This window comes from Pinus tabuliformis, chromosome J (genome assembly GCF_031772625.1).
Source record: "Pinus tabuliformis cultivar Carrire ecotype Pingquan chromosome J, CPIR1, whole genome shotgun sequence".
NCBI classification, from domain to species: domain Eukaryota; kingdom Viridiplantae; phylum Streptophyta; class Pinopsida; order Pinales; family Pinaceae; genus Pinus; species Pinus tabuliformis.
In genome coordinates, this window is record NC_142295.1 from 1282352780 (window position 1) to 1282496958 (window position 144179).

At 36.9% G+C, this 144179-nt stretch overlaps 3 protein-coding genes across 3 annotated transcripts; 2 read left to right on the forward strand and 1 right to left on the reverse strand.

Annotated features, from left to right (window-relative positions):
• The first annotated feature begins 6285 nt into the window (after positions 1 to 6285).
• LOC149231931 (cytochrome P450 76T24-like) lies at positions 6286 to 76768 on the forward strand. Its single transcript, XM_089381791.1, has 4 exons — positions 6286 to 6614; positions 76003 to 76184; positions 76330 to 76571; positions 76721 to 76768. The coding sequence occupies exons 1-4, from the start codon at positions 6286 to 6288 to the stop codon at positions 76766 to 76768; spliced, it is 801 nt and encodes a 266-aa protein (XP_089237917.1).
• Positions 76769 to 76801: 33 nt separating this feature from the next.
• LOC149231932 (cytochrome P450 76T24-like) lies at positions 76802 to 77359 on the forward strand. Its single transcript, XM_089381792.1, has one exon. The coding sequence runs from the start codon at positions 76802 to 76804 to the stop codon at positions 77357 to 77359; it is 558 nt and encodes a 185-aa protein (XP_089237918.1).
• A 3619-nt stretch (positions 77360 to 80978) lies between these two features.
• LOC149231933 (cytochrome P450 76T24-like) lies at positions 80979 to 82419 on the reverse strand. The gene is made up of 2 exons (XM_089376391.1): positions 81898 to 82419; positions 80979 to 81749 (listed from the first exon to the last, which is right to left on the reverse strand). The coding sequence occupies exons 1-2, from the start codon at positions 82096 to 82098 to the stop codon at positions 81357 to 81359; spliced, it is 594 nt and encodes a 197-aa protein (XP_089232517.1). The 5' UTR covers positions 82099 to 82419; the 3' UTR covers positions 80979 to 81356.
• Positions 82420 to 144179: the final 61760 nt, after the last annotated feature.

Below are 144179 nucleotides of genomic sequence, written 5' to 3' on the forward strand. Positions count from 1 at the left end.
TCTGTGTCTGCTCTGTGTTCTGGTGACTGTTGTTAACAGGGTTTCAGTGATTCAGAGTTTGATGATTGTTTTGAGCTTCAATGATAGTTATGGGTCCAGTATGAAAATTGGATGGAAAGTGGCCTTGCAGATTATGTGTTGTGCTTCAGTGTATCCAGTCTGAAAATTGATGAAACGTGCTACCTGGAGGTGAGAAGATTGTAGGCAAGTACCTACGTACTAGTATCTAAGCTAGTACAAAAGCTAAAGGAGATCTTTGGAGCATTGTAGCAGGTAGTAGCCTGCGTACTAGTAAATGGATCGGCTAGTACAAGAGCAAAGGGGGTTGTAGCTCCCGTACTGGTATAAGACTGCACCAGTACAAATATTGTAAAAGGATTTTCTTATTAAGAAGAAGATTGAGATGACTTGCAGCAGGTGGTTTTCACCCACATTGGGTTTCCACCTTATATCTTTGTGTTCATGTGTGTGGCTCTTATGTGATGTTCTGTTCTATTATTCTGCACCTGTTTACTGTTAATATGCTTAATAATGATCTGATGCATTTACTGAAGATTAAGCTAACTGAATTATAAGATCTCTGGATATACGCGAGTTTCATTAGACACAGTAGCGTGTACACGCGGGTTCACTTAATTGAAGTAGCGTATATGTTTCTGAGTATGAAATTGAAAAGTTTGATTGATCTGATAATACTGATTCACCCCCCCCCTCTCAGTATTATTTCCAACACTGTGAGTAGTTTGATCATGAAATGGTAGATTTTCCAACGTTGATCGCAAAAATGCGCAGAAGGAGGTACTACAGCCTACTCCAACTCAAAATATCCAAATGATGAGGTCTGAACTGTGCAAAGAGGACCCCAACATAAAAATGATGCTCAGAAGTGGCACGACCACTGGGGAAGATAAGGGGAAGCAGCCTGAGGAAGATGCCTAGGTATACAAGGCTCCTACAAAGGAACCTGAGTTTGACTTGGAACGCGCCAAGGAAACATTTATGGAAGCTAAGAAGAGCTTCGCAGAGGCCTCTACTTCAGGTAGTAAGGATCACCCAGAGATAGGACTAGATCCTTCTATGCTAACTACCTTTTTAGAGACATGCATGAAGCTGCTACATGACAATAAGGTAGTCAAAGGACTACAAGAGCTGATCGCTAGGTGCGCAGGGTCAGGGGAACCATGCATAGTTCAAAAGATGGGGAAGCATGCTTTGCGCATTGGGAGGGAAATGTGGTTGATGGTGCAAATTGGCAAATATGAGATGGATCAGGTAGTCCTCGACCTGGGTTTGGACATGAGCATGTTACCAAAATAGACTTGGGAACAAATGGGTAGGCCTACGTTACAATGGTCTCCTATTCAATTACAGATGGTGAACCAACAAAAGATCGTGCCCATGGGAAGCTTGCAAGGGGTAACAGTGGATATCGAAGGTGCGAGTATGCAGATGGACTTCGAGGTAATAGAGATTGTGGATGATAGTAACCCTTACCCAATGTTGCTAGGAATAAACTGGGCCACGGATATGAATGGAGTCATCAACTTCAAGAAGCGGAAAATGATTTTTGAGAAAAAGTCCCTACGTGTAGTAGTTCTACTGGATCCAGCCAAAGGGGCACGATACACTAAACCTATGCATGAGGATGACAACGATGATGAGTTGCATTGCATTTACCAGATAATGGCACAAGACCAGGATTGGGTGAACCCGATTGAAGATGGGAGAATATCACAGGAGCATGATAGTTCCTGTACTTCAGATTTAGATGAAGAAATAGAACGTTGGCAGAATCGGTTGCATGAAGTCACCACGCTGAATTGTAACCTGATGATTCGATCACTACGGCCCGTGACAACTGAAGCAAGGGAAATACTAACAGATGAGGGGGTAGAAAGATTGGATAAAGCCTTAGACAAACTTGAAAGTACCGTACTAGAATGACAGTGGTGTGGTTCACTCAAATGGGTGTTGCGCACGACTCTTGCACGATGGAGGCATATACGTCAAAAGAATATTGGAAATTCGTGCAAAGGTAGACGATGGATGCAATTGCAATTTGAAAGACCCCATCTAGGTCAGATTGGTGGAGAAAGGCAGAACAGCTGGTGAACACACCTTTGCCGATGGATACGACCGTATATAGAACATATTGTTCTGGCATGCAGTAGTATTACAAGCGCAGGCCCTAACAGTATGCAACGATGGATCGCACTACCAAGTGCGAAGGGGCGAGGGTTCGCCAAGGTACATGAAGTCATGAATAAGGGTCAGCAAATACCATGTAAAAAAGGGGATCTATGCGTCCCATGGGTCAAATGGGCATATATGGCACTGTGCAAAAACATGGCTATGAAGTCAAGGCTGCCAAATGGTACAAGGACTGAGGTCCCTGAAGCACCTCCATAGAAGGCCATGGATGTAGTAATATCAGAGAAGAGAAAAACGTGTGAAGTTTGGACTGAAGGACTCATAAAACCATGGGAAGAGCAGTATGAAGGGATTCAGGAAGCCATTTGGGAAGGGAATGCGCAACTTCGCGAATTGGAAAAAACAGGGTACTACTCAGAATGTAGAATATGATGTTGGATGTGGAGATTAAAAAACTAGAAAAAGAACTAAAGGAGGACTTTTTGAACGAAAAGCTTGGAAAGTTGCAGCTGGATATGCGCAAATTTAAGGATGAATTGGAAGAGTATGACTACAAGGTAATTGGTCGAATACTACAGTTAAGGCCTCGCCTCCCTCTCAAGGGAAATCAGGAGAGTGCGCCACACCCAACAGTGTGCATAGTGGTGACAACAAAAACCATGTCGGAGGATGTTGGCCAAGATGCACTAGCATTGCACCAAGGGGGTATGACCACCTGACTAGCTGAAGAAGAGGTAGTCTCAGTGCTCCAGATAGTTGAAAGAGAGTGCAGGACTGTAAAAAAGTCTATTAGGGAGCTACGCGACAACAATGGTGTGTGTAGGGTTGATACATCCCAAGAGTCGTGATCACGCAGAATGGGCTACGCTACTGCGCGGATAAACAAGTGACCGTTGGTGTCACTGTTCATGACAAGACATCTAAATTAAGGCCACAAGAAGTGGGCAGTGGGTATTTAAGACACGAAGTCAAAACTCAATTCAAAATGATCTGCCATTAGTGTAACATTAATGAGCCAGAAAATGGGGGGATGGTCGAGTTGAAATTACAATGGGCCTATAAATCACGGATGGCCCCTTATCAAAAACCTTTGGCATTTTGCAAATATAGTTATCACATTATCAAGCGGGCATGAACCTGATGAATGAGGAGGTTGTAAGAGAAAGTCGGTGGTTTGAAGCCTTGCCAAAAGATACATAGGAGTCCCTAACCAAAATCATGTCAACAACCAAGGGAGTCCTGCAGAATTCTACGCCACTAGTAGGGGATGCAACAAAAATCCCTAAATCACCATTGACACAGAGGCCCAAGAAGGATCCAAAAGTAGTAGGACTGGTCCATATGTCTCTGTGAAATCCATGATTCGACAAACTATCGATGGAAGAAAAGGGCAAAACAATTAATATTGAGAACGATGATGAGGAAGAGGATCTTATGACCTTTGTTGAAGAGATGGAACCAGAAGAAGAGACAGATAAAGACATCCAGCTAGTACGTGCCACAACAAAAATACCCAAGTATGTCCCTCCTTGGAAAGGGAGGGTAAAGGTACCTAAAGATTTGGATACCACTAAAAGGAGACTTAACACCCCATCCCTCCCCGAAGGGGTTCTATTCGAAGGAACGGTTGTGGGTCACATTCCCAATATGAAGTTTGAAGACGGTGACCTCGTGGACAACGAGAAGTTTCCCCATTTGGAAACTAGTGAGCTGATGGAACAAAGCACGGAGGGGGCCATTACAACACTGCAGCCATGGACATGGCTGCGCAGGGTGGAGGAGGTCAGGCTACTCCACCTCCTATCGATTCCACACTTCCATCGGGCCCCGATCACAATATTTGTCATCAGGCAACTGCTTTTCCTGGTGCACAATGGGTACTTGTGGTTGGAAGAACCCATTCCCATCACGGCAGAACTCATTCATAAGATTTCTCGGCTTCCCTGTGCAAGAAGGGACCCCGCAGAAATAGCTGGCATAAGTGGAGACTTGATGCTTGCAGAGGCCATGCAAAAGAAATATAAGTTGGAGAAAAAGCAGAGGGGGTACATTATTACTAGTATTTATGACAAAGGGGTTCTCATTGCCACCCTGTTGTTGGCAGGAAAAGTGATGAGAAATTCCGAGGCAATGAGGTACTGGAAAAGATCATTACACTGGCCGAGCAATGCGCAAAAGGGGTACAATTCAACTGGTCGCAGTTCCTCTGTGATGAGTTCCTGATAAACTGCAGGGAGGCCAAACAATAGGGTAAGATCTTCCATTACGCATGGTTGCTCTTATCCATACTATTGGTTACAAGTGAATTGCCTGAGGATAGTTAGTTTCCTCCCCTTGACCAGGACTGGCCAGAGGTAGCAAAATATGCATCGCTATGGGAAACGAGGGATGCCACACAAATCCTAGAAACCAAGATCTTCTGGGTACTGATGGAGGTGAGCATACCACTATGGATCAACAAACGGTCGTGCCTATCTGCTTCGGTATATGATAGTGTGAAGAGTTTTGCAGACTTTAAAGCGAATATGCACCATGTGTATATCAAGGCAAGGAAAGATCTGGAACAGAAATGGACCACACTCCCCTTCATCGCAATAAATGACATTATTTTTGTGGTGCTCGACACATGGCCGCCAAAACGGCGCACACTAGACTTGGTGGTGCACGATAAGATGGAGATTCAAAGACAGAAGACTGCCGCCAAATTTCTAGCACAACAAAAGTGGAACGAATAGCTCGCTGAAGAAGTACGAACGTCCTGAGAGGCAGCAAAGGCTACCATGGAAAAGATAGTAGCAGTAAGGGCCACTCCAACAGAGGAAGAAAGAGGCCCAAACATGACCACAGCGAATGGGGCAGATGATACGACAGAAGGCACGGACTCGAGCACCACCTCTACACCCTTAAAACGGCTGCGCGTGACAGAACGAATAGGGCCTTGGAAGAAGACCAAGGAATCCAAGTTGGATGGGGAGCCTATCACACTAACCGAGGGTGACTTATACGACATTAGTGATACAGTTCGGGAAGTCACCTAGGAGGAACTCTAGGAGGCAATGATGAAGCAGCAGACTGTGTTGGGGGCACTCAGGATGCAACTTCAGGAACTTGAGGTTCAACCCCCACAACATGGAATGATAGCCGCCTACGGGGCCACGGGTACATCAGCAACCGAGTAGTTGCTGCGAGCCAAAATGGCTAACACTGTCACACTACCAAACGGAGCACTGACAATAGACAATGTAGAGGACAGAGCTGCAATAGGCCGGCTTAAGGGACTTGGATTAAAATTGTCTTCCATCCCACGAGAAATATTATACCAGCTATAGGATAGAGCAACGACAGAGCTCCATTCTAGGGAAGGAAGTGTAGTACAACTGCTCAGTGAACAATGAATCAACATCGAGCAACTGAGCCTCCAATGCAATGAAGCAATAGCACAGACTCAATAGTTGGAACAAATAGTTGAGGAAGAATGTTGTTGCACCCCTGACCTCGAGATTGCAGAAAACTTACCGGTAGGAATACGGATCCACAAATTGGCCAGTGGATTCCGCGAGGCAAAGGAGGAAGCCACGAGGATCCAGTTGGACCTCAACTTACAGATCGCAGAGCTGAGGCTGAAGGCACAACCCTCTACACTGCCAGAGGTCAAAGAGCAGTGACACCATGCCATTCAAGCAGGGTTGGAAGCAATAGAGTGCACCATACAGGAATGCACTGGCTTGCTATATCAATCACTTGTCACCCTCAGCTCACTGCAGGAAGACCCGACGAGGGAAAATTTTAAGGATGGAAAAAATTCTTAAAGCTTAGAAACCTTGGCGAATCCCACTAGTCCATAATATGAAATCTATAAAATTTTTGGAGATTTTTTGTAGAAATATTCAAATTTATAATATATTTATATAGTCTATATATAATTTTCTGGCGATTTTTAGGGTAAAATAATTTCATTCTATAAAATTTGGGCGAATAATTTTTACAAAAAAATGGAAATTAGCGAATTTGTTTTTTGGAAAAAGTATAGAAAATTAGCCCCTAAAATTTTCCTTCGACCTGATGCTCCAACGGCTAGAGACAAAAGCCCGGGAGTTGTAGTAGGCTTACAACAATGTCAGGGGGACTGCACAGATGGTTGCCCTTACTCAGCGGCTGGCTAAGATGAAGGAGGCCCAGGCTCTAAAGGCCCAGGTGGACGCCACGCGTCAGAAAGAAGTAGTGCTTAAAGAACGCATCCAGCCTTGGCTCGAGGAAGCATTCACGATCACTACCAAGATCGAGGGAAAGTTGGCACACATGCAGGTTGTATATGCACTCAGGCAAGGACTTGCGCCTGATAACGAAACATCGGAGATATGTGTACAATGGATACAACAGATAGTGGAGGAATGTGTTGTGGACGTAAGAGAAGCGCAAAGATTGCTGGATGAACTTCACGCAAAGATTACTGCACCAGCCAGGTGACTTGGGACAAGTCACGATGATTGTGTTGGGGGCCTGTTCGACAACAGATCTCCTGCGTAAAGGTTTTGGGGGTTAAAACCCATAATTCTGGGTATTGGTATTGTAAAAGCTCCGCGAAGTGCGCAAAGTGCGAATTGTAATGGGTCAAGTCTAAGGATAGTCCGCCCTAAAATATTGTAAATTAATCTAGAATGTGTTGGCCTACCCATGGTCCGCAAACCATGGGAATGTATAAATAAGAGCAAGGCTCTAAGTGTAAAAGGTAGCTTTTTGTGATGTGAAGAAGTACTATGGTTTTCTGAATGCAGTGTTCGCTCTGAGGTTGTAAGTTCAACTTTTGGGTTGTTGTAGGAGATAGAGGTTCAACAGCTGTGTTCGCGGAGACCTAGTAGAGTCTGCAGCTGTGTGCGCGGACCCCTCAGCTATGTGCGCAGGGTAGGAAGTGGATTTTAACTAGAAAAAGGCATTAATAAGATAAGTTGGTTTAGGAATATTGTGTATATGTTTCTATATTTCGGTTTATGCATCTGTTACGGTTTATGATTGCATGCATGTCTGTTTATGTTAAAAGGTAACTGAAAGTATTGTGACTTCTTAAGTTAATTCAAGATCTATCATAATAATAATAATCACAGAAAGGGTAAAGAACATTCGTGCTCATCCTATAAGCCACACTAAGGTAGTTTCTCTAAACAAATGGCTGCGCGGAAGTAGCATAGCGCGTGGGATCAATTCACGATCATTCCAGACCTCATCATGACATCCCTAGGGTGCGGAAACCTGGTTCCAACACCCTCCCATACTACCTTGGGTGAGACCTCAGTCTGCGCTCCGTGGATTGTTGTCGAAAAGGCTGGTAGTTTCGGGATTTGTTTGGTTAAAACATCTATGAACCTGGGTCAGGCCCTAATAAGCCAACACCAACGTAACTGTCGGTGGCCCTCCCATGTGAACGAACAAAACTACCAGCTATAACAAAAAATGTCACCACCACCTGACCGCTGGTCCAAGAGCATGTGAGCACTTAACTCCTGACCGCAGCATTTGTTGTGACCACCCGAAGACCGCCACCTCCTAACTGCCACATGTGTCTAGGTTACTTGGCATTTTTTATGACTGCTTGAGGGTTATGTGTGCAATTAACTGTCTTATATTTTCACCCAGCGGTGCGTGAAATTTTCTCCCAATTAGCACTTTTTGGGGCAAAAATATAGGATCAGTCGTGGGTTTTGAGAAATTTGTGGAGAGAATAGTGGCCTAACTAGGAGAGGTCATAACATCTCCAGTTTTCGACCAAAATGGATGTAGAAAGAGGCTAGGTAGCCATTTTTGGACATTTTGGAATCATTGGAGCAATTTTTGAAAGCATTTGAGTATTGTAAACACATATTTTTACACTTTTGAGCATAATAGAAAGGCCGAAGCCATTGGTAGTTGGACCAAGGAGACATAGCCTAGGAGGGGTGAAAACCTTTATCATGTTCCTTGATGATGTTCTATACATGTTTATGCACCTATTCAGTCTCTTATTTATGTTAAAATTTCTCATAAAGTTAACATAAAAACTCATTTTTCACTTGCAAAAAAAATTCATGAATCTTTAAGCACAATGAAAGCATTTTGTTTCTAATATGAGGAGGATCTTAGTATAACAATCTAATATTCTAAATCAGGTCATTTTGGTATTGGGAGCACTAGGTTTTCTTTGTGAAAGAAGGATTTAACAGTTTTCAAGTTTATGTCATGCTTACAAGGTTAAAACTCAAAAGAGGAGAAGGCAAGTTGGTTGGAAGCCCTGAATTTGGGTCAAGGGGAAGGAGAGAAAGGTTTCCACAATATCCAACACTAGTCCAGCCTCAAGTTATAGTTGAGACTCCAAAGATCATTTCTCATGAAGGAGAAATGACCTTCAAAAATACTTTCTTTGATATGACAGAGATGGTGAAGGTCCTCTATGAAGAGAGGAATACCAAGTTGCAAGGGGAAATTTCTAAACCTCCCAAAGGAGAAGGTTCTTCGGGAGGAGGTAATGGAAATGGAGACAAACCTCCACCCTCTCCACCATCTTCTTCATCTTCTTCTTCACAAGCATCTTCACCCTCTTCCACTAACACAACCCTTACTCATACTCCTCATCATACTTCAAAAGGAACTAGTAAATCACCTTTTTTAAAACTTGATGTTAAATTTGAGTTTCCCATGTATAATGGTGAAGTTAATGCAAATAAGCTTGATAATTGGATTCGTCAGTTGGAGGTTTATTTTAGGATTCAAAACCTTCAAGTGGATGACATAAATATTTAGTTAGCTTCCTTGAGAATGGAGGGTGCAAAACTAGTATGGTGGGAATCAAAGACCCAAGAGGAGATAAAATAACATGGTAAGATCTCAATTTCTTGGAATAATTTCATTGCTGCAATCAAAAGACAATTATACCCTCTAGCTCATATGCAAAAAGCCATCATGAATTGGCAAAACATTAGACAACTTAAAGGTCAAAATGTGAAATATTACACCCAAGAATTCATAAAAAGGTCTTTAATGTTAGGTGTAGATTTTCAATCATGGGATACATTACTGAAGTACATAGGGTGTTTACACAGTTACCTTAGGCATACTATCTTTATGTCTAATCCCAATAATCTATATGATGTGTGTGCAAAAGCCAATCATCTTGAGGCAAGACGGAAAAACACTACAGAATAAGGTAGTAAAGTGACATTTAAGGGTAAAGAGAAAGAAAAGGGTTTTAAGGGAAAGAAAAATGCATACATTAAAAGGAAAGGAGGAAAAACAAGATGTAAGCATTGTTCCAAAGAGGGTCATGATGAAGTTCATTGTTGGAAGCTTCATCCCGAAATGAAACCAAATAAATTCAATAACAAAGGAAAACAAAAGACAACTGTTGTCATTCAAGAGGATCTGGGATCCGATTCGGGTGATGAAACTAAAATTACAACCATGGGTATAAAATGAAAATAATCCATTGCTAGAACTAGTATAACAAATTGTTACACTAGTAATCCAAATGAAGAAACAAGGATAGAACTCTTTCACATAAGGGTGATCTCAAAACATACAAAAATTGACACACTTTTTGATAGTGTGTCTCAAGCTAATTTGATATATGATGACTTAGTCCAGAAACTTAATATTGAAACCATTTTACATCCCAAGCCATATCCATTAGGTTGGATTTGTGAGGACACAAATTTACGGATTACAATAAAATGTATTCTTTAGTTTGGAATCACATCAAACTTCATTAACAAAGTTGAATTAGATGTTCTACTGCTTGATATATCAAGAATTGTTTTGGGTAGTCCTTATTTTTATGATAGAAAAGAAATATTCTATCGTCATAAAAACAAGTACCACTTGTTCAAGGATGGTGTGGAGTATATTGTGAGAGCTCATCGCAAGAAACTAAATCTTTCATTAGTTAATGTAAGGAAAATAAAACGGCTAGTGAATTCAAGCAAGAATTTAGTGCTTCTTATGATAAAACCCAATGTTAATATTGATTATGAAGAGTTTGATGGTTTTCATTCAAAATTGGAAACTAATTTGGTTGATGTAGTTAACCATGATGATGAGGTGTTTTATAAAGCAAAAGGATTTCATTCCAAGAGGAGAATCCAACATGAAATACCATTGCAACAAAAGTTTCTTCTTCCTAACATTGACATGCATAGGATGTTAAGAAGGGAAAGTGTAGAAATAACAAAACAAATCCAAGGATTGTTGAACAAAAGGATCATCCGACCTTCTCCTTTACCATGTAGTGCACCTCTTTTTTTGGTTCCCAAGAAGAATGGTAAGCATTTCATTGAATGTGATTCAAGAAGTGGGTTTCATCAAAGTATATTTGTTGAAGAAGACATATGGAAGATGACATTAAAAACCAAGAAAGGTTTGTTTGAGTGGATAGTTATGATTTTTTGTCTTTCCCATGCTCCTACTACTTTCATGCATATAAAGCAAGATGTATTGAAGCCATTTCTAGACATGATAGTCTACTTGGATGACATTTTCATTTTCACAAAATTTCATTATGAACATGTCATGTATGAGAAATAATTACTTGATGTCTTATGTCAAGAACATTTGTAATTGAAGATGTCAAAGTATATGTTCGATATAAATTCTTTGATGTACTTGGGCCATGATATTGGAGAAGGTGAGCTGAAGTTAGACCTCTCTAAGATTGATGCCATTATGGATTGCTAAATTCTCAAGATAGTCATTTGGATAAGAGGTTTTCTTGGAGCAACCCAATGTTGGAGGAAATATTTTGTTAACGTTTCTTCTATTGTAGCTCATTTTCATTCTTTAGCAGTTGTGCAAAAGGTCTTCCATTGGGGAGGCAAACAACAAGAGGAATTTGATGCTTTAAGACAATAGATCATTTCAACCTTTATACTTTATCTTCTAAACTTGAAAAATTCATTTTAGTTTTAGGTTGATGTATGTGACTATTCCATGGGCACAGTCTCTATGCAATGTGGTAAGCCCATTTCTTTTCATTCAGCAATTTTCAATGGTGTAGTGTTTAAGTTGCACTGACAAAGGCACTTTCGTTGGATGGGTTTTCTTCTACCATTCTACTCAGTTAAAATGTATAAGAAAGGTATAAGAGAAAAGTTTTATGATATACTTTCTAGGCCTATAATTTGTATAACTACTTTCCTCAAGCATCATGTTGTTTTACATGAAAGTCATGTTCAGAAAAATACATACTTTCAAGATGTACATTCAAGATTGAGTCAAAGGAATCAAGTGGAGGAATTTTTTTACCATTTGCATCATAATGTGTTGTATCATCTTGGCAAGAAGGATGTTTCTACTGATAGTAACATGGAAAAAGCCAAATAGTTCATTGAACGACTCCAAATGGTACATCAAATAGTGCAAGATCAGCTTGAAAAGAGAAAAGGCAAGTACAAAGCAAGGCACGACAAGCATTTTGTAGATCACAAGTTCCATGTCATTGATAAATGGATTGAGATCAGAATGGTGAGGAAACTATATCCTCACCTTCTAGACAAATGAAAGTGATGTTTTTGGGTCCAAAAGGCTCCTAGTGACGAGGAGTGATCAGGTGCTCAAAATTATGCTCAAAACTCAAAGTTGTCAGAATGGTGTGGAACTTGAACAACCATGTAGTGCTCAACATCCTAAATCGTGTGCAACTCATTTCACATGAAAAAGACACTGTATGCTCCCAAAAACACGATCTATTAATTTTCCCAAACATGCAAATTTGGTGTAGGAGCTGACAGGGATGCTGACTAGGCATTCGTATAGCCTAGCCAGAAAAAAAAAAATATTCCTTGGAATATTTTGTGGAATGTCCCTAGAATATTCGTTGCCGGTGGTGAACTAGAAGGTGAGAAGTGTCACTCCATGATTGGTGTATGAAGGCAGTGCTTCATTGGTGGGTTGATGGCCAACCATAGGTTTCCATGTGTCCCAACCAGAGGCCACCATGTGGCAACCCAGGAGGCCACCAAAAATTGGTCCAACAACCAAACCGGAGGACATAGGATTTGAAATTGGAACCTCTCAACAAACAATGCCAAGGCTTACCACTCCGCATACACAATAGTTCTTAACTATAATAGAGCACAAGTTTGTGTTAACATGTAACACAGCCAAGGTTGGGGGAGACCGCCAGCGTAACCATCGGAGGCTCTCCCATGTGAATGCAAAAAACTATTAACTGCAGCAGCAAATTTCACCACCACCTAACCGTCAGTCCAAGCACATGTGACCACTTACCTCCTGACCACAGCATCTGTTGTGATCGCCCAGAAGACCGTCACCTCCTAATTGCCGCATGTGATAAGGTTAGTTCACATTTTTTATGACCACGTCGGGGTTATGGGAGGAGTTAACCATCCTACAATTTCTCTTGGCAGTGCATGAATTTTTTTCCCAGTTAGCAAATTTTCGGGAGAAAATGTAGGATCAATGCCAAGTTTTGAGCAATTTTTGGAGTGAGTAGTGGCCTAACTAGGAGAGGTCATAACATCTCCAATTTTCAACCAAATTGGATGCAGAAAGAGGCTAGGTAGCCATTTTTGGAAATTTTGGACTCATTGGAGCAGGTTTCAAAAGCATTTGAGTACTGTAAACACACCTTGTTACACTTTTGAGAATAATAGGGAGGCCCAAGCCATTGGAAGTTGGACCAAGTAGACGCCGCCTGGGAGGGGTGAACTCCTTTATCATGTTCCTATTTTGATGTGTTTTTGATGATGTTCTTTACATGTTTATGCTACTGTTTAGTTTCTTATTTATGTTAACATTGCTCCTAAAATTAACATAAAAATTCATTTTTCACTTGCAAAAAAATTCATGAATCCTTAAGCACAATGAAAGCATTTTGTTTCTAATCTAAGGAGCATCTTAGCACAACAATCTAATATTCTAAATAAGATCTCCTTCGTTCCTCTTCTTATTTATTTAATGTTTTTTTTCTTCCCCCTACTTTCTATTCCTTTCCTTTTCCTGTTGATGTTGTTGGCTATCCTCAAGATACTAGTCTCTTGATTTATGTGATTGCTTCATCTCTTCTTCCCTTTTCCTCCTCAATTCTTGCTTTTGCCTGGCCAGGGTCACATTTATTTCTTCCAAGGTTTCATTGTCTTCATCCTCCCCTTGCTCACATGAATGGTCTTCTGGTTCATCACCTTTGTGATTTTTTTTGTTATCCTCATGTCTTTTGTTGCTCCTTCTTCCTTTTAAGAGAGATTAACCTAGCTTGTAGGCTTATGTTTTCTTGCAACAACTCAACCTGCTCATCTTCCTTTTCATGTTGCTCACTTGGCCCTATGTCCCTGGAAACATTGTACAAATTCCTGACCTTGTCTTCATGGAAATTTTTGTTGTGCACGTATGACTAATTGAATCTTGCTTTCTTGCAGTGCACTGCTACCCTCCCCCTCGGGTCATACATATGGTGACTCAAGTTCAAAAAATAGAATCCCTTCATATCCTAAGGTTTTTCTTTCAATTCCTTGAAAATGTCAATGGTATAGTCCTCAATAGTCAAAGGGAAGGCAAACCAATGCTTCTTCTTGCCTTCTTTTAGTGTTTTATAGAACCCTGTAGTCATATGTAACATGATTCTTGCAAAAGAAAATTATCTGTCACAAGCCTCGAAAGCACGTGATGAGGTTTGTATGAGCTTAAGACTCCGATGAAGGTGCCCTCCTAGATAAGGAACCAATCTACCACTTTGATGATTGTCTCTTTGACCCTCTTGGACATAAAAGGGGACTCTTCTCCAAAGAGTAACTGATACAAAGGAGCAATGAATGATTCAAAGGTGGAATCATGCCTACAGTTATAGCCTGGGTCCCAAAATATATTATAATGTAGATGCACGAGGTCTAACACATTTGATGTCTAGTTGTAGCTCCAACCATCAAGATGGCATCTTGTACACACTGCATCTACTAGGTATGATGCCATATAGAATTACAATGACTGGTATTTCTTTGGATTATTTGCTACATGTATGTTGGCCTTAAGTGATGAAGCAAGAATTCTTTCTGAATTAAAGATAGTTCCCCTGCTATCAATATCAGAGAAAGGTATCAATATCTAGCTTGTCATGTAACTAGTTCATCATTACAACCATGAGTTGGTGGACCTTCCTTAGTCTCTCTGCCTTGTAAACTTGATCAGCATTTGTTGAGATGTCAGTGTTGTCATTGATGACCATACATATCTATATGTGTGTGTGTGTATATGTATATATATATCTATATATATATATATATATATATATATATATATATATATATATATATATATATATATATATATATATCTATATATATATATATAGAATCCCAGGAAGCATTGGATCGAACGAGCAGTTCCGAGGAGCAAGAGGAGAATTACCAAAGAGAAGAGTGAGAAGCAGTTCAAAGAGAAGCCATTGGAAGACAAAGGAAATCCATCAGAAGCCAACAGCAGGAGCCAAGACAAGCCAAGGAGGAGCAGATCCAAGAGAAGTCTGCATATACCCAAAAGAAAGAACCAAAAGTGATGAACAATGATATCAAAGAAATATCATATCGATGTTTTTATATCAATGTTTTTTTATTGTGTGTTACTACTCAAAAATCCGATCTCTGATAAGACATAAGATCCAATATGTGATATGGACCTCCAATCTCCAACATGCAATATGGACCTCTGATCTCCAATGTGTGATATGGACTTCTGATCTCCAATGTGCGATATGGACCTTCGATCTCTGACTTCTGATATGTGGATCTGACGTGATTTAAGTTAACAATTTAATTATTAAATCACATCCACCACTTTATCAGAACTTTTGAATGGCACATCCGATAAGATCCTCTGATTATTGATTTCTGATATCATCGTAGACTTGATTGGATTTACCATAACGTGTCTAATATAATATCACATCCACCTCATCGGAACTTTCCTATATCACATGTGGTCCCAATGTATGTGAGTAAAGATGATGTGCAATGTGGGACCTCCCAACATCCATTATAATATGGTCTCGCATTCTTAAAATGTATTTGTTAAAAGCTATACCCCCTCTTATCTTATTATTATAATATGGTTTCCGTAATAATGAAATTATGTTGTATTTGGTTGATTACTAACAAAGACCCCTTCCGAAAACTATTTAATATATTTCCAATGTTCCACCTCATGCACAAGTCAGCCTCACTTCAAATAGACATGTCCCTTCAGTTATAAACAAAATCACTATAAATATGAGTCTTATACTGTTTAGTTTTTATGAGTCTAGTAAAGGAGTAACTCGATGTCATTTTATTTTAAAGAGTTTGAAAAAGACACAAAAAGGAAATTCATTCAGTTCTTTTGCCGTAAAATTTTAACGAGCCCGGAGAAAGTAAAGCTTGATGTTTTTCAGTTTTAGAGAGTCAAAAGAAAGACTCCATCAAGTTATTTTTCATAAGTTTTAGTCCCTCAGGTATGAAAAAGGATAAAATAATGCAAGAGAGAACTCTATTGACCATGTTCTATCAATGTATACCTTTTTCATAAATAGTCCTAACTATATCCATAAAAGGGGTAAACTTATACTGAGTGGACGATAGTTCATTTACTTTTACAAGTTCGACCAAACAAGTACTTGGCAATATTTTCATTTTTAAAGAGTCTTAAAAGGGCTTAAAAGAGGACTCTATGATTTTTGCTTTCCATAATTTTTTAAGAGCATGAAAAGTGATAACAGTCAGCTAAATAGTCAAAATGATTTATTCTCACTTTGTAACCTATCCTGCAAATTTAAACTCAATAAATTGTTATAATTGCTCAGAAATATACAATTTTCCCTCCTAAAAGGTTTTAAATATAAAAATAATATTTATTTTTAGCTCAAAAGCCCTATAAAAGTGGAAAAAGTAAACTATTTCTCGCCATTCGTATTTTTACCATTTGAGAGCAGGGAAAGGAGTTTTTTACCACGAGACTTCCGGAACTGATTCCAAGCTAATTGATGGATGAAATCGTAAACCGCTTCTTCTAGGTAGAATATCTCTCCCTAACGTAGCTTTTCCTCTATTCAAATTTCCATTTCAAGCTTTCAGTTAATTTTTTGGGGCAAGGATTTGTCAAAAAATGTGCCCTTGACCCTGTGTTGATTTCCTTCAATTGGGTCAGCGTAGTCAGGTAAAATTTTCCATATGGAAAATCTTGGCCTGCGCGGATATTTTTCTGGAAAAATTCGTGCAACTACGCGTTGTCTGTAAAAAAATTGACAGCATAGGCAGTGAGGGTTTATTTTTTGAAAGACTTGGTCCCCAAAAAATATTAGACCGATCATAAAAATTATTCTTAACTTTTTAAAATGGTCATTTAAGGTTAATTGGTTGCTCAAAATGGAATGGAGGGAAAGAGAGCATGAAGCCAATGATTTGGAAACTTGACAGATCCAACTATTGTGTAGGCTCTAAGATTGTGGCCTCCTAAAACACTAGCTAATTCTTGGGATGAAAGCTCAGGTAGATTTGATGACATGGCTGGTAAGAACCTGGAATGTCAAGGAACAATGTTTCGTCATCATAGATCACCGCATTACCATTGATGCCAATGACATTTATTTCTTGACTAGGTTTTCTCCTTGGGGAGACGGTATTTAATTGTTTGGATCAAGGACATGAGGAGATACTACAAATGGGTATCTATGACACTTTTGTAGAGGTGCACCACCCAAGGATGGTAGAATTGATATTCAAACCATCGATCTCTTACCCCTAAGGACCATTACTTTCATTGTTAGCAAGATGTGTGGAAATGTTTCCCTTCATTTAACCACACAGGCATAGATGAAGATTGTTTTGGAATGCTAGGAATCCATGGTATTCAATTGGTGCAAGGCAGAGGTTATAAAAATGAAAGAACAAATAACTAGATGTAAGAATGGGAAACTGAAGAAATTTGGTTATGGCACCATTCTTATTGATTTCACCCTGGAGAGGATTCCTCTTCTCTGGCCACAACAGATTATAGCAGATGAGGAGGAACCTAGGGATTCACACATGATGAGGTGGGTTTCACTAATGGCATATCATGAAGGTGATGGACTGGTAGTCAGGTATACTCTTGAGTTTTTTGACTGGTTAGGCCAATAGACCATTTCAATTAAGGACTTCTCATATGCCAGGATGGATTACAGACGTGATCTGGATATTCCACTTCCATTCGGAGCTCAGTGGGGTGACCTAGGTGAGAATTTCTCATTTTTACATGTTTTCAAATTTTCAATTTTTTATGTGTTTTTTGCCAAAGGCTAGTTATCTGAAATGCATGTGTAGATGTGTGCCCAAACCGACCAGTAGGTTTGAGGCGATTTGGCAGACGAGATGAGAAACATATAACGGTTGCAACAGCTAATCCGGAGCCAGTATAGATTTTGACAGAGCTGGAACACAACCTATAGAGGTTGACTTTGGATATCCTAGAGATTGGGATGGATGAAATTCCTCTCTGACATCAGAGACATGTAGTTGGGGTTCCATGGCCACTTAGACATTTACTGTGTTGAGTTCCTCATGCTATTGTTTGTTATCATGAGCATCATCATGCTTAGCTGTTCTAGTTTCTAGGACCACATTTTTTATTTTTGATGTCGGCATATTTTGAAATTAAAGGCCATGAGGCCTTATGTCCTTGGATGACATATTTTGTAGACACACGACTATGCAAACCCTATTTTAATGAAAAAATACTACTTTTTCCTGCAAATTATCTTGATCAATTGAATGAATATTGTTTTAGTTTACAAATGTCGCAAATGTCTATTCAATACATGATTAGCCAATGCATCTATCAATGTGTTTAAATATCTTAGAATGTGTTTATATTTGATATAATCAAATTTCCTTTCCAAAATATGGACTAGTAAAAACATTCTTAACATTGTTGGACTTCTTACTGCATACATATTGTTTTAATGTAATACTACGAGCTATGAATCTAAGCTAATGATTAAACATCGAATACCAAATGTGATGGAATTAGATAAAAGAACAATGGCTGCGCTATATTCTGCTATGTTATTTGTTGTTTGACTGAGGCATATTCCATGAATAGAGACTAGCTCATCACTGGGTGAATAGATAGCCCAAGTTGCAGAAGATAAATTTCGAGTACTATGACTAGTGCCATCAGCAAATCCAATGTAAGTCTGAGGGAATGTCAACGTCTACAAATCAAGTGAAAAATAAGATAAGCAGGAGAAGTAGTAGAAAATGTAAAAAACATTAACTACACATATACCTAAAAAATGGTAAATAATGTACAAATCTCCACTAAAATTTTATGCATAATATTTCTTTAGGTAAATACCATTTCTAGACTTTTCTAAAGGAATACCATCATAATCAACCAGATCATTGGCTTCTTTAGCTAATATGTGTTTTATGATGTAAGGGCCATGCCACATGGGTTCGAACTTTCTCGCGCCTAACTTGTCATGAGCTTGATCATAAACCAAGACTAGGTCACCTTATGAATATGAAAGAGGATTGAAGTTTTGATTGAAATGAGCATTGACTTTTTTTTTATGAGCTTCACAAGCCAGTGTGGCATCACGGTGATTTTCACCTAAACATGCTAAATGTACAAAACATTCTTTGTGTGCAATGGTAGTAGGCAATAATTCAATAGCTAGTTTCAAAGATGGGATTTCACATTCAATGGGTAATATTGTTTCCAAATCATAATAAAAAAGTTACAAAGGAGTAAGACCTAGCAATGTTTTTGTAGTAGTACGGTAAGTCTAGAGTGCTAAAAAGAAAATGGAATGATAGTTTCCTTTATGAATACCAACTATCCGTTTAATCACATTGGTTAAAATTTTATTGACGACTTCAACTTGACCACTAGCTTGTGGATAGTAAGGAATAGAGATATCATGGTGTAGGCTGAGCTACACTGATAGTTCAACCATCATCAAGTTACAAAAATAACTACCATGGTCCGTAACAATTGCTTTGTGGACACCAAATCGAGAAATCACATGATTGAAAATGAAAACTGATGCAGTTTCGTCCTCATATTTATATGTAGGCATCACCTTGGTCCATTTCATAAAGTAATTGAATGCAAGGATAATATACCCATGCGCCCCTGACCGAGTGAGGGTAACAGGTGATGAAATAAATGCCCCATTTGGAAAAAATACCAACCAACTATGATAGGGTGAAGAGGGGCTGGAGGTGCTTGCACTTTGCGATCGTAGATTTGGAAATTATGGCATTTGCAGACTGAAATAATGCAATCATTAAACATTGAAGGAAAAAAATAACCAACATGAAATATTTTTTGGGTAGTAGCATAGGCAGACATATGACCGCCACCTGCTCCAAAATGACAGGCATTTAATGTTTTTTCGACCTCTTGGAGAGTCAAACAATGCCGAAATATAGAATCGGTACTGCGACGTTAAAGAGTGTCACCAATTGCATTGTTGGGATTGGTCTCAGATTCAATGACGATCAGTTTTAGATAACTCAAGCCTAAAAGTTTGGGGTTGGAGATATCTAATGATATCTACATACCATGGATTTGACGTACTAATAACAAAGATAGATTCATTAGTAAAGGAATCTTTTGCTACAGTTTCTATATTAGTATGAGGAAAGTCACGCAATAGTTCAGCGAAAACCAAAGTTTTATTTGGTTTAGGTATTTCAAATTCTAAATCAAACTCTTGTAATATAACTATCCATTTGGAGTATTTCCCCCCTAGAAATTGTTTAGTAAGAATATACATCATAGGGATGCAATCTGAAATGACAGCTGTTTTTGGAGAAGTATATAGTAGTAGAATCGTTGAAAAATTGTGATGGCTAGCTTCTCCACGTGTGTATATTTAATCTCAGTTTTAGTGAGATTTCTACTCAAATAATAAATCACATGTTCACTGCTAGAATCATCCTCTTGGACTAACACCATGCCAATAGAAGCATCAGATGTAGCTAGGTACAAAAAGCAATCTCGATGATAATCAAGTGGATGCAGTAATGGTGCATTAGTCAGTGCATGTTTAATGCATCAAAATCTTTATCAACAAGCTCATCCCAAAAAAATGGAATTCCCCTTTTCAATAGTTGAGTAAAACCCTGGGTTAGTTCGGCATAATTGTGGATGAATCTATGCAAAAAATTTCTTTCCCTTGCAAAATTTGGAGTTTTGGAAGGCTAGAAGGAGCAGGAAAATTTAGAATTGCCTCTACCTTAAGGGGGTCAACACGGATTCCTACTTTCTAAAATATGAAACCTAGAAGCCAACCCGATTGTACACAAAAAGAAACATATGTGCGGATTTAAACGAATATTGTAATGCATGCACCTAATCAAAATTTCTTTTAAGTGCAATGGGTGATCTTTCATTTTCATTTAATGAACGGGTAATTCATCCAAATAAGGCTAAAAAATATGCTTAATATCGTGGAATGCATAAGACATTGCTCACTGAAAAGTTGCACCAACATTTTTCAGGCCAAATGGGAGTTTGCAAAAAGAAAAGGTCCCCCATGGGAATATAAACATGGTTTTGTACTGATCGATAGGGAGTATGTTTATCTGATTGTAGCCAGAAAATCCATCCATGAATGAAAAAATTTCATTCCCATCACAGTCATCAACAACCTGGTCGATATTCAGAGTTGGATAATTGTCCTTGGGACAAGCTTTATTGGTATCTATGTAATCAACACATACTTGAATAGTTCCTTGTTTTTTATTGACAGGTACAATGTTTGATACCCAATCAGTTAAAGGAATGGGGTAAATGAATCCTGCTTTCAATAGTTTTTCCACCTCAGGTTTGATACCGGCAACTTTTCATGGATTTATAGGACGTAATTGTTGTCTAAGGGGCTTAGCATCTGGATAAGTTTTTATCTCATGTACAACTATGCTAAGGTCGATTCCTGGCATTTCTTCGTATGACCAGGCATAGGAAATTCCTGAAATAGGGCTTTATAACTATGAATCTCTTCTAAAGAACAAGAAGCTACTATATGAATATTTTTAATTATCCATGGTTTCATTGAGATGTCTATGGGTATCGTTGCCAATATGTTCCCTAAGTTCTATTCAGAATTGGAAGAAAGGGTAGATATTAGACATTGAGGATCACTGAGAGTCTCAATTGAAAACATAAATGAGAAATAATTCTCAATTTTGTCAAAATATGGCAAGAAGTTTGAACAATGATGAGTATCGTCCCATGCCATTTCATTCAAGGTAATAACTTCCATAATACCTTCATTAGTTAAAAACTCTGTGTTAAAAGAATCTGGCATAGAGATTGGTTCCAAGTGTGACAAATGAGAATGTTCATCAATAATCGTATTATTTCGATTATTTTTAGATGTTGATAAGTTGGAAAAGGACTAAATTGTCTCATAAGCCAACTCAAAAGGGCTACGAGGCAACTCACTACTATGTAAGATTAATTCTGACTCTAAAGGTACTTTCCACAGATCTCCTGATTTGAAAGTAGTTGATGTAATCATGTTAATTTGGGTATCATTATGAGGGAAATTGGGTGGAGGGAAAGAGAAAGTTCCCATAAAAGATAAGTCTCTGAGAAGACCAACACCAACTTCTTCATACAGAGTCATTTATTTTCCAACAAAAGGCACACTACTAGTGGAATTAGGATCTGAGGTATAGTAGGAAAATTGGTTTACCTTCACAATTCTTTCTTTGCGAAGAAACACGATCATCCTAAAATATGATGAGACTATTGTCACCATGGCATAAGTCCAACTCTAACCAAGCGAAAGGTTATAGTCAAGTTGAGCATCAACAACCTCAACTTCTATTGGAATCATTTTACCCTCTAATTCAATTGTTAAATCATTTAAAATATTGTAAGGACGAAAACCTATTCCATCAAAGGCTTTCAAAGTTGTGGGAGATTGATTGGTTGTTGGAGAACCTAAAGCTCTCCAACAGGAAACGGACATAATACATGTCAACTCTCCTTCACCAATCATTGTTCGAAAACTCATCAATTTTTGACATGGAATGGTATCTGAAAATCCAGTTGGTGTGGGGGACATGCGACATGATTATCGAGATTAAAAAAAAAAAAAATCAAACTGGAGTCATGAGGATCTACTACTCCAATTGTTGATAATAACAACTTCCTTTGTGCTGGACAGGTCTACAAAAATTCAAGATCCGACATTGCCAAAGGTGACATAACCAAATCTTCAACGTTGTTATAGTTATGAGCAGCCCTAGCGTGAGGTTTAAAGGCTGGATTTCGAAGCATACCCATAGGAGGCGGATGAATTATCATATGAGGGTTTGGTTTTTCAATATGTAATGGTTTAGAAGAAGGAGGAGTAGATGTGGAAGTTTGACCAGATGGACTAGAGTCATCTTCCTCTTCAACGGGACTCTTTGATGCATAATGTTTGGATCTCGTTGCTACCATAACTTTGGAAGACATCATCATGATATATGCCGATGTGGATGAGGAATATTGGTCATGAGAAACCATTTTTCTACCTTGAGGAGGAAAGGGGTGCTTCAAAACAGTCGGAGTGGGTGAACCTTTGATAAATTTAGAAAATTTGGCACAATGTGGGCACTCCTTGGTGTAATGATCTTCATCACAAATTAGGCAAGGATAACAAGGTTTCCTCTTTTCATCAGATGGATCATTCTTATTCAATTTATCCTTAGAATGAGTGTCTTGTTTAGCTTTCTCTTTTCCCTTTTTCTTATTTCTGGATTGCTTACCTTTGCTAGTAGATGATTCTATGACGTTAATATCTGAAGTAATTTTGGGAGAAGGATCTTCTTTAGGTGATTCAGATAGAGCCAAAATATGAGTTTTCTTAGAATTCTTCTTTTAATTCTTAGAATTTTGGCTCACATAACCAATCATACAATCAGTGGCATCTGATCTTCTAAGGGCTGGATTAGTTTGACCAGGGTGGGGTAAATTTGGGATCTTTTCATACAAAGTACCAGATTAAGTATAAAAAAGATCAAGGTATTGAGCACGAGAAAGTACTTGCTCCTCAATTACAACACATCCTTTGGAAACATCTTTAGTTATTATTGGTAAAAGAGATTTTATGAACCATTCGTCCAAAATCAGGTCTAGAATGTAAACTTTAACCAAACAACGTCTTTGTATCCATTCATGAATGTGATCTGAGATATGGGTTGACGTTGACTATTTTAAAGAGGTTATGAGTTTAGTTCCATTATAATATCAAATGGGAAACTGAAAAATGGGTCAAAAAAGTTGTAGCAAGGGCATTAAATGTACTGAAGGAAGATTGCGGTAATTCTACATACCATTTGTCTTTCGAACCAGTTAAGGTTCATTGAAAAAGTCGTAATCTAATAGAATCAGTGATTAATGAGTTGGACACACACCAAAGATAATAGGTCATAACATGGTTTGATGGGTCTTCACCTGACATACCTTCAAACTTAGCAATGTCACTGGGAAACTTAGTAGGAATGGATGGCCAAAATGATAAATAAAGAAGAGGATTATTAGTTAACCATGAGAGGTCAAGAAAATCCAAAGTTTCAATGAAAGGAAAATGGTGGTTAGGATCTTGAGGTGTATACTGATAACCCTAAGGGATGAGTCTTGTACTGGGTGGAGGATACCCAAGATATCCTAGAATAGCCTGAGCAATTGGAATCTGCATACCTCCTGGATATTCAGGATGAGCCATGCTTGAAATATAGGAACTCGATATGGTTGATTCTAAAATGGAGGACTTCGACCCATTTGATCTTGAATAAAATTTCCTTGAAAGGGTTGATTTTGCAAAGGTTGACCTTGGAGAAATTGAGTTTGTAAAGGTGGACCTTGCACAAATTAACTCTGAGGTTGACCTTGTAAAGGTTTCCCTTGAAATGACACTTTCATATATGAAAAATTAGGTTGTATGACAGGCATTTGGGGTATGGAAATAATTGTAGGAATAGATTGAACACCAGATACTTGAAGGATAGAATGAACAAGTGCTTGCATCATTACTTGTGATGTAAGTGGGATAGTTACTTGTGATAATCCTAGAATGGGACTTTGAGGTGAACGTGGACCCTGATTTTGAACAGTTGTTCATACAACAGACTAAACAAATGTTTGAGAAGTACTTGGGACAGGATGATGGAGTGGTTGCTGGGCAGGCATCGATGGATTAAGCTGGGCAGTTGGTTGGACTTGAAAAGGCATACCTTGAAAAGGTAATTGCTGTGTAGTTTTTCCAATATATTGAATAGGTTGATACATGGGCACTTGAGAAGCAAATGGAATTGACTATTGATTTAACGAAGTGTTCTAGATTGTATTAATTCCAGGGTAACACATTCCAATGATGGGTTGAGGCATAACAAGTTGACCAAAAACAGTTTGAGGCATTTGAGCAAAATTAAGATAATTTCCGACTGGGGGTTGCCCCTGAGCTATAGGATAGGATCCACCTAAAGGTTGTCCTCCAGGTGGAGGATACGATGGTTTCCCCCCAGGCAGGTAATAACCCCCCGTTGGGTTGATTTGAGGATTTCCAACATTACCAGAAATCATATTAATAAATTGTTCAAATGTCAAACCTTCATTAGTAGGATTAATTACACTAGTTGACATGTTTGAAGTTTGATTTGAGGAAGAAGCTCCTGAATAAGCTACAACAAGAGAGTGATATCTAGGCGGTAGAAAACCACCATATAATGTTGACTCTAGAGAAGTAGAAAACATAGATGTGTCTAATGAGGTACTTCCAGAAGCCATCATAGACCAATCAAAACCTAGTGCAGTAGAGTAAGGAGTCGTCTATCGCAGAATTCCTTGTCCTAAAATGTTCAAGGGTGTAAAATACCAAGGGTTTGGGTGAAGAGATCTAAACAAAATATCTGAAATATCTGTTGGTTCACTAGTAGAAACTATTGGTTCTTCCTCTTCGTCTGAAATAATTCCTTCAATGCTAATGAGACTAGGAGGCAGACTATCGGTAATAATGAGCTTCACATGCAGTGAATGTGGAGGATCTGGAATATGAGTTGTAGCAGGTGTATAATATTCAAGTTTAGAAATATCAGACTGAGGTTTGTCGATATCTAGTTCTGAAATGGGATTTGTATCTAAAAAGTCTCTAGTATATGATTTAGTTTGAATGAGTTCAGTAATTTGTAAATCAGTTCCTCTCGAGTGTGATACTAATTTTTGAGTTTGATCAAGTTTAGTTTATGTGGCTTCAAGGCCTAAGATAGTAGATGTTTCTAGTTGATTAACTTCATTTCCTTTTACATCAGAGTCTATAATACTATAAGTTTCAGTTTCTGCTGCAGTTTCGGATCCCGATGATTTAGAATTTTCAGCTTTTATATTTTCTAACTCATTTGGTGTATACTTAGGGGGGTCCTCGAGTATACTACATGATTGTCTTGGTAATTTTTCCACAATGAAAATTTTTCACTTATTAAATCACACAATATATAAATTACACCCAAAGTCTCTAAAAAGTAAAAACAACATAGTAAGTAACACACACTAAAAATTTAAGAGTTCAAACCATACAAACTAACTCTTCATGGAGATCAATAATTACTAGTTGGTGATGAAATCCAATTTCATAGTGATCAAGGTGAAGAGATTTATAGAAATGAGCATTTGGAACCAGTTACCCTAATAGCCTGATTACTGAAATAGTCTGGTGCAGGTTACTTTCCTATAAACCACCCCGAGCAAAGATTACCCTCCAAAAAGTCCATGTGAGTCTAGTCAATGTCTGTTTTGGGTACAGCAGGACATTCCCTCTTTCGTGACCTTAGATAGAGCCCTAAGATTATAGTCACTAAGCTTAACAATTACAACAATTTTACCTGGGGGACAGTCGTAGATCAGAATACACACAAGGGAAGAGTAACAAGCTCAATCCCCTTGAAGGCTCCTCCACATGATCAATTGGAGGTTTAATTTCAACTTACCCCAAATACCTTTTGGTACCATTGTAATACCTGAAAATCACTATATCTTGGATGATGAAGTGGGTACGATCACTTCACCAAATTCAACATGATCTCGTTCTTAACTCATGTACAAGAAGAGCTTCCCAGAGAAAAACTGAAATAATTATATTTTCTCTCCCTAACTCAAGATTCTATAGTTTGTTTGTATCTTTGGAAAGTTTACTTCATTTCCATTTCCAAAGCCCTACAATTAAGCAAATGTAGGTGGAGAGAGCCCTAACAAATGTAAATTTCTAGATGAATTTTAATTAACGTACAATAAAGGTGAAACTCATGATGTTATGACACTACTCAAAATCTTAATGCACTCAAAAATGCAATTTGTAACTTCCAAATTTGATGAAATCCTATTTAGAGGAAAGAAAGAGTTTCTTTAATTTTTTGGAAATGAAGTGCAAAACTCACAACTTTTCTGACTTTCCTAAAACAACCAATTCCATATTAGTGCAATCAAAATGTAGAAAATGAACCAAGTTTCAAATTTCCCTAAATATCAAATAAACCAAAAATACTCTTTATCATTTATCACTCAAAATTTTGAAGCACACAAAAATCAATCAAGGGAGTTGGAGGAAAAATACGTTTTCCCTATGAATGCTTTGATTTAATCATAACAATAGTGTAATTGTGAGAAATTCCCAAAATTGAAAGAAACAATTTCTTCACAAAAGCCGTAGATGTCAAGAAACCCTAATTTGCAATTCAATATGAGTTTGATCACAAATAAATAAAAAATTAAGGTCAATTGGTGTGTTTGATAGAACAAAATAAGGATATCACAACCAAAAGGACAACCTATCTTGTTTTGATCAATTGACAAAACAACCAGGCAAAAACCTAACTAGTTTCTTCAAAGAGACCTAATTCTCAAAAATATTAAGAAAGCACTCAAATAAGTTTAGAAGAGACATAAGACAGTCCAAAAAAAGATAATGACACTTCTAGAAATTCAAACTCAGGTCAGGGTTGAGGTAAAAGCCAAATTTAAAAAAATTTCCTAAGGCCTACGTAGGTCAGCAATACAAAACAGAGCGCATGCACCTAGTTTCTAACGAAAAGCTGGTGTAGAACTGCATTTTTTTGGTGAACAAAAACAACACAGATATCATAAAACCAAGAAAAAAAAATCAAGAAATCAACCACACATATCTGAAAGTTCATTAGTTCATAAAGACTCAGGTCAAGATAAATCAGAAGGATTAGAAAGAAAAATTAAGGAAAAGGAAGAGAATAGAGATGTTCCCTAGTATGGTGGCCAATTTGTTACACCAAAAAAATCCCTGTTGTGGATAAGAGCTATCCCCTAGATCCTTGATGGAAACTAGAAACAAGAAAACAATTGAGCTGACTCTTTCCCTAAGTTGGACTTGTTTGAATTATAAGAATTAAAGCTAATGGATGAGCCTCTTACCTATTTCATGAAATGTTTAATGAAGATCCCTTGCTGTGACTTGATGCAGCTCTTGAATGCTTGACAATACCTACAACCATAAACCATCAAAGAATCGAAAGCATATGAAATATAATAATCCAAACTAAACTTAACTTAATGATCAAGGAGATTAGGAATTGAATTTGCCTTAATCAATATTGTAGACAATTATAAACCATTCATCATTCTAATAAGACAACCCAATGAGAGAAAGTGTTCATTTGTATTAATCAAAGATAAAGAGGAGTCTTACAACCTTCGCCTTGATGCCATGAGGTTCCTCCCAAATGCCTTCAATCTCCTCCTCAGATTATAATATTTCCAATCTCTAACTAGCAGCATAAGTTTATCTTCTCTAAATTTTGACCTCCTCTAACCCTCTACCCTCTAATCATTTTATAGGTCAAGAGGAAGAAGTTTCAGATCCAAAGGAGGAGTGTGAGATCCCCTAATTAAGGGATTAGGTTTTCATGAGGAAAGGGATTAAGATGAATCATATGATGGTTATAGTTCGAATAGTCATCACCTAGAATCTTTTAGTTGGGAAATATTTTATCAACTACGTTTATATAATGTACTTTTTTATTTTTACTTTCTTGAATTCACCTGCACAAGTTTATAGTGACATACAGAGCACATCTCTACATTGTTCTTAGAGGTAATTCTAGCAAATGCATGAGAAAATCTAGGATAATAAGCACAGGTGAAACTTGACAAGGTGTGACACCTATTATTCCCAAATTTCTCATCTTCTTCAAGATATTTTTGGTTGTTTGACTTCTAAGGGAGTTCAATCAAACATGTGTACGAATGGTAAAAACACACATAAACTGATCAAGTGTCATGGTGAAAAAATTGACATGTAACAGATACCCAAGCCACTTTGATGAGATGAAGCTTTTTGTGGCTCTTCTTACCACCCTCCCTTAAAAATTTGCTCATAATTTTAACTAGTTCTCAAAGAGTCCTGGTTGGCAGTAGGAGAGCTATGAACTAGCAAAAGGGAAATATTGATAATACCACTTTAATAAGAACTTAATGCACAACTAATTTCAACCAAATCACTCACCGCTATTGTAACTTGGACTTGAATTTCACAATAATTCCTAACCATGATTGTAAAGAGTGGGATTTTCAATGGATCATAATCCCTAAATATATAAAATCTTTCTAAGAGGTTGTATGATAGAAACCAAGAATAGGAACCAAATTTTTATGAAGAAGGGGGATAATATTCCAAGAATAGATCTATGATTTTCTATGATTAATAAGACCTATAGAAGTGAATAGATATTGATCTGGAACTCGCTTCAAGTGCTTTGTAATAATTAATTAGACTCCTCCCAACAAGAAGGTATCATATGCAAATTGGGAGTGATTTATACTCTTGATTCCTGAGACATATCTTATACATGGAAGGTTGACATTCCTTTGTTCATATCCAAGACACCTTCTTAATGAACATGCCATCAAGATTTAGAGGAAAGGTGAAAAGGGGCACCTCTAATGGGGCCCTATTAAGGCTTTAAAAAGGCTTGAGGAGTGGCCATTCACCAAGGGGGAGATCAAACGAGAGGAGATACAAACCTACACCCATTTTATAAATTTCCCATTAAAGCCAAATTGAGATAGAAATTTTAATAAAAGGTCCCAAGTGACACGATCAAACGAATTATCTATCCTTCCTTACACTACTCAAATGTACTGGTTCTTAGACTAAGATGATATTATCTATTATGTGCCTTTGGCCCACAAATCCCCCCTGATTCTCAAAGATGAGATTGGGAAGGCAAAGTTTTATGCGCTATTCTAAAATTTTAGAAATTATCTTATATGAAACATTGTATAAAGAGATCAGTCTATAACTTGGGAAGGAGGCCATATTGACTTCTTTGGGACTCAAGATAATAAAGGACTAATTAATCCCTCCTCCCATACAATCATGCTTGAAGATGTAATCCACTAGAAAAATAAGATCAAAATTAATGACATCCCAATATGCCTAATAAAAGTGGGATAAAAACCCATATGGAGCTTGAGCTCTTTTCAGGCTTTGAGAAAATTCCATTTTTCATATTTCCTCTTTTGTAATACTTCATAGCATGTCTAAATTGTCATCTTCAGGCACCAATTTCAGATTTTATCTAACATGTACTAAACAACCCCTTAATTGGGTATAGGTTGGGAAAAGTATAGAAAAATGAAGTAATCAACAACCACCCTTTGGATCCCCTTAAATTCCTTGATCTACACTCCATCAATGCTAACAAATTTAAAATTATTCCTTCAAACCAATTCCTTAGCTTGGTTATGGAAGAACTTAGTTTTGTGATCGCTAGTTAGTAGTCATAAGCTGCAAGACTTAAGGTGCCATTCTTCCTATTCTAATATTAACACATGATGGAAGGCCTTGAATTTTGCGTGTTTGTATTTCAGAAGCTCCATTGCGATAGATCCTTTCTCTATTTTCCTTTTATATTCTTCCATATTTGATTTATGAAAGTTTATTTTGGCCTTTTGTCTTCATTATTTGTTTTTATCGTGTGCTTAATGACTATCTTTAGATATTTTTTCCCCAAAAGGGAATTAGAGAACCAATTTCCCACCTACTCCATGTTTCCATTACCAAATCCGATAAGTATTCCCTTTAGATCCAAGGATGAGAGAAGCGGAAGGGAAATGACCCATAGTCTACTGTTTGAAATACTTGAAGAGAAATTAGTCGATGATTTGAACTCGCCCAAGGAAGAATATGAGAGGAGATCTGAAAGTATTGAGATAAAAAGGAACATGAAACTAAAAGTCTTCCTAGGTGGGCTACAATATTCCGTAGGCCAAGTCTACCATTATTCCATGTAAATTTGTTAACAATTGGATTGATGTCTATTAGATCTATCCAAGTAATGAGATCCTCTAAAATTTCTTGAAACTAATCTCGAACATGGGATCCTCATTTTTTTCCATGAGGATGGTAACTTTATTAAAATCCCTTGCCATAATACAATATTGAATTCGGGTGGAGCCTCTGAGGCCTAGGAGAGACACTCAATAATTCATCTTTTCTATCTATTGAATAGGCACACATACAATTTTTTTGTGTAAGGATCGACATTCAATTATTGATAAAAATAAGTACAAACAATTCTCCATGGTGGTAAGGGACACCCTGTAGGGAAACTAATCCAAAACCACCATTTTAAAGTCTTGATATTACATATACCGAGTTTGAATAAAATGTTTATCAACAACATAGGGAAGAGTGAAAATTATTTGCAGAATGATACATAGAAACCAAAACTTTGGCCTGGAGCCACAAAAATAGTAATAAATGTGCTTAAAATGACTAAACTATCCTATGTAAAAGAACTAGATGCCACATAAGGGATGGCCAATTACTTGAATTAGCGTGGAAGACTTGAGACTCTAAATGAGTTGTGGAGAGTCACAAGCTATATGCCATGATCCATGAGCTACAAGCCACAAGCCATGAACACGCATAACAAGGAACCCTCCTCGGCCCATTGAGCATACATAGTGGGAGCTCCTTCCTTGACACCACTGAGCCTATGCTATGCACAACATGTACTCCTTCCTTGTCCAATAATCATAGACAATAGAAACTCCTTCCTTGACACCCCGAAGCCTTGAGCCTCTATGCTGCTCTAAGTGTGACTAATGAGCTACCTTCTTACAAACTCTATGACCTCCCAGAAGTAGTGACATAAATCTTATGCTCTTCACTAATAGGACAGGACCAAGAACCCGAAGGAATTGCTTTGAATTTCCTACATGCCTTCCAATGTAATAACTCCACTGATTAGCCAATTCCCAATAGTCCAAAAGGTGAGCCTGAATGCCGAATTGGAGCCTCTCTGCAACCAAATAAATTCTACAGGTCACGAATTGCCCCATGACTAATGCACATCCAATCCCAACCTCCATGCAGACAAAGAGAGAAAAATCCAAATGTTAGGCATCGAACCTAGCTACTAGAGAATTGCAAGGAGGATCAACTTTGAAATTATCCCACACCATGGCTTGAATGGAAACCTAAAGAATATTTCAATTCTCCATGAAATGAGATGAATTAATACTATCTTTGCACATCGGAGCATTAGGCCAACACAATTCACCCTAAGGTTGAACGACCTTATAATCATCACACACCATCATAAACCAAACACTATGGTACTGGATTGCATTAATGGTGAAGGAACTAGGAATGAGTGAATTTAATGGGGCATACAACTAAGCTATGGTTGATGCATGACCCCCTAGGTGGAGATACAATCTGCCTAGAGTAGTCTTGTCAATTGGAAGACTACATTCACACCCAGAATGGGGGTGAATATGCACATATACATTAACAACAATAAATTCATTGTTTGATGGGAGATGAAGCAAGTGAACCATCAACCAATGAGGAACCAAATGTGAGTCAATCAACTTAAAAATAGAGGTAGACCAAATGTAGAGCCCCCTAGAAGCCCCATCCGATCCAATCACTCTAAGCTCAGAATTCTTCCAAAATTTTGAAAGCTTTTGGAGGGTATCTTATTCCCCCATATTTGTCTCATGGAGTAAGAGGATGGCAAAAATTTCCTTTTTTATTATAGATTTAACTGTAGACATCTATTGATCAGAGCTTGACCCACTACAATCCCAAAGAAGGAATTTCAGTATTTATTGTGCAATTTGTTGCCTCCGGAATGAAGACCAGGGCTATTTTTATTGACATTTATACTAACCATTTTGGATGGATAAATTATTGTTTGGGTACCCATTTCCTTATTTTTTTATAAATATTTTTCATTTCGGAGCTATCGATTCGTCTTCCTCCCTACTTTTCTCTGCGAATGATTTATTTCTTTTTCCTTGTTCACATATGATTTTTCATCTACAAATCTTGTTGGTAACCCTCAAACCCAAGTTTTGAGGGCCTATGGAGAGTGGAATTATTATTGTTATGAATCTAAATCCTCCCCTTGAGTCCCACAAAGGCTTCCTCTAAGGGAGCATCCCTTTTGGTGCTAGAAGAGAAGATGGCTTAGTAGTTAGGATTTTCCATTCTTCTAGAAAATGTTTTAAGATATTGAAGCTATTGTTTGGATCTAGGGATCTATTGTTATTAATAGCATAGGTTCCCTCTCTAGGCATTGTCCCTTACTTTTTTGGAGACATGGGCCCTTTCCCTTTCTGCCTTGCAGTGGCTTGAGGAGGAGCTTGGTTGTTTATCCTTGTGAGGCCTCTTCTCCTATTCTATTACTGCCATTATTATCCATCATTACTCTACATTAGCTTCTCTTCTACCTTCTTATTACAATCACGTGTGAAATGGATATATTCATGGAAAAACTTGTATTTAAATGGAATTTGATTGTAATCAAATTCTTATATATGAGATCAATTGTCTACGTTTAGATTTATTACTGTTGGTAAACACTTGTCTAGCTCCACCTCCACACAAATCTTGGTGCAAGTTTGCAACCCTTCTTGTGGCTCATCTCTGTTGATGTATTTTATAAGATCATTTCCTATACTACTAAAAGTTTCATCGTTCCAACAATGTAGTAGGAAGAAGAGAATTTTAACCCATACTAAGACTTATGTTGGAACATCACATTTAGGATTAAAATCTGGACTCCAGTGATCTAGATATAACCCTTGGCTATCCCCATGAAGTAGGGGTTATTCCTAAAGATGAGATCCCAATTTTCTTTTACTTCGGACAGGAAGGTGTAATTCCATTGTCAACAAAATGACATTGAAACCTTATTTTTAATCTTGGGTATCCGGTTCTCATCAATCCATGCCCACGGGGATCTCAAAGAGGGTCATAAACCTATAAAATGACAAATAATTCTCCTATCTGCAAGGTTCAAGGTCATTGATATAGATTGAGGTGTGAACCTCCACCTTTGAAATGTTGTTGATCTTCTTCAAAAATTTTGAGGATTTAACCTTTTAGAAATGTCGCCCTCTAGCAACAAGGGCATTAAATTCCACTTTGTCTAGAGGGGGTGGCAGGGGTGAGATGGGGGTCCTCTTGAACCTTGATCCATTTTCGACAAATAAAGGAAAGCAACAAAGGGTAACAGGATGAGAAATGCGCACTAGGTTTTGTTTGATTTTTCCATAATTAATTTACATTTCAAAACTAAAACTATATTATAATGTTATAAATGACTAAATATAAATATTAAAATATCATTTTAAAATTTGTTTTTCACTAAGCGGTTAATAAATACAATTATACGAATTTATGTTTTATAAATTTTATATATAATTAAAAAACTATTAATTTTTTTCTTTAATTTTTATAAATTTTTTCAATAGTTTATATAACTTAATAATTCTCTTTCAATATATTGATGTTTAGTTGTAATGGGTTAATGAATTTATGTTTTACAAATTTTATATATAATTAAAAAACTATTAATTTTTTTTTTTTTATAAAATTTATTAAAAACTTGTCAATGATTTATATAACTTAATAATTCTCTTTTAATATATTGATGTTTAGTTTTTAATGGTTTAATTTAAATTTCTAAATAAAATTTTACATTATATTCCAATATATAATTGGAAATTTAATAATATATTGACTTTTAATTATTATAAATTATTATTATTACTATTTTTTATTTTTTATTTAAATATAAATTGGTTTGTTTAAAGAATTATCAAAAGAATTCTATATATTTTTTAAATTTAATAGTAAACCATACAAATTGTTATATAAATTTAGAAAAATAAGCACTTACACTTTATAAAGACTTTTTAAAGAGTAATAATTAATTTTTGATTTAACATTTTAAATAAAATTAATTGAATCTCAAAAACACTTGATCATCTCAATCTTCAATCTAATAATTAAATTCATGATAAACATGTTCAATGAAGATAGACACTTACAATTCTCATATTTGTAACTGTCAAGATAATAAGACTAATACTTTAACTATAGTCATCCAATGAATCAATCTATTATAACTTTAGAATGCTCAACACTTTTAAAGACCAATGCCTTTTATTTTTCTCAAAATAAAAGGAATTTCAAAGAGTTACTAATTCATTTCTACAACTCTCATATTTGAAGTTGTCAAGATAATAAGACTAATAATTTAACTGTAGTGATCCAATGAATCAATATATTATAACTTTAGAACCCTCAACACCTTTAAAGACCAATGTCTTTTATTTTTCTCAAAATAAAAGGAATTTCAAAGAGCTACTAATTCATCTAGGGTATTGGTTCCTCAACTTTATGCTAGCTTTACCAAATAATAATGATGTGTAGGTTTCTCAACTTTCTGCTAGCTTTATCAAATAATAATGATGTGTATTTAAATGAAACATAATATGAACTCCACAAAGACCTGAAACCATTGACATTCTCTATTGGAAAACTCCAAGGTAAATTATGTTTAAAGTTGAGACCATGCTGAGACTTACCTATAAGGATCACATTATCCTTCTTTATTTTAGCTCAAAATGCTCTATAAAAAAATCCAAGATAAGTTGTGTTTAAAATTGGTACCATGTCGAGACTTAGCTATAGGGACCACATTATCCTGCTTTCTTTAGCTCAAAATACTCTATAAAAAAAATTCAAAAGTAAATTATGTTTAAAATTAGGACCATGTAGAGACTTAGCTATAGGGACCACATTATCCTTCTTTCTTTTAGTAAAAGTCAAGGAAATCATATATGTGACCAAACTTGGATTGTATTTTTTACTTTTAAATAGCACCCAATTTTTATAAAGCCATAATTATGAAGAACATAAGAGGTTAGCCCAATAAAAGATATAACCATCCTATCATGTATCCACTGCCTCATATTTTGAGGGTGCCCCATAATTCTGGAAACCATTTCAAAGTTTAAAGAACCTCTTGACACACTTGCAAAATGAAAAAGATTAAAAAAAATAATAATTCATTAATTCTTTGTGAAACATTTGTTTAATCCTCTTTATCCAATTTTTTTTTTCCTTCTTTTCTTTCTTTCATCCTATGTCAAAACATTTTTTCTCATTACTATCCACACAAAAAAAATTATGCTTTTTTTACTTTTCCATTTCCAAAAAAATCAACCACAATCATTTACCCTCACCTTCCTCATCAAAAGAAAAAACAACTCCATACCCCAGTTTTGCAATTAGAATACTTATATCCTTATTCGATTACTAAACTAGTTGATCTTCCTCTTCATTCAAAATGATTGCATAATAGAAAACAATTTGAGTATAAATAATTCGTTCTTACATGAGGCCTTCGTATAGACCAATATTGTCTTCCAAGAATTAGGGTGGAAACCATTCTACTTGATAATCATATTTTCTTACATGTACAAACTTGGTAGGTCCATAATCACTTAAATGACTTGTCATGTAAATTGTGAGAGAAAAAAAAACTTAGATTATCATATTTTCTTAAATGTACAAACTTGATAAGTCCACAGTGCACACCGACTTGAATGATTTCTAAATTTTTAAAACAAAATATTTACCAAATACCTATTTTCCAAGCCATCCACCATTCCAAGACCAGCATGACAAAAATCACACTCTTCTAAATAACAATATTTATTTAGATATTTAATATAACTTTAAAACCATTAGCAATCATGTAAAAAGGCAACAATATTTAAAACATGTTAAACGTTAGGACATAGTCAACAACAACCATTCCACAAGAAGATGAATTTAAAGGCATTGATATTGACAGTTCTATTTGTTTTTTAAAATATTAACATTCACACAATAGGTAGGTGTTCTTTTAGATTTTCCTTTCTCTAATATATCTAGCCTACGCAAAAATAAACTACGAATAGACTTCATATGACCTACGAACATACTTTGGATATTACCCGACACAAATACAATCCATACAAATAGTTCTAATAGACATCCCTGTTGGGAAGGCAGAGGAGACAAAACATGAATTCACACATAAAACACGAGTTGCTGCTCTTCTATTGATCACACAAAACATGATGCTTACAATGAACCCGATGAAGGGTATTTATCCTTTTCCAACTAGCTACTCGCCTTGACATGTAACCACATGCAACCACACACTAAAAGTCATGTATCACTTAACTCAACTTGACTTAACACTCAAACACTCAACCGCTCAATCAATCAGTTAATTGACTCTCTATGTTTAACCAACTCCACAAGCAGGAGTAATTATCTTATTTTAACACTCCCCATTAATTAAGACTGCTAAACTAAAACATGACTCATGACAACTCAAATATGTCTACTGGTCTATGTCTCAGCCAGGCTTACAACACCCAAGTTTCTTCTATGAAACTCAAACCCATATTGTGCTAATGACTTAGTAAATATATCAGCAAATTGATCACTAGATTTACAAGGCTTCAAGTGAACTTCTCCATTTCTCACAAGTTCTCTAATAAAGTGATATCTAGTATCAATATGCTTGCTCTTCTGATGAAACACATTATTCTTTGATAGTGCAATCGTTGAGGTGTTGTCACAATATATTACTATTGATCTTTGTTGTTTCTGCTTGAGTTCATCAAATACTCTTCTTAACCACACTGCTTGACATGTTGTTGATGTTGCTGCTACATATTCTTCTACTAACGAAAGTGTCACAATGGGTTGCTTCTTAGATGCCCATGAAATCACACCTGAACCAATATGGAACACAAAACCAGAAGTGGTTTTCCTATTATCCAAACTGCCTGCAAAATAACTATCTGTGTATCCAATCAAATCCTTTTTTTCTTTGCTTTCATACATTATGTCACAATCTCTAGTTCCTACTATGTATCTCAGAATTCTTTTTCTTGCACTCCAATGTGTGCCTTTTGGAGTCTCCATAAATCTGGAAATCAAACTCACTCTTTGCATGATATCCAGTCTTGTAGCTGTGAGATACATGAGGCTTCCAACCAATCTTTTCAGTAGAGTTGGATTGACATATGATCCTACATCATCCTTGCTTAACTTTGTACCTATTGTAACTAGTGTAGGGACAAGTTTGCAATTTTCCATCATGAATATTTTCAATAATATTTGGCATATTTATTTTGACAAATAAAAATTCCTTTTTCAAATTTCTCAACTTCTACGCCAAGAACATATTTCACGAGACCAAGATCTGTCATCTCAAATTCTTTCATCATTGCTGCTTTAAATTCATTTATCTCAAAATCACCTGTAAAAATCATGTCATCAACATATAAGAAAACAATTAAAATATGTCCATGCTCATTTACCTTTGTGTATAAGGTAGGTTCAATGTTTCTTATGCAAAATCCATTCTTAAACATGTAGCTATCGATTCTACTATACCAAACTCTAGGTGCTTGCTTCAGTCCATAGAGTGATTTCTTCAACCTGTAAACTTTCTCTTCATTACTCTCAACTTCATATTCTGGAGGTTGCTGAACATAAATTTATTCTTCTAGAATTCCATTCAAGAAGGCTGATTTCACATCCATCTGGTATACTTTCCACTTGTTCTGAGCTATTGTGGCTAGAATTTCTCTTACAGTATCAAATCTAGATACCAAAGCAAACGTTTCTCCAAAACCTATTCTCGGTTGCTGCGAGAATCCTTTTGCTACAAGTATAGATTTAAATATGTCAATTTCACCTTTCTCATTCAACTTGTCTTGTACACCCACTTCACACCAATGAGATTTTTTTCCTTTCGCAAATCAACCAAATACCATGTATCATTCTTTTCAATAGTTTCAATTTCTTCATCCATGGCTTGCACCCAATTTTCATCTCTAATTGCTTCTTCAAATGAAAAAGGTTGGAATAACAACAATGCAAAATTTAAACTAACATCCAAATCATCATAAATATCTTTCAAGCTTCTCATCCTTCTCTTACCATTGCTTGATTCATCACCTAATTGACTGTTGGGAGAATCTTGATCTGTTGATATGCTTGAAGATCAATGCTGCTCTGAAAATCTTCGAGTCCTTGTTGGTGTGTCTCTATTTGGTGTCTTCACCTGTGATTCTTGCTGCTCTTTTTCTACTACATCATCTTCTTCCATCAGTGGCACTTGTGCATCAACTATTTTGTCTACAGTTCCATTCCATGACTCTTGTTCTTTGAACACAACATATCTGCTAATTATGGTCTTCTTTGTGACAGGGTTATACAATTTGTAATCTTTTCATTGCTCACTATAACCAGTGAATATGAATTTTTCACTTTTATCATCCAGTTTGCCTCTTCGCTCCTTAGGCACATGTGCATAAGCTACACATCCAAATACTCTGAGATGAGATACATTGCAATACATACATGACCATGCTTGTTCTGATACTCTGTTCAATACAGTCCTTGTAGGAGATCTGTTGATCACATAATTAGCACATTCAACTGCTTCTGCCCAATACTCATTAGTCAAGTTTCGGCCTTTCAACATGCTTCTTATCATGTTCATAATTGTCCTATTCTTTCTCTTTGCTACACCATTTTGCTGCAGTGTGTACCTAGTTGTAAACTATTTTTTGATTCCATGTTGTTTACTGTAATCATGGAATGCCTTTGAGTCATATTATCCACCACAATCTGACCTCAATACCTTGATCTGTCAATCACTTTGGTTCTCTGGTAAGGCTTTGAATTTCTTGAACTTTGCAAAAGTTTCAGAATTATTCTTCAAGAAGTAAACCCAAGTCTTTTTGCTATAGTCATCAATGAAAGTAAGGAAGTAACAACTTCCACCAATTGACCGTGTCCTCATAGGACCACACAAGTCTATATGCACTGGCTCAAGAGGTTGCTTTGATTTGTATGCAATTTGGAAAACTTTCACAGTGTTGCTTTCCCAAGATGCAACACCCACAAATACTAGCAGGTTCTTTAATGGGAGGTAATCCTCTGACCATCTGTTTCTGCTGCAACAATCTTAAACCAGAAAAGTGCAAGTGTCCAAATCAAAAGTGTCATAACCAATAATCATCAGAACATGCAACTGTAAAAGAACTCACCTGACCACTATAATTCATAATTAGAGGAAAGAGATTATTCCTCATCATCTGCACCTTTGCTATACGCTGCTTTCTTAGGGGCTTGTCATATATAACACATTCTTGACCTTTAAAGATAACCTTGTATCCTTTGTGTGTAAATTGACCAACACTTAACAAATTATGTTTGAGACTAGGAACATAATATGCCTCTTAGATTGTCTTTGGCTTCCCCTGCTTGGTCAAAATGTTGATCACTCCTTTGCCATCTATTTTCACAGTTTTGTCAATCCCCAACTTTACCGTTGTTTTCACAGATTGATCGAAATTTGCAACCAAATCCTTGTTGCCTATCATGTGGTTATCACAACCACTTTCTAAAACCACAGACTAGAAGAAGGTTCATGCATGGTATGGCAAGCTAGGAACATGGAGTTAGTACTCTCTGTAGTGACATTAGCTCTTTGGTTCCCTTGATTAGCTATTTTCTTCCTACAATCACGAGCACAGTGACCAAATTTATTGCAATAATAACATCTCACCTTTGATTTGTCAACTCTTTGATTATTGTTGAAGCTTCTGTAGTTTCTTCCACTTTCATGTCCATGCTCTTCTCGGCCATCTCCCTGACCACCATATCTTCCACTCTGTCCTCTGCCTCTCATTCTAATTCTACATCGACCTCTGTCTCTTGAAATAGAAACCTGACTTTTGAAAAGCAATCTCCAAAGTGGAATCCTTATTTCTGCCTATCCTTGCCTCATGCAATAGAAGTGATCCCATCAACTCATCAACTGTCAATGATGCGAAATTTTTGGCTTCTTCTATGGTTGTTACCACAACATCAAATTTGGTAGAAAAATATCTGAGGATCTTCTCAACCACTGTTTGATCTTTAATCTCTTCACCATAAATCTTTAACTGATTTACGATAGTTATGACCCGATTCATGAAAGAATCGATGTCCTCTATCTCCTTCATCTGCAGACTTTCAAAACCTCTCCTAGTATTCTACAACTTAACAATATTGACTTTGGTCATACCTGTATAGTTTGTCGCAAAAGTATCTCATGCTACTTTTGCCGAAGATGTAAAAAAACAATTTATGTTTAAATAAAAATAAAAAACAATTATAATAATAATTTATAATAATTAAAACTCAATATATTATTAAATTCAAAAATTAATTATTACTATATTAATTTGTATTTTAAAAAGTATCATTATAAAATGTAGCCACTTATTTTTCTAAATTCATATAACAATTTGTATGGTTTACTATTAAATTAAAAAAAAAAAAAAACAAAACAAATTTAAATAATATTTAGAATGCAGGCACTTACTTTTCTAAATTCATATAACAATTTGTATGGTTTACTAAAAGAAATTAAATAATATTTAAAATTCTTTTGATGATTTTTTTAATGTAAAAAAACAATTTATGCTTAAATAAATGTAAAAAACAATTATAATAATAATTTATAATAATTAAAAGTCAATATATTATTAAATTTCCAATTATATATTGAAAATACAATTTAAAATTCTATTTAGAAATTTAAACTTAACCATTAAAAACTAAACATCAATATATTAAAAGAGAATTATTAAGTTATATAAACTATTGAAATTTTTTAATAAAATTTATAAAAAAAAAATAATAATTTTTTAATTATATATAAAATTTATGAGACATAAATTCATTAAACCTTTAAAAACTAAACATCGATATAAGAGAATTATTAAGTTATATAAACTCTTGAATATTTTTTTAATAAAAAATAAAAAATATTTTTTTCTTTTAATTATATATAAAATTTATAAAACATAAATTCTTATAATTGTATTTATTAAGTGTTGAATTAAAAATAAACTATAAAATGATATTTTAATATATAAATTTAATCATTTATAACATTACAATATTGTTTTAGTTTTGAAATGTAAATTAATTATGGAAAAATCAAACAAAACCTAGTGCACATTGCTCAACCCGTTATCCTTTGGTGTTTTCTTTTATTTGTCGAAAATGAATCAAGGTTCAAGAGGACCCCATCTCACCCCCGCAACCCCTCCAGACATAGTGGAATTTAATGCCCTTGTTGTTAGAGGGCCACTTTTCTAGAAGGTTGAATCCTAAAAATTTGTGAAGAAGATCAACAACATTCCAAAGGTGGAGGTTTACACCTCAATCTAAATCAATGACCCCGGAGCTTGCAGATAGGAGGATTATTTGTCATTTTATGGGCTTATGACACTCTTTGAGATCCCGACAGTCATGGATTGATGAGAATTAGATACCCAAGATTAAAAATAAGGTTTCAATGTCATTTTATTGACAATCGATTTACACCTTCATGTCCGAAGGAAAAGCAAATTGGGATCTCATCTTTAGGAATAACCCCTACTTCATGGGGGGCCAAGGGTTATATCTAGATCATTGGAGTCTAGATTTTAATCCAGAATGTGATGTTCCAACATAAGTCTTAGTATGGGTTAAACTTCTTTTGTTTCTGCTACATTGATGGAATGAGGAAACTTTTAGAAGTATAGGAAATATTCGTAGAAAATACATTGACCGAGATAAGCCACAAGAAGGGTTGCAAACTTGCACCAAGATCTGTGTGGAGGTGGAGCTAGACAAGTGTTTACCAACAATACTAAATATAAACCTAGATAATTGATCTCATATACAAGAATTTGATTACAATTAAATTCCATTTAAAATGCAAGTTTTTCCATGAATATAACCATTTCACATGTGATTGTAATAAGAAAGCAGAATATGAGCTAAAGTAGAATAATGATGGATAATAATGGCAACAATAGAATAGAAGAAGAGGCCTTGCAAGGATGAACAACCAAGCTCCTCCTCAAGCGGCTACAAGGCCGAAAGGGAAAGGGCCCATGTCTCCAAAAAAGTAAGGGTCAATGCCTAGAGAGGGAACCTCTACTATTAATAACAATATATCCCTAGATCCAAACAATAGCTTCGATATCTTAAAAAATTTTCTAGAAGAATGGGAAATACTAACTACTAAAATGATGATGGGGAAGGCCCCAAGCCCCACTAAGATCTCTTCTCTTGTAGCGCCAGAAGGGATGCTCCCTTAGAGGAAGCCTCTGTGGGGAATCAAGGGGAGGATATAAATTCATAAGAAGAAGAATTCCACTCCCCCAAGGCCCTGAAAACTTGGGGTTTAGGGTTACCAACAAGATTTGTAGATGAAAAATCTAGTGCGAACAAGGAAAAGGAAATAAATCATTCGCAGAGAAAAGTAGGGAGGAAGACAAATTGATAGCTCCAGAATGAAAAAACTTTATAAAAAAAAAGGGAAATGGGTACCCAAAAAATAATCCATCCATCCAAAATGGTCAGTATAAATGTCAATAAAAACATCCCTAGCCTCCATTCTAGAGGGAACAAATTGCACAATAAATAATGAAATTCCTCTTTTGGAATTACAGGGGGTTAGGCTCCAATAAATAGATGTCTAAATTTAACTTTATAATAAAAAAGGAAATGTTGGCCATCCTCTTGATCCGTGAGACAAATATGGGGGAACAAGAGACCCTCCAAAAGTTTTCAAAATTTTGGAAGAATTATGAGCTTAGAGTGATTGGATCGCATGGGGCTTCTAGGGGGCTCTAAATTTGGTCTACCTCTATTTTCAAGTTGATTGACTCACATTTAGTGCCTCATTGGTTGATGGTTCACTTCCTTCATCTCCCATAAAACAAGGAATTTATTGTTGTTAATGTATATGTGCATATTCACCCCCACCGTGGGTGCGAATGTAGTCTTCCAATTGACAGGATTGCTCTGGGCGACTTGTCTCTCCACCTTGGGGGTCATGAATCAACCATAACTTAGTTGTATGCTCCATTAAATTCACTCATGCCTAGAGCCTTTACCGTTAATGTAATCTAGTACCACAGTGTTTGGTTTATGATGGTGTGTGATGATTATAAGGACATTCGACCTCAGGGTGAAATGTGTTGGCCTAATGCTCCATCATGCAAAGATAGTATTCATTCATATGGTTTCATGGAGAATCAAAATATTCTTTAGGTTTCCATTCAAACCATGGTCTAGGATAATTGCAATGTTGATCCTCCTCGCAATTCTTTGGCAGCTAGGATCGATGCATACAATTGGGATTTTTCTCTTTGTGCCTGCATGGATGTTGGGGTTGGAAGTCCATTAGTCGTGTGGAAATTCATGACCTGTAGAATTTACTTGGTTGCACAGAGGCTCCAATTCGACACTAAGGCTTACCTTTCAGACTATTGGAAATTGGCTAATTAGTGGAGTTATTACATTGGAAGGCATGCGGGGAATTTGAAGAAATTCCTTCAGGTTATTAGTTTTGTCGTGTTAGTGAATAGCATAAGCTTTGTGTCACTGCTTCTGGGAGGTCATAGAGTTTTTAAGAAGGTATCTCATTCATCACACTCGAAGTAGCGTAGAATCTCGATGCTTCGGGGTGTCAGGGAAGGAGTTCCTATTGTGTGTGATCATTGGATGGGGAAGGAGTACCTATTGTGAATAGTAGAGGCTTAGGCATGTCGAGGAAGGAGCTCCCACTGTGTGTGCTCAATGAGCCAAGGAGGAGTCCTTGTTATACGTGTTTGTGGCTTGTGGCTTGTAGCTTATGGCTCATGTCTTATAGCTTGTGACTCTTCGCAGCTCATTTATAGTCTCAAGTCTTCCAGGCTCAGTATTGATCCCGAAGTGGCTCTGCTCCTAATGTAGGACGATGGATATCCATTCTCACATCCATCTTTTGTCCTTTGATACCATTCTTTCAAGTGCGTGCTTGGGTAATTGGCCATCCCTTATGTGGCTTTTAGTTCATTTACATAGTATAGTTTCATGTTAAGCACATTTACTACTAGTTTTGTGGCTCCAGGACAAAGTTCTTGTTTCTATGTATCATTCTGCAAATCATTTTCACTCTTGCCTATCTTGTTGACATAAATTTTAGTCAAACTTAGTATATGTAATATCAGGACTTTAAAATGGTGGTTTTGGTTTGGTTTCCATGCAGGGCATCCCGTAAAACCATGTATAATTATTTTTACTTATTTTTATCAGTAATTGAATGTCGACCCTTACACAGAAAAAATGTATACGTGCCTATTCAATAGACAGAAAATTTCAATTATTGAGTGTCTCTCCTAGACCTCAGAGGCTCCATTTGAAATCAAGATTGTATTATGGCATGGGATTTTAACAAAACCTACCATCCTTGGGGAAGAAAGGAGGATCCCATGTTCGATATTAGTTTCAAGAAATTTTAGAGGATCTCATTACTTAGATAGATCTAATAGTTATCAAGGTTAACAAATTTACATGGAATAATGGTAGACTTGGCCTAGGGAATATTGTAGCCCACCTAGGAAGACTTTTAGTTTCATGTTCCTTTTTATCTCAATACTTTCAGATCTCCTCTAATATTCTTCTCTGGGTGAGTTCAAATCATCAACCAATTTCTCTTCAAGTATTGCAAACAATAGACTATGGGTTGTTTCCCTTCCGCTTCTCTCCTCTATGGATCTAAAGGGAATATCTCTCGAATTTGGTAATTGAAACATGGAGTAGGTAGGAAATTGGTTCTTTAATTACCTTTTGGGGAAAAAAATATCTAAAGTTAGTCATTAAGCACATGATAAAAACAAATAATGAAGAAAGGTGGCCAAAATAAACATGCATAAATCAAATCTGGGATAATATAAAAGAAAAATAGAGCAAGGATCCATCGCAAAGGAGCTTCTGAAATAAAATCACGTAAAATTCGAGGCCATCCATCATGTGCTAATATTAGAAGAGAAATAATGGAGCCTTAAGTCTTGCAGCTTATGGCTGCTAACTAGTGATCACACCACTAAGTTCTTCCATAACCAAGCTAAGGAATTGGTTTGGAGGAATAACATTAAATTTGTTAGCATGGATGGAGTGTAGATCAAGGACTCTAAGGGGATCCAAAGGGCAGTTATTGATTAATTCAATTTTCTATACTTTTCCCAACCTATACCTAAATCAGAGATCGTTTAGTACATGCTAGATAAAATCTGAAATTGGTGATTGAAGATGACAATTTAGACCTGCTGTGAAGCATTACAAAAGAGGATATCTAAAAAGTGGCATTTTCTCAAAGCCCGAACAAAGCTCTAGTTCCATATGGGTCTTTATCCCACTTTTATTAGGCATATTGGGATGTCATTAGTTTTTATCTTATTATTCTAGTGGATTACATCTTCAACCATGATTGTATGGGAGGAGGGATTAATTCGTCCTTTATTGTCTTGATTCCCAAAGAAGTCAATATGGCCTCATTCCCAAGATATAGACTGATCTCTTTATGCAATGTTTCATATAATATTATTTCCAAAATTTTATCATAGCGCATAAAACATTTCCTTCCCAATATCATCTGTAAGAATCAAGGGGAATTTGTGGGCCAAAGGTATATAATAGATAATATCATCTTAGTCCAAGAAGAAATACATTTGAGCAGTGTAGGAAGGATAAATTATGTTCATCTAACTTGATATGGAAAGTTCATTTGACCATGTCACTTGGGACCTTTTATTAAAATTTCTATCTCAATTCGGCTTTAGTTGGAAATTTATAAAATGGGTGTAGGTTTGTATCTCCTCTCCTTTGTTCTCCCCCTTGGTGAATGGCCACTCCTCAAGATTTTTTAAAGCCTCAATAGGGCTCCATCAAGGGTTCCCATTGTCACCCTTCCTCTAAATATTGATGGCATATTCATTAAGCAAGTGTCTTGAATATGAACAAAGGAATGTCAAGCTTCCATGTATAAGATATGTCTCAGGAATCAAGAGTATAAATCACTGCCAATTTGCATATGATACCTTCTTGTTGGGAGGAGCCTAATTAATTATTACAAAGTGCTTCAAGCGAGTTCCAAATCAATATCTATTCATTTCTAGAGGTCTTATTAATCATAGAAAATCACAGATCTATTCTTGGAATATTATCCCCCTTCTTCATCAACATTTGGTTCTTATTCTTTGGTTCTGTCCTACAACCTCTTAGAAATATTTTATATGTTTAGGGTTTATGATCCATTTAAAATCCCACCCTTCACACTCATGGTTAGGAATTATTATGAAATTCAAGTCCAAGCTACAACAATGGGGACTGATTTGGTTGAACTTAGTTGTGAATCAAGTTCTTATTAAAGTGGTATTATGAGTATTTCATTTTACAAATTCATAGTTCTCCTACTACCAACTAGGATTCTTTGCAAACTAGTTAAAATTATGAGGAAATTTTTATGGGAGGGTGGTAAGCAGAGCCACAAAAAGTTTCATCTCATCAAAGTGGCTTGGGTACCTATTACATGTCAATTTTTCTCCATGACACTTGATTAGTTTATGGGTATTTTTACCATCTGTGAACATGTTTGATTGAACTCGCTTAGAAGTCAAACAACTAAAAATATCTTGAAGAAGATGAGAAATTTGGGAATAATAGTTGTCCCACCTTATCAAGTTTCACCCATGGGGGCTTCACTGGCAGAGCAATACCAAACCACGTGGGTTCATATTGGGGAATACATATTGAGGAAAAAATGGCATATTATATTGGGGGATATATAGGGAGTAAAGGGTTTTTATATTAGTAGGTATAAAAATTGGAGCTCAAAGTTAATGAAAAGATATAAAGGGGTATAAAAAATGTTAATGAAAAAATGGATAATCACAATATCTGGTGAAAGTAGGGGTTTTTAAATTGGGAAGGTGTATTGGGTTAATAATGGTAGGGGGTTAAATAATGTTGTTTTAGAGGTATTTTCCAATATGTAGTCAAATTAAGGGTATTGTTTAATATGCCATGAAAGCACGTGATATGTAAAATGTTCATTGAGTGAAGGCCTCGTGCTTTCACCTATGCTGATTTTCCTATATTTTCACTTGCATTCGCTAGAATTAACTATGAGAACAACATAGAGATACACTCTGTTTGCCACTATAAACCCATGTAGGTGAATTCAAGAAAGTAAAAATAAAATTACATTATAGAAATGTAGTTGGTTGAATATTTCCCAACTGAAAGCTTCTAGGTGATGACTATTCGAACTATAACCCTAAGATGATGCATCTTGATCCCTTTCCCCATGGAAACCTAATCCCTCAATTAGGGGATCTCACCCTTCTTTTTTGGATCTGAAACTTCTTCCTCTTGGCCTATAAAATTACTAGAGGGTAGAGTGTTAGAGGAGGTCAGAAATCAGAGAATATAAACTTATGCTGCTAGTTTGAGATTGGAAAAATTGTCATCTAAGGAGGAGACTGAATGCCTTTGGGAGGAACCTCATGACATCAAGGCAAAGGTTGTAAGGCTCCTCTTTATCTTTGATTAATACAAATGAACACTTTCTCCCATTAGTTTGTCTTATTAGAATGATGAATGGTTTATAATAGTTTACAATGTTGATTAAGGAAAATTGAATTCTTAATCTCCTTGATCATCAAGTTAAGTTTTGTTTGGATTATTATATCGCATATGCTTTTGATCCTTTTATGGTTTATGGTTGTAGGTCTTGTCAAGCATTGAGGAGCTACATCAAGTCACAACAAGGGATCTTCATCGAGCATTTCATGAAATAGGTAAGAGGCTCATCCATTAGCTTTAATATTTATAATTCAAACGAGTCCAACTTAGGGAAAGAGTTAGTTCAATTGTCTTGCTTGTTTCTAGTTTCTATCAAAGATCTAGGGAGATCTCTCTTGTCCGCAAGAGGGATTTGTCTGGGGTAACAAATTGGTAACCATACTAGGGAATGTCTCTATTCTCTTCCTTTTCCTTAGCTTTGCTTTACGATCCTTCATCTTTATCTTAACTTGAATCTTTATGAACTAATGGCCTTTCAGATCTGTGTGGTTGATTTCTTGATTTTTTATTTTTTCTTGGGTTTATGATATTTGTGTTGTTTTCATTCGCCAACAGAATGCAATTCTGCACTGTTTTTTCCTTAGAAATCGGGTGCATGCACTCTGGTTTGTATTGCTAACCTGTGGAGGCCTTAAGAATTTTTGAAAATTTGGCTTTTGATTCAACCCAGACCTAAGTTTGATTTTACGGTGTTTATGAATCTAGAAATAGATCACTTGACATCATGATGTATGGTCTTTATGACTCTAGCAGTCATCCACCCTTCGATTTTAATATACTTCTAAGCATTAATTGATCACCCTTTGGTGTTTTTAAATTATATATAACCATTAAATGATTGCCCTTTGCAATGTTTAAATAATTTATAACCATTGAATATATATGATTGAGTTTATTCGATCTGCCAGTTTCATTTTGAAATTAGTTTCATTTTGAAATTATTTTATTAGTTAATGCTTTTAAATTGGTTTAATTAACCCAAATTTTGATTGAAATGATATTATTATCTACATTTATTAATCAATGGATTATTAAACAGGTTTACTAATTGACGAGTTTATTAATTAAAATTTTAGCTTTAGTATATCCCTTAAATTTCATTATTGAATTTTATACTTAATATATTTGTTTCCTTCTTGATAGTTAGGTATTTAATTAGTACTTTTAATAATTAATTAAATTATCCTATACTTGGACATTTGTTATAGCCAATTAGTATATATATTAGTTCCATGCATGTGATATATGCATATGTATCTATTATATGCATGTTAATAATCATATTCCTCCTACAATTCAAGGTGGATTGTTACACAAACTGTGATTTGAATGTATCAATTTATGCCTAACTTATATAAAGGTGCGACAACATATACAATGTCAAACATGTTAGCTTGTAGCTGATAACTGAAGTATATTTCTAAGTGAAATATAGTATATGAGCAAGCATATCTTATTATGATTTTATTAGGCTATAGAAGGTGATGGGACTAAGCAGGTGGCTTCTTTGGCATCTTTGTTTGATCTATTGTACTTCATATGACTCTTGACCTGTTGGAGTTTAGTAGAAACTCTCGATGTATCTATGTTTTCTTTTCTCTAGATAATTGTATGTGTTTTATAGATAGACAGTGATGAGGTATTATGTTGATATATTAGAATAGTAACCACTTGTAGTTTCAGTGCATGCATATTGAGTGAGAATTAAGCATTGTATTGCAATTGGATTGCAAAAATGGTTTTTGATATTTTTTCTTTTGAGCCATCAGTAAACCTGCCAATGTTCGAAACCCTTTCCCACCATCATAGCATCATGTATAGAGGGGTAGTGTGGAGGACGCATAATGAAAACTTCCTCTACACTCTACACTTCCTTGAGGACCTGCAGATCCACTGTGATTTTAAGGTAAGGAAATATGACTCAATACCTCTTTGGGTGTCACCTTGTATAAACTCGATCCACTTCGTACATAGGTGTACCACTGACAATGGTATTTGAGACTTATTTCTGTGAAGGTGTGGAGAAAGGTGTTTTCATTATGTGGAGGAAGAGTCCTATGCACTCCACGCAATGTAGTCATTATTCACTTTATATGGACCTTGTCTCCACAATTAACTTGCCTATCAACCAATCACCCTCCTCATTATATTCCTCTTGGAATCAATAACATTTTGTTGCAATACATATAGTATTATTATAATTTGTGCTTTTCCAGAAAATATCAAATGTGCTCCTTCAGAATCCTCATTATAGACCTCTTGGAATCATTAACATTTTTTCATAATACATCTAGTATTATTATAATTTGTGATTTTCCAGAAAATGTGAAATGTTCTCCTTCACTCGTTTGGCCAAGTTTTTTGTATCTCATGGATTCTCATAGAAAGTATAATTTAGTAAAGTTTATGATGTCATTAACTTCACATAGCTATATAGATTTTGAACAAGTAAACCATGACATCAACCTTTAGTTTTAAAAAACACACACATGAGCCCAAGTTGTAATAATGGTAATGCAAATTAATTGAAATAGTGGTGCCAACATAAATCATGTACAGTCAATCTCTCTCAATTACAACATCGAAAAATCATATAAATTATTTGTTTATTATGTGAAGTTGTAACCAAAAAATTTGGCTATCGAAATCAAACATTGGATTCATAGTCCAATCTCATTTCATGCTATCAAAATAATTATGAATGAACTGACATGGATGGGCCAAATTGTTAAGCCATAGTGCAACGTAAAAGTTTCCTACATCATCTTGTTGTCAGCGAGTTCATCACTGATATGCTTGTGGATGCAACCATTCTAAAACCCTCCTTGATAAAAGCTATTTTGGTCTTATTTGTATAATTTAATTGCATAACTGAGAGACCCAACAATAAAGACCAAAAATAAGAATATATTATTTTATCTTTCTCCCCAACAAAATAGTCAAGTGTGGTGTGTGAAAGTAAAGAAAAATGGTCCTCAAAGCTCATTCACACCTAGAATTCTTAGATCATAACTCATCATTATAACTCATTGCACCTTTTAGCACAATTTAAAAAAAAATTATATAAACATCTAATCCAAGTCAATATGTCTGATATTCACTCTCGATTAAAGATCATGGTGCAAAGTGATCACACTTTTTCATACAATTCAAGTTACAGTGACGATGAGTGCGAAAAAGTGCAGAGAAGCACCTCTGCAACTCCACACAAGAAATGGGATCTTCTCCCCATCATGAACAACAATATATTTCCATTCATATTTGAGATGGCTTATCGAATTCAAACAATAAGTAGGAAGAATATCACAATATTTTTTCCTTTAACAATTCAATGAGAGAGCATCGTAAGGGTGCCAAATGCAATGTTCCTTGTTCAAAAAAATTATGATTTACCAAATTTGTCGAAGGTTGATGAATTCATGTGGCAATGTGCAGGTGCAGAGGAAACACAATGAAAGGTTCCTCTGCACCTCCGCATTTCTCACAATGGATCTAGATTTTTTATTGTAATTTTAATTATGCTTTGCCACCATTATTTACCATCACTTGCACTTTCATACTCCACACAATGAAAAATTCCTTTGTATATTTGTTCACCACCCCCAACCCTCCCCGCCCAACACACACACACCCTTAGTTACGTAAGTGACCTACAACACAAACAGTTCTGGCATCATTAGGTAGAGCACTAGCAGTGTGAGGCATAATAATGTTAGTATCAAAGCACTCACTAATGGATTGGTAACTCACAAAAATAGCCTTTTTTTGTTTTAAAAATATTTGTTAGGAACTAACCAATACCAAAAATAAAACACCCTCCACAAGGGGAATTATGTCACATCAAGGCTCTCTCATCCAATGGAAAATTAGAAATAATATTTTTATAAATTAGAAAATTATTTTTGAATTTATGCAAAAATGGGAATATTCAACATTTTCTAGAAAACTTTGGTTAAAGTTACAAAAGCTCAAAAAAATAATTGAAATTCAACGGACACATCAAGGCTCACTCATCCAATGGAAAACTAGAAATAATATTTTTATAAATTAGAAAATTATTTTTGAATTTATGCAAAAATAGGAATATTCAACATTTTCTAGAAAACTTTGGTTAAAGTTACAAAAGCTCAAAAAAATAATTGAAATTCAACGGAATTTGACAACGAGGTGAGTGTTATAGTCCCTGGTGAGGCATGCACTAATAATCAAATACATTTTATTAAGAAATGAGTAATATCCATCCTATTGTGATATTAATTTTAATATAAATTAATTTAATATAATATTTGAAAATATGTATAAAAAATAAGTAATTTCATCATATATTTATGTAAATTATTATTATTATGCAATTTGAACGAGTTAAAATGTTTACATAACATTACATTACAACATTTCTTCCATAGGATGGCACGCCTCTCAACACAATTAAAGTTAAATTATACATTAAATTCAAGCATGATCATATTTTAACTATTTAATTATGTTAAGAAAATGTGCATATTCTATACTTTCTAAAGTTGAATTCATAATTGCTCACAAGGCATAGATGTTGTAAGGAATTTTGTTAAAGTCACTCCATGGTGAAAAGGTCAATGGTTCGAAACTGCGTGGGAAAAAATCCATCCATGCTAAGGGTTTGTGTGGCCAACGCCGATTGCAATCCTTGAGTGATTCTAACTACTTAGATTCCCTTAATCATGGTTACTCAAGCCACAGGATAGGCATGTCAATCATCTCAAGACTCGCATTACGTAATAAAAAAATTACAAAAAAGAAAATGAATTTAGAAGTAATAAAAAACACATATTCTTAACCATTAAACCTAAATATACATATAAATTAGCCTAGACCCATGTTAAATTGAGATGAAGCATTGAGAGGGGTCAAATATCTGGAGGTCTAAAACATTCCTCAATTTTTTCACTCAAAAAAATATTTGCATCTCCAGAGATTTGATCTCTAGAGTTAAGATGGATCTAGGTTGGTTATATATATTTAGGTTTAATCCGTAAAAATATTAAGATGGATCTAGGTTGGTTATATATATTTAGGCTTAATGGGTAACAATATTTACTTTTTATTAATTATAAATTCCAATTTAGGTTTAAAAGGTAAGAATATTTGTTTTTTATCCATTTATATATTCAAATTTAGGTTTAATAGGTAAGAATATTTGTTTTTTTATTAATTATATATTCAAATTTAGAAAGTATAGAATATGCACATTTTTTAAGACTAGCCTACATTCAACTTAACTCTTAATAAATATTCAAGTTTTCTACTCAAAATGAGGTTTGCACCTCTACAGATTTGATCCCTCTAGCTACTTATAAATTTGGAGTTAAGATGGATCTAGACTAATTCCATTGAGAGGTGTTTTACAACCTAGTATGAGGGAGATCTGGTCATGTAATGTTACATTTAAAAAATAATAAAATAATACTTACAATAACAAATTAGAAAAAAAAAAAAGTAAGAACTCAATGTCACTCACAAATACTTCAATTCTCACCGTAATTTACATCCACTTTATATAGATATAAATTAATTGAAAGTAAAAAGAAAAAAATATAATTTACTTTGTAATATTAAAGAGATATGTAATTCTTTCACTATTTAATATGGAGTTTACAAACGCCATGTAAAAACAATATAATTGATATTACATGATATACAATCCATTTTATGTTTAGTTTGCATGTAATAGTTAAAATAAAAATATACTAATAACAAAAAAATATAAATAAAATATTTTAATGTTCATATTAAATAACATAGTCATATGTATAATTTATTCCAAACTAATATATAACATTTATAAAATATATGTGGTTATTAATTGGTTTAATGAAAATTATGTATGTCACATGCAAACACTGAGGCCCATCCTTGAGGAAGTTTTAATGATAAAAAATAATTTTAATCACATCATATCACATGTCAACATAATTATAGGGAGAGAAACACAATATCTGATGAGCTTTCCAAGGCAGACAGGCAACAAGCTTGGGGCAGATGACAGATCATAGAGTAGGTTGAACATTATGAGTATTACCACAGACCATTTATAGATGGTATCCAGAATGATGGAGCTCATTGAACGTTATGAGTATTAACACATACCATTTATAGATGGTATCCAGAATGATGGAGCTCGAGAGTAACTTTGCAGCATATTTCTTTTATGATGTTATATTTGATCCATTTTTATTATTTTTATGTACCAATTATGGCAGCTACAAGAATCAGTTTTGTCTCTATATATTTGGTTGTTTAAAAAGTCCTAAAAATCAGCATTTTTGATGTTTTTGGTATTATGCTATGACCAGATCATATACTTTTAGGCCCGGACTTCTAGTGTGATTATTGATGCGCTAATTCTTTTGATATGTTTTTTTAGCATCTTCAACATGTAATTTTAATCTTCTTAATGGAAATTATGATTTTTGCTCGGGAAAAATAATGGCAGAAGTGTCCTCAGACACGTAATTTTATTAATCAGAAAAAAAAAATTACATAATTGATTTTGCAAGAGTTTACACCCGAACAACACAAACACTCTTGCAATGAGCTATATATAAGCTCCATGTCCTAACTACCTCTAATTATGGATCACTTATTAAATAACAAGTGTCCATTTACAATAAATGCTATTCAAACCAACTAGCTAACTAATCTCCTAAAATAGAGCCTAAGATACGACACATTTGGAGAGTCATATCTAGTTACAACAATATGCTAATTCTAAAAGTATCCATTAAATAATTAAACATTCTAGAATAATAATTATTAATTTAATATCTTAAATTAATAATTATTTTATTCTAATTTTATAACCTATCATAAAATTGTATTTTTGGATCATCTAACATTCCCCCCTATGATCCAAAGATACATTACAACAGATACCAAGTTCATCCCTGAACTTAGTAAATTTTATTCGGCCAAGCGGTTTCGTGAAAATGTCGGAGATCTGATCTTCGGAAGGACAATAAACTGGCTTGAGGACATCTTTGGCAATGAAAGACCTGATATGATGATACTTGGTGTCCACATGCTTTGTCTTTGAATGAAAAACTGGGTTCTTGGCAAGTTTGATGGCTGACTGGCTGTCAATGAATAATGATGTAGCTTCTTCTTGAGAAATGCCCAAGTCTTGCAAAATTTGGTGCAACCAAACAATTTCACATGTTGCTTCCCATGCTGAAATGTACTCTACTTCTGTTGAAGAAGTGGCCACTGTATCTTGTTTCTTACAACTCCAAGATACTGCTGCTGACCCCATGTTCATTAAATAACCTGATGTTGATGCTCGATCATCAATACTCCCAGCAAAGTCAGCATCAGAATATCCACCAAGTACCAAAATTTTTAGTCTTTGTGTAAAGAAGACCAAAATCTTTTGTTCCTTGGATATATCGAAGAACTCTTTTGGCTGCATTCCACTGACTGTCTCGTGGTTCCTACATAAAACGTGAAAGAATACTGACTGCATAAGATAGATCAGGACGAGTATTTGTCAAATAAATCAAGCTGCCAATCAACTGCATGTAAGTTGTATTGTCCACCTTTTCCCCCCATTCAAATTTTGAAAGTTTCAAGTTTTGCTCCATGGGGGTAAGAACGGGCTTGCAATCCTGCATGCCAAAACGCTGAAGAACATCTGTTGCATACTTACTCTGAGAAATGAAAATATGATGTGGACATTGGAAGACTTCAACTCCAAGATAGTAGTGAAGTAATCCCAAATCTGTCATCTTAAAACCTGCATGTAACTCCTTTTTCACCTGTGCAATATGATCATCATGGTTGCCAGTAATGATCAAATCATCTACATACATAACAAGAATTACCAGATATTTTCCCTGTTGTCGCACATACAAAGTATCATCAGATTCACTTCGTTGAAAACCAACTTTCTTAAGGTATTCATCCATCTTTGCATACCAAGCTCGGGGAGCTTGTTTTAATCCATATAAAGCCTTAATCAATTTGCAGACTTTATGTTCTTGTCCTTCAACTTCAAAACCTGGTGGTTGGGTCATATACACTTCCTCCTGTAAATCCCCATTGAGAAAAGCACTTTTCACATCCATTTGATGAACTTTCCATCCTTTTTGAGCGGCCAATGCAAGTGTTAATCGGATGGTGTTCCATTTAGCTGTAGGATCAAAAGTTTCCTCATAATCAATGCCTTCCTGCTGCGTAAAACCTTTTGCGACAAGTCGAGCTTTATACTTTTCAAGTTCTCCCTTTTGATTATACTTAATTCTGTAAACCCATTTGCATCCTATGGGTTTAACATTTGCTGGACAATCAACAAGTTTCCAAGTGTTGTTATCAATTACTGCTTGATATTCTTCAACCATAGCCTGTTGCCATTCTTTATGTTTTACTGCTTCTTTGTATGTGGAAGGTTCAGTAAAATCCTTTGCTATCAAGGCAAAATTGCCTTCATTTCTATGTGCCCTTCGAGTGCCTGTTTTATTCTGCTCATCAGGCTTTACATCTTTCAAAAGTTGAACTGCCCATTTTGGTAGTTGGTGCTCACTTGTTTGTGCTTTTGTAAAGTCTCCATCATTGTAAAGAGGATTAATATAAACTGATGTTTGTCGTTCAAGTGAAGAATGTGGAGAATCACTGTCAGAAGAACTGCTTCTGCTTGGAGATGCGAATGAACTTCTAGAAGACCCAGATGATGTTGTTGATGTAGATGGACTGGATGACTCATCTTCAGAGGAAGGAAAATCAAGTTCATACCAATTTGGTGAAGTTGGTTGACTTTGCATTTTTCCATTTCTTTTACTTCCCTTAGTTTCTAACTTGTGAAGAAGATTTTCAATTTCTTCAGCACTCTTACTCTCTGTTTCATCAAAAATGACATCCCTGCTCACAATGAATTTTCCATTGGTCAAAAGACGATACCCTTTCTTCTCATCAGAATAGCCAATCAATGTGCATTTTAAACTTCTTGAGTGAAGCTTAGTTCGTTTTTCTTTCGGAACTAAGGCATAACACACTGACCCAAAAACTCTAAGATGTTTAACTCGAGGTTTGAAACCAAACCAAGCTTCATAAGGTGTGATTTCGTCTAAAGAAGTAGTTGGAGATCTGTTTCTTAAGTAGACAACTGTATGGGTTACTTCTACCCAATATGTTGGACTTAACCTTTTGAAAGTTAACATGGATCTCGCCATGCCTAACAAAGTGCGATTCATTCTTTCTACTACTCCATTTTGCTGTGGAGTGTAAACATTAGTAAGATGTCGTCTGATGCCATTTTCACTGCAATAAGTTTTGAATTCATTTGAAGTGAATTCTCCCCCATTATTTGTCCTGAGAGTACCTATCTTTTCTTTGACTTCATTTTCAACAAGTTGGCGAAAAATTTTAAACTTATTAAATGCTTCTGACTTGTTCTTCAAAAAGTAAACCCAAGTCATTCTACTGAAATCATCAATGAATAGTAAGAAATATTTACAACCACCAAATGAAGTTTGTAGTGGACCACAAACATCACTATGAACTAGTTGTAGCCGCCTGTTTGCACGCCATGAACTTGTTGGAAAACTTTCTCGATTTTGTTTGCCATAAATGCAAGCTTCACATTTTGCATTTTCCCTTTTGAAAGTGGGAAGTCCTTTAACCATTCCTTGTTTTTGCAATTGAGAAAGACTCTCAAAATTCAAATGTCCATATCTTACATGCCATAGTCTTATAGGTGAAATACCTGTAGTCACTGCCCCTGCAAAATCAGAATACCTTGGAATAACTATCCCTTTCATCTGTAACAGTTTTCCATCTTCATAACCTGTCATGACTATTTTCAAGTTCTGTTTCCCTGAATTAATCTTCACTAAACCATCTTCCATAATCACCTGATGTCCCGCTTGTCGAATCGTGACTAAAGAGAGCAAATTTTTCTTAAAACTCGGTACATACCATACATTGGAAATCATTTTTTCTCCAATGCCAGGGAGAAAAACTTTTACTACTCCTTTTCCATAAGGAGTATGTTTTGTATCATTAGCAAGAAAAATGGAATTAAGTTGGCATTCTTGAAAATTCCAGACAAAATCACGTCGACAAGTCATGTGCTGAGTTGCCCCGGAATCCAAGATCCAGGCATCTTCATAGTCACTTCTAAGATGGGATGAAAGTTGTGATGCTGGTGAGGAAGTAAAAACATATTCCGAGTTATCCTCATCTTGATCATTTGCAAATTGCGCTGAATGCTGCTGAAACTTGGGAATTTTATTAAGTGATGTTCGACAATCTTCAGCATAATTGCCAACTTTGTTACATCTTTGACACACAATTTGACTTAAGTCTCTTCCTCTTCCTGAAGATTGTCCTCTGCCTCTGCTTTGACTTCTATTTTGAGATTGTCCTCTACCTTGATTATTATATCCTTGTCCTTGAAAATTGCCTCTTCCTTGGTTGTTTCCTCTACCTTGAAAATTATTTCTTCCTCCTCTGTTAAAATTGTTTCCTCTGCTTTGGCTTCGACCTCGATTATGTGCTGCTTGATTCTGATTCCATCTGCCTCTTCCTCGAGAACTATCTGCTGATGACTTACTAGTGCTGGCCTCTGTGAGAAAAACATCTTCACCAACTTTCTTCTTCTTCCCAAAAGTTTTATCATGTTGAGTTAACATTTCACAGAGTTCATCAAACTTTAGTTTCTCTAATTTCCCAGTTACTTGTAGAGTCTCCAAAAAATGCGTATAGGAAGAAGGACGTCCAGCGATTACAATTGTGACCATAAAGCTATCATCAATTGCGGGAAAACCAGCATTAATAATTTCTTGCTTAATATTTTTAAGTCTTGAGATATACTCAAGAACATCACCGCCTTCAGTTAATTTTTGTTGCAACAATTTTAATTGTAGATCAACTTTCTTTGATTCAGGCTATGTATCAAAGAGGTCTTTAAAAGTTTTCAAGGCAGACCATGCATCTATAGCATTTTCTATATGGAGATACATTTCATCATTCACAGACAATTTAATAAGAGCTAAGGCTTTAGCATTCTTGATTTCCCATTTTGCTAGTGCAGCTGCATCTGTGGGTTTATTCGGCTTAACATCTCCATCACATATTCCCTGCCATAATTCATTGTAAATGAGTGTGCTTTCGATGAGACGATGCCATGTTTTATAAGATTTGGTGCCTTCAAGTTTGTCGGAATCAGAAAACAAATTAATCAACTTAGACATTGTAGCGTTGAAGCGTCGCACCAAGAATCAGAACAGAAATGACAAGATAGTCAACACAACACACCACGCAAAAAACATGATCTATCGGGGCTTGGCCTTGACCCTCGAATAGTCGTCAAAACAGGAGAAAATTGACTGAGCTTTGCACTTGGCTCTAGTCAATTTCTCAAATTTTTACAAGGCAACTTTCAAAATTTGACTTTTACAATGGTGCTTTTGCACAATCTGGTAAAAAAATGTTACCCCCCCTCAAAGTAAAATTACTTTGAGTTACAATACCACACTATCTCTCGAAAACAAATTACAAAAAAAATATCTCCTTATTACTCCAAAAATTACAAATGACCTTAGTCCTCCACAAATATTACAAATCCTTATTACTCCAAAAAAAACATTACATAAAAAATATATATCTTATCTCTCCAAATTACAAAATTTAAAAAAAAAATATTCCTTATTTCTCCAGCAAAGACTTTTCACTTTTCAGATTCACCTTTAAGCTTACTTAAAAACAAACACTGTCAAATGTTGGATTTTTTTACTTGTCCTTCAGGCTAGATCTTGACTAGCTGATGCTGGCTAGCGGGCTCTCACGCTGGCTGGCTGCTGTGCTGGCTGGCTCTCACGTTGTCAGAATCAGTAAATTATGATGGATTATGCTATTTCAAAGAAGAATGAAACAGAGAGTTAGACGGTTGGGCACACAGCTTTTACAAGAAAGAGGGACATCTTCGTGCAATCTTGGCCTACGACAAGCTTGATGTGCTGTTCTCGAAAGACGGCTCACAACAACTTGTTGATGAACATTTAGGAATAATGTTTGACAGCTTTGACCTGCAAGTATCACTATCATTTGAGCACGTGCTTAAGCTTGTTCACTTTGAAACTAATTCAGCAGCAGGTTACGGTTACGGTTACCAGATTTGAAATGAAATCAACCCACAAAACTTCCGGATTTCACCACAGCTTCACAAGATCGAGTCATAGAATTTGGGAGTCAAGCCACCGATCCACGAGTTCGAGTTACAGAGTTCTGAATCTTGGTCTTAGACCCGTGAGATCAAACCACAGCTCCGTTTCTTCCAGCCCAGAGACCCTAATTTTTCCCATAATTTTGTGAGGTTGCCACAGATAGATCCGATCTCCAGTGATATTCTTCGTTAGAACCTTGGACAGGATCATTGACTCATTCACTAGTCAAAGTGTTCATACGACAAGTTTCGAGAGTTGCCTGATTGTTTTCAGCGAGAGTTCGAATCTCTTAGGGGGCATTCTTTTTAAGCTCAGTCATTTGAATCAAATCCTGTAGCACGGAACAGGATGGGGATATCGTAGCATTTGCAGGGCGCAGCTAACACAGATAATCATGGAACATGCAGTAAAAGAAATCTAATAATAATACACAAATTGATTTGCAGATTAAAATTCTAAAATCAATAAGATTTTTTTTTTGTTGAACACAAAACTGGACAATTTCATACCAGTCATTTTCTGATCAATTCAATGGAGTTGAGTTTTCCACAATCTGATAGAGCTGGAATCTCCTCCTCAAATCAACTACAGCATTACTGGAGCTCTGATACCACAATAATGGCAGAAGTGTCCTCAGACATGTAATTTTATTAATTAGAAAAAAAAAAATTACATAATTGATTTTGCAAGAGTTTACACCCGAACAACACAAACACTCTTGCAATGAGCTATATATAAGCTCCATGTCCTAACTACCTCTAATTATGGATCACTTATTAAATAACAAGTGTCCATTTACAATAAATGCTATTCAAACCAACTAGCTAACTAATCTCCTAAAATAGAGCCTAAGATACGACACATTTGGAGAGTCATATCTAGTTACAACAATATGCTAATTCTAAAAGTCTCCATTAAATAATTAAACATTATAGAATAATAACTATTAATTTAATATCTTAAATTAATAATTATTTTATTCTAATTTTATAACCTATGATAAAATTGTATTTTTGGATCATCTAACAAAAAAAACCATTTAAAAAGATTAATAATTGTTGAATTATTGAATAAGTCTTTTGTGATCCATAAGCAAGTGTGGTTCATTAGGACAAGATGAAGAAACAGATCATGGAATTGAGTTAAATAGAGAGACTAACCATTCTAACAACTAGAAAGAAACAACTATATTTAACCAACAGAAATGGTTCCATTTGACTGGACCAGAAAGGGCTATATTTAAATGAACAAAGAATTAGAGTAAATAATTATTAATTGATAAATTAATTAGTTGATTAGTTAAATCATTAATAAGATATATAAAATTATTAATATATTAAGGTAACTAACTAATTATATATGTATTACACTATGTTTATTATAAGTACCGAGTTTTATTAAATAAGAACTAATAGACCAAACATAAATATTATAGTTCATTTTATTATATATTTATGAATTAATTTATTTATAAAACTTAAATAAATGTATTTATAATTAAAATAAATAAATTATGAATAAATAAAAACTAGGATACTAAAAATACTATAATTTTTATATAAGTATGTATATTATTTAACCCTTTTTTATATAATGAACTAAACAAATATGCTAATAAATACCCAAATACCTTCTTTACTATGTCTTTATCAAAATTTATTATAATTACTATGTCTTCTCTTTTTATCTATTAAATTTTAAACTTAAATTAATGCTACGACAAGATTTAATATTATTATTATTATTACATTATTATCATTATATATATAGTATTAAGAATAACGAAAAAGGAAAAAAGACCATTAAAATAGAAAAGAAAACAATGAGGAAACCAAAATAATTCAAGAGACGAGGAGATGAAATCAAAACCAAAAAGAAAGAAAAACAGGGGGTCTTCAAAAGAAAGGGCAGGAATCCAATAACTGTTGACTTTCCATCCATAATCTTTGTTGAGATTACTCGGCCTCCTTTCAATTTCAATGGCCTCCCTAAACTTCTAGTGATGAAAAGGAGCAATCCTAGCAATGACCCAAGCCTCCTCAATGAAAATATGATGCTTGGTCTTTTTTGCGTGTTTTTCCACGATTGAAGACCGGGTTCTCATATGTTTGATATCTGTTGAATGTTTATGAATCCTTTGATTGATAGAGCACCCAATTTCACCAATGTAAGGGGTCCCACAAGAACAAGGAATAACATAAACACCTTTCATATCCTTGGGGTCAATAGGGTCTTTTATAGACCTTAAGGAGCTCTAAATGGTGTTAAGGGGTCTAAAGGTTGATGGAACATTGTGCTTCCTTAGGATCCTTGCAATCTTGTCAATGGTCCCATGGATGAAAGGGAGATGCACCCCTGAGACACGATCTATAGGGTCCTTCTTAACCTTGGGACCTCTACTTGCTTTTAGGAAATCTTTAAGGCCTTGGTGCCTACTATATTCATTATTAACAAAACCATTAAGGAGATGGGCTTTCTCATTATAAAGGTGGTTTTCAGCAGAGATTCTCAATGCACAAGTAGCTAGCGTGTTGAGGACACCCAAATTATGAACTGGGAAATGATGAGACTTGGCATGAAGATACTATAAATAAATTCTATCAAGAGAGAATTTTTATTCCATTAATATGTTCTTTAACAATATTTGTAATTCATTCATTTTTTAATATGGAATTTAGATATAACATTTTAAATATTAATAACAATAATTATATATATAACCTTTAAAAAAATATTTATAATAAAATTAAGAATTTTGAGGATATATGTTTTCTATTTCCAAATATGATTAAGACATGTATTAACATTTTAATGAATGATGTGAATCATAAATAAAATATTTCAATCTCGATTATGTATATACTATATAAAACAAAAGATATATATATATATATATATATATATATATATATGTGGAAGATTTGTAATTCATTATTTTTTAATATAGAGTTGACATATATATATATATATATATATATATGTGTGTGTGTGTGTGTGTGTGTGTGTGTGTGTGTGTGGGGAAAACAAATAAGCATGTAACATTTAAAAAGTATTTATAACAAAAATAATATTATATATGTATATACTATACAATACAAAACAAAATAAACATATATATTTTACTAGGTAAACAAATTATATATATATATATATATATATATAAGAGGAAGAGTTCTTATTTCATTAATAGTTTTTTTTTTTTTAAATCCATTGACTCTTTACTCATTTGACATGTAACATATATATATATATATATATATATATATATAGAGAGAGAGAGAGAGAGAGAGAGAGATCATTTTCTATTAAATAGGATTTTTTTTGTCTATAATTCATTAATTTTTCATTCATATGACATGTATATGCTTTCTTTCTTTTTTAAATACGATTGGACATGTATTACCATTTTAATATGTAGAATGTGAATCATAAATAAAATATTTCAATGTTAACTATGCATATATTATATAAAACAAAAATGTGTGTGTGTGTGTGTGTGTGTGTGTGTGTGAGAGAGAGAGAGAGAGAGAGAGATAATATAGATTTTATATATAAAGGAATAGAATTATTCTTCTATTAATAGTTTTCTAGGGAGATTTGTAATTAATTCATTTTTAATATGAAGTTTCCATATAACATTTTAAATATTAATAACAAAAATAATATATATAGAGAGATATGTAAAATTTTTAAAAATATTTTTCTTAATAAGAGGAATGTTTTTCTTAATAAGTGTGCCAAGCATAACACTAGTTTTTCTCTCCCATTGCTATAGTTTATAAATAGTTTTCTTGCCTCACATCATTCTTAACTATACTTCTTCTATAGTGTTTTTCTTTGAACGGTGATGGTATGAGGAGATCGAAAGTGGTGGGGAGGAGAAATCTTTATCTACCCGCTCCTTTTCCTTTGTCATGCTCTACATCAGATGTCGGGGTTGCAAGTTCTCATCTTCTAGCAAGTTGGGATGTTCTCTTCTTTCTAAGGACAGTGGAATTGTGTTTTTTATAATCTTAAGTCTTGGACTTTTGAAGGGGGTCAATGTTCTTCGTCTTATTTCTACACAACATTGCAATAAGTTTAGTGTTTGAACTAGTTGTGGTCCTTCCTGCTTTGGCACTTCAAGGGACTGACTCTCTAGGTATCTCCTTTAATTGTCTTGTTCTCGTTTGTGTAGTATAGTATCCGAGAATTTTCTCAATATGGTTTTTAGGGAATTTCCATCTCTCATTAGGTAATAGAGCAATTGGTGATTTTAATATGTAATTTTTTAGACTTTGGTCCCTTCTGGTCTCGTAATGTGTTTTATGGTCCACATTGGTTTCTAATGTTTGGTTCTGGTCCACAAAAGCATTGGTAAGAAGTGTGTCTTTCCACTCGCTCCATATTTACTATCTATGGACTTTAGTTGTGATGTGTTGATGATAATATGTCACTGATTTTCTCTCGATCTAAAAACCTCAGTTTCTACTATCATCGTCTTTGTTGGTTTAAAATTGGTTGTTGTTCTCTCATCGAAGTAGTTGGTGATTTTTAAATACCTCATTTGAAAGCACCTTTCCAACTTGTGAAAATAGACCGTATTGTCATGTTCGTCATTATAGTGGTCAAGTTCATGTGGTTTCTTTGCTCCCTTTTGTCACAATGCCTCCTCGACAAAGAATGGAAAGTCGATGAGGGGGCGCAATTAGTTCAATTTCTCATCGACAATTATTTGAATGGTATTCAGTAGCATCTTATTTCGACTCAGTCCTGTAAGAACTATGAATAATTTAAACAACTATTCCCTATGAACAGAATATGAAATAACAGAATATTGCAGCCATTGCAAAGACAGTAAAGACTTCTAAAATTAAACATTATGATCCTGTGATAAAAATTACTGAATTTTATAAATTTAACTAACATAACCAATGAGAGTACTTACCTATAATCATATGGTCTATGATGCCTCAAACTACTCCTGCTTCGGTTACCAAAAGATCGAAACCACCCAGCAAAATTGAGCAGAACCTCGCTATTCAGCCCAGTAAACTTCTCAGTTGAAGCAGACTGTTCCCCCGTTCCTAGAAACCTCAGAACAAGCAAGGCCTAACTATTCCTGATGATAAACAAACTCTCTGCGTATAAAATTTCCTCCTCTCTTTTTCTCCCTTGCCTCCAACTGTCCCTTCCTTCTTATAAGTTTTCATTTACCGACATCCTCCATCACTGTGTCCAAAGTATGATACGTGTTGATTTTTTTACAAACAAAATCTAATTTTATTTTATTTGAATATCTTAATTTGAAATAATGTTTATTTATTTATTTTAATGATTTAATTTTAATTTATTTACTTTATAATTTTTTTAATTTAATTAATTTTATTTAATTTCATAATTTTAATTTACTATAAGTGGGTCATTATAGGTCCATCGAAGGTACAAAAGGAAATCTGACATCTTGAGTTGAGAGAGTTTGGTGATAAGCTTTACTTATCAGATTCCAAAGTGGGGGTCGCATATCTCAAAAGGATTCCTAATCTAGGGAAATTTAGGCAGAGAAGATTGCATTTCTTACACTCTCTTGCAATCCACCAACAAATGGACACACTCTTTAACTTGGTCCTACATGATAAGCACATGGATAGCTGCAAAAAATTTGCAAGTCAAGAAGATATGAAGAGAATGCTCAGGAAAGTTCCTTTTTTCCTTGATGATATGGTTTAATGTCTACGAAGGGTGGAGAAATATGTCATTTTAGACTCGGAATCTGAGGAACTCACTAGGCCTCATGTTTTAATCAATACACAAATGACTACTACTTCTCATCCATTTTCTGCATCTCCTCTTTCGCCAACGATCATATAAGACATAAGTGGATTTCTAGTGCCTGGTTTTGTCAACTTAATTAATATGTCTTTCTAGAAAATGTTGTTACAGTTTTGTTGAAGGTCTAAACTAGTATATCTCTCTTCTTATTGAATGCAATAGATGGTTGCAATGTGGTTGATATTGTACTATGTTGTACTTTATTCTGTCACAAATGATGGGTAGTGATCTTTTGATATCTCCAATGGCATACATATAGCTTTCTTTACAGGAACCGCTCTTCTGTTGGAATGATCTTGTAATTTTGTTATATAGTGTCCTTGCTCTGATCTCGTGTCATGGTCTCTTCATGGCACTGGAGTTTCCCTAGTCCTTCATTATCATTTATTAGTTATAGGGTTTTTAACTCTACTCATAGAGTATGGATGTAACTGATGTTAATATTAAGACTCTAGTTTTGATAACCAATATCTCTGCTTCTCTTACTATCCATATAAAAATATTTATATATTAATAAAAACCTTTTTATACAGGCTTACCAAAAAAACTTATTAAATACTTAATATTTCGCAAAACAATATTTATTTAAACCATTTTTCTCTCTCAATTCACACACAAATGCTTTAAATCACCCACTAATGCTTCACTTCTTGAGAAAACCAAAATCTTCCCCATTATCCAAAGCATTAAATAATTCATGGTTGGGAAAATATAAATGTATACACAGAATCTAAATCAAGGACTACAAATTTTATTTAAAATGTAGCTGATGGCAAAGTTTTTTTCCTAATATAGTTCAGTGCACTTCCGATTCCCAATAGTGATTTTTATAAATAAGTGAATACAGTGCAACTAACTCTGATGCAGAGAATGACTGTTGTATTCAAATACCTAAATGTCTTCATAGAACTAATATCCAAACCCAATGTGCACATGCATATCCTGAACAATATAGTTTGAGTCGTAGGTGGGCATAAATCCCCTTTCTAGTTCCCCGTTCAACGTCGATTTCACGCAACTCCGTAGATGTTATCAGGAAAACTAGTGTCCATTCAGAGTTGCTAGTCCGACTAAGACGGGTATCTATCTTAGAAACAAACAAATTAAAGTTACTTGTGTTTTCCTTTATGAGAGACAGATGAGAGAGAATCTGAGAATACCATCCTCAGTCTTTCACTTGGCTCCTTGCTTCTTTCCTCCCTCCTTTGACAGAGCTTCGCCACTCCTTCCTTACTTGTCCCACTTCAAAGAACACCTGTAGAGTCAAAGAAGCATAATACCATCAAAGCATAAAGATCTATAACCATAAACAATATAAGATCAAATGTATATTAACCATACAAATGCATATATCAATACAAGATTCAGATTTATACAAGAATATGGAGGAAAACTCAAATAGATTTATTGATAGAAGTAGTAGAAGAGAATATTACAACCCATTGGTTTGACCCAGCGCCATCCTCCCAGCATAAAAGCCCTCTTCACCTCATGAAAAGCTTAGATCACCCAACAATACAGTGTTGCATAGAGAAGCCAACATCACTTCCTTACAAAATACAAAATTCCAACCTTTGGATCTCTAGGATGAGGGATCCATATATAGATGTTTGTAGGTGGGTGAGTCAAATTCTAGGATTTTGATTAGTGTCCTCTCTAATAGTTCTTGGTTCCACTTGGAGATTCATGATCTCTTACTCATCCCTAGGCGAATTCAGAAAGGCAAGTGTCAAATGGGCAGTTTCTAGAATATTCTCTGGGTTTCCACCTAGCCAACTGCCTCTGCCATTTGTCTGCTCTCGCTCATTGCACCCTATAGAAGGGCTTTTCAGTATGCATCGCACTTTTTTCATGTGGCAAGTGAGATGCATCGCACATTTAGCACTGAGCAGTCTGTATGGTCCAGTTTTGACCAGTTCTGAGTAGTTTTTCAGGGAGAACTTTGGGGAGATGATGTAATCAGCTGACCTTGCTCCTTTAGGGTATGAAGCAACACTTTTAGGGACTTAGAACCCCTTGGTTTATTGACATATGTGATTGGGGTTGCAGTGCCCAAATATGTCTATAACAGTTGCCCCCTAAAGCATGAGGTCGTAAATCTTCAGATGTCAGGTGAACTGCTTTACCATGAGGATCCGAGGTTTTTCGAACTAGAAGGTGACCTGTAATAAGATACAATACAGTACATTATCTTCATAATATTTTCATGATCTAGCTGAGGCGGGCATTCCCATGCTCAGCTTTACAAATTCGTTCTCATGTACATAGGACAGACAACCGTCTTTGTGGCAGACTGATGATTCTGGTAGAGCCATCATCCTTTGGCTTGGATGATTATCTATGCAACAATGATGTACATTTGATGTTTTTATTTTCCTGAATATATCGTAGCCCGGATGGATGAAACTAGATCTGGGGTCTTCAAAAATCATTCAATCTTCACTCGAAGTACAAGCCGATCCATGTGAAAATATGTTCTAGCGTCGAACATGGAAAGACATCACCTCATTACCAGCCAATGATGTATACTGTTAACAGGCATGAGAGGAATCACCGATAATGATAATGACCCTCAAGGTATTGCAGTAGAATTCACGTGGTGTGAATACATGAGTTGATGTCGAACACCACGCAAAAGCTTTCGGTCGAAGGCCATTAATGTAAACCTGTCTCCGAAAGTGAGAAACTTGCCATTGAGGCATGCAAGCTTCAAAGTACTGAAAGGGTTGTTCCTAGGTCAATTTCTTGGATAATGGGCTGATGTCGACAAGAAGTGACCCGTCGTAGGAGGGCATTAATGAATCCCACATCTACGACACAGAACAGAGCAAATGATTTTGTGGAGGTGAAAACGATCTGATGATACAAGGTTCAGGGTGGCGGTCATGAATGAATGAAGTGTAAAGGTATTGTATTGGATGAGACACAAGCTCGGTCGGTGAATTCTTTGAGCGACTTATCTTGAACATATCGACGACACTGAAATGGATTGGTAGCGTTAACCCCAAAAAATGGATGGTACGGTGGACCAATGGTAATATGACCGGTGAACGGAATAACACAACCTGACTCAATCATGGTGATGGAGAGAAAGTGTCATGTTCAAGAGCGACCTGGTACCAATAAAGTTTCTTCAATTTTTCTTCCCAATTTTTCCCCAATCATTTCTAACCAATACCTCTTTATTTTTGTCAAGTTTGAGGAGGATGACATATACTTGTTCTATAATTTTCCCTTCGGGCAAACCCGTCGCTATCTTTTAACAAGCCTAGTGACAGTGAAACTCGCTCTTGTCTACATGGACAAGTTTGTCGCTATTGTTTTAACGAGTTTAACAACCAAGATAAGTCGGTTCTTTTCATTTTTAGAGAGTCTGAAAAAGGACAGAAAGGAAACTCCTATATTCCTTTTTTGTAATGTAATCCCTTAAGTCCGAAAAAGTGTAAAATAATACGAAAGGGATGAATTTTTTGATAGTTTTAACGAGCCGAACAAGAAAAACACTCGATATTTTTGTGTAATGATCCCTCAGGTTCAAAAATATTAAAATCTAGAGGAGGGATAGAACTTTTGATCGCTTTAACGAGCTAGAGAGGCCAATTGCTCGGCAATCTTTTCATATTTTACAAGTCAGATAAAAAGAGCTTAAAGGAGACTCGTTTTTTGAGGAACGAGTGATGTTTTCAGATAGCAGCTAGTTCCACGTAAGGTTTGGAACTTTTTCAATCACGGCAGTGTAAAGAAGGTGGCTAATAGGATCACTCGTCGCAGTTGTTCCTCAAAAGGGGTAAACAATCAAATGGAGGCGTATGATCGGCTAAAAAAGAGTGGAGGTGATGGTAAGAGCACGACCAAGGCTCAAAAGCTAATAATAATGCGATCGCAATGGTTATTTACCAGAGATGGGTTCATTTTTTAATGAGCTTAAACTCTGGTGGAACATATGCTCATTGCTAGGTTTATTTTTTAACAAGCTTGAAATTCGCGTAAAACTGCTTGTGCTAGTCGTGTAATAACTATGTCTCATCGATAGGTTCATTTTTTAGGGAGCTTGCCCCATTCGAAACTTTGCTCTGGAGCCTTTTGTATGCAAGCTAGGAACAGCCAACTACTATCCTAAGGGTTAAAGAACTACTAAGGTTAGGTAGGATAGCTTCTAGGTGGGAAACATCTCCTTTACTTTTCCGTTTCCGTTGGTCCCAGCAAAAGTGAATGGTTGATTAGACCAATCACCTAACTCAAGCAGTGAAGTTAGTAAAAAATATGGGGTTAGAGTTACGCTGATCGCTATTCACTTACATGCAAAAGGTTTGCATGACCCCAGGTATAACAAAGTAGAGTTTCCAGGTTACCATTCAATTTGCAGACAAAACACTTCCATGGCTTTGTTGGGAAAGGCATACCTTCTCACGGAGGAATCTTATTCCAGTCTAATCCCATTTTTCCTAAATGGACGGGTGTATCAGACTAGTCATATTCTTATGCAAAAACCTACCTTATAACTGGGGTTTTCCTGCCGAAGCAGACTAGGGTGCATGCCTCCTGGGTTTCAATCACAATCACCAAATCACTTGCCCTCACCAGATGGATGGACTGGAGATTGATGAGACATTCCTTGCGCAAAAAGACTAGTTAGGGATGGCACTTGACTATTAGCTATGTGTGAACTGAGGAATGAAAGCTGGTCTACGAGCTGGACCACTCTGCCTTCATGCGGAAAACACATCACTCGAAAGAGTGAGGAAACAATAGCTCCCATGCTATAAATGTAGTCATGCCCAAGGAGTAGATTGTAATCTAAAGGTCCTTGGACTAGCATTACGTTCAGATAGACAGTTTTCCTTCTCAAAGTTATAGGCAAACCTGGAAGGATCCCTAATGGTCAACTGGTTCCTTTGTTGAAGCCTATCAGATTTCACATCTCAGGCAGAAGTAATGGCGAACCAAGCGCTTTCCAAGCAGTTGAGGAAAGGATACTCACAGAAGCCCCTTCATCTATGATAGTACCAACCATGATCATTCTGTAAGCTTATACTATGATTCGGAATGGTACATTAGATGGTAGATGGGGTCTGCCTAGTAGATTCCAATTGAAAGAAACGACTAGATTGCTTGGAGGTGGGACCGAATAAACGGCCAGATAAATTTCTGATGAACTTCCTTCCTGCGGTAAAGGAACATGTAGATTGCCCCCATGTTCATCGGAGTCTTTGTTTATGAAAAGAATTTGAACGGTGACGTTCTCATTCTCTTGGGTGACGGTATCATCTGAAGGCAGATCCTCTAAAGACAAGATTGGGTCGACTGCCGTCTCGACTTGTTGACTTTGGTCCAGGGTGGACTCATATGGTTTATCTTCAATGAAAGATGCTTCGACTGACCATAAAGGTGTGTTAGTTGGATTTTCAACTAGTGATGGACTCGACAAGAGTTTCTTGTATCCAGGAGGAAGCTGCAGTGGTGAAGCAAGACAGTTATCCAAGACTCTCTTAGCTCCATCTAGGAAGGGGCAACGGTGGATGGCATAATCGCCTTCACATAGTCTACAAGGAATTTTAGATCTTCTTTTTTGTCCAATGACTTCGTTTTCACTAGTTGACGATGTACTTTCAACATGATTACCAGAGGTTGAGGACACCGGATTGTGTAAGCGGGGAGACTAGTCCCTTAAGATCCATGGGATACAAGGACAATCTCGATGATAATGGTCCCCTTTGCAAATGACACATGGAGATTTAGGTTTGGATGGTGCAGTGTGTGGATTTTTGCTAAACGATGCTTGGTTGCCCCCTTTCGTCATTGGCTTCATCTTCTTCTTCTTCTTCTCTTTCTTCTTCTTCTTAGTTACTCGGTTTTTAATTTTACCAGCTTCACCAAGCGAAGAGGAAGGAGAGGGAGAAACAAACAAAGTAGAAGGTTGGCGGGTAACTCTAGTATCATCCAATTGCTGATTTGATTGCTCAGGAATCACGGTGCTTTGAACGACATAGGTCGAGAACAGCCATATTGGCAGGCCAATTATTGGTCCTGGAAGGGACAATGTGGCCATATGAGGTGCACCAACAGCTCCCCAAGAGAAGAAAGGACTAGGATTTCCCCCAAGGGAAAATCCTTGGTTGGTGGACTCCATTTTCTGAACCTAAGATCAACGAGGGAACAGGGATGTTATTCTGATTAAAATAAATTTTATGACACTTTGACACAACTTGCTTTTTCAATTTTTAAGAGTCGAGAAAAAGCTAAAGATGACTCTAGTTGCCTTCGATTTTTAATGAACCTGAAGTGACAAGTGCTCAGATGGACCTTTTCTTTTAAGGAGTCTGAAAAAAGAATGAAAGAGACTACTCTGGAAATCCAGACAGAGGGATTACCAAAACAATCGCAAAACTGCAGAATACTTTTTAGGTACGGCAGTCAATCTTCCCGAATGTTGTGTTTAGTGCATTGCGATTGATAGGGCGGCAGACATAGCTTCCTAAGGATAAAGGATATAGCCTATTGCGGTCTTCCAATATATACTCGACGGTACGTGGGAGCACAAGTCCGTACTGGCACTTATTGTCTCAAAGAGGAGGAATCACCCAACCTACGATGAAAGAGATAGTTACAAGGCTTTACGATGCCGTAATTCGTCTCTAGCCTAGACTTCTAAATGTTGTGCGTTAGGTTCCAAAGCGTTTTTATGTTCATTGAATTTATTTTACAGTCGATCTTTCTTAGGAAGTTTTCCTTTAAGGTTCAACGCATGATGTAGATATACAATTCCTAAATATGCAATCTAAGATGATAAACAATCGTTTACTCTTCTTTTTGCAATGAAAATCCTAGCTACTAAGGAAAGAGAAGCGAAATTCTTTAAACATAGAGTAGAGAGCACACACTAGATGCACTGTCTTAAATCAAAATCAACAAGCAGTGTAAATGCAAATGCACATGCATGTATTTGTTTTCTGCTTTCTTAATGTGTGAGTGACAAAAAGAATGCTAAGTACAAATCTGAACTATCTTTTCTCTCAAAGCGATGGTACTGAAAATTTTCTCTTCAAAAGACGAGAGGAAGATGAAGACGACACTTTGCGATTTTAAATTCAAAAAAGGAAAAGAAGACTAAGATGATACTTTGTGATTTCAAATTCAAAAAACGAAAGGAAGACTACTTTGCAATTTCAAATTCAAAAAACAAAAGGAAGGCTAAGACGACACTTTGCGATTTCGAATTTAAAAAACAAAAGGAAGGCTAAGATGACACTTTCAACTTCAATTTGAAAACTGCTTTTGACACTTGAAATACTATTAATTCAAATCAAATACAAGAGTAATAATGTAATCGACCATCAAAAGAGTAGGATTCTTTTCTTTGACTGAAAACAACACTTGCGACACTTCCAAATCAAAAGACAACAGTTCGATTAAGCTACTTTTTGTAAAGGATAACTGTAAATGGCGAAAAATACACAGAAAACATTCACAATTCTTTGTATAGTGGAGGCTAAATAATGCAAAGGAAGGGAGTTTCAACAGTGGTATACTGATTACAGACAAAAAAACTCCTGAATAAAGCTGAAGACAATGAAGAAAAAACCAAAATCTGGAGGCAGAAACAGTCTTATCTGATCATTGTACCTGTAACACAGGGAAACAGGGATGCATCTCACCTACTGCACATAGGAGTTGTGATGCATCTAGACTGTCAAAAGGAGACAGTGCAATGGTCCAAGGACGAGACTTTAACTCGGTTTTTTGTCACAGTTTGCAGCTTAGTTCAGGGATTTAGGTTGAGCTAATGATAGTCAGTAAATACAAAGCATAGGGGTTGATCTAATGAGGTTACTTGAGCTACCACCAGGGCACTTAGAATGTTTGCAAGTTGGTTGTTCAGTTTACAAACAAAACCCAGATATGGACTGAAGCAGCAATGATCTACTTTGAACTTGCATAGCAAATGCAGTTTGACGGCTCGCTGGCTTAACTTCAGGCTCCGTCTGTAGTTTATAAAGCAAACAAATATAAACAAGCAAACAAGAAAACAAGCTATTCGCTCCCCAACGGAGTCGCCATTTTGTTATCGGGAAAACTAGTGTCCATTCAGAGCTGCTAGTCCCACTAAGACGGGTAGCTATCTTAGAAACAAACAAACTAAAGTTATTTTTCTTTTCCTTTATGAGAGATAGATGAGAGAGAAACAGAGAATACCAACCTCACTCTTTCGCTTGGCTCCTTGCTTGTTTCCTCCCTCCTTTGATAGAGCTTTGCCACTCCTTCCTTACTTGTCCCGCTTCAAAGAACACCTGTAGAGTCAAAGCAGCATAATACCATCTAAGCATAGAGATCTATAACCATAAACAATATAGGATCAAATGTATATTAACCATCCAAATGCATATATCAATACAATATTCAGAGATATACAAGAATATGGAGGAAAACTCAAATAGCTTTATTGATAGAAGTAGTAGAAGAGAAGATTACAACCCATTGGTCTGATCCAGTGCCATCCTCCCAGCATGAGAGCCCTCTTAACCTCATGAAAAGCTTAGATCACCCAACAATATAGTGTTGCACAGAGAAACAAACAACACTTCCTTACAAAATACAAAATTCCAGCCTTTGGATCTCTAGGGCGAGGGATCCATATATAGATGTTTGCAAGGGGGTGAGTCAGCTTCTGGGATTTTGATTAGTGTCATCTCTGATAGTTCTTGGTTCCACTTGGAGATTCATGATCTCTTACTCATCCCTCAGCGAATTCAGAGAGGCAAGTGTCAAATGGGCAGTTTCTAGAAGATTCTCTGGGTTTCCACTTAGCCAACTGCCTCTGCCATTTGTCTGCTCTCACTCATCGCACCCTACAGAAGGGCTTTTCAGTATGCATCACACTTTTTGCATGTGGCAAGTGAAATGCATCGCACCTTTAGCATTGAGCAGTCTATATGGTCCAGTTTTGACCAGTTCTGAATAGTTTTTCAGGGAGAACTTCTGGGAGGTGATGTAATCAGTTGACCTTGCTCCTTTAGGATATGAAACAACACTTTTAGGGACTTAGAACCCCTTGGTTTATGGACATATGTGATTGGGGTTGCAGTGCCCAAATATGTCTATAACAGTGAATGACCTCATCACTGTGAAAAGATTAAGACAAGACCGTGTAATATTCTGTACAAGTTTTGTTCATGGTTAAGGTTTTTTGTTCAAGATTAGAGTCACAGCTATAAAGCTTCAGAATTTTGGATGCGTTTGAGTTTTTGATGGTATTAAATTTATATTAAAAAATTATTTAAACATTGTAACAGTCAAACAAGTTACAAAAATATTGCCAAAAAATAACCATCCTCTAAATTATAGTCTCTAGTTAAACACTGCAATGATCAGATTTCTTAAAAAAAATCACCCGCCAGAAAGTCACAATCTACGTGAAAGTCTGGCGTGAATAGACAACGCCTTTATATGCATTTCTATATGTATTTATTTTTATTTTTTCCGTGAATCGATGGTTTCGATTAGGGCAAAGGCTCGCATTCGTGTATTTATACTTGTCTATTACCTCTATCTATAGTCCTATTTAGCTTAACTCTCCATAGTTGCCAATTAGCCGCCTCTGCAATAAATCTCAATGGATAATGGATGGATGTTATGGTTATTCTGTGACAGGGGTCACCTCCGTCTTTATATTCTTTGCCTTTGATGTGTGGAGGAGGAAGACTCATCGCAGGTTTCCTCCGGGACCCCAGGGTGGCCGATTGTGGGAAACCAGTTCCAGTTGGTTAACAAACCCCACGAACCTCTCTTCCACCTCGCTGAGAAGTACGGCCCTCTCATGTGTGTCTCTCTCGAAATGAAAACTACAGTGGTAGTCTCCTCTCCGGCCATGGCAAAGCAAGTTCTCTAAACCCATGACCATGTTTTTGCGGGCCGGACGGTCATACAGTCAATTCAGTGCCTTTCTTACAACAAGTCCTCAGTAATTTGGGCCCAATATGGATCCCACTGGCGTTTGCTCAGACGCATATCCAATACAAAGCTCTTCAGCGTCAAGAGGTTGGAAGCCCTGCAACATTTGAGAAGAGATGAAGTATTCCGAACAATCAAGCAGATTCTGTTGGGAAGTACAGAGGGGAAGAGTGTAAACATCGGAGATATGATGGCCCACTTCGCTCTTAATATGTTAGGCAAGATGGCCTATGGTAAAGACATGTTCCATCCCAATTCTCCAGCTTCCCAAGAGTTCAAAGACAGTCTTTGGCAATGGGGAGTGAATGCAGGAGCTCCCAATTTGGTGGACTACTTTAGAGTTCAAAGACAGTCTTTGGCAATGGGGGGTGAATGCAGGAGCTCCCAATTTGGTGGACTACTTTCCCTTTCTTCAGTGGTTGGATCCTCAGGGTGTGAGACGTAACACAACATTCTATTTGGGAAGGGAATTTGGCATTGTTGACAAATTCATAAAGAACTGCCTCGCCACAAAAGGCAAAACGACGGGCGCGAGTGATGGTCCCGAGGATCTGTTGGATGCTCTGCGGGATATGAGAGGCGATGATTTTACTCTCAAGGACATCAGAGTCTACTTAACTGTAATCATTTCCATTCTCCGTTGTTGGTATCATACAACAAGGCTATTGACGTATTTAATGATAGGTGGTATCTTATTCTAAAGTATCGTAGTTTACTAGTGAATTCATACTGCCAAAGTAATTTATCTATGGCCAATTGCTTGATGCAGGACATATTTGGGGTGGGAAGCGACACTACTGCGAAGACCATGGAGTGAGCGATGGCATAACTCATATGCAATCCGGAGAAAATGAAACGAGCCCAGGCCGAGTTGGACCAGGTAGTTGGTCGCAATAAAAGGGTAGAAGAAAGTGATAGTGACCGTCTCCCTTATCTTTGTGCAGTGGTAAAAGAAGTTTTGAGGTTGCACCCTGTAGTTCCTCTGCTCCTTCCGCACAGAGCAGATAGTGATTGTGAGAATGAGGGATTCTTGATACCCAAACACACCCAGGTAATCGTCGACATGTGGGCAATCGGAAGGGACCCTGCCATCTGGAATGAACCATCTAAATTCGTCCCTGAGAGATTTCTCGATGATAAGATGAATAGCGTGGATTACAGGGGACAACACTTCGAGCTGATACCATTCGGAGCAGGAAGGAGAATATGCGCGGGGCTTCCGTTGGCGAGTCGGATGATTCATCTGGTATTGGCTTCTCTCATCCATTCATTCGAGTGGGCACCAGCGAAGGGCATGAGTGCTGAAGAAGTGGACATGACAGAGAAGTTTGGAATTACTATGGCAAAGGCGGTGCCACTAGAAATTATTCCCGTGCCACGCCGGCCACTGGATCTTAAAATAAGATAATTACTTTTGTATGTGGAGTTGGTTAAATATAGAGAGTCAGTTGAGTGATTGAGTGGTTGCATGTGGAGTTGGTTAAACATGTTTAGAGAGTCAGTTCAGTGAGTGGTTAAGTATTTTAGAGAGTCAGTTCAGTGAGTGGTTAAGTATTTGAGTGTTAAATCAACGTTGTTGATTGTTTGAGTATGGAGTCAATTCGAGTTAAGTGATACTGTTTGAGTGTTGACTCAAGGTGGTTGATTGTTTGAGTATTGAGTCAAGTGATAGATGACTTTAGTGTATGGTTGCATGTCAAGGCGAGTAGTTAGTTGGAAAAGGATAAATACCCTTCATGGGGTTCATTGTAAGCATCATGTTGTGTATGATCAACCGAACAGTGGCATCTCGTGAATTCATACTTTGTCTCCTCTATCTTTCCAACAAATTGGTATAGAGAGTTTACACAGTTTTATGTGTGAATTCATTCTTTGTCTCCTCTGCTTTTCCAATAAATTGGTATCAGAGCGAGGTTACACAGAGCTAGAGAGAACAGATTTGCAGTGATCCGTGTGAAAAGAAAAATCTATTTTTTCGTGGTTTGAGCGTTAACCCATCCTACAGTTCTATACGCGTTCAGGGTCAGGTGAAAACTGCAAATTACGTGAATTTTTGAAACGTTACAGGATTAACGCGCTTCTGCCTATTGTAAACTCACAGAAGATAACATAGTTTCAAAATTCGAAGTCAAACGTTCCGAAGATTTATATACGTGGGAAGTCTTTGAAGTCTTTTATTAAAAGAGTGCATACTAAAAAAACAAAGGGTTTTTTATTAAAAGATTTTATTAAGGATTTGAACCCACGTAAATTTGTTTTTAATTCGTTGGTGATTTTGTAAAGGTGTTTTGTTTTTATATATAAAGATATTTTAATGATTATTTTTATATATAAAACATAATTAAGAGAGTTTTTTGAAAAAGTTTTTTTATAAAATAAAAAATTAAGGGTTTTTATTGAAAGGGTATTTTTTTTGAAAAAGAGTTTTATAAAGGAGAAATTTAGAGTTTTTCCAAAAAAGTATTTTTGGAGGAAGATGGCTTTCTCAAATTTCTAGTCCCAGTGCTCACCATTTACAGGAAAGAGTATAATGTGTGGGCCATTAAGATGGCTACCACGTTGCAGGTGCATGATGTCTAGGATTATGTTCAATTTGGGTTTTCACAACCTAAAGATGAAGCAGAAGAACAAGCTCTCAATAATATAGAGAAAGAACAATGTGTGGGCCATTAAGATGGCTACCACGTTGCAGGTGCATGATGTCTAGGATTATGTTCAATTTGGGTTTTCACAACCTAAAGATGAAGCAGAAGAACAAGCTCTCAATAATATAGAGAAAGAACAATGGAAGAAAGACAAGAAGAAGAATGCACAAGTGATTCAGCTCATTCAGCAGGGAGTGAACCGAGCAATGTTCCAGAAGATTATGATCAAGTAAATATTATTTAAATTTGTTTTTTTTTTTAATTTAATAGTAAACCATGCAAATTGTTATATAAATTTAGAAAAGTACTTACATTTTATAAAGATACTTTTTAAAATACAAATTAATAGAGTAATAATTAATTTTTGATTTAAAATTTTAAATAAAATTAATTGAATCTCAAAAACACTTGATCATCTCAATCTTCTAACCTTCATTTAGTATAAAATTTTTTTTGAAAGAACATCGATCTAATAATTATATTCATGATAAATATGCTCAATGAACATAGACACTTACAACCCTCATATTTATAGCTGTCAAGATAATAAGACTAATAATTTAACCATAGTGATCCAATGAATCAATCTATTATAACTTTAGAATCCTCTACACCTTTAAAGACCAATGTTTTTTATTTTTCTCAAAATAAAAGGAATTTCAAAGAACTACTAATTCATTTCTACAACACTCATGTTTGAATTTGGAAAGATAATAAGACTAATATTTTAATTGTAGTGATCCAATGACTCATTCTATTATAACTTTAGAATCCTCAACACCTCTAAAGACCAATATCTTTTATTTTTCTCAAAATAAAAGGAATTTCAAAAAGCTACTAATTCATCTCGGGTATTGTTTCCTCAAATTTCTGCTAGCTTTATCAAATAAAAATAATCTGCATGTTCCTCACCTTTCTGTTAGCTTTATCAAATAATAATAATGTGTAGGTTCCTCGCCTTTCTATTATCTTTATCAAATAATAATGTGTATTTAAATGAAACATAATGCGAACTCCACAAAGACTTGGAACCATTGACTTGCTCTATTGAAAATCTCCAAGGTAAATTATGTTTAAAATTGAGACCATGGTGAGACTTACCTATAGGGACCACATTATCCTTCTTTATTTTAACTCAAAATGTTCTATAAAAAAATCCAAGATAAGTTGTGTTTAAAATTGAGACCATGTAGAGGCTTCACTATACGGACCACATTGCCCTTCTTTCTTAGCTTAAAATACTCTATAAAAAAATCCAAAGTAAATTATGTTTAAAAATAAGACCATGTAGAGACTTAGTTATAGGGACCACATTATGCTTCTTTCTTTTAGTAAAAGTCAAGGAAATCATGTGTGACCAACTTGGGTTGCCTTTTTTACTTTTAAATAGCGCCTATTTTTATAAATCCATAATTATGAAAAACATAAGAGGTTAGCCCAATAATCGATATAACCATATTTTGATGGTGCCTATTTCAAAGTTTAAAGAACTTCTTGATACACTTGCAAAATGAAAAAAAATAAAAAAATTCATTAATTCTTTGTGAAACATTTATTTAATCCTGTTTATCTAAACCTTTTTTTCCCTTCCTTTCTTTCTATTATCCTCATGTCAAAACATTGTTTCTCATTACTATACACACTTTTTACTTATCCATTTCCAAAAGAATCAGCCACAATCATTTACCCTCACCTTCCCATTAAAAGCAAAAGCAACTCCATACCCTAGTTTTGCAATTAGAATACTTATAGCCTTATTCCATACCCTAGTTATAGCCTTATTCCATACCCTAGTTTTACAATTAGAATACTTATTCAAAATGATTGCATAACGGGAAAGAGTTTGAGTATAAATAATTCATTCCTATAGACCAATATTGTCTTCTAAGAATAAGGGTGAAAACCGTTCTACTTGATAATCGTATTTTCTTACATGTACAAACATGATAGTTCCATAATCACTTAAATGATTTCTCAAATCTTGAGAGAAGAAAACATAACCGCAAATCTTTAGAAAAAAAAAACATAAAAAAGCTTAGATTATCATATTTTCTTTAATGTACAAACTTGATAAGTCCACACCGATTCGAATGATTTCTAAATTCTTAAAACAAAATATTTACCACATACCTATTTACCAAGCCATCCACCATCCCAAAACCGGAATGACAGAAATCACATTCTTCTAAATAACAATATTTTATTTATAAATTTAATATAAAAATTAAATATAACTTTAAAACCAATAGCAATCATGTAAAAAGGCAACAATATTTAAAATAGGTTAAACGTTATGTGTGTCCTTGTTGAACATTAATTAAACAAGGACATAGTCAACACCAGCCATTCCACATGGAGACGACTTTAAAGGCATTGATATTCACGGTTCTATTTGTTTTTTAAAATACTAACATTAAGACAATGTCTCAGGTGTTCTTTCAGATTTTCTTTTCTCTAATAGATGTAGCCTGGGCCAAAATAAACTACGAATAGACTTGAGATAACCTACTAATAAACTTCGGATATTAGGCGACACAAATAGCCTGCCACGGGAATAATTTCTAGTGGCACCGCCTTCGCCATAGTAATTCCAAACTTCTCTGTCAAGTCCACTTCTTCTGCACTCATGCCCTTCGCAGGTGCCCACTCGAATGAATGGATGAGAGAAGCCAATACCACATGAATCATCAGACTCGCCAACGGAAGCCCCACGCATATTCGCCTTCCTGCTCCGAATGGTATCAGCTCGAAGTGTTGTCCTCAGTAATCCACGCTATTCATCTTATCATCCAGAAATCTCTCAGGGACGAATTTCGATGGTTCATTCCAGATGGCAGGGTCCCTTCCGATTGCCCACACGTTGACGATTACCTGGGTGTGTTTGGGTATCAAGAATCCCTCAATCTCACAATCACTATCTGCTCTGTGTGGAACGAGCAGAGGAACTACCGGGTGCAACCTCAAAACTTCCTTCATCACTGCACAAAGACAAGGGAGACGGTCACTATCACTTTCTTCCACCCTTCTATTGCGACCAACTACCTCGTCCAACTCGACCTGGGCTCGTTTCATTTTCTCCGGATTGCGTATGAGTTCTGCCATCACCCACTCCATGGTCTTCGCAGTAGTCTCGCTTCCCGCCGCAAACATGTCCTGCATCAAGCAATTGGCCATAAGAGATTACTTTGGCAGTATGAATTCACTAGTAAACTCCGACACTTTAGAATAAGATACCATGTATCATTAAATACGTCAATAGCCTTATTGTATGATACCAACAACGGAGAATGGAAATGATTACAGTTAAGTAGACTCTGATGTCGGTGAGAGTAAAATCATCGCCTCTCATTTCCAGCAGAGCGTCCAACAGATCCTCAGGACCGTCACTCGCGTCTGTCGTTTTGCCTTTTGTGGCGAGGCGGTTCTCTATGAATTTGTCAACAATACGAAATTCCCTCCCCAAATAGAATGCTGCGTTACGTCTCACACCCTGAGGATCCATCCACTGAAGAAAGGGAAAGTATTACGCCAAATTGGGACCTCCTGCATTCACCGCAAAGTCTTCCTCCTCCACACATCAAAGACAGAGAATATAAAGACGGAGGTGAGCCCTGTCACAGAATACCATAACATCCATCCGTTATCCATTGAGATTTATTGCAGAGGCTGCTAATTGGCAACTATGGAGAGTTAAGCTAAATAGAACTATAGATAGAGGCAATAGACAAGTATAAATACACGAATGCGAGCCTTTGCCCTAATTGAAACCATCGATTCACGGAAAAAATAAAAATTAAAATAAATACATTTCGGCGTTGTCTATTCAGGCCAGAATTTCATGTAGATTGTGTAGATAGAGGTAATAGACAAGTATAAATACACGAATGCGAGACTTTGCCCTAATTGAAACCATTGATTGACGGAAAAAAATAAAAATAAATACATATAGAAATTCATATAAAGGCGTTGTCTATTCAGGCCAGAATTTCACGTAGATTGTGACTTTTTGGTGGGTGACATTTTTTTTTTTTTTTAAGAAATCTGATAGTTGCAGTGTTCAAATAGAGATTATAATTTAGTCAGGCCAGAATTTCACGTAGATTGTGACTTTTTGGTGGGTGACCTTTTTTTTTTAAGAAATCTGATAGTTGCAGTGTTCAAATAGAGATTATAATTTAGTTAGAGATTATAATTTAGTGAGGATGGTGATTTTTTTGGTAAATTTTTTTCAATTTATTTGATTTGATTATTGCCATGTTTAAATAATTTTTTTTTAAATTCAGTACCATCAAAAACTCAAAAACATCTAAATCGGGGAGCTTTACAACCGTAAAGCTAAACAAAACAAACCCTAAACATGCACACCCTAAACAAAAAAAACCATAAACATGAACAAAACTTGTGCAGAATATCACAGGGTCTGGTCTTAGCCTTTTCACAGTGATGAGGTCATCTACGGAGTTGCGTGAAATCGACGTTGAATGGGGAACTAGAAAGGGGATTCATGCCCACCTACGACTCAAATTATATTGTTCAGATATGCATGTGCACGTTGGGTTTGAATATTAGTTCGATGAAGACATTTAGGTATTTGAATACACCAGTCATTATCAGAGTTAGTTGGACTGTATTCGCTTATTTATAAAAATCACTATTGGGAATCCGAAGTGCGTCGGACTATATTAGGAAATAAACTTCGCCATCAGCTACATTTTAAATAAATTTGTAGGCATGGCACTGGTCATTCGTAGGCCGCGGCTGACCACTACCATACTTGTATTGAAACGGCCAGTTGGAGTTGCCGTGGTATTAAATTATTCACTACACTGCATTGAATTCCAGGATGTGGAAAGCCAGAGATGGCAGTTTCTGGTAGTAATAACTATGGACAATGAAGCATTTCGCTATCAAAAAATAAAAATATCCAATCGAAATAAAAACTCTCTAGGTCCACTAAATATCTTGAGTCCAGACTAAGATAGGGTCGCCCTACAAATCTGATATGACTCTCAAACTGCCTGATTAATTTGATACGGTAAAGGTCGACCGAGACATGTAGCTGCAGAATATCTGATATTTAGTTTTTCCAAACAATTTGATTGGTGAGTCTGCTTTCCGGGTTAGCTGGAAGTTTGACTTCTTAATTAAATATGATTGAAGAAATTTTATTATCAGATTTTATTAAATTTTTATTTTTATTTTTTTTCGTAAAGCAATTAAAATTCAAAAGATTAAGTTTTAAGATTTTAAGTGTAATGATACTAATTTCATTTCTATCATTAAAAATATGATTCAAACATTTTTATTATCAAATTTTATTAAAAAAATCTGTTTAATTATAACCATTTTTAAAATCAACAAAACCGAAAAAACCAACACCCATCCACGATGCCTTGATTTAGATTGTGTGTATACATTTATATTTTCTCAACCATGAATTATTTAATGATTTGGATAATGGGGAAGATTGTGGTTTTCTCAAGAAGTGAAAGCTAAATTGAAGCATTTGTGTGTCACTTGAGAGTGAAAAATGGTTTAGATAGATATTGTTAGCGAAATTTTAAGTATTTAATAAGTTTTTTTGGTAAGTCAGTACAAAAGGTTTTTATTAATATGTAAATATTTTTACATGGATAGTAAGAAAAGCAGAGAGATTGGTTATCAAAACCAGAGTCTCAATAGTGACATTAGCTACATCCGTACTTTATGAGTAGTGTTAAAAACCCGACATTAGCTACATCCGTACTTTATGAGTAGTGTTAAAAACCCTGTAACTAATAGATGATAATGAAGGACTAAGGTAACTCTAGTGCCATGAAGATACCATGCCAACATATTAGAGCAAGGACACTATATAAGAAAATTACAAGATCACTACTGCATTGAGTAAGAAGAGAGATATACCAGTGTAGACCTTCAACAAAATTGTAACAACATTTTCTAGAAAGACATATTAATTAACTGACAAAATGAGGCACTAGAGATCCACTTTTGTGTGATATGATCATTGGCGAAAGAGGAGATGTAGCAAATGAATGAGAAGTAGTAGTCATTTGTGTATTGATGAAAACATGAGGCCCCATGAGTTCCTCAGATTCCGAGTCTAAAATGGCATATTTCTCCACCCTTCCCACACATGAAACTATATCATCAAGGCAAAAACGAACATTCAAGAGCATTCTCTTCATATCTTCTTGACCTGCAAAATTTTTGTAGCTATCCACCTACTTATCGTGTAAGACCAAGTTAAAGAGTGTGTATTTATCTGTTGGTGGATTGCAAGCGAGTGTAAGAAATGCAATCACTTCTCCCTAAATTCCCCTAGATTAGGAATTCTTTTGAGATCTGTGACCCCCACTTTGGAATCTAATAAGTAAAACTCATCACCAAACTCTCTCAACTCAAGATGTCAGATTTCCTTTCATACCTCGGGAGGGACCGAGTCGAAATACGATGCTACTGAATTCCATTCAAATAATTGTCGATGAGAAACTGAACTACTTGTGCCGCCTCGTCGGCATTGTCACAAAAGGGAGCAAAGAAACCACACGAACTTGACCACTATAATGATGAACAGGACAATACCCCAAAAGTTGGTTTGTCAGCCTAAACCAACATACCACGTGGTCTATTTTCACAAGTTGGAAAGGTGGTTCCAAATGAGGGATTTGAACATGACCAATTGCTTCGATGAGAGAACAACAATCAATTTTAAATCAACAATGACCGCGAGGTTTTTAGACCGAGAGAAAAATAGTGACGTATTATCATCAATGCACCATAACTGAAGTCCATAAATAGTAAATATGGAGGGGGTGGAAAGACAGACTACTAACTAGTGCTTTTGTGGACCAGAACCAAAAATTAGAAACCAATGTGGACCATAAAACACATTACGAGACCAGAAGGGACCAAAATCTAAAACATTACATATTAAAATCACCAATTGCTTTATTACCCAAAGATAGATGGAAATTCCCAAAAATCATATGGAGAAACTTCCCAGTTATCATACTACACAAACCAGAACAAAACAATTAAAAAAGATGAGTAGAAAGTCACTCCCTTTGAGGTGTCAAAAAAAAGACCACAACTAGTTGAAACATTGAACTGTTGCAATGTGGTGTACAAATAAGATGAAGAGCATTTACCCCTTCAAAAATCCAAGACTTAAGATTATAAAAAACACAATTCCACTGTGCTCAAAGAGAAGAGAGCATCCCAACTTGCTAAAAGATGAAAACATGCAACTCCGACATCTGATGTAGAGCATGACAAAGGAAAAGGAGCGGCCAGGTAAGGATTTCTCCACGTACCACTTTCGATCTCGTCGTACCATCACCGTTCAATGGAAAACCCCATGCATTTATAGAAGAAGTATAGTTAAGAATGACGTGAGGTAAGAAAACTATTTACAAACTAGTGTTATGCATGGCACACTTATTAAGAAAAACATTCCTGTTGTGATAAAGACCTCCATTAATGCGAACTTCTCCGAGATGTTCAGAGTAATCCCAACACGCACAATAAAAGTCGCCCATTGCTACTAAAAACTGATGAAAACACAACTAAAGAAAACAGGAGCCTCCACTATAGTCCACAAACTCGCATTTATGGTAACAGGACGTTGCTTGGTGACACCCATTCTTATGCCGTTTTCATAACACGTTGCGGTTTAAAACAGACATATAACATGTCACATAAAGTGCTTTGTATGCATCGTTCCCACCCCCATTTCGGAAGTACTTAATAAGTTGAATAATGAGGAAGATTTTAGTTTTCCCAAGAAGAGAAGCGTTTACGTGTGAATTAAGAGTGAAAAAAGGTAATGTGTTTGATATTGGTAAGGTTTTAGTTTTCTCGAGAAGAGAAGCAGCATTTATGGGTAAGTTGAGAGTGAAAAATGGCTTAAATAAATATTTAATGAATTAGAAAATGTCACATTATTGTTATTTTCCTTTTATTTACTTTTTACTGTCTTGAAAATTTCAGTTTTTCTAGATGATGTGATGTATTCAACAAGGATTAAGGATTTGTTTTTTCAAAAATTAAGTATTAATGAATTGGAAGATTTTAGTTTTCCCAAGAAGAGAAGCGTTTATGTGTGAATTAAGAGTGAAAAAAGGTAATGAGTTTGATATTGGTAAGGTTTTAGTTTTCTGGAGAAGAGAAGCAGCATTTATGGGTGAGTAGAGAGTGAAAAATGGCTTAAATAAATATTTAATGAATTAGAAAGATGTCACATTATTGTTATTTTCTTTTTATTTACTTTTTACTATTTTGATAATTTCAGTTTTTCCAGATGATGTGATGTGTTCAACAAGGATTAAGGATTTGTTTTTTCAAAAATTAAGTATTAATGAATTGGATGATGAGGAAGCTTTTAGTTTTATTAGCTAAATAAACTATTAATTGGTGAGGTAAGAGTTTAAAGTGGTTTGGATAAATTATTAAATAGTTAGTTAAGGAGAAAAATGATAATATTTATTTTATTTTAATATAATTTTATAATTATTTATATAAATATTTTAGTTTTTATTAATGATTATTAAAGTTATAAAATTAATTAATTAACTTAAATACATTTATATTATGTTTCAATGATATCATATTTAATATTTTGTTAATTTTTTTTTATAAATTTTTATTTATATTAGAGTTTATTTTTTCATAATTAAGTATAGATTTGTCTTACTTCTATATTTATTAAGTACTAGGAGGATCAAATTTCTCAAGATGTAAACCCTTGTTGTAAAATTTAAGGAAATGTTTACACGTTATTTGATTCTTCTTGGCTCTTAGTAAAATCAAAGTTAAGATAGATCTATGTTGATTTTGAGCAACACTCTAGTGTGTGTGTGTGTATATATATATATATATTTTGATATCCCTACAGTAAGAAGCAAACTGGTAATTATGGTTGTTAATGTTAAGATAAACAATGTGTTAACTTTGAATTAGGAAAATGTTGTGAATAAAGGAGGCTTTGTAACTTCTGAAGGGGGAAGTTGGAAAAGAGCAGTTGCTTGAAAGAAAACCCCTAACTACCTCCCCATGCTCCAAAGAAAAGAGTGGAGGGGAGGAAAAAAACCTGTGCTAAAAGGTGAGACGGGAAGAAGGGGATATGTCGCTAAGTCTGGTGAGGACTAGATAGCACAACACTGTGTGCGAATAGAGTTATAGAGGATAGTGGTCTTACAAGTAAACTGGGGGGGAGATTTGGTCTGGAGGACAAATCTCATGGATGGGTGGATAAAGAGTAGCAGATGATAAGGTGTCTTCTACCCTGAAGGTCTTTTTTTCCTTTAAAGAACCACGTATGTAACACCATCTTAAACTATTTGTTGCTCAGTCGAATTTATAAGACTTTATATGAGTGTTAACTGGAATGATAGGTATCTAAACATATACATGTTCAGTAATTAGAGAAAAATACAGGAACAAAAAGATATAGTGTCGGTTCAATGCTGTTTAACCCTCGGTAACAGAAGAGATTTAGAGACAGAATTAATTGGATTAAACTGGTTATTGAACTGAGGACAACTTTAGGTAGGGAAAACATTACTATTTAGTTAAATGTCATCATCTTGGAACTCTTCTACAGACACATTGTATGTAGAAATTGAAAGAAAAAGTTCTGGTAGTTCATTTTCTAGGAATTGTAAATAATATGCACTAGTAGATCTGCTTATTTCAATATTTGGAAATTGAATTTTTTATAAAGAAAAATAGATCCGCTTATTTCATTCATAGGAGGAATTAAATAATTATAAAACTGATTTCTTTCTTTCGAGACAAATTTGGCAGAGAGAAATTAACACATATAGAGCTGGGTATTAGCAAAACCCTAAAAGCACAACTAACTATCTGAAACAATGAAGTCGGAGAATACAAATCACTAAATACCTAGTCCATAATCAAGAACTGGAAGAACTACGGGAGCTGGTTATAGTAAATGTAGCCAGACTGGAGGAACTAGGACGAGAGCCACCAGTTGCCAAGTAAGTACAGCACTGGGAAATTTATTCTATGAACTTTGAAAAACATTGAAAACACTACTGCATATTATTACGGATAGAGTTGCAAGCCCACAGCAGTTAACATAGGTAGAGTTGCAGTAAAACATCAGATACATATTGAAATGGTGAGACTTTGCTGTAAAAACCTTTATACCACAATTAAATTAGAGCCGAACCCATAGAAAGGTTCGATGACCCTCATGAAATCAACACAAGAACACACATCGCGGTATCCACAAAAGAATCAAACCGTGTGAGAACCTTTCACACAAAGAAATAACACCAGACATGCCACAATAAACTCTATACTTTCCAAAAGGAGAGAAAGGTGTGTTGCATCGATCGAAGGAGACTTAAATAAGGCAATAAACAGTCCTTCATAATTTACAGCCGAGAGAGTTTAAAGACACGGGTAGTACCAGGGTAACCCGGTTATTAGAACGAAGAAATAGACTTATCTAAACAACCACGTTTCGAGGTCGTAAACGACCAAAACCCTTCATTCAAACCCATTAAAATATACCTGTTATGCTTCTATTACAACAATAGGAAATCTCCTTAGCCATTTAGTCCATTTGGCAGTTGTCTATAACCCCTTTACATATATAAACACAAAGCTAGCGTGAATCTGGTAAAACTAACTAGAACCCTAAATCATTTGCATAATGCCCCTCACTGTCGAAAGCTAGGTACTGCTATGGTCTTACCTGAAAATTCTCGGTTGTGGAAGGCTGGTAAGGGAACTCGCACCTTTGGAGCAGCAAAATGAAACCCTCGACCTCCTCACCCTTATTCCTGTAGATTCATGGAAGAAGATGTGTCAACGAAGACCCGAGGTCATTTTACAATGCCGAACTAGACAAATTCAAGCAAAAAAAAAAACAAAAAAACCAAGGATCATGCAACCTTACCTGGTTCGTGGAGTTGGTGTCAAAGAGTAAATGGAAGAAATTTCCATGGAACCACCTCCGCTGTTACAAAGTGGCATGATGCACCAGGCTAAGCAACCAGGCAGAAAATTGAACCAAACTCCCGGAAGCAGGGAAACCAAAATGAAATGAACTTCCAGCCATTAGGCTCGTGTAACCCTCCAATGTTTGCCTAGCCGTAGGATCTAGAACTCAAGAGCCACACCGTCGATGCGAGTATCACCCCTAGGATCCAACAGACGAGGTACTGTCCTACCACGCCATGTTACCATGGCCAAGAAGGGTTATTAAATGTTAGAAGAGGTAGACAGATCCGTCGGCAGATGACTGTAAAAAAAAAAAAAACTAAATAGAAATCTAAGTAATAAATGAGACCATCGGCCCAGTCAGCAACGAAGTACATCTGGAACACACGGAGAGGACCAGTATTGGATTTAAGCATGTGAAATAGAGGACTAATCTATACCTTGGAAAATGTATCAAGGTTTGAATTAATGATCGGATAAACTTTAAATTACAGTGAATCAACCCATGTAGTATTTTTAAGATAATGATAAAATTATCTATATGTACAGTGACTAAATCTCTAAATTATTATTATATTTCCTTTTGTAATTACTCATGTATATGCATGTAAATAAAAAAAATGTGCATTGGTGTTGTGACATTGGTATCAGAGCCCAGATTACAAAACTGTAGCCTCTGGCAACTAATTGTTGAATTCCTGATATTTCTTTTGATGATTGTTAACTTACTGATGTATTAAGTATAGGACACCAGTAGATTAAGAGAAGAGTGGGCAGTGTTCCAGCCAGGAGAATGGCTAGCCCAGGACCTGCGACATTCCCTCAAAATTGTCCTGAAATATGGATATAGTTGGAAGAAGAGGCATGTAATACTAATCTTACAATACTGGAAACAGTTCAGGAACTAAAGAATGAGATGGCTCACCTGCAGGAGGACAATGCAAGACTAACTATGGAACGAGAAAAAATTATGAAAATCTTGTCCGATAGGCAGAATCAATGCCAACCGATCCCCAGCGCTGAACAAGAATGAATGTTTGAAGAAGAAGGTTACCACATAGAACTGGAAGAGAATCAAGAGGAGAATCGGGAAGAGAAATCAGATAACACTTCAGAGCACCCGGCAGCGAAAAGGCAATGAATAGAATTACAAGGGGAATTTCGAAAAATAAAACCACCACATTTCGATGGAGAGTTGGAAGAGGCAGTCGAGGCCTGGCTTATTAACATGAATAAGTACTTCCATTATATGAATATGATCACAACCTAAAGGCTCGACTGGCCATCTTCTAACTACAATGGAAGGCCACCTTGTGGTGGGAAGAGGTTAAGATTGTGCACGAGGTAAACGAACAAAGTATCACTTGGGAGAAGTTTCAAAAATACCTCAAGGAAAGATATCTAAATGAATGATTTTATGATGAGAATGTTGGGTTGTGTTATATTCTTTTCACAGCTAGCCCACGTAGTTAACCGAGGGTTAGAGTGGGGGAGGTCACAGGGGGTTTGAGGGGTACCCGTAACCCCACTTTATGGGGTCTGGGGCAGCGCCCCAGAAAATTTTGGTTTTGGACCCTATGTTAGGTTGGGCGGACCCACCTATGGTTTTGTGCATGATTTTCACACATGTTTTTTGGACACGATGGTTTTTGGTCCATGGTTTTGGATGCGATGGTTTTCGGTCCATGGTATTGGATGCTTCGACATGTATAAATATGTATTGTAACTTTGAAAGGAACATAATGAAAAATCAAGCTGCTAGTCTTGGTTTTGGGATCCAGGGGAAAATCTCTGTGTATATGTGTTTTATGTGTTATGCTCTCGCATTGTTTATTTTCTATGTTTAACAATGTAAACTTTGAAACGGGAATTGATACTGTTACCCGTTTCGTAGAGATAGCAAAAAAATGACCTGATTTTCAAAAGTGGTGATGCAGAATACACATGTTTTTTTTAGAACATGGTTTTTGGAACTTTAATTTTTTTTCATGTTCAAGGATGAAATCAAGTTTTAGAATGGTAGTGATTTTCATGCTGATTTTAAAAAGTGAGTATTCTGCATCACACCCTTTTTTTAAAAGACCTATTTTTTGACTTTTAATTTTCTAGTGTGTGAAATGTAAAAAATTATTTTCTAAATTTGATAGTTTTTGAAGTCGTCATTTATTCATATTTTCTTGTTCTCTATCTTAATTTTTTTTTTTTTTAGGGGGGTTTTTATTGTTTTGCGTTTTTAAATTAGAAAGTCGATAGTTTGAATTTTAAATAATCTACATATTTATACATCCTTAATTAATTTTTCAATCCACATGAAATAATTGTTTCTAAAAAACAACATTTTTTAACAATGGACATAAAAATAACCATTTTTAACATAAATATAACAAAAAAACTAAACGTTTTGATAATTTTTTGCTAGAATTAAGATGTCAAAATCACAATTTTTATACAAAAATATTAACTAAAAATGGTCAAATAATAGTTTTTTTTATGAATTTCATGTCAAAAAAATAATAATAACAACTTTTTTTTCAAAAAATAATAATTAACTTAAAAATCAATGCGAAAATCACAGTTGTGCTCTCTCTTTCTTTCACATACCAGATTCTTGATGGAAATTTCACCTCTTTTGAACTTTTCGAATCTGAGATTAGCTTCTTATCACTTAAAGCACTTGAAATATTTGTAGGCATGAGCTTAGGTGGAGTTCGTTCACCAATGTTTTTTGAAGATACACCTTTAAGACTCTTTGGTCCAGAAAGATTCACAGAAATTTTCCTTGATGTCATTTTCCTAAAAAAAAACACATAAATTAGTAAATAAAAAAACATATTAACTTAAATTAACAACAAAAATATACCATAAATTTTTTATTTGTATAATCAGAATTGCCCAGCCACCTCTAACAGGCAGGCGGGTCGATGGGCGAGCGGGAGGTCAGGTGAGGGATAATGAGACTAAGTGCACAATTAGGCAAGTATGGGCGAGCCCCTACCCATGCACCCCCCACAACCCCCTGACGATTACATTGAAGCTCCGGCCCCATTAACTTATTCCTCTCACGAGAGATCTCTTGTCTGGATTCACTACACATTAATAATTAAAGTAACACGCCTGATCCAATCTCCGAAAATGATGATGATGACAAATCCCTCGATATGATTACCAAGTTATTGTACTCCCTGCATCCATCAAATCTGCGTTTTCTCTTTGTTTCGCTCGCCAACTCTGTATTTCTTCGTGGTCCATCCTTTGCATGCCACGCTAGATGTTTGTTTTCAGCTGAATTTTCTGTTTGAACGAAGCTTCCTAAGCTTGCCCCCCTCCCCGGCCCCCCTCCCCTTCCCTCACCCTACCCCCTACCGTCCCCCCACACTCCCGCGCCCCATCCCCCCTCGCCCCCCAAACCCCCGCCCCCCACCATCCCCCCAAACCCCCTACACCCCCCAACCCCTCCCACGGCCACCCCTCACCACTGCGCCCCCCGCCCAACTGTACCCTTCCCCAGCCCCCAGCCACCCCTACCCCCGTGCCCTACCCCTACCCCCCCCCCCTCCTTACACCCTACCCGCGCCCACCCTTACCGCCCCCCCGCCCCCTCCTTACACCCTACCCGCGCCCACCCCTACCCCCCCCCCTCCTTACACCCTACCCTTACCCCACCCCCCTTTACCCCAACCCCCTACCCTTAAACCCCCGCCAACCCCCGCCCACCCCCTACCCCCTACCCCCCATCCCCACCTTACCCCCTACCCCCTACCCACGCACCCCCCCTTACCCCCTACCCCCTACACCCCCCCATCCCCTACCCCCTCCCCCCCCGCCCCCCCCACCTTACCCCCTACCCGCGCCGCCCCCCTTACCCCTCCCCCAACCCCCTACAACCCCATCCCCTACCCTTACCGCCCCCCCTACCCCCGCCCACCCCCTACCCTTACCGCCCCCCTACCCCCGCCCACCCCCTACCCCCTTCCACCCAGCCCCCCCCTCCCCCCCCCCCCTCCGTAGACCACCCAGCTCCCCGCTCCCCCCCCCTCCCCGACCCACCCCCACCCACCCCTCCACCGCCCCGGCTCCTCCCCGCCCACCCATCCACCGCCACCGCCCCCCCCCCTCCCCCCGCCCACCCCTCCACCACCACCGCCCCCCCCCCCCCCCCCCCCACCCCTCCATCCCTCCACCGCCCCGGCTCCTCCCCGCCCACCCATCCACCGCCACCGCCACCCCCCCGGCCCACCCATCCACCGCCACCGCCCCCCCCTCCCCCCGCCCACCCCTCCATCGCCACCGGCCACCCCGCCCACACCCTCCACCGCGAATGGATAGGAAAGCGAAGAGGGGTTGAACTTCAACATGCATTTAATGGTTGTTGAAAACACATGATTGCCAGAGATGAGTGCAGGAGAGAGTGTGTTCCTGGATTTTAATGTAGGGTTCTTCGTGAGGGTATTCCTGGATTTTAATTTATGGTCCTTCACTAAATAAAGAAACTGTTCTTCTTAATTCTTTCACAACCACTTTTATGATAGCAAACCTACATTTAGAATTTTCTGGTTTTTTCCCTTAAATTTGATGATAAATTTTTACTATATTGCATTATTTCTTTGTTTATGATAATTTCTTACTATGTTACATTATTTCATCGTTTATGTTATATTTTTCAATATAAAAATAAATTTAACATTTTACAAATATTGGGATTATGAAACTTCATAACTTCCCATATAAACAATTCAACAACTTGAAAAATTTGTAAAAATTGTTTTCACTCATGAAGAGCCCACTTTTACCCAAAAAAAAACATGTTAGCATCCTGATACAGAGATATTCCGTGAAAGTTTATTCCTAGGTTTTCCTTTCACAATAATAATGATTTGTCAATTCACTTGTATACATAACAGCTCATGATAACTGTCTTTTAATAAGTGAGTTTTAATAAGTTTGGAAACTCAGGAGTAAGTTGAATCAATAAAGCCACCGTTTTCTTTAATTCTTTCACCACCTCTTTTGTGATATCAAAGAAGCGTTTATCAGATTATTTGAAGTCAGCATTTCACCACAGCCATGGAAGGATGAGATGTCTCACATCCACCTTCTGGTTACTGTCTACTAGAGAAATGGCCATGGCTACCACCTTCTGGTTACTGTCTACTAGAGAAATGGCCATGGCTACTTGTCGGTTGGGGCAGTTGGGAATAAATACCAAGTCATTATTGCATAACTTGCAAGTTTTTCTAACTGAATTTAATTGAATTGGAGATTTTAGGAATATTTGAAATTTGACAAAAGCAAAATCAATTGTTTAATGTCTCTTTTGTCTATAAATTTTGGAACTTCTAGAATAAATACAACCGAATAAAGTCATTACTGCATAATCACTGGGAAAGTTCTCTCCATCCCTGTAAAGTACACATTGTAGATGAATTTAACTGTATTGTAGTTTCTGAAATTATTTCCAAATTTGATAGACAAAAACAAAATCAATTATTTGATCTTACTTTTGTATATAGATTTTAGAATATTTTTAAAATCTATAATAAAAATAAAAATAACTGTATTATTTCAAATTTCTTGAATCTATAATCAAATTAAATCCAACTGTTTATTACCTCTAATTTTGCCCAGAGCCTGCTACCTGAAGGTAATGCTCATGGCATATTGATGTCACTTTGGTGAATTTCGGGATAGAAAATTTAAATTTTCATATATCACTACTTTTAATAAATCTAGTTTAGAGTTAGAGATTGTTTCGACTCGTGAAAAAAAATTTCATACTCGACTGTTTGTCGCAATAAAAAAAATTAACTCACGCATGTGCCCAATCTCAATTCTAAAGTCAATGCTTAATTAATGGTTATTGTTCAAACTTGATTTCCTGGTACATGAATCTGAATCTCAATTATGGTTTACCTCGTGGGGCTTCCGCAATACAGATACTGTGGTCTTTTCTTCCCAAATTGCAATCAAATTGCGGGTGCTTAGCCAACCAAGAATCTCATTCCTCATTTATTTGCCTATATAATTGACAGTGGCATTGATGAAGTGAACCAGAAATGGTTAGTGGTCACAAATTTTAGCCCACTTTTCTCCAATTCCATCCCAATCCAGGCTGATGGCTATTCAAACGGGTTGTATATTGGCTTTCTGTAGTAGCTAGTTTCTCTGCCTCAGCTATGATTCTTCATTTAAACAGAGCAACACCTGCTGATTCAACATTTTAAGCGTGCGGGGTAGCAATGAAGAGTGGCTGGCGAGGAACAGAAGCATTCAAATGGATGGGCTTTGTCACTGCCATATGGCTGCAGGTAATCAATGGAACCAACTTCGATTTCTCTGATTATTCCTCGGTTCTGAAGGAAGTATTGGACATCGACCAGGTCCAGCTCAACAATCTTGCAGTGGCCTCAGATCTAGGCAAGGCCCTGGGCTGGTTATCAGGCCTCGCTTCTCTTTATTTGCCTTTGTGGACTGTGCTCCTGATTGCCGGCTGCTTGGGGTTAGTGGGCTATGGAGTCCAGTGGCTATCGCTGGTCTCGAAGATTTCTCCTTTGGCATACTGGCAGGTGGGTGAAAATTGAAATTCATTCATACAGAGAATGAGGCACTGGCCTTAATTGCAATTGCAGCTGAGGCTTATAAAGATTTGCAATTTTATATTAGATTAGGGGATAAACATCATGTAGAAAATGGGTTTATCTTGATCTGTTCACCATATGTCTAGACTCTGAGATATATATACAATGGGATGTATATGCGGCTGAGTCCTTATTGTCAGTATATACACAGTAAATATATATTGAACATGGAGTTTTCTATTCATATTTATTTTACATTTTCATTATTAAATGTATAAACACAAATATCGCGCAGAATATATACAGACACTAAGACATCCAGAAATCAAGAAATTGATTTATACTGTAATCAAGAAATCGATTTATCATTTACTGTAATCAAGAAATTGATTTCTTGATTTGATTTTTCTTTGTGCGTGGCAGGCATTTCTTCTCTGTATTTTGGCGGGCAACAACATCTGCTGGTTCAACACAGTATCCTACCTGGTCTGTATTCAAAATTTTGCAAACGAGAGAAGCTTCGCGCTGGGGCTCTCCACCAGTTACGTAGGGTTAAGCGCTGCGGTTTACACCTCCCCCGCCCACCCCGCCACCGCCCACCCCCCCCCCCCCCCCCCCCCCCCCCCCCCCCCCCCCCCCCCCCCCCCGCGCACAGCGGCACCCCCGGGCCGCCCCGCCCCGCCTGTCACGCCCCCAATCTTTTTTTTTTTCTAATTGGGCGGTGCGCGGCACCACCGAACGCCCAATCTTCCGACCGCACGTTTATGGACTACGCCTCACACATAAACTTAACTTATTATTACCACGTGCATTAATCTTCATTAAACATTAACATAATCTTTCATCAACATTCAATATAAATCAATGCTGCAATAATAATCCACACAACCAGATTTATGGGAGGGGCAACTCCCCAAGAGTTCGCCCAACCAATTTATATTATAACCAATTCACAAATGATTACAACCGGTGCGCCGGACTGAAGTCTCGGCCGCACACCCAACAGTATACAAAGAGACGTCGGGCAAATCCACGACCGCCGTTCATTCCAAATTACAACTCGGGCAAACGCCCGTTCACCACTGCACGATCCGCGGCCGAGTTGGCTCACCCGAGCACTAACTCGCCGGCCGGTTCGACACCTCCACCAATATGCCATAGTCCAACCGCAACTGCGACCGAGTTGGCCCACCCGAGCTCTAACTCGTCGCCGGTTCTGCGCCTCCACCAAAAATCGGTCCAACTATTTACAGCTGCACTGCCCGCAGCAGGCCTTGCCCGAACTCTGACTCGCTTCCGCCGAATAGGTAACAGGTCGCCCGCCCGTTTATTACCGCACTTGACCCGCGGCCGAGTTGACTCACCCCAGCTCTCAACTCGCCGCCCGGTTGTGCACTGCTGTATCCGCCTTCGTGCGCCGATACTACCCGAGGTAGCTCGCCTGAGCTCTACCTCCAACCTGACCCGCGCACTTCAACGTGCCACCTTGAACCAAGTCGCTGCGACCAAGATCCGCCTCCCATTTACTAAGCTCAGACTGTTTACTTGCTCGCTGGTTTCAACTGTCCTCACAGTTCAATCTGTTCGGCCTCACCCGGTAACCCAACCTGCGTTCAACTCTAAGGATTCGCACTACAAGAGAGTGCGCATTTCTGTTCCTGTCTTTTGCGTATTGAGAGAATGCTCAAGACTTCTTGAATGCCTTTGTCAACAATGAGCTCGCCTTCTTATAGTCGCCCAGCTTGCCTCTAGGGGCTTCTAGTCTTTCGGCCGACGCCCTTACTTTAACTTTACGAAACCCCGAATTATCCTTGAGGGGCGGGTCGGCCCTTGCTTTAAGGCAAGGCCGACCACGCCTTATAACTTCGGTTCTGTGTTCCTTAATTCGTGAGCCTTTTGCCCATCGCACCGTTTGCTGTTTTACCCGCGCCCTTTGTTTTGACTGTCGCCCATGTCTTCGGCTCGCCCGTGTTCACTTATGTTCACGTCTTCGCCTTCACCCATATCTCCAGCTCGCCCACGTTCACCTGTGTCAGCCTTCGCCTATGTTTCCAGCTCGCCCGCGTTCACTCGTGTTCACGTCTCGCCTCTGCTCATGTCTTCAGCTCGCCACTTGCGCCCGGGTATGGTTCGCCCTTGGGTCGCCCGCCCGTTTGGTGCGGGTCGCCCTCGGGTCGACCTACCGATTGTATAACCGGTCTGTTGTCCATTGTCGCACGTCGTGCTGTCTTCGTTCACTGTTGCCCGTGCGCCCAGTTCACTGCTGCCGCCTTCGTTCGCTGCCACCCGACTGCTGCACGATGCGTCCTGCCTTCGTTCACTATCGCCCGCCGCCCAGTTTACCGCTCCTTCGTTTGCTGTCGCCCGCGCGCCCAGTTTACTGCTGCTGCCTTCGTTCGCTGTCACCCCACTGCTGCACGATGCGTCCCGCCTTCGTTCACTGTTGCCTGCGCGTGAACTTTGCCTCGCCCGGTTCTCCGTGTTGTTTGCCCGGTGGGCGGGCGCGCCTTGCCCAGCTCGGCGCTCCGCCCGACCATTGTGTGCGTCTGTCCGGTGGGTGGGCGCGCCTTGCCCAGCTCGCCGCTCCGCCCGACCGTCATGTGCCTCTGTCCGGTGGGCGGGCGCGCCTTGCCCAGCTCGCTGCTCCACCCAACCGTCATATGCTAACTTGTCCGCGCTTAAGTCGTATGCGCGCCCGGCTCACCCAACTCGCTCGTGTGGGCTCACCCGCGCTCCCGTTTTGACTCACCCGCGCGCCCAAGTCGTGTGCACGCCCTGCCCGATGCGCTAGGGCGTCACACTCTCCTCCACCCGAAGACGTTGTCGACCCGACAACTTATCATCCACCGCCAAGGTTGGAATTATGGTGTAAGCTCCCTCATACGAGGCAACCATCAACCTGTATAGGGTCTGCTCCCACCAAGTCCGCTTCATAATCAAGTGTTCATCTGATGGTCCCATGCCCAGATCTATGGGAATCCCCATTTTCTGCTGCACGTCCTCCTACCTGCTCAATCTCCAAGTGAGGGCTCATTGCCTTGAACAGCCAACAATGAGCCCACCTCTTTCGTTCTTTAAGAAGTTGTCTGGGGAGAGCTTGAGGGCTCTCCTTGGCTGATCAATTCGATCCATCTGTCGGGATCTTCAATCTCCATTCTCTGGAGGTATGCTTCCCGGTCTTCCTTCTGGTTACTCGGCCTCACATACAGTTCATCATCATCCTCGTCTTCCACTATCTCTAGTCTTCTCGATAGTTCTGAGATACTATCTGAAAGTGTGCGGATGACTATCATTTGTTCTTCAAATTTTGCCTCCAATGTAGTCAACCTCTTGTCCACCTTTGTTTTGTCCTCCATTTGCATGCCTCCCAATTTACGATCAGTCTTGCTTACCCCAATGGTTGGAACACCAATGGGAACATCCTCCCTTCCATCGTAAATGAAAAGCTTCCTCAAATGGGGTACGACCATGGCCTCAAACTGTTTCATAAACTCCATCCCCAATACTGCTTCATAGTCATCGATCCTCACTATGGTGAAGTCTACCTTCCCGGTCCATTCACCAAGTGTGGCATCCACCTTTTCGGCCGTACCAAGGATTGTTGTTGGGGGAGAGTTCACTGTCTTCATCTGTGCCTTTGTAGGTACAAATTTCAGCCCAAGTCTCCTTGCGGTGTCTTCACTCATGAAAATGTGTGAAGCCCCACTATCGACCATAGTGAGAACATCGGCTCCACCTATCTTCATCTGAACATATTCCAATGGGTTTCTTTCAGGATCCCTCCTAGAGGCTACTTCCGTGGTAGCAGCTGCTCCAAGGATCTGCATCATTCCTACAGAAGCATGTTCATCCTCCTCAACAGGCTGTGCAACCGCGGCTATCTTCGGTTTAGATGGGCAATTCTTTACCGTGTGTGGCCCTTCACATAGCCAACACTTCAAGGGCTTCTTGAACTTTGCGCCATCCTCTAACTTCGGAGATTCTTCTTTCTTCTTTTCCCTTGGTTTTTCAAACTTCTTTTTCTCATTAGAAGTTTCATCAAAATGGTCCACCAGTTTGTCAACTGCTGCAAAGGCTTCTTCAAGCGTCCTGATCTTCTGCCTTTTTACTTCGTTGCGGGCCCAAGGCTTCAACCCAATAATAAAGTTGAACACCTTGTCCTTCTCGGCCATATCGGGAAGTTCTAGAGCTGCGCTTGAGAACTCCCGTTGATATGTCTGCAAGCTCCCGGTTTGTTTGATAAACTTGATCTTTGTCCTTGCCTCCCATGTTTCATCTTGTGGACTGAAGTGGGTCTGCAAGGCCTTCTTCATATCGTTCCAAGAAGTGATCTCTTCAGCACTACCATTGATGATTTGATCCACCCTCCTGCGCCACCACATCTTGGCATCGTTTGTTAGAAACTGAGCGGCCACTTTGACTTGGGTCTCACCATCGGGTAGACTCAACCGTTCTAGGTACTGCTCCATGTCCCATAAAAAGTTCCCGAGTGTCTTCGCACTCCTTGTACCGTCATAGGATTCCGGCTCCTTGACCTTTACATGAGGCACTCCCCCACCCGAGTTGTGCTTCATGGCCCTTTTCATAATTGCAATTTCATCATTAGCTTGTTCGAGGTTCTTACATACCTTGTCAAGAGCTCCCTTCAAGTTAGTGATTTCTGCGAGACCTTGGTCTCTTGATTCTTCGACTTCCTTAACTCTTCCTTCCAGCTGAGTGCACATAAACTCCGTGAACTCATACTGCCTTTTGAGTTCTTCATTCTGCGTACGGAGTTCCACCAATTCCTCCCTGAGTTTCAGAATGGCTTCTCGCTCTTTAACAAGCGAGCTCACATCTTGGCTCCAGGCAGATTCCAATGACTCCATCCTTTCGAATACTTTATCCATGAATTCATGATGAGGATCCTTAGCAGGCTCCTTCATTGTGTGACTAGACCCGGCTTGAGAATCAGAAGCCATCTTCTTTCGTGACCTTGTCCCGACCATCCACCGTTCTCCAAGTCACCTGTATGCAGATTCACCTTCAATTTTCTTTCAACCGAGACAACCTTGTCTAAGTTAAAAATACTTGAACCAGCTCGTCGACCGAGCTCTGATACCACCTGTCACGCCCCCAATCTTTTCTTTTTTCTAATTGGGCGGTGCGCGGCACCACCGAATGCCCAATCTTCCGACCGCACGTTTATGGACTACGCCTCAAACACAAATACTTAACTTATTATTACCACGTGCATTAATCTTCATTAAACATTAACATAATCTTTCATCAATATTCAATATAAATCAACGCTGCAATAATAATTCACACAACCAGATTTATGGGAGGGGCAACTCCTCAAGAGTTCGCCCAACCAAATTATATTATAACCAATTCACAAATGATTACAACTGGTGCGCCGGACTGAAGTCTCGGCCGCACACCCAACAGTATACAAAGAGACGTCGGGCAAATCCACGACCGCCGTTCGTTCCAAGTTACAACTCGGGCAAATGCCTGTTCACCACTGCACGATCCGTGGCCTAGTTGGCTCACCCGAGCACTAACTCGCCGGCCGGTTCGACACCTCCACCAATATGCCACAGTCCAACCGCAACCGCGGCCGAGTTGGCTCACCCGAGCTCTAACTCGTCGCCGGTTCTGCGCCTCCACCAAAAATCGGTCCAACTGTTTACAGCTGCACTGCCCGCGGCAGGCCTCGCCCGAACTCTGACTCGCTTCCGCCGAATAGGTAACAGGCCGCCCGCCCGTTTATTACCGCACTTGACCCGCGGCCGAGTTGGCTCACCCGAGCTCTCAACTCGCCGCCCGGTTGTGCACTGCTGTGTCCGCCTTCGTGCGCCGATACTACCCGAGGTAGCTCGCCCGAGCTCTACCTCCAACCTGACCCGCGCACTTCAACGTGCCACCCTGAACCAAGTCGCTGCGACCAAGATCCGCCTCCCGTTTACTAAGCTCGGACTGTTTACTTGCTCGTTGGTTTCAACTGTCCTCACAGTTCAATCTGTTCGGCCTCACCCGGTAACCCAACCTGCGTTCAACTCTAAGGATTCGCACTACAAGAGAGTGCGCATTTCTGTTCCTGTCTTTTGCGTATTGAGAGAACGCTCAAGACTTCTTGAATGCCTTTGTCAACAATGAGCTCGCCTTCTTATAGTCGCCCAGCTTGCCTCTAGGGGCTTCTAGTCTTTCGGCCGACGCCCTTACTTTAACTTTACGAAACCCCGAATTATCCTTGAGGGGCGGGTCGGCCCTTGCTTAAAGGCAAGGCCGACCACGCCTTATAACTTCGGTTCTGTGTTCCTTAATTCGTGAGCCTTTTGCCCATCGCACCGTTTGCTGTTTTACCCGCGCCCTTTGTTTGGACTGTCGCCCATGCCTTCGGCTCGCCCGCGTTCACTTATGTTCACGTTTTTGTCTTCACCCATATCTCCAGCTCGCCCACGTTCACCTGTGTCAGCCTTCTCCTATGTTTCCAGCTCGCCCGCGTTCACTCGTGTTCACGTCTCGCCTCTGCTCATGTCTTCAGCTCGCCACTTGCGCCCGGGTATGGTTCGCCCTTGGGTCGCCCGCCCGTTTGGTGCGGGTCGCCCTCGGGTCGACCTACCGATTGTATAACCGGTCTGTTGTCCATTGTCGCACGTCGTGCCATCTTCGTTCACTGTTGCCCGCGCGCCCAGTTCACTGCTGCCGCATTCGTTTGCTGCCACCCGACTGCTACACGATGCGTCCTGCCTTCGTTCACTGTCGCCCGCCACCCAGTTTACCGCTCCTTCGTTTGCTGTCGCCCGCGCGCCCAGTTTACTGCTGCCGCCTTCGTTCGCTGTCACCCGACTGCTGCACGATGCGTCCCGCCTTCGTTCACTGTTGCCCGCGCGCGAACTTTGCCTCGCCCGGTTCTCCGTGTTGTTTGCCCGGTGGGCGGGCGCGCCTTGCCCAGCTCGGCGCTCCGCCCGGCCGTCGTGTGCGTCTGTCCGGTGGGCGGGCGCGCCTTGCCCAGCTCGCCGCTCCGCCCGACCGTCGTGTGCCTCTGTCCGGTGGGCGGGCGCGCCTTGCCCAGCTCGCTGCTCCTCCCAACCGTCATATGCTAACTTGTCCGCGCTTAAGTCGCATGCGCGCTCGGCTCACCCAACTCGCTCGTGTGGGTTCACCCGCGCTCCCGTTTTGACTCACCCGCGCGCCCAAGTCGTGTGCACGCCTTGCTCGATGCGCTAGGGCGTCACACCGCCCGACCGGCGGCGGGGCGGCCCGGGGGTGGCGCTGCCGCGCACAGCGGCACCCCCGGGCCGCCCCGCCCCGCCCGACCAGCGGCGGGTCGATTCCGGGAATCGACCGCCGGCGGGGCAATTCGAGCTTCCTTAATCACGATCTTCTCTACTACTGATTTCACTATTTCCTCGGCCTTGGGGCATGAATTGGCATAAAAATTTGGAACCAAAGCAGCTTGGAATACCCATAGGATAATAACAATGATATTACGAAGAAATATGCCTGTGGAAAGCAAATTGGTGAAAAAGCAAGGCAGGAGGAAAAAGTTTTGGCCATGATTGATTCTGAATAATATGAAATGAATTAATCTTCGTATCAACTCACCTGAGGTCAGCGGGTCGATTCCGGGAATCGACTCGCCGCCGGTCGGGCGGGGCGGGGCGGCCTGGGGGTGGCGCTGCCGCGCACAACGACACCCCTGGGCCGCCCCGCCCCGCCCGACCGGCGGCGGGTCGATTCCGGGAATCGACCCGCCGGCGGGGCAATTCGAGCTTCCTTAATCACGACCTTCTCTACTACTGATTTCACTATTTCCTCGGCCTTGGGGCATGAATTGGCATAAAAATTTGGAACCAAAGCAGCTTGGGAATACCCATAGGATAATAACAATGATATTACGAAGAAATATGCCTGTGGAAAGCAAATTGGTGAAAGAGCAAGGCAGGAGGAAAAAGTTTTGGCCATGATTGATTCTGAATAATATGAAATGAATTAATCTTCGTATCAACTCACCAAAGAAAGAACAACAAAGCTTGCTCTGCTCGATTGATTATGTGGATGAGGTCCTCAATGTCGACGCTTATTTAAATCAATCACAGCACCTACGTGCAGATAATCCGCCTCGTTCGTTCGTTCGCATTTGTTGTCGGAAGTTCAGTGGAAGAAGACCGTTCAGCTACTCCACAAAAGTCTCTGGAGCATATCGACGCCACAACCAACAGTCTACTGGTGTTGGATGTTGGATGAAAGTGATTTTTTATTTTATTTTTTTCTAATGTCGAAATATCAATAAGGAATCTGCAATTACTTCATGCATCCAACGGGTATGAATCAAAGTTAATGGTTGAAATTGTCAAATGAAAGTTGCGTGCAGAATTTGTTTGTCGTTCGTAGTCAATTATTTTACTATTTTTTTTCTATAAAACTTTAAAATATTCCTAAAATCTACCGTCAAAATTTTAAAATTGCCTGTACTTTTCACCCAATCCAGAAACCATCACAACTATCTGTTGAGAGTCCGTGCCAAATAACTACCGATGTAGTTTTAGCGCGTGACCTCCCGCAGTACATACCAACTAAGCTAGTTATATGATAGTGATATGATAATTGATTCGTGGACACCAGATATTAAAAACTCCATGTGGGTCACGGCGGTTTTACATGTGTTAAAAAACATAAGCCTCTCCCACCAACTCTCTCACAGAGTTAATGATCTGACTTCTGATCATTATTGATAACGCATCGTACCTAATACCTGCTCCTGTGCACTCGTACCAGTCGATAACACCAGTTTCCGTCGGTTACAAGGTCAATATCATTGGAAGCCTGCGAATGAAACGCAAGAAAACAAGCATCCATGGGTGAAGCTTTACTTCGACTTCCTGTACCATGAACCAGTGAGTTGGTGTGTATATCAATGGACGTGGCCGTTCCAAGGTGAAGCTTCAACTTTCTGTCGTTATACAGAGATCTATTTTACACATATGCCAATATAGGTATATTTGTTATGGTTGGACTATTTATCCATTTTAATATTTTATTTAGGTATTAATTTTTTTTTAATTGAATGAGATGTGATAGATGAATTTAGTCTAATTTAATTTGAAATTATATTTCAAATGAGATTCCGCTGTGCGCGGGGGCGGGGGAGAGGGAAGGGTGGGCCGGGAGGGGGTGGTGGCGGTGGAACATAAATTTGATGGAAATTTCACTAACATGTAAAGATGTGGACTGCTACTATTGAGAAACTAGAAAATATAAGTTATAAAGAATGGATCAAGATGGATATTAGAGCATGATCTCTAATCCACCTTTACTCTGTATATTATATGTTATTTTTAATGTCCTTAAAACCCTATCCGTGCAGGAGATTTAATGAAGGTAATTTTTTTTTCAATTCATTAACAATTTGTCGCCAAGAAGAAAGCATTTAAATGCATTTATGAAACATTTGCTTTACATTAGAGATTATTGGAGTTTGGGTGATCAATTTGTTGTCCTTGTTATATGCTAGAATTGCAGGACAATTTGGTAAGAGCTACAGGTGGATCTTGTGGAATTGTCTTGTATGGAATAATCCCAAGATTGAAAGTATAATGGGATAGTTTTTGCGTTATTAAATAATATAATTACCAAAAGAATTTTCTTTAGATCAAGATGCATTATAGATAAGAAAAAACAATGTATTTTACTGTAGATTCAATTCCAAGGGATGATTATCTTATAGGAAAAGAAAATTTGAAGTGGCTTGCTAGAAGTGCAACCGAAAAAGGAATATAAAAAGTGATTGAATTATTTATAAGGGAAATAAAAAATGTGATATCATTGTCGCTCTCTTGAAGGATGAGGAAAAAATGGGTATGTATTTTACTTGCTCTTCATTATTTAATCAAGCCTACAATGACAGGAGGCTTATAGGCTTTGGACGATTATTTGCGTTGTAGTTTGAGAACTCTAAATAGTTGGATGGAGGAAAGATATTATTGGAAGATGACAAAGCCTATAATGGGACTTACCAGTAAAACCCATGTGGTGAAATTTCTTATGGAGATGCACAGATATGCCATCCATCAACCCTTCTACCATATATGAATGTTAAGACATTGATATTATGTGTGATATAGAACAATCATTTGCACTATTCTTGGCACTTTTGACCTTGGCCTTGACCATGATCCAACACTGAACCTTACCTAGTGAAGTGCATTTGATCTCGAGGAGGCCAATTGCATTTTCCCTAGTGCTACTATCTGAATCATCAACATGGATGCAATATCTATGTGTTAGTTATAAAATCAATTATTCTTGCAACATGCAATTAGTAAACATTATTTTAATTTGGTTTTCCTATCAAAAATATGGAATTTAAGAAGTAACTTGGAGAGATAAAATCATAGGTAATTAGGAAAAATAGGTAACGATAGTGGTGAGAAAGGAGCATAAATAATGAAAATAGAGGAATTAATAGTGAGAAAGCTTCCAAATGGAGACCCAATTGTGTCATGGAATAGAAAGAAAAATATGCCACAATGCTTCTAGTGTTCAAGAAAAGAACATGGAAGAATCTCTTGTAGTATATGTTTAGGGTTCATTAGATTATTAGAAGATGTGACATAGTACTAAATCCCATGATGAAGTGTTGCGATAGTCAAATATAAATACATATTTTCAAGGATTCTATATTCAATGGAAAAAAGGATGGATTTATGAGACAATATTTTTAGCTATAGTAGATAAACACATATGAATGAATTACATACTAAGCTATACCTCACAAAATTGGTTACTTCTCATTGATTCCAATGAGGATGCATAAATATATCTAAAATTCTTATAGACAAATCTTTAGGAAATATCACGACTAGATCAATGTATAACTAATTCAATTAAGATCTTTTAGAGATTTCTACAATAATTGATTCTAGATATACACTATATCTAACTAACATAGTTATACAACTTCTTACAACTAGTAAGTGTAATTACAAAATTCCAACACTTCCCCTTGGTTACGACCATTAACAACTCTAGCACTAGCTATTTGGAAATACCTCTATGGCCTTACAATTCTTACAAAATTAACAACATGATAGATTGGTGGTTTAAGTCTTATCTACGAATACAACACTTAAGATTAAATTCAATTTCATCATCCACATGTTTATCTACATAGGGGGAATTTCTTTCTTCACAATGCTCATGCTCTACATCTCTTATAGAGTCATTTTCTTTAAGATACTTCTATGCAATTTTTAGGAAAATTGTAGTTTCCATTCCTTGTTGATCTTCTTTCACTTCAATAGGATCTTCCACAATTTCTGGAATGTTAAAATCTTATACTTAGTTTGTTATAACAATATGATAACAATCACTTCGTCAACAATTACAATGCTCTATGACTTAGCACAATGTTTATGGGTGTTGCTCCCTCTTTCATTATATTTCATCAATAAACTATCCCAAGTTTCATTGGACTTGAATACTCCCATGATTTTGAGATGAATGATTTCATCTAAGCCTTATAAAATGAGAGCCAATACTACTGCATCTTCTTTTTTCTATGAGTTGATCCTTCTAATCTTGAATCATGGTCATATATGGGTTGCTTCTTATTCATATCATAGGTTTCTTTGGCTTGCCCTTAACAATATCATGGGTTCTCTATGGGTTACCCTCAACCAATTCCCCTTACCTATAACTTTCATCGACTTACACTTAACCTTACATCATCAATGGTTTTCATCAATTCACACCTAACCATTACAATATTTGTTTGGATTATCATTAACCATGACAACTTTGGCCTAAACATGGGAATTCTTCACAACTTTAGAAGATCAAATAGTTCATGGATTTTTTTCACCTGGAAGCTTTTGAGGTAGGTCATATGATTTTTCTATGTAGAATCTTTTCAAAATAAACATTACACCATTCATACATACTTATCTATCGACAATGTACCTGTATCTAAGGATTTGACATTTGTGTTTTCCATCATGTGGGATGATCATGATTAATTAAACCATAAATATTGCAAGGATGAAAATTCCAACTCTTAGCTTGTACATGTCTTATTATTACACAATGACTACAATGTTGCTATTACTTTTGAATATTTTTGTTGCACTACTAGTTATAAATATTTCATATTTTTTCAATCTCTATGCTTTATCAAACATAGTATCTGCAATGTTTGTGTCAACTTCATAACCAAAACCTTTATTGTTGCGCCTTATACATATTTATATGGAATTCTCGATTCCTTGCCCATTTATCAAAACCTATTTTTCATGAGTTTGGACCCATGTCCTTTTACATCCATTTCAAAACAACCAATTCATCATTTTCAATAGTTTCACCTTTAGAAATATCACCAACCATCATTCTAAGTCTCATAGCGTAACGGAGATACATGTATGTCATCTTTATTAGCATCAACTAACCCCTATTTTGAGCCACTTTCATGCAAAACAAAAACACTAAACACTTACCTCTTTTATGACATTTTTTTACTATCAAGATCCCTAGGGTGGGGGGGGTTGGGGGAGGGGGAGGGGGATGTAGGGGTAGGGCGGGGGGTAAGGGGGGTGCAGGGGGGGGGGGGGGAGGTGGGTAGGGTAGGGGGTTGGGGGGGGGGGGGGTGGGGGGGGGGGGGGGGGGGGGGGGGGGGGGGGGGGGGGGGTAAGGGGTAGGGCAGGAGGGGGGGTGTCACGCCCCTACATCTGCGGTGATCTTCCAACCGCTTGTAGCGAGGTGTGGCACCACTGAGCGCTTTCTTTTTAACAATACTAACACCCGTGTACTACGCCTACTTCAACATAAACATACTTTAACTTATGTTTTCTTGCAACCAAGTAAAGAGTTATCCTTTATACTTTAAAGAAGATCATTCTCAACCATTAACCATGAACAATAAACCGAGAACAATACACAAGTATAAAGGGAGGGGCAACTCTTGGTAAAGTCTGCCCAACAATGTATTATAACAGCTTCTTCAATTTTACAACACAAGTGAGCTTGACAAACTTCAAGCCAACACTTAGAATAATTTTACAACAGGCATAGAACAGCCTTGTACAACATCACATGCACCCTTGCACGAAGAAGAATGCCCACCCGGGCCACCTATCTACTTTGTCAAGTCCTGCACACGATCTGCACCTCGGCACACTTGCCTCACCCAAACCGGCACTTAGAAACCCAAGTCTGCACTCACAACCGAACTTCGGCACCTCAAACCGCAAGAATACACCTACCTCACATTTGGGCTGAAGCACGCATGAGATATGCGTCTTCCCTTCCAAACTGCGCAAGTATTTACCCCTTATGCTTAAGAGATGTGAGCGAAGTTGCTTGGTGCAAATGAGCTCCAAGTTTGTTTCTTTATACACACTTCAACGTGCATTTACAAAGGGGTGGTCAGCCCCATGGCCGACCTTCATACGCCCACTAACTTGTGCTTACAACGTTCCTCCACACGTCGGCTTGTAGCTGCCCAAGTCGTGGTATAAGTGTGCGTTCTCACACTTGGTCTTTTTTTATGTGCCTCGTAACGTCGCATTTTATTGTCGCATTTCTGTCGTAACCTCGTCGCACAACCGCAGCCTCGTCGCACTCTGCCCGCCCGCGCGCCCACGCGCCCGACCCGCCTTCGTGCACGATGCGCCCGGCGCTCCGCAGCTCGGAGGCCTTACAGGGGGGGTAGGGTAGGGGGTGGCAGGGGTTGGTGGGGGGGGTGGCAGGGGGGGGGTAAGGGTAGGGGGTGAGAGGGGGGGGGGGGGGGGGGTGGCCGGGGGGGCAGGGGGGTAGGGTAAGGGTAGGGGGGTGGCGGGGGGTGGGGGGTAAGGTAAGGGTAGGGGGTAGGGGTAAGGGTAGGGTGGAGGGGGGTAGGGCGCGAGGCCCATGGGGCCAGCGTTAAGGAAGGGGGGGAGGAGTTGAGATTGGAGGGGAATGGGAGTTAGGGGGTGGGCTTATGGGGAGGAGAGTTGTGGGATAGGGAAGGAAGAGTTGGGGAAATGGTGCATGGGTGGGTGAGTTGGGGGTAGTAAGGGCTGGCGCATGGGTAGGGCAGAAGGGGGAAGAGGGCATGGGTGAATGGGAAAGATCGGTAATGGGTTGGGGGAAGGGGGCACGACGACGGCCTACCCATGGTTATTGGGTGATTGAGTTTGAATAATTGTTTAAGACAGTTTATATAACTGATGTATGCATCGTATCTTCAAATAAAATTAATGTTTTCCATATTTTGTTAAATGAGAAGTTATGAAGCATTTTTATGTTGTTGGATTATGTCTTAAGTATGATAAATTTTATTGTTTAAATATCTACAATGCAATATCAAATTAGAGATATAATGTCTGTTTTATTTAGTATACAAATAAAGACTTTTGAATTCATTCAGTGATATAATTTGTTCATAATGTCATGTTTTTTTAGTTTTATAGTTGAAAAAATTTCAATTTCTTTTGTATCTAGCATGTTGTGGTTGAAAACATGTTAAATTTATACTTAGGAAAGAAAAATGATATTCTACCAGAAACATTAATGTGTTTTTTCCTTAAAATTTAACTTTGTTTGAGACATAAAAAATTGGTTTTATTAGCATTTTTAAAAAAGTTTGAAAATTGACCCTAAAAAAAAAAATCATTATTCCAGTATCAACACTTTCGTTTTGAATCTATATTTTGCACGAAAATTTCTTAGTAAATTTCGTAGTCACTGCCATTTTTAAAACACGTTCAAAATTGACACCTAAAAAAAAAAAATATCGTTCCAGTATACACACTTTTCGTTTTTAGCACTGTTTTTGATGTTTTTTTGGGGTTTTTTGGCCAGAGTTCCTGTTTTGAGTTTATAGTTCCCATTTCAAAGTTTACATTGTTGTTTTAGAATTCGAATGCAGGTAATTTATGTACGAGGTTGAAACCTACAGAGAAAGCCAAAGAATTTCACAATCTACGGCTTGGGCAACAAACAATGGATGAGTTTATCACTCGATTTACCTCTTTACTCCAATATGTGCCTTATATACGAGAGGAAAAGGCTAAGGTACAATGATTTGTTAGCAGTTTTCCCATTACAATGAGAGAAAGAATTGAATTTGATAACCCAAAAATGATGGACGAGGTTATACGAAAGGCCAAGATATGCTGTCAGCAAGGTAAGCAGAAGGGAGAACTTATGGGAAAGAAGTGGACTGACAAGAAAGGTAACAAGATCTTTGTGGGAAATAAGGGAAATCAAGGTAGCGTTAGCAAGGGGTTCTCAAAAGGGTAGAACACTAGAAATCTGCAAAAGAATCAGTTCAATATTAGACCACCTATTGAAAACAGATTCAGTGAACAGACTAGTAAAGTTGATAACGAAGGGACAGCAAGACCCCCAGTGCAATGTTGGGGATGTGGAGGGCCACATTACGTTAAAAATTGTCCTCACCGGAAAGGAACTGATCAGATTTCACAGATCCACGAGGCATCTACGGTAGGCAACGTGGCATGGAGCATCCTGAAAATTAATGCCACACTCGAAGACCATCAGGCCGAGTACTAGCCGACAATGGTGGAGTTTGAAGGTAAAATTTTTGATCACCCTGTATCTGTTTTAATTGATCCAAGTGATACGTTAAGTTATGTAAGTCCAAAGGTTGTGGAACAATGTAAATTACAGTCGATTAAGTTTAAAAATTCTTGGCTAGTACAACTGGCAACAGGAGCAAAGATACGGGTGCTAGCCAAAGTTAATGATTGTCCACTTGAGATAGCAGGTTAGCCTTTGAAGGCAGATCTAAACATAATTCCCCTTGGGTCATATGATGTGTTGATAGGCATGGATTTGCTGGAAAAATGCTGGTCCATTATAAATTGCAAAACAAAAACAATCTGCTACAAGAATGAATTGGGAGAGTAGCAGGTAATCCAAGGCATTCTGAGGCTAGTACAGATATGGCCCATAACCGCTTCACAACTGGCAAAGTGTATCCGGAAAGGGTGTCAGGTATATGTTATTCAGGTTAGTTATGCCAATTCAAAGGACAAGACTGCCACCTTAGGAAGTATTCCAATAGTTCAAGAGTTTGTAGATGTGTTCCGTGAAGAGATACCAGGACTGCCACCCAAGAGAGACATAGATTTCACCATTGAATTGGTGCCAGGGGAAACCCTGGTGTCCCGAGCTCCTTATTGTATGAGCACACCGGAATTGACAGAGCTGAAAATGCAGTTACAGGAGTTATTGGATAAAAACTACATCCACCCCAGCGTATCACCCTCGGGAGCTCTAGTGTTGTTCGTCAAAAATAAAGATGGAACCCTTCACATGTGTATGGATTACCATCAACTGAATAAGTTGACAATTAAGAACAAATACTCGCTACCTCGTATTGATGAATTATTTGATCAGGTAAAAGAGGCTACGGTATTCTATAAAATTGACATGTGTTCGGGATACCATCACATCAAAATCAAAGAGGAAGATATAGCCAAAACTGCCTTTAGGACTCACTATGGGCACTACGAGTTCGTAGTACTACCTTTAGGGTTAAACAATGCCCCCGCGACTTTTATGTGCTTAATGAACAACATATTTCATCAGTATTTAGACAAATTTGTGTTAATCTTTATTGACGACATACTGATATACTCTCAAAACATCAAAGAGCACAACGAGCATCTTAGACGGGTATTGCAAACTCTCTTGGAGCATCAATTATATGCAAAATACAACAAGTGTGATTTCTTTAAGGAACAAATTCAGTACTTAGGACATATTATTACTAAAGATTGAATTGTGGTGGATCCCGAAAAGATCAAGACCATAATGGAATGGCCAATACCAAAGGATGTAATGGATATAAGATCCTTTATGGGGTTAACAAGTTACTATAGGTGGTTTGTGGAAGGATTTTCCATAGTGGCCTATCCTATCACCTCCCTGTAGAAAAAGGGCAAAATTTTTAAATGGACAGCTAAATGCAAAAAAAGTTTTGAACAACTCAAGCATCTGCTCACCACTGCGCTTGTATTAAGCATAGCAAATCTAGGTAAAGACTATGTTGTATGCATGGATGCAAGTAAGGAAGGGGTAGGAGGAGTCTTAATGCAGGAAGGTAAGGTAATTGCCTATGAGTCAAGTAAGATAAAGGAACATGAGCGGAAATATTCTGCCTATGATTTGGAGTTGGCAGCTATCATTCATGCCCTAAAGGTGTGGCACCACTATCTGTTGGGCACGAAATTTCTTCTAATGACAGATCACCATAGCCTGACTAGTTATTTTAATCAACCTACCTTAAATGCTGGACAGGCACGGTGGGTAGATTTTCTTAGTGGGTTTGATTTCGAGATTAAACATTTGAAAGGGAAAGAGAACCGTGTAGTGGATGCTTTAAGTTGAAAGGTACTCTTGCCTCTACGAAATTTCTTGCAGCAAAGGGTGGACTACCTTCGATGAAATGGTTAAGGAGGCAGAAAATTAGGATCTAAAATATTAGCAAATAGGATAGCAAGCTCAAAATCCAACCAACACTGAATATCAACAAGGTTATGCGATGGATGCTACCGGCCTATTGAGATATAAAAAAAGACTATATGTGCCCAACCAAAGTAACATTAAAAGTTTGATTTTAGATGAATTTCATAAGAGTCCCTACGCGGGACATTCAGGTTACCAAAAATTGATTACCACACTCCGGAAGGAGTACTACTGGCCAGGCATGAACAAAGATGTAGCAGAATATCTGGCACGATGTTTGGAATGTCAACAAGTCAAGGCAAAACATCGGTACCCTGCGAGACTATTGCAGCCACTACCAATTCCAGAATGGAAGTGGGAAACCATCTCTATGGATTTTATAACATGATTACCCAAATCTAAAAGAAGCAACGAATCTATCATGGTGGTGGTGGACAAATTAAGCAAAGCAGCCCATTTTATACTGGTACAATCCATTTTCAAAGTGGTGCAAATTGCCAACATATTCATGCAGAATGTTTTCAGGTTACATGGACTACCAAAAACCATAATTTCTGATCGTGATGTAAAATTTACATCAGCCTTCTGGAGGACTCTGTTTGAGGGGTTGGGAACTCAAATAAATTTAAGTACTGCCTATCTCCCTCAAATAGACGGACAAACAAAACGGGTGAACCAAGTAGTGGAAGGCATGCTGAGATCGTACATAATGCAACAACCATCAAAATGGGAAGATTACCTGCATTTGGTCGAATTTGCGTACAACAACAACTATCATACTTCTTTGCAAATGAGCCCATTTGAAGTGTTGTACGGAAGAAAATGTCACACACCCTCCAGTTGGGGAGGACCTGAAGACAAGCTATTGTTGGGGCTTGAAATGCTAAGGGAGATGGAAGAGATGGTCAAGAAGGTGTGAAGCAACTTAAAGGCAGCCCAAGATAGGCAGAAGAATTTTGCCAACAGGAAGTGAAGTTTAAGGAATATTCATGCAGAATGTTTTCAGGTTACATGGACTACCAAAAAACTAATACATTTAAAAATAATATATTTATAATTAATACATTAAAAATTTTAGGCTAGGTTTTTAGGGTTAATTGAATTATTAAAATAATAACAAAAATTTAGTTTACTAATATAATCTCTAGGTCGGCCTAAAAAAACCCTAAACGATCAACCTTATCCTTATTTATCTCAGATCTTTTTCTCTCTTCTTTGTACATCAAAGTCCTGATGATGAGCCTTGTTCTAGGCTCGAAACGTCGACAAAAAGAAAATGATGAATACTGTGGATTATCCGAATACAATCTCTCAAAAACCTCTCCACAGAAACCTGCAATCCAGAATATGAAGTAGGTGACCACGTGTATGTGAGAATAAGACCTAAAAAGAGTACGTTACAGTGGAATGGGTGTAGCAAACTGGCACCCCATTTTGTGGGCCATTTCAAATATTAGCAAGAGTTGGGCTAGTGGCATACCAACTTGCTCTACCAAGCCATATTCGGGTTCACAACGTCTTTCATGTGTCTGTGATAAGAAGATACATTTATGATCCTAAGCATATACTCAGTTGGCAAGATATCCAGGTAAAAGGGTAACTTAGGTAGACCTAAATAATTTTGATATTAAGGAAAAAACACTGATGTAGGTTTTGTTTGTTTCAAGTTGAGCCGGAAGGAGAATTCTTGGTCGAGCTGCTAAATATACTCAAACGAAGAGAAGTAACGTTGTGGAAACGAGCCATCACCCAGGTTAAAGTGAAATGGCAACACTTTGGAATGGATGAGGCTACCTGGGAGGATGAACAACTCATGAAAGAAGCATATCTGGGTCTGTTTGTGTCTGGAAAACATCGGGATGATGTTTGATTTCAGTGGGGGAAGATGTGATATCCCCATATATACTGTAAATATTTGTTTTACCACAGTAAAGACAGATATACTGTAAATATTTATTTTACCATAGTAAGCAGATATATTGTAATATTTTGTTTTATCACAGTAAGGAGCAAACTGGTAATTATGGTTGTTAATGTTAAGTTAAACAATGTGTTAACTTTGAATTAGGAAAATGTTGTGAATAAAGTAGGCTTTGTAACTTCTCAAGGGGGAAGTTGGAAAAGAGCAGTTACTTGAAATAAAAACCCTAACTACCTCCCCATGCTCCAAAGAAAAGACTGGAGGGGAAGAAAAGAACCCGTGCTGAAAGGTCAGACAGGAAGAAGGGGATATGACGCTAAGTTTGGTGAGGACCAGATAGCACAGCACTATGTGTGAATAGACTTGCAGAGGACAGTGGTCTTGCAAGTAAGCTAGGGGGGAGATTCGGTCTGAATGACAAATCTCATGGATTGGTGGATAAAGAGCAGTAGATGATAAGGTGTCTTCTACCCTCAAGGTCTTTTTTTCTTTAAAGAACCAGGTATGTAACACCATCTTAAGCTATTTTTTGCTTAGTCAAATTTATAAGACTTTATATGAGCATTAATTGGAATCATAGGTATCTAAATATATACATGTTCAGTAATTAGAGAAAAATACAGGAATGAAAAGATAGTGTTGGTTCAATGTTGTTTAACCCTCGGTAACAGAAGAGATTTAGAGACAGAACTAATTGGATTAAACTGGTTACAGAACTAACCCTAGGTCTCTGGACAAATTTAGGTAGGGAAAACAATACTGTTTAGTTAAATGTCATCATCTGGCAAAGCTTCTACAAACACACTGTATGTAGAAATTAAAAGAAATAGTTTTGGTAGTTCATTTTCTGGGAATTGTAAATAATATGAACTGGTAGATCTGCTTATTTCATTATCTAGAAATTGAACATTTTATAAAGAAAAATAGATCCGTTTATTTTCATTCTGAGGAAGAATTAATAATTATAGAACAGACTTCTTTCTTTCGAGACAAATTTTGGTAGAGAGAAATTAACACATACAGAGCTGGGTATTAGCAAAACCCTAAAAGCACAACTAGCTATATGAAATAACAAATTTGGAGAATACAAATCACTAAATACCCAATCCATAATCAAGAACTGGAAGAACTACGTGAGCTAGTTATAGTAAATGTATTCGGACTGGAGGAGCTAGGACGAGAGCCACCAGTTGCAAAGTAAGTACAGCACTGGGAAAGTTATTCTATGAACTTTGAAAAACATTGAAAACACTACTGTATATTATTAAGGACAGAGTTGTGAGCCCACAGCAGTTAACACAGGCAGAGTTGCAGTAAAATATAGGATACATATTAAAATGGTGAGAGTTTGTTGTAAAATCCTTTATACCATAGTTAAATTAGAGCCAAACCCATAGAAAGGTTCGATGACCCTCATGTAATCAACACAAGAACACACAGCATGGTATGTGCAAAAGAATCAAACTGTGAGAACCTTTCACACAAAGAAATAACACCAGATAGGCCACAATAAACTCTATATTTTCCAGAAGGAGATCAAGGTGTGTTGCATCAATCGAAGGAGACTTAAATAAAGTAATAAACAGTCCTTTATAATTTACATCCGAGAGAGTTTAAAGACACAGGTAGTACGAGGGTAACCTAGTTATCAGAACGAAGAAATAGACTTATCTAAACAGCTAGGTTTCTAGGTCGTAAACAACCAAAACTCTTCATTCAAACCCATTAAAATAGACCTATTATGCTTCTGTTACAACAGTAGGAAATCTCCTTAGCGATTTAGTCCATCCGGCAGTTGTCTATAACCCCTTTACATATACAAACACAAAGCTAGCTTGAATCTAGTGAAACTGACCAGAAACCTAAATCATTTGCATAATGCCCCTAACTGTTGAAAGCTAGAAACTGCTATGGTTTTACCCGGAAATTCTCGGTTGTGGAAGGCTGGTAAGGGAACTTACACCTTTGGAGTAGTGGAACGAAACCCCCAGCCTCCTCACCCTTATTCCTATAGATTCATAGAAGAAGATGTGTTAGCGAAGACCCGAGGTCATTTTACAATGCCAAAATAGAAAAATTAAAAAAAATAAAATAAAATAAAATCAAGGATCATGCAACCTTACCTAGTTCGTGGAGTTGGTGTCAAACAGTAAACGGAAGAAATTTCCATGGAACCGCCTCCGCTATTACACAGTGGCATGATGCACTAGGCTAAGCAACCGGGTGGAAAATCGAATCAGACAACCAGAAGCGAGGAAACCAAAATGAAATGAGCTTCCAACCATCAGGCTCGAGTAACCCTCCAGAGTTTTCCCAGCCGTAAGATCCAGAACTCAAGGGCCACACCATCGATGCAAGTAGCATCTCAAGGATCCAATAGACAAGGTATCGTCATGCCACGCCATGTTACCATGGCAAAGCAGGGTTATTAAATGTTAGAAGAGGTAGACAGATTCGTCGGTAGGTGACTGTAAAAAAAACTAAATAAAAATCTAAGTAATAAATGAAATCATCAGCCCAGTTAGTGACGGAGTACATCCATAACACATGGAAAGGACTAGTATTGGAGTTAAGCATGTGAAATAGAGGACTGATCTATACCTTGGAGAATGTATATGTAGGTTTTAACCCCATACAGAAATTACCTGCATACGAATTCTAAAACACAGAAAAATAAACAATGCGAGAACATAACACATAAAACACATATATACAGAGATTTTCCCACTGGATCCCAAAACCGGGACTACTAGCTTGATTTTTCATTATGTTCCTTTCAATGTTATAATACATATTTATACATGCCGAAGCATCTAATACCATGGACTGAAAAATCATAGGTAGGTTTGCCCAACCTAATATAGGGTCTAATTTTCTTTTTCTCGGGGCGCTGCCCCAGACCCTGTAGAGGGGGGTTACCCACCCCCCTCAAACCCCCCGACAGGAGGGGCTGCAGCCCCCCTGTGACCCCCTCACTATGCAATTAGCGCAACAAAGGGGGGGCAGAACCCCCCGGTTCACTACGTAGGTTAGTTGTGAAAAGAATATAACACAACCCAACAATCTCCCACTTGTTGTTTTCCTTCCACGGGGGGCCACATGAGAGCTTACTCATTTTTTCAGCCCTGAAATGCCCATTGTTTCTCTACACCAGGAGAACTTCTCAAAGCTCACATATTTTTTCAATGCATCTGCAGTATTCTTCAAAGTGTCCACCTTTACCAGCAACACCTTTTTGTCTTCTATCATATCCCTCACAAAGTGATACTGAACATCAATGAGCTTTGTCTTTGAATGATATGCAGGGTTCTTTGCCAAGAAATTGCACTTTGGTTGTCACAGTATATCCTTATAGTTCCATGTACTAACCCCATACTTGAACACAATCTCTGCAACCAAATTGCTTCCTTGCTTGCATGAGTGGCCGCCATGTATTCTCCCTCTGAAATTGATAGTGCCACTATAGATTGTTTCTTACTCATCCAACTCACTGTACCTCCAAATAGGTTAAACACATACACACTTGTAGATCTCCAGCCCAGTTTGCATCAACAAAGCCATGAATATCCAACACTCTATCCAATCCTGGTCTTCCTTGGTAGCACAAACCATAATCACTAGTGCCACGCAAATACCTGAAAACCCGCTTCACTGCTGTCCAATGATCCTTTCCTGGTTTTGACATAAACCTGCTCCATACTCCCACTGCATGTGCAATGTCTGGTCTAGTATAGACCATTGCATACGTCAGGCTACTGACTGCACTTGCATATGGAACATGGGACACGTCCTCTTCCTCTTCTTGTGTCTTTGGACACTGTTCAACAGATAATTTTACACCTACAGGAATAGGAACCTTCACCGGTTTACTATCCTGCATTTTAAATCTCTGCAATATTGTCTCAAAATACTTCCTCTAGTTTAATAAGAGCTTCCTCTTTGCCCAGTGTCTTTTAATTTCCATGCCCAAAATATAGTTTGCAACACCAAGATCTTTCATGTCGAATTTGGAGGACAATTGGGTCTTCAAATCCTGGATAATTTCTTTGTCATTTCCCACCAGCAACATATCATCCACACACAAGACCAGATAAATAACACGGTCACCAATTAATTTAAAATACACACAATGATCTGCTTTGCTTCTGGTGAAGCCAAGTTCCCATATAAATGTATAAAATTTCTAATACCACATCCTTGGTGATTTGTTTTAACCCATACAGAGACTTCTTTAACTTGCATACCAGTTCATTCTTATCCTTCACCGCAAAGCCTTCAGGTTGCTTCATGTAGATCTCCTCTTCCAGATATTCGTGAAGAAATTTTGTCTTCACATCCATCTGTTCTACCTCAAAATCAAAAGCAGCAGCAACATATAAAAGTAATCTGATAGAAGTTACCTTGGCAACAGGAGAAAAAATATCAACAAAATCAATTCCCGGCACCTGGGAATAACCTTTTGCTACCAACTGAGCTTTGTATTTCTCCACCTTTCCTTCTGCATTTGTCTTCTTCTTGAACACCCATTTGCTACCAATGGGTTTCCTTCCAGCTGACAACTCCACTAGATCTCAAGCCTCATTTTTGTGCAAAGATGCCATTTCATCAAACATGGCCTCTTTCCAGAGTTTTCCATCCTCTGAATATACTGCTTCCTTCACAGTTCTGGGATCATCAACAGTAATAGATAAAGCAAAAATTGAACAGAAAGTAGATGGACTATACCTTTCTTGCTGCCTTCTTTCTCGAATCATGTTCTCACACCCGGAGTTTGTGGCTTTTCATCTTTTGATTCCTCCTCTGTTGTAGAGTTTGATTCTTCCTCCTTTAGCTCAAACTCTATCTTCTAAGGTTCCTTTGGTTGGACTTCATGTTTAATAATATCTTTCACCTCTCTGAACACCACATCTCGACTGTACAAAACCTTCCTTATTACTGGGTTCCAAAGCTTATAACCCTTTAAACCATCCTTATACCCAATAAAGATGCACTTCTTAGATTTACTATCCGACTTGGTTCATTTCTCCTTTGGAACATGTACATATGCATCACATCCAAATACCCTCAGATGTGAAAGAGAGGGTTTCTTACTAGTCCATACCTCCTGTGGAGTCTTATCCTCCAACACTGATGAAGGTGATCTGTTGACCAGGTAACATGCTGTCTCCACTGCCTCTGCCTAGAATTCCTGTCCTAACCCAGCACCACTGAGCATGCTTCTTGCCCTTTCCATCAACGTCTTGTTCATTCTTTCTACAACTCCATTTTTCTAAGGTGTATATGGAGTAGTCTTCTACTGTGCTATGCCACACGTCTTACAGAATTCTTCAAATTCCTTAACTCTCCACTGTTATCTGTATCAACACCTTTATCTTCTTCTCTGTCTAGTTTTCCACCAGAGCCTTAAATTCTTTAAACCTATCAAAGACTTTAGATTTCTTCTTAAGGAAATATATCCATGTATTCCTTGAGAAGTCATCTATAAATGATACATAGTACAGAGACTTACCCAGTGTTGGAACCTTCACAGGTCCAAACACATCACTGTGCACAAGATCTAATATCTGTTTCACCCTCTCACCACCAAAGGGGAAACTCACCTGATTTTGATTCCCATATACACAATTTTCACATAAATCAAAATCGAGTGAGCTATTACTCATACCTTCTACCATACCTTTACCATGAAGTATTCGAAGGCCCTCCTCTCCAATATGTCCAAGCCTTTGATGCCACAGTATGGTCTTCTCTCCAGAGATCACTAGATTTTCTGCTCCACTTTCAGGAACCACAGAACTATTGCACCCATCAACAACAGTGCTACCTTGCAGCTTGTACAAAGTTCCAGTTCGAACTCCCCACATCAATACCAGTGCTCCCCGAGCCATCTTGCAGGTATCCTTCTCGAACACTGTTTTTACACCTGCATCATCCAACTTGCTTACAGAAATCAGATTTCTTGCCAATGCAGGAATATGCAAAACAAACAGAAGTGTTCTAATCCTTCCACCTTGCAACTTCAACTTTACTTTTCTGTGACCAACGATTGTAGCCTTCCTATCATCCGCTAAGAAGACATCAACACCATTGTATTTCTCATACTCGCAGAACCACTCTGTATGGGGAGTGAAGTGAAAGGATGCACCCGAGTCAATCAACCATGCCTCATGATCTACATGTGTACTTGAAGAAGCCAAGTACACATCCCCACCTTCATCTGAGGTGGTTTTCGACTCTGCAGAAGGAGCATCATCAGATCCCTTTCCTTTGTCAGGAGCTTTAGATTTATAGTCCCTTTTGTAGTGCCCTTCCTTTCTGCATTTCCAGCACACCACCGTTATAGGTTTTCCTGGAGATTTAGATCTCCCACTCGATGACTTATCTTTTTTTCTATTCTGGGACCGTCCTCTTATAGACAAGGCATCACCATTATAGCTCTCCATATTTTTCCGTCTCATCTCCTTCGTCAGCAAGGATGAGACTATTTCATCAAAATGCAAGGAAGTTGCATTGCTACCTATTGCAATAACCAGACTATCTCACGAATCTGGTAGAGAACACAACAAACTGATGCACTTATCTTCATCTAAAATTTTAATATCAATAGATGCTAACTGACTTACCACAGTATTAAATGCGTTCGGATGTTTTGTCACTGAGTCTCCATCTTTCATCCTCAGTTTATACAGCTTTTTTCGTAGGAACAGTTTATTCACCAGAGACTTACATTGTTACAAAGTCCCTAACTTGTTCCACAAAGCCTTCGCCGTAGCTTCCCCTGATGCATTCAGCAATACTGAATCTGAGACACACAAACGTATTGTGTTCTTTGCCTTCCGATCCAACTTCTTCCATTCTTCATCGGACACTCCCATTGGTTTAGTACCTGGATCTACCGCGATCCACTGATCTTTATCTACCAAGAGATCCTCCATCTTGAGTTTCCACAACTCAAAACTCTGACCATTAAATTTCTCGATCTCTTTCTTTCCACTGCTCGCCATCTTCTTTCACCACCAGAATCGATCTCGTAGATCTCCCATTGAACAGGGTCTACCACAGGCCCGAGCGAAACCCCTCAGCAACAAAGGCATCCCCTTGAAGCCAAAACAACTCTGATACCAAATGTAGATTTTAACCCTGTATAGAAATTACCTGCATATGAATTCTAAAATAGAAAAAAAAAAACAATGTGAGAGCATAACACATAAAACACATATGCACAGAGATTTTCCCACTGGATCCCAAAACCGGGACTACTAGTTTGATTTTTCATTATGTTCCTTTTAATGTCATAATACATATTTATACATGTCGAAGCATCCAATACCATGGACTGAAAAACCATCGTATCCAACACCATGGACCGAAAAACCATAGGTAGGTTCGCCCAACCTAATATAGGGTCCAAAAATAAATTTTCCCGGGGCGCCGCCGCCCCCCACATGACCCCCCCCACTGTGCAATTGGTGCAACAAAGGGGGGGCTCTACCCCCCATCTAACCCCCTGGTTCACTACGTAGGTTAGTCGTGGAAAGAATATAACACAACCCAACAGTATCAAGGCTTGAATTAATGATCGGATAAACTTTAAATACAGTGAATCAACCCATGTAATATTATTAAGATAATGATCAAATTATCTATATGTACTGTGACTCAATCTCTAAAGTATTATTATATTTCCTTTTGTAATTACTCATGTATATACGTGTAAATAAAAAAGATGTGCATTGGTGTTGTGACACACACACACACACACATATATAGTTGACATTGAAATATTTTATTTATGATTCACATTCTACAAATTAAAATAAGCTTAATACATGTCCTCATCATATTTAGAAGTACAAAAAATATATCCAAAGGATTCTTTCTCTCTATATATATATTTTTTATATTAATATTTTTAAAAATTTTACATATCTCTCTATATATTATTTTTTTTATTAATATTTAAAATGATATATGTGAGCTCCATATTAAAAATGAATGAATCTCCCTAGAAAACCTATTAATAGAATAATTATTCTCTCTTTTTATATATTAAATTTTTTTAACACATATATATTTATTTTGTTTTTTGTGCGAGAGTCTCTCTACAACCCATTATAGGGGTAATGTGCAGATGTAATGTAAAAAAGTTTGTAAACATCAATATAGGGGTAATGTGTAGATGTAATGTAAAAAAGTTTGTAAACATCAGTATAGGGTTAATGTGTAGATGTAATGTAAAAAAGTTTCTAAATATTTTTAATTTCCACTTAATATGTTGAATTTATATTAATATGTCCAATTTATAATATGTAAAATTAATATAGAGCCCAAGGGAGATGTTGTAGTGTCCGCAAAAAGTTAAAAGTAATAAAAATAGTAAAATTCAATTTTTTTACACTGTAATTTATTTTTTGTTATAACTTTTTAGATTAAAAAAATCATAATATACATATTATATTAGAATGTATAAGTAGCAGCAATAAGTTAAGATCCATTTTACCTTATAAAATAGAATGAAGATTATGTAACCATATTTAAATTTAATTAATAAGCACATAAATTTACAATATAACAATATGTTTAACCATGGATATTAATGTCCACTTCGCCATAGATATTATTAACTTGTAAATATGCTTTGTTATAATACCATGGGCCAATAACATGGCTCATCAATATAACATGCCCAAAAGCCATCTCTCATTTCACATTCAAAATATTTTATAAATATTTTATTTGAATTTAATTTTATAACATTTTTTAATTAAATTTAAAAGAAAAAATAGTATAATTGCTTTTGACATATGCCAAATAAACCCAATGTCAAATAATTTGAGAACTAGATCCAGGCCACCCACATCTCAGAGAGACTCGAGTGCGCTTGTGGGTTTGAAATTGAGTTAGGATTGTAGAGAGACGAGACAGTTGAAGGAAGATGACAATTTGGGGCCACACACCTCTGGTCCTATCCTAATTTTGTTAAATTTGACACGGAATGGAAGCTGCGAAGATACATGATGTGTTGTTTTATCGGTCCATCTATTCAAAGGATTATTCTGAGGGAATCTAGCGTATAGTTTTATCAAATATATGCACGCATATAGCCGCATGCAAAGAGCCACCAAACCAGAGTCGGCACGGTATAAAAACAAGACCAGGGAATAACTGTTGGCCACCAGAAAGTAAGGCATTCACTTCTGAAAAATGGTTGCACTCACACTGGTGTCACCTCTGGCAAACATATATTCAGGGCATTTATGAGCAGAGCAGTGTGGTGAGCAGTGTGATCAGCGATATAAGCAGAGCAGTGTGGGCAGCAGCGAGCAACGAATAATGAGCAGTGTGAAAGCATGGGGTTTTTATGTAGCAAAAGTATTGAGCAGTGAGCAAGTGAAAATGAATGCATTCAAACATGACAAAGGAACTAGAAATTTCAGAACATGTGGAGACAAAGGATTTAGAAGAAGTGAAAATTGCCTCATCTGCCAAATCTAGGAAGTGAGTTTGATTCAATGCTAAACAATATCGGGTCATTTTAAAATGAAGAATAGCCCGTCTAAAATGGGAGAAAACAAGGAAGAAACAATCTAAAAATAAAAGTAATCAAGTCCTCCACAAAAAGAACTCAAACAAGTCTCCTCCACAAGCACGTGGCAACAAGAAGTCCAAAGGAAAAGTCATTGATGATTTTGCCTTATATAGTCCCACATCCATACCTCTCACCTGGTCATCTAATCTTTATGTGAAAGAATTGTTAAATGCAAAACAAAGATTGGATGTTTTAGAAGCTAAAGGGCAGGAAAGAGATCATAAAATTCATATAATAATGACTGAGAACAAGGCGTTAGCAGAAAGCAATAAAATTTTAAAAGAACAAGTGGCATTGCTAGAGGAAGCTCTTCTGATAGGGAAGATAGAATGGAAACGCATGAAGGCAGATGTGCAAAACATAAAGAAATCTGTAGTGGAAAGTACAGAGGTGGTGAATGTGAGATCATCCTAGGATAAAGGGAAAATGATTGTCCAAAAAAACAACCATGAAGAGAACGCAAGAGAAGAAATAAAAGAAGATTCCACCAAAGTTTCCAAAACTTGGGCTCAAGTTATTAGCAATTCTGCTAATAAGGAAGGAGAAACAATTATTCAGGTTGACAACATGCAAGATAGCAAAGGCAACGAAAGACAAAATAGGGCAGTAAACATAATTATTAAAGTGGGGAAAGACTACGGGCAAAATGAATGTACTCTTGACCTTGTAAGAGACTTCTTGAAAGACAAGTTGCTATGGCAAGGAAAAATATGCCAAGCATGGAGGGTGGGTAATTTTAATGGGGAGAGAGCCAGACCCATAAAAGTCATTATGACTAGCTTGCATGATAAATATATTATTCTAAGCAAGAAACATCTCTTTCGGGGTTCTCGTTTTTTCCTAGAAGAATATTTAACTGTAAAACAACAGGAGGAAAGAAGGGAGGAAATTTTAAAGGTTAGGGCAGCAAGAGATGAAGGAAAGAGAGAATGGATTTATAAAGGAAAAGTTGTGATAGCGCAATTTGGTCCTCCTTCTAGAACAAAGCAACAAGATGGTAATAAAGAAGAGGCAAAAAACTCTTCAACAGAAAATCAGAAAGCAAGGTCGGTATGGAAAAATAGGGACAACGACTCAGATGTGAGTCTTGCATGTCAAAATAAATAGCAATCAAGTCATACCAAGGTTTCCTTAAGATTAGTTTGTTGGAACTGCATAGGTTACCCATGGAGATGAGGACCTAGGTTAGGGCCTATTGCGGAGAATGGAGACATAATTTTCCTCATAGAAACACATGAGCATGAAGGGTGCAAGACACCTTTGTTTGAAGGATATTGGAAGATGGCAGTGTGGAACAAGGTAGCAAGGAATGGCAAAGGGCATGGGGATATCATGGTTTTAGTAAGGGAGAAAGAAGGTTGTCTCATTCAGTTAGAAAAATAAGACTCAAATAAGCAATTCATGTGGTTTAAAATATCAGAAAATGGAAACCACATCAGAATTGCAGCATGCTATTTTGCACCACAGGTTTCAAAAATCTACAAAGGTAGAGGGCTTGACCACAAAGATCCATTTGCAGCTTTGAAAGAGGATATTGCAACATATTCTTAGCTAGGTGAAGTCCTTATAGTGGGTGATTTCAATGCTAGGACTGCAAGTGAGCAAGCTAGCATTCTTTGTTGTAAAGATGATTGTGATCCTATTTGGCTTACAGAAGAAAGTAATCATCAGTGGGAAAGAATTTCAGAGGACAAGGGCTGTAATCTCTTTGGTGAACAATTGCTTACTCTCTGTGGGGCCTTTGATTTAGTCACTTGTAATGGCTTGACTATATGGGCAAAGTCCTGTAATTTCACTTACAATGGAGCAAGTGCGGTGGATTATGTAATTTGCTGGTTTGTGTGAGAAAATGGAAATAGTTTTGGTTGGAGATCAGCTGTGGGATTTGAAATCAGATCACAGGCCAATTTATCTATGTTTCTCTTGGATTGAAAAGAAACAATTAGAGTCAAAAATTCAGCATGTCCAACAAAATCTCCCACAGGGAAGAATTCTTTTGACCCCAGAAAATTGTAATACTTTCAAAATGACATTAGAGAGGCTCTTTGAGAAGGAGAAAATTACGATTCACATCCTTCATAGTCATGAATTAACACATTTAATTCAATGCGCACTTGCAGAGCACAAAAGAACAAAAATTAAGAAGTCTGTAACAAATTGCTTTCCGGTTAATGCTTGGTTTGACGAGGAATGCAAAAAAGCAAGGAGAATGTGGAAAGAGTCAAACAAGGATAACATAAAGCTCAAATCTTACAAGCACTTATTAAGAAAGAGAAAGGCTGATTTCATGGTTTCAAGGAGGGAAGAACTAATCTTCCTTGGGAAAAATAATCCCAAATTATTTTGGAAGGAGCTCCAAACGAAAAAGATACAAATTGGAAATAATATTACAGCTTCTAAATGGTTTGATTATGAAAGACAACTCTATGAGTAGGTTTCAAAGGTTGACCCTCTCCCCTTGGTCAACACTGATACTGAACTCTTCACAGTACAAGAGGTAGAGATGGGTATCAAGAAGTTGGGTGTTGGAAAAGCAAAAGACTTAGCTGAACTCCAAGTGGAATATCTAAAGCGAGGCTCAAATATTCTTGCACCTCACATTACAAAAATCTTCAACAACATCATATAACAAGGGCTCCCCACAAATTGGACAACTAGTTTGGCAATACCTCTTTTCAAGAGCGGCGACATCAATAATCCCTCCAATTATAGGACCATCATGATAAACCCGCTATTTGCAAAGCTATTTGGAAGCATGCTAGAAAACAAAATTAGCAAGTGGGCAGAAGAAAGAGATAACTGTGCTAAAGGTCAAGCAGGTTTTAGACCTAAGCATTCCACAGTTGATCATTGCATAACTTTAAGGCACATCATTGAAAAAGTTTGGGAGAAAAAGGAAGAAGTCTTTTTTAGCTTTGTTGATTTCAGAAAAGCATTTGACTCAGTTCCTAGGGATAAACTTTGGTAGCGAATGGAGGAACTTGGGGTTCCTAAACATTTGAGAGTAGTTGTGCATAGGCTGTATGAAGAGGTGAAAGTCAAAATTAGAACTTCAGCAAGAATTTCTGAAAGTTTTAGAAGTGAAATTAGGGTCAAGCAAGGTTTCCCACTGTCTCCTGCCCTTTTTGTTTTATATATCGACAAGCCTGAGGAGTGGTTAAATTTGCAAGGGGGTGATGGTATCTATTTGTGCAAGTTTGTTATAAGGATTCTTTTGTATGCAGATGACCTTATTTTGATTGCTAAATCGGCTCTTGGTTTGCAAGAGCACTTACTATCCCTTGAGCATTTTTGTAGAAGTGTGGGGATGCAAGTCAATATCAGCAAAATGAAAGTAGTGGTCTTCTCTAAGATAAGGAAACATAACCAGCATAAGTTCTACTTTGAAGGAAACATTTTGGAAGAGGTTACGGATTACAAATACCTTGGAATTGAATTCAACAAAAAATCTAAGTTGGAATGGTTGTAGAAAGAAAAGAAATTTGGGGCATTGGAAAGCATTTTATGCTTTTCAAAATAGGTGTAGAGAGGTAGAGTTATGGGACTAGAAGACCACTCAAACTCTTTTTGGGCTTCTATTGATTCTAGTGATTCTCTATGGTTGTCAACTGTAGGTTAGCAATACCTCCCACATGTGGTGGAGAAAAATTGAGAAAATTCAGAAGTGTTTGATTACAAACAAATTTAAGATTAAACGTGCAGTTCCTTATGATATCTTGTTAAGTGAAATAGGGATTGCTCCTATTGAAGCAATTGTTATGGTGCGAGTCATAAGGTATTAAAAAAAATTGAGCAAATGGAAGAGGGTAGATGGCCTAAGGTTATCTATAATGATAGATTGTGCAAGAGAAAGAAAACTTGGATGCAACAAAATAACAAATGGTTTAGTAAATGGGGTATTTGCTTGAACGTGTGTCCCATAAAAAACAAAGAGATAAAATCTTTTGTTATGGAAAAGTTCCACAAACGTACTTGGGATAAGGAGCTAAGAAGAAGGAAAAATTACTATATTGAAGTGTTTAATCTCACTCATAATCATAAACCAAAAGCATACATAGAGGCCAATATCTCTTGGAGAGCCAAAATTCTTATTGCTCAGTTAAGGACTAATTCTCATCAACTCCATTGTGAAACACGGCACTAGAAAAGGCCAAAGGAAGTGTGGGAGGAAAGGGTATGCATTTTTTGTTCTTCTGGAAAAGTGGAAACAGAAAAACATTTCATTTTACAATGTGAGGCCTTCAAAGACAATAGGGAAAGTTATGTAGATATGCTCGCAGATAGCTCTTGGGATAATCTATTTAATGAGGGGTTTGTCGAGAAGATGGGAGCATTTATTGTGAAGCTTCACAGAAAAAGGGCCGAATACATCAAGCAGATGAAGAAGCAATCTATCCCATAGGCTATCTTTAGCCTCGTGGACATTAAAATAATTTCTTTCTTTCTTTCTTTCTATATGTACATCTTTACCACATGAAAATATATAAGATATAAATAGTAGTTATAAATTAAGATTTGTATCACCATATAAATTAAAATAATAATTCTGTGACCAGATAAGTAGAAAACATATATCCGTAGGACTTTCTCCCTATATAATTTTTTTTTATAGATATTTTTAAAAATGTTACATATCTCTCTCTATCTATATTATTTTTGTTATTAATATTTAAAATGTTATATGTCAACTTCATATTAAAAATAAATGAATTACAAATCTCCCTAAAAAACCTATTAATAGAATAATAATTCTATCTCTTTATATATAAAATCTATATTAAAATAATTTCTCTCACACACACACATATTTCTTTTGTTTTATATAATATATACATAGTTAACATTGAAATATTTTATTTATGATTCACATTCTACATATGAAAATGTTAATACATGTCCAATCACATTTAAAAGAAGAAAGCATATACATGTCATAGGAATGGAAAATTAATGAATTATAGACCCCAAAAAAATCTGTTTAATAGAAAAGGAGCTCTCTCTCTCTCTCTCGATATATATATCTATATCTCTATATATATATATATATATATATATATATATATATATATATATATATATATATATATATATATATATATATATATATATATATATATATCTATATCTATATATATATATATAATATCCATTTTTAAGGTCACGACCAAGCCAAACACCAAATTGGTGTATGAGACCCCCTTGTTTGTGGGACAAGGGACCCACCTCTGCGTAGCGATTTGACCACTAAGTCTACGAAGGCATACATACTCTACCCCCCTCTAGTTTTGAACCTGTGGCCTCTTAGGAGGAAACACATGCTCTTAACCATTAGGCCCACTCAAGCTGTATGTATATATATATATATATATATATATATATATATATATATATATATATATATATATATATATATATATATATATATATATATATATATATATATATATATATATATATATATATATATATATATATATATATATTACATGCCAAATGAATAAAAAGTCAATGGATTATAAATCTAAAAAAAAAACTATTAATGAAATAAGAACTCTTCCTTACAAAGATTGTAAAAGTACGAGAAGAGCAGTTAAGGAAGCTATTGATGAATCTTTTAAAATTGGCAAGTTAAAAATATACAAAGCCCTAACTAAAAGGAAAAAAAGGTAGTATATTCGTAAAATACAATAGAATCTCTTACACCTCTCTAAGGTAGCTCCTAAGAAATTCTGGAGGTAGATTCTAACTAGGAAAACTTAAGATAATAATAAAATTGCTTTACACGACTAGAATTCCTATCTTAAAAAACTTTATGAATCTCCAAATGTCGTGGATAACTTTGAAACCCTGCTCACAACGAAAGAAGTTTTCTCATTAGAATACATTGATTTTGGGGTTAAACGCCTAGAAAATGGGAAAGCTAGGGACATTGAAGGTTACCAGGTGCAAATCTTAAAAATTGGAGGTCTTGTCCTCATCCCCCACATCCACAAGATTTTCAATCAAGCGGTCAAGTAAGGGTTCCCTAAACCATGGCCTCAGAGCCTCATTATCCCTATTTTTAAAAGTGGGGATACAAATAACCCCTCTAATTATCGAACAATTATGATCAACTCGCTCTTAGCCAAGTTATATGGTATTATTTTGGAAAAGAAGTTAAGCATATGGCTTGAAAGTGAAGGTAAGTGGGCTAAAGGCCAAGCGGGTTTTAAAAGGAAGCACTCAACAACAGACCACCTCGTTATGCTTAGGATCATTGTGGAGGAATGCCGCAATGATAAATCCAATCTCTTTTGTTTCTTTGTGGACTTTATAAAGGATTTTGATACGGTTCCTAGAAACAACCTATGGAATAGATTAGAAGAGCTAAAGGTTCCTTTCGAGTTGAGAGCTGTCGCTATAAGGTTATATGAGAATTTAATTTCCAAGTTAGAGAGCAATGAGGGGTGGTTGAAAGATAGTAAAAGTAATATCGGAGTTAAACAAGGTTGCGCCCTCTCCCCTACCCTATTTGGCATTTACATCGACAAGCCAGAAGGTTGTTTAGAGGAAGCATGTTGTGCTGGCACGATCTTAGCTGTGATAGTCATCATCCTTCTTCTCTATGTTGATGATATTGTTCTTCTCGCAAGGTTCCCATTTGATCTTGATAAAAAACTTAGACTTCTTAAGGATTTCTGCTCTACCATGGGTATGCCTGTAAACACTAACAAAAAAAAAGTTATGATTATCAAATCCAAGAAGGACACTTATAGTAATTTTATGTATGAAAAAAGTAACTTGGAGGAAATGTCTTCTTACAAGTACCTAGGAATTGATATTCATCACAAGCTCAACTAGAACTATAGCATTGAGAAAAGGATTAATGGGGGGTGGAAAGCTTATTTTGGTCTTGAAAATAATTGTAAAACAACAAACCTCGTAATGTGGGATAGAAAGAAGTTCCTATTTGAAATTTTAGTCACTCCTGTTATCTTATATGGATGTGAGGTTTGGGGTTGCAGCATCTCTAGAGAATCCTAAGAAAGATTGAGCAGCTCCAAAAGCATTTTATAACATATAACCTCAAAATTAAAAGAAACACACCCTATCATATTCTCCTTATAGAAGTGGGTCTTCCCCCTATCGAGAGCCTAGCTATAACTAGGCTTTTGTTGTACAAGCACAAACTCAATAACATAGGAGACCATAGACTTCCTAAGCTAGCTTTAAATTCCAACAAAAACCACTTAAGGCTCAAATGAGGTTGGTATAAAGGCACCGGGGCCTCGTTAAACCATTGGGAGATCAACGAGAATGTTGCATTGCAAAACATTAATAACATTAAAAATATTGTTACTTATAAGTTTAAAGAAAAAATGTGGTGTGAGAAAGATTTATCAGCTAAAAGAAAATTAAGATATTATAAGGAGGTCATCAACCCCACCTTAGAAGATCAAAAGTATCTCTCTGTTTAAATAGCTCAAAGAAGAAAATTAATATAGCCAAGATTAGAATGAACTCCCATGAGCTCCATAGTGAAATTGGTCGTTGGGAAGTTCCTAAAACACCATGGATGGAAAGGATTTGCCATCGCTGTGAGAATATGAACATTGATGACAAAAATCACTTCCTCTTAGAGTGCCCCACGTACAACCACATTAGATCTAAGTTTCATAATCTTTGTTGCAATACTGACCTTCCTAGACTTTTACGATGTCAAAATTATAGTGAGCTCGTGAGGTTTCTCCCCATGCTTTTTGAGCATAAGAATAAAATCTTAAATCAACTAAATAATTCGTTTTTTTAGGTTTGATAGACCAAAATTTGGTCTGAGTGGACGTTAACCATCATCATCATCATCATTATATATATATATATATATATATATATATATATATATATATATATATATATATATATATATATATATATATATATATATATATATATATATATATGTGTGTGTGTGTGTGATTTTTTTTACCTAGTAAAATATATATGTTTATTTTGTTTTCTATTGTATAGTATGTACATAGTATACATTGAAATATTTATGGATTATTCACACACTACACATTAAAATGTTAATAATTGTCCCCATTATATTTGAAAGTACAAAATATATATCCATAAAACACTCTCTATATATAATACTATTTTTGTTATAAATACTTTTTAAATGTTACATGCTTATTTATTTTCCATATATACATATACATATATATATATAATATATATATATATATATATATATATATATATATATGTCAACTTTATATTAAAAAGTAATGAATTACAAATCTTCCGAACGAAAATTATAATTATAATTATAATTATAATTATATATATAATTCATATTATATATATTTCTTTTGTTTTATTTAGTATATACATAATTGAGATTCAAATATTTTATTTATGATTCACATCATACATTAAAATGTTAACCCATGTCTTAATCATATTTGGAAATAGAAAACATATATGTTCAAAATTATTAATTTTATTATAAATTTGTTTTAAATATTATATATATAATTATTGTTATTAATATTTAAAATGTTATATCTGAATTCCATATTAAAGAATGAATGAATTACAAATATTTTTAAAGAACTTATTAATGGAATAAAAATTCTCTCTAGATAGAATTTATTTATAGTATCTTCATGCCAAATCTCATCATTTCCCAGCTCAGAAGTTGGGTGTCATCAACACGCTAGCTACTCATGCGTTGAGAATCTCTGATGAAAACCACCTTTATAATGAGAAATCCCATCTCCTTAATTATTTTTGTTAATAATGGATATAGTAGGCACCAAGGCCTTAAATCTTTCCTAAAAGAAAGCAGAGGTCCCAAGGTTAAGAAGGACCCTATAGATCATGTCTTAGGGGTACATCTCCCTTTCATCCAGGGGACCACTGACAAGATTGCAAGAATCCTAAGGAAACACAATGTTCCCTCGACCTTTAGACCCCTTAGAACCATTCAGATCTCCTTAAGATTTGTGAAAGACCCTGTTGACCACAAGGATATGAAAGGTGTTTATGTTATTCCTTGTTCTTGTGGGACCCCCTATGTTGGTGAAACTGGGTGCTCTATCAATCAAAGGATTCATGAGCATGCAACAGATATCAAGCATATGAGAACCCGATCTTCAGCTGTGGTAGAACACGCGGAAAGGACCAAGCATCATATTTACATTGAGGAGGCTCAGGTCATTGCTAGGATTGTTCCTTTTCATCAACAGAAGTTTAGGGAGGCCATTGAAATTGAAAGGAGGCCAAATAATCTCAACAAAGATGACAGATGGAAAATTAGCAGTTGTTGGATTCCTGCCCTTTCTTCTTAACACCCCCTATTTTTCTTTCTTTTTGGTTTTGATTTCATCCTCTCGTCTCTTGAATTATTTTGGTTTCTTCGTTGTTTTCTTTTCTATTTTAGTGGTTTTTTGATTTTTTTTTGTTATATAGATATATATATATATTATATATATATATATATATATATATATATATATATATATATATATATATATATAATGATAATAATATTAAATAATAATAATAATATCATAGCATTAATTTAAGTTTAAAAAATTAATAGATAAAAGGGAAGACATAGTAATTAATTTCATTATGTTTTTTATTAGTTTAAGTTTTATAAATAAACTGATTCATAAATATATAATAAATTGAATTATAATATTTATGTTTGGTCTATTAGTTCTTATTTAATAAAACTCGGTACTTATAATAAACATAATGTAATACATATATAATTCGTTAGTTACCTTAATATATTGATAATTTTATATATCTTATTAATAATTTAACTAATTAATTGATTAATTGATTAATTAATAATTATTTATCCCTAATTCTTGGTCCATTTAAATGTAGCCATTTCTGGTGTAGTCAAATGGAACCATTTCTGTTGGTCAAATATAGTTTTTTTTCGAGTTGTTTCTTTCTAGCCATTTGAATAGTTAGTCTCTCTATTTAACTCAATTCCATGATTTGTTTCTTCATGTTGTCCTCACGATGAACCACACTTGCTAGTTCGAAATGGGTCGAAAAATGAATGGTTAGTCTCTCTATTTAACTCAATTCCATGATTTGTTTCTTCATGTTGTCCTCACAATGAACCACACTTTCTAGTTCAAAACAGGTCGACAAATGAATTTTGATGTGATTATTGCCGAAAAAATTATCTTGAAAACTGATATGGATCACAAAAGACTTAATTCAATAATTCAATAATTATTAATCTCTTTTAAATGTTTTTTTCTCAAGTAAAAATCATAATTTCCATTAAGAATATTAAACTTACATGCTGAAGATGCTAAAAAAACATATCAAAAGGACTACCACATAAATAATCACACCAGAAGTTCGAGCCTAAAAGTATATGATCTAGTCATAGCAGAATACCAAAAACATCAAAACTGCTGATTTTTAGGGCTTTTTAAACAACCAAATATATAGAGACAAAACTAATTCTTGTAGATGCCATAATTGGTACATAAAACTAACAAAGATGGATCAAATATAACATCATAAAAGAAACTATGCTAGAAAGTTAGTCTCGAGCTCCATCTCTCCCGATACCATCTATAAATGGTCTGTGTTAATACTCATAATGTTCAATGAGCTCCATCATTCCGGATACCATCTATAAATGGTTAGTGGTAATACTCATAATGTTCAACCTGCTTTGTGACCTGTCATCTACCCCAAGCTTGTTGCCTCTCCCTATAATTATGTTGACATGTGATGTGATCAAAATTCCTTTTTATCATTAAAACTTCCTCAAGGATGGGCCTAAGCGTGTACATGTGACATACAATATTTTCATTAAACCAATTAATAACCACAAATATTTTGTAAATGTTATATATTAGTTTGCAATAAATTATACATATTCCTTATAATGAAGTGTGAAAACATACATTTTTTTAATTTAAATTACTTTGTTTTTATTTATATAAACTTGATATAAAACTATGTTATTTAATATGAGCATTAAAATATTTTATTTATATATTTTTTTTATTAGTATATTTTTATTTTAACTATTACATGCAAACTAAACATAAAATGGATTACATATCATGTAATACCAATTATATTGTTTTTACATGGCATTTTTGAACTCCATATTAAATAGTGAAAGAATTACATATCTATTTAATATTACAAAGTAAATAATATTTTTTTCCTTTTACTTTCAATTACTTTATATCTATATAAAGTGGATGTAAATGAAGGTGGGAATTGAAGTATTTGTGAATGACATTGAGTTATTACTTTTTTTTTTTTTTTCTAATTTGTTATTGTAAGTATTATTTTATTATTTTTAAATGTAACATTACATGACAACATCTCCATCATACTGGGTTGTAAAACACCTCTCAATGAAATTAGTCTAGATCATCTTAACTCCAAATTTATAAATAGCTAGAGGGATCAAATCTCTAGAGGTGCAAACCTCATTTTGAGTACAAAACTTGAGGAAATTTTTTCACCTTCAAATATTTGATCCCTCTTAGATCTTGATAGCTTAAGAGTTAAGTGGAATCTAGGCTAGTGTTTAAAAATGTGCATATTCTATACTTTCTAAATTTGAATCTATAATTAATAGAAAAACAAATATTCTTACCTATTAAACCTAAATTTGAATATATAAATGAATAAAAAACAAATATTCTTACCTTTTAAACCTAAATTGGGATCCATAATTAACAAAAAATAAATATTCATACCCATTAAACCTAAATATATATAACCAACCTAGATCCGTCTTAATATATTTACGGATTAACAATAAATATATATAACCAGCCTAGATCCATCTTAACTCCAAATAAATCAAACACCGAGAGCGATCAAATCTCTCAAGATGCAAATATTTTTTTGAGTGAAAAAAATGAAGAATGTTTTAGACCTCTAGATATTTGATCCCTCTCAATGCTTGATCTCAAGTTCAGATGGATCTAGGCTAATTTATATGTATATTTAGGTTTAATGGGTAAGAATATGTGTTTTTTATTACTTCTAAATTCAATTTTTTTTTTCGTAAATATTTTTATTACGTAATGTGAGTCTTGAGATGATTAACATGCCTATCATGTGGCTTGAGTAACCATGACTAAGGGCATCTAAGCTATTAGAATCACTCAAGGATTGCAATTGGCCTTGGCCGCGCCAACCCTTAGTATGGGTAGATTTTTTCCCACGCGGTTTCGAGCGAGTGACCTTTTCACCATGGAGTGCCTTAATAGAATTCCTTGCAACATCTACTCATGAGAAATTATGAATTCAACTTTAGAAAGTATAGAATATGCACATTTCCTTAACATAATTAAATAGTTAAAACGTTATCATGCCTGAATTTAATGTATAATTTAACTTTGATTGCATTGAAAGGCGAGCCATCATATGGAAGAGATGTTGTAACGTAATGTTATGTAAACATTTTAACTCGGTCGAATTGCATAAAAATAAAAATAAAAATTACAAGAAAAAATTAATATATAAATATTTGATGAAATTACTTATTTTTTATACATATATTCAAATATTATATCAAATTAATTTATATTAATATCACAATAGGATGGATATTATTCTTTTCTTAATAAAATGTATTTAATTATTAGTCCATGCCTCAACAGGGACTATAGCACTCACCTCATTGTCAAATGCCATTGAATTTCAATTATTTTTTTTAGATTTTGTAACTTTAACCAAAGTTCTCTAGAAAACGTTGAATATTCCTATTTTTCCTAAATTCAAAAATAATTTTATAATTTATAAAAATATTATTTATAATTTTCCATTGGATGAGCTAGCTTTGATGTGTCCGTTGAATTTCAATTATTTTTTTGAGCTTTTGTAACTTTAACCAAAGTTTCTGGAAAATGTTGAATATTCCTATTATTGCATAAATTCAAAAATAATTTTGTAATTTATAAAAATATTATTTCTAATTTTCCATTGGATGAGAGAGCCTTGATGTGACATAATTCCCCTTGTGGAGGGTCTTTTATTTTTGGTATTTGTTAGCTCCTAACAAATATTTTTAAAATAAAAAAGCTAATTTTGTGAGTTACCAATCCATTAGCGAGTGCTTTGATACTAACACTATTATGCCTCACACTGCTATTGCTCTACCTAATGATGCGAGAATTGATGGTGTTGTAGGTCACTTACGTAAGTGAGCGGGTGTGTGTGTATTGGGGGTGGGTGGGGAGGGTTGGTGGGGTGGGTGAACAAATATACAAAGGATTTTTTCATTTTGTGGAGTATGAGAATGCAAGTAATGGTAAATAATGGTGGAAAAGCGCAATTAAAATTAAAATAAAAAATCTAGAGCCATTGTGAGAAATGCGGAGGTGTAGAGGAAGCTTTCATTGTGTTTCCCCTGCACGTCCACACCGCCACATGAATTCATCAACCTTTGACAAATTTGGTAAATCACAATTTTGTTGAATAAGGAACATTGCATTTGGCACCCTTACGATGCTCTCTCATTGAAATATTGAAGGAAAAAATATTGTGATATTCTTCCTACTTATTGTTTGAATTCAATAAGCCATCTCAAATATGCATGGAAATATATTGTTGTTCATGATGGGGATTAGACCCCATTTCTCGTGTGGAGTTGCAAGGTGCTTCTCTGCACTTCTTCGCACTTGCCGTCACTGTAACTTAAATTGTATGAAAATGTTTGATCACTTCACATGATGATGTTTAAACGAGAGGGAATATCAGACATGTTGACTTGGATTAGATGTTTATATAATTTTTTTAAAAATTATCTAATGAGTTATAACAATGAGTTATGATGCAAGCATGATAGGTGTGAATGAGCTTTGAGGACCATTTTTCTTTACTTTTTCACACCACACTTGACGACTTTTTTAGGGAGAAAGATAAAACAATATATTCTTAATTTTGGTCTTAATTGTTGGGTCTCTCAGTTATGCTCTTAAATTATACAAATAAGACCAAAATAACTTTTATCAGGGGGAGGCTGGGGGGGTTTAGAATGGTTGCATCCACAAGCATATCAGTGATGAACTTACTGACAATAAGATGATGTAGGCAACTTTCACGATGCACTATGGCTGAACAATTTGGCCCATCCATGTTAGTTTGTTCATAATGTATTTTGAGAGCATGAAATGAGATTGGACTATGGCTCCAATGTTCGATTTCGATAGCCAACTTTTTTGGTTACAACTTCACATAATAAACAAATAATTTATATGATTTTTCAATGTTGTAATTGAGATACATTGATTGTACATGCTTTATGTTGGTACCACTAGTTCAATTAATTTGCATTACCATTATTACAACTTCGGCTCATGTTTGTGCTTTTTTAAACTAAGGGTTGATGTCATGGTTTACTTGTTCAGAATCTATATAGTTATTCAAGGTTAACAACATCATAAACTTTAATAATTAGACTTGTTACGAGAATCCATGAGATACAAAAACTTAGCTAAATGAGCAAAGGAGCACATTTCACATTTTCTGGAAAATCACAAATTAGAATAATATTATATGTATTATGAAAACATTTTATTGATTCCAAGAGGACTATAATGAGGATTCTAAAGGAGTAGATTTCATATTTTATAGAAAAACACAAATTAGAATAATACTAGATGTATTCCAACAAAATTCTATTGATTCCAAGAGGAATATAATGAGGAGGGTGATAGACCAATAGGCAAGTTAATTATGAAGACAAGGGCCATATAAAGTGAATAATGACTACATTGTGTGGAGTGCAGAGGAAGCTTCCTCCACAAAATGAAAGCACCATTCTCCACGCCTTCGCATAAATATGGCTAAAATACCATTGTCAGTGGTACACTTATGTAAAAAGTGGATCAAATTTATACAAGGTGACACCCAAAGTGGTATTGAGTCATATTTCCTTACCTTAAAATCACAATGGATCCGCAGGGCATCAAGGAACTATAGAGTGTAGAGGAATTTTTCATTATGCATCCTCCACACTCCCCCTCTGTGCATGATGCTATGATGGTAGGAAAGGGTTTAAAATGTTGGCAGGTTTACTGATGTCTCAAGAAAAAATAATTTAAAAAACCATTTCTACAATCCAATTCAATATGATGCCTAATTCTCACTCAAGGTGCATGCATTGAAACTGCAAGTGGTTACTATTCTAATCTATCAACACAATACTTCATCACCGTCTATCTATAAAACAAATACAATTATCTAGAGAAAAAGAAACATAGATGCACCAAGATATTATGCTAATCTCCAACTGGTGAAGAGTCATATGAAGTACAATAGATCAAACAAGGATGCCAAAGAAGCCACCTGATTAGTCCCATGACCTTCTATAGCCTAAGAAAATCACAATAACTTGTTCTTTTTCATATACTATATTTGACATAGAAATACACTTCAGTTATCAGCTAGGAGCCAACATGTTTTCCATTGTATATGTTGTCGCACCTTTATATAAGTTAGGCATAAATTGATACATTCAAATCACAGTTTGTGCAATAACCCACCTCGAATTGTGGGAGAAATATGATTATTAGAATGCATATAATAGCTACATATGCATATATCACATGCATTGCACTAATATATATACTAATTGGCTATAAAAAATTTCTAAGCATAGGATAAATTAATTAATTATTAAAAGTACTAATTAAATACCTAACTATGAAGAAGGCAACAAATATATTAAGTATAAAATTCAATAATAAAATTTAAGGGATATACTAAAGCTAAAATTACAATTAATAAACTCGTCAATTAGTAAACCTGTTTAATAATCCATTGATTAATAAACCTAAGTAATAAAATCATTTCAATCAAAATTTTGTTTAATTAAACCCATTTAAAAGCACTAACTAATAAAATAATTTCAAAATGAAATTGGGGGATCAAATAAAATCAATCATATATATTTAATGGTTATAAATAAATTAAACATCCCAAAGGGCGATCATTTAATCGTTATATATAATTTAAAAACACCAAAGGGTGATCAATTAATTCTTATAAGTATATTAAAATCGAAGGGTGGACGAATTCTAGACTCATAAAGACCGTACATCATGATGTCAAGTGACCAACTGAATGAATGGATTTGATGAGGCAGTGTGGAGATTACTTGCAGAGGAGATAACCTCTCTTATAAAAGGGAGGTAACAGGGTGAAGAAGGGGGGGATTTTCATTGTTATTTTTCTATTGGATGAAAGAAGACAAAAGGAAATAGACGTCATGAAGAAGGAGGAATGGTACAAATTGAGGGATGAGCCTTGGGCTCGATTTTCAACTTAAAGTTTGGAAACTTGAGCACTATTATTGGAGTTTTGGGCATGGGGGCAAGAAGGTCTCGATCTCAAATTCCTCTAGGCCTGGGAACAAGAGAGGTTTATCCAAAATAGGTAGGGAGGAATCAGTCAGTTTGTTAATGAAAGAAAAGGATTGGGAGCAACATTAGACATGGATCGACATCAGACGGGAGAACTAGGTATGCACTTGTGTTTAATTTTCAATTCACTATGAGTTTGATCACAAATAAGCAAAAAATTAAGGTCAATTGTTGTATTTGATAGAACAAAATAAGAATATCACAGAAGGACAACCTATCTTCTTTTGATCAATCGACAAACCAACTAGGAAAAACCCTAATTAGTTTCTTCAAAGAAACCTAATTCTCAAAAAATATTAACAAAGCACCCAAGAAAGTTTAGAAGAGACATAAGACAGTTCAAACAAAGATAATACACTTCCATAAAATCAAAATCAACTCTGGGTTGAAGCAAAAGCCAAATTTTCAAAAAGTACTAAGGCATGCGCTGGTTAGCAATACAAATCAAAGCACATGAACCCGGTTTATAAGGAAAAACGGATGCAAAATTGTGCTCTGTTGGTGCACGAAAACAACGCAAATATCATAAGCCCAAGAAAAAAAAAAAATTCAAGAAATCAACAACACAGATCTAAAAGGTCATTAGTTCATAAAGACTCAGGTTAAGATAAATTAGAAGGATTAGAGAGAAAAACTAAGGAAAAGGAAGAGAACAGCGACATTCCCTAAAATGGTTGCCAATTTCTTACACTAGAAAAATCCCTCTTGCGGACAAGAGCTATCTCCCTAGATCCTTGACGGAAACTAGAAACAAACAAGACAATTGAACTGAATCTTTCCCTAAGTTGGACTCGTTTGAATTATAAAATATTGAAGCTAATGGATGAGCCTCTTACCTATTTCACAAAATGCTCGATGAAGATCCCTTGTTGTGACTTGATGCAACTCCTCAATTCTTGACAAGACCTACAACCATAAACCATAAAAGGATCAAAATAATATGTGATATAATAATCCAAAAAAAGCTTAACTTAATGATCAAGGAGATTAGGAATTGAATTTTCCTTAATCAACATTGTAAACAATTATAAACCATTCATCATTCTAATAAGACAAATCAATGGGAGAAAGTGTTCGTTTGTATTAATCAAAGATAAAGAGGAGCCTTACAACCATTGCCTTGATGTCATGAGGTTCCTCCCAAATGCATTCAATCTCCTCCTTATATGACAAGCTTTCCAATCTAAAACTAATAGCATAAGTTTATATTCTCTGATTTCTGACCTCCTCTAACCCTCTACCCTCTAGTAATTTTATAAGCCAAAAGGAAGAAGTTTCAGAGCCAAAAGAGGAGGGTGAGATCCCCTAATTGAGGGATTAGTTTTCCATGAGGAAAGGGATAAATATGCATCATCTGAGGGTTATAGTTCGAATAGTCATCACGTAGAAGCTTTCAATTGGGAAATATTCGACCAACTATGTTTCTAGAATGTACTTTTTATGTTACTTTCTTGAATTCACCTGCACGGTTTATAGTGGTAGAAAGAGTGTATCTCTATGATATTCTCATAGTTAATTCTAGCGAATGCATGGGAAAAGCTAGGAAAATCAGCATAGGCAAAACTTGACAAGGTGTGACAACTATTATTCCCAAATTTATCATCTTCTTCAAGATATTTTTAGTTGTTTGACTTCCAAGCGAGTTCAATCGAACATGTTCCTGATGGTAAAAAGACCCATAAATTGATCAAGTGTCATGGAGACAAATTGACATGTAATAGATACCCAAGCCACTTTGATGAGATGAAACTTTTTATGGCTCTACTTACCACCCTCCCATAAAAATTTCCTCATAATTTTAACTAGTTCACAAATAATCCTAGTTGGTAGTAGTAGAACTATGAACTATTAAAAAGGAAATATTGATAATACCACTTTAATAAGAACTTGATTTACAACTAAGTTCAACCAAATCAGTGCCCACTGTTGTAGCTTGGACTTGAATTTCACAACAATTCCTAACCATGATTGTGAAGAGTGGGATTTTAAATGGATCATAAACCCTAAGCATATAAAATATTTCTAAGAGCTTGTAGGATGGAACCAATGAATAAGAACCGAATGTTTTTGAAGAAGGGGGATAATATTCCAAGAATAGATCTGTGATTTTCTATGATTAATAAGACCTCTAGAAGCGAATAGCTATTGATTTGGAACTTGCTTGAAGCACTTTGTAATAATTAATTAGGCTCCTCCCAACAAGAAGGTATCATATGAAAATTCAGAGTGATTTATACTCTTGATTCCTGAGACATATCTTATACATGGAAGCTTGACATTCCTTTGTTCCTATTCAAGACACCTACTTAATGAATATGCCATCAAGATTTAGAGGAAGGGTGACAAGGGGCACCCTCGATGGAGCCCTATGGAGGCTTTAAAAAAGCTTGAGAAGTGGCCTTTCACCAAGGGGGAGATCAAAGGACAGGAGACACAAACCTACATCCATTTTATAAATTTCCCATTAAAGCCAAATTGAGATAGAAATTTTAATAAAAGGTCCCAAGTGACATGATCAAATGAATTTTCCATATCAAGTTTGATGAACATAATTTATCCTTCCTACACTGCTCAAATGTATTGCTTCTTGGACTAAGATGATATTATCTATTATGTGCCTTTGGCCAATGAATCCCCCCAGAT

Coding starts and splice junctions, on each gene's coding strand:
- LOC149231931 (XM_089381791.1), top strand. CDS start 6,286: ATGGTTGCCCTTACTCAGCGGCTGGCTAAGATGAAGGAGGCCCAGGCT. Junction 6,615..76,002: donor AAGATTACTGCACCAGCCAG/GTGACTTGGGAC, acceptor GCGTTTGCTCAG/ACGCATATCCAATACAAAGC. Junction 76,572..76,720: donor ACATCAGAGTCTACTTAACT/GTAATCATTTCC, acceptor TGCTTGATGCAG/GACATATTTGGGGTGGGAAG.
- LOC149231933 (XM_089376391.1), bottom strand. CDS start 82,098: ATGGATCCTCAGGGTGTGAGACGTAACGCAGCATTCTATTTGGGGAGG. Junction 81,750..81,897: donor ACATCAGAGTCTACTTAACT/GTAATCATTTCC, acceptor TGCTTGATGCAG/GACATGTTTGCGGCGGGAAG.
- LOC149231932 (XM_089381792.1), top strand. CDS start 76,802: ATGAAACGAGCCCAGGCCGAGTTGGACCAGGTAGTTGGTCGCAATAAA.